This window comes from Prionailurus bengalensis, chromosome E2, assembly GCF_016509475.1.
Source record: "Prionailurus bengalensis isolate Pbe53 chromosome E2, Fcat_Pben_1.1_paternal_pri, whole genome shotgun sequence".
In the NCBI taxonomy this organism is placed as follows: Eukaryota; Metazoa; Chordata; class Mammalia; order Carnivora; family Felidae; genus Prionailurus; species Prionailurus bengalensis.
The window spans coordinates 60,541,483-60,681,203 of NC_057352.1; the positions used below are offsets into that span (position 1 = coordinate 60,541,483).

At 54.6% G+C, this 139,721-nt stretch overlaps 1 protein-coding gene across 4 annotated transcripts; it reads left to right on the top strand.

Moving 5' to 3' along the window:
* The first annotated feature begins 2,468 nt into the window (after positions 1-2,468).
* Positions 2,469-116,528, top strand: LOC122494586 (BTG3 associated nuclear protein). Of its 4 annotated transcripts, none has more exons than XM_043599848.1 (13): positions 2,469-2,605; positions 29,703-29,841; positions 34,496-34,587; positions 35,991-36,190; positions 54,443-54,559; positions 56,219-56,394; positions 69,452-69,691; positions 78,433-78,600; positions 82,892-83,022; positions 84,617-84,679; positions 86,075-86,113; positions 111,812-111,955; positions 115,892-116,528. In XM_043599848.1, exons 2-13 carry the CDS (start codon positions 29,772-29,774, stop codon positions 115,961-115,963), a joined length of 1,512 nt encoding a protein of 503 aa, XP_043455783.1. In that variant the 5' UTR covers positions 2,469-2,605; positions 29,703-29,771; the 3' UTR covers positions 115,964-116,528. The 4 variants fall into 4 exon arrangements, with proteins under 4 accessions (XP_043455783.1, XP_043455785.1, XP_043455782.1 ...); XM_043599847.1 differs by having other exon boundaries at positions 2,479-2,605; positions 84,608-84,679; XM_043599850.1 differs by lacking the exon at positions 54,443-54,559.
* The last annotated feature ends 23,193 nt before the right edge of the window (positions 116,529-139,721 follow it).

Genomic DNA, 139,721 nt, shown 5'->3' on the forward strand with positions numbered 1-139,721 from the left:
AGCTCTAGCACTGCCTTGGCCGTGTGACCCTGGGTGTTAACCTCTCTGAACTTCACGTTCTTCACAAAGAATACGGACTATAATATACGCCTGACTCAAGGCACGGCAACTTAACACATGATAATGCGATCATTTCTTGAGTCGGGCCTTCTGCGAAACCCTTTACAAGCTCTACTTCCTTGAATCCTCCCAATATTCCCATGAGCTGTGAGTCTGAGACGCCAGTTTCCGGAGGAGGCGGCCAAGGCTCACGAGGCCTCGGCAGTACAACATGTGCCACAGGAGAGCTTGGATTCCAAGCCCAGGTCAGGCCAACTCCATGTCCCTGCTCTTACAGACAACTGTGCTGTTTTCTAGGCTTTTTCCTGGGCAACTGAGAGTTTCATGCATAATGGACTTGGCTTCATCCTAATGACATCTTCAGGAACAGGACGCTTCTGCAGGATCCCAGGGTCTGCTGGAAACGGCATCGCACAATTTTGATGGGGCCTTTGAGATCTCTGCGAATGCCCAGTGCGCACACGTGGAAGGGGGCTCCCCCGTTTCTGGTACCATCCAGGCCAGAGTGCCCTCCCTCTCTGGCCATAAAGCCCCCACTAACAGGACACTAGCCTCATTACCTCCAGAACCTGGACGGGAATCGTGTACGAATTGACTGGCGTGGAGCAGGGCCCTCTGCAATAGGGAAGCAGCCCTTCTTTGGTGGACAGCTGGCTTTGCCAACGGCCAGCTATTTAATTATTTTTAAAACCGTGGCTAATCAGCTAGATGTCAATATTAACACTCTCCTTTATTTGAGCTTCCTGGGTGGCTAAGTGTAAAACGCACGAATCTGAGTCATCAACAACGAGAAAGAGAAGTCAGCGACTCTGGCATAAGCGCAGACAGTTTTGATGGGCTTACTGTCTGATGATGACTTAGCAGTGGCTTGGGGCCCCGCAGTGTGCAAGGCCCGGCCAGGAAGGAGCCGGCCACCCACACCTGCACTGGAGGTACAGACAAGGCACTGTGTGATGTTTTGAAATGACACGAAAATTGCCAGTCTACAGTTATCTGCGTTCTCGTCAGATACGCACGTATCTAAGAAATCTCAGTTAAGTTTTAGACTTGGCTATGACTGAGGCAGGGGTGGGGACAGAAGGCACGGCCGTCTAAAACCATTTTGCAGCCACTCATCTCTCAGGATCTGTGTGCTCAGCTTCCGCAACCCTTTTCCCCCACTATGAGCAGACTCTAGACCACAGTGTTTTGGATTCCAAACTCCGCTTTTGTCTTTTTCCAGCAGCGTGACCTTGCTGAGCAATTTTCCCTCATCTGTAGACAGGAAAATTCTCATTTCAATGTGAATAAATATCTCTTCCAGCACTGAGCTTCCGTGACTCTTCTCTGGAATTTCTTTAAGGCACTTTTCCTGCAAAGAAACCCAATGACCAGCCTCAGGAGAGCTCCCAGGTGTTAATTCTGGAAGAGATTCTAACTAACGAGGTTGCCCAAGGTCACACGGCGCGTTACTGCCCTGAATTGGGCTTTTTGTCCCTGGCAAAAAGGGAAGTGGGCAGGAAACTTGCAGGGAAGCGTTTTCTTTCCCAAATGAAAATAGCTCCACAGCCTTGTTCTTGCTCGTCGTAAACAACTCGGAAAACAGAGGCGAGCAGAGAGAAGGAGGAAAAGCAATGGGAACCCCAGCCCACGTGAGGCGCAATGCTGATGGCAGTCAGCAGGAATCGTTTCTGGGGATTGTCTACAGTTCAGTGATTTCTTCCCACGAGTGCAAACAAGCGTGCACTTATGCTACATGCGTGGAACACGTCCGCACACCGAATTCGTGCTCGTCCATAAGATAGCCTATACATTATTGACGCACGTCTCGTACGGTAACACATTAGCTACATACGGTACATATGCCACATAACCACACACACGTGTTTCCACTCGTGAGCCCCGGGAAGTGTGGACGGACGCCGGGGAGCCCGGGGCACCTCCTATTACCTGGGGGCGCGCCTCCCCAGCGGCAGCGGCCGCGACCCCCGCGTCTCAACTACAAGTCCCAGCAGCCGCGGGCGCGGCCCCTGACGGGAGACCCGAGTACGGAGAGACTACAAGTACCGGCAGGCTCAGCGCACACGCAGGGACTACGATTCCCCGAAAGCACCGCTAGCGGGTCGCGCACGGCCCTCTGGGATATGTAGTCGTCGAGGGGAGAACTGATTCCTATTCATTCGGTCTCAGAGAAAAATGTAAATTCCTCTCACGGCCCACCGACGCAGCTTCCCACCGGGCTAACGCGGAGACGGAGCTTACGCTGAGGAGGTAAGGACCCTCAGAGGCCCAAACTAGGGCGCGGCAGAAGGACGCGTGCGCATGCTCGGCGGTCGTCGGCGCGGGCGAAAGCGCGCGCGGGAGGCTCCGAGCGGCAGGCCCCACCCCCTCGCCCCGTCCCTGCGCCCGGCGCGCCCCGCTTAGGGAGCGTGCGCAGACGGTGCCGGGCGGAGGGCCGCGGGGAGGGACTCGCGGCGCCTGCGCAGAGCGGCGGCTTCTCTCGCGAGGACGGACGCCATTATCGCATCTCCCCGACAAACACCACGAGAATTCCGCAGCCCACACGGTAATTGCAGCTCCCGCAGCCGGTCGCGTCTCCACCTCCCCCTTCCCGCGGGGCGAGAGCGAGAGCGAGAGCGAGATCTCCCCTCCTCCCTCCTCCCTGCGCCCTCCTCCGGCCGCCGCGCCCGCCGCCCCCGCCCGGGACGCCCTGCGCGGCCGGCCAACGGCCCGCCGCCCTCGGCCCTGTCGGCGCCCTCCGCTTCCCCGGTCCCCCTTCCCGGTTCCTGCTGCTTCCCCGCCGCGGGCCCTCCGCCCCCGTCAGCCTCTCCTCGCCGCCCGCCGCGAGCTCGCCCCTCCCCCGCCCCCTGGCCCCGGCGGCGCTCCCGGCGGCGGGCCGGGCGTGGGGCCGCGCGCGAGCCTCGCTCCCCCCGGGGTGCCGCGCGCCGCGCCGGTGGGACGGGCGGGGGACCGGGCGCCCGCGGCCGCGCGCGGTGGCGGGGCCGCCCCTGCCGCTTGGCGGGGACGAGGGGAGACGGCGCCGCGAGCGAGCCCGGCGCCGGTGGCCGCTGTCAGGCCGGTCTCCGGGCCGGCGTGTGCCCTGGGGCACCGGCGGGCGAGAGCGCACGCCCCCGCTCGGCCGAGGGCTCCCGGAGCAGGGGGGGGGGGGTCGTCCGCGAGGGAAGATTTAGGGGTTCGGTCCCCCCACCCCCCCCCCCCCCGCCTGTTTGGTGTGGCCCTTCGGAAGTGCGGCCTCGGATGCCGGTCCCACCTGCACCGTGTGAGCACCTTGGAGACGCCGCCTTCACGCGGGGCTGGGTTTTCACTGAAGACCTGAGTGCTCCCGGAAGAGCTGCCCACACCTGTGGGCGTCTGAGGACCGAGACTTTGCCCGGCTTTGGGTCTGTTCGACCGGAGTGGCCCTTGGCGGCCCGTTCGGAATTGCCTGTCCCGCCCCGGAAGGCGCTCCCGGGCCCGGCGGCGTTGGTGCGGCGGCGCCCGGGGAAGGTGGTCGGTGGGAGGGGCCGGCCCCTTCTCGGGCACCCTTGCGACTGGCCGTTGGGGAGACGGGAGCGAACTTGGGGGTAGTCAGGCGGTCCTGCGGAAGCGGGGGAGCAGGCGGTCAGAAAGTAGGTCAGCCGGCCATTCGAGATCCAGCCCTTGGGGCCGCCCCGGGGTACAGACGCCCGGTGGTAGCAGAAACCCCCAAACCGCCCGCGAGGCTAGTTCTTTCTGTATGTTTGGCTCCCATTTTCTCCTCGTCTCGCAGTGAAGATAAGAGTACGTTCTTGTGATGTTGGATCCTGACCACGTCCGTTGGCTTTAAGTTCTCAGAAATGGCTGCCGTTTGTGGGTTATGTGCTGTGGCTGGGACTGCTAATCATTTCCAGTGTCTCTTGTCCCAGCGATCCGGTGAGGTGGCGGAGGCCCACAGAGGTTAAGAGACTCGTCCAGGACACACAGAGCCAAGGCTTTGAACTCAGTCTGTCCGAGGTTCGAGCTTTAATGTATGTGTGTGTGTGTATATATATATATATATATATATATATATATATATATATATATACATATACATATACATATATATATATATATCTCCGTATATCTGATATTTTAACCAAAGTCCTATACACAGTAAAATGTCGGTGAAAAACTTGAGCATTGAGAAGCAGCAGTCCCCTGTCCAGCCTTTCAGTTTGTCTCCTCAAAGAAATCTTTTTAATGTTCCTTCTGGAAGGCTTCCATAGCTCTGAAGCGAAAGTTGGTAGTTTATTAGTTTTGCACATTGTCGACTTTCTGTTATGATAGATGATTTCGCTTTTCGGGTCAGATGCCATTTTTTCTACTCCCTGAATTAACTGTGTTAAATTGTTTATGACTGTACAAATACTGTTTGCTTCAAGGCCGAATGGTGCATTTTCTCTCTCCTACAGTCTTTTGTTTTTTCTGTTGTTGGTAATGGCTTTTTTTTTTTTTTTTTTTTTTTTTTTTTGGTATTTTTGCATTTGCTGTTCCCATGATTCTTTGTCTTAAATTTTAAAGCATGCCAGATCTCTCCAATGTCCTGTCTTCTCCCCAGGTCTCTGTCCTCTTTTTCTGATCTGGATTGATTACTCTGTAGGCCAGTGACAAGTGTACTGCCGATATTTTCCTGTATTATACATCTGAGTTTGTTCAAGATTCCATGTGTAATCATGGCTTTCTTCATCATTTCAATGAGAACCTTCTGCCAAGTAGCCTTATTCCTTTTGGGTAACTCTTTAGGATCCTCTTTGGTGTTAGGGGCATTTTCAAAGTGCCCCAGGATGTGGAGTCCCACTTTGAGTGCTCTGTGCCTCTGGGGGCTTGCCTTTCAGCTCTGGGAAATTCTCTTTGTATTTATTTGAGAATTGTTTCTGCTTTTACTCTTTCAGGAGTTCTTATTAGTTGGATGGTGGACATCTTGGATTGATCCCTTGAATTTCTTTCTCCTCTTCCTTTGTCATTTTATTCTCATTTCTGGGAGAGGGCTTCGATATATTGCCCAATCTTTTAAATTTTTTTATTAACACAACTGAAAATTTCGAAGAGCTTATTCTGTTCCCCCCCCCCCCCCACAGTTTATTGTTTTGTGAATGCATTATCTTCTCGACTTTGAGGAGACCAGTAAGGATTTTTTTTCATTTCTTTTATTCTCTGATTTCTTATTCTAGTGTCACTGTCGCCATCATCTTTTTAAAAATACTGGTTTCATACTTCATATGGCAAATACTCCTTAAATATTGGTAATTATTGTTGTCTAAGGCCAGAGAAAGGCAGAGAGCTGAGTCTGTGGGGCTGGTTTTGAAAATGTGCGGGTCTCCCCTCAGGTGATCGGGAACTTGTTACTGTGTGGGACTTTGAGTGCCAGGATCCAGAGACTTTTCCTCTGTGTCTTACAGCTTAAGAAAGACCCCTTTGATGTGGGGGGCTGCTCCCCCTGGTCTAGGGAGGACTCGTGTATAGCTTTTCCGTGCAGGGATCCCACTTCTGTGAGCAGGCTCAGCCCTTGCTTCGCCGAGTGTCCTGGCCTACCACAGGCTTAGAGCCCTCCTCTGGCCATACCCATTCCTGTGTGCTCCAGGTTGTGGTTTCCTTTGTCCTCCTAGATCCTTTCAGTCTCCCAGAAGTTGGCAAAATACCTTGCCCGTGTCTTCTTTCTTGTGGGTTTATTATATGCGATTAAAAGTCATTTTAATGGGATGAGCAGAGATCACCTTTGTGGCTCGTTCTCACTGTGAGCAGGAATTCCAGAGCCCATTCTTGTCACTCTGCTCTCCTGCCTCCCTGTGGCCTTGGTAATGGGTGCCTTCTGTCAGTGGGATGGGTGGCCTACTCATTGTCCCCACGGCCATCTCCACGCTGCAATGTGGGTGGACGTGGTGTGTTCCTGCTGGAGGTTCTGGCTCTGCAGCCTTGGAGGAGTGCCAAGCTCAGCTGGGGAAGGCCAACCGTAGACAAAAGGTTGTGATTTCATACTCTTCTTTCGGTCTTGGCACGTCGCACCGGCTTCTCACACCATGTCCTCGTACAAAGATACCACTTCAGCATGCCCGAGTTTAAGGATTTGCCTCCAGTTAAACAGTGATTACTGTACTTGAAGTGTAATCTTTTAACAGTATTTTTTCAAAATATTTTTATTCCCTGTCCCCCCCCCCCCCCGCCCCGTGTTTTATTTATTTATATTGAGACAGGGAGAGAGAACGAGCAGGGAAGGAGCAGAATGGAGAGAGAGAATCCCAAGGGCTCAATCCCACTAACTGATCATGACCAGAACCAAAATCAGAGTTTGGCACTCAACTGACTGAGTCACCCAGGCGCCCCTAAAGCGTAATGTGAACGCGTTTTAGTCGATTGTCCTTTGAAAGTTGTGCACGGTGAAATATATCAGCTGCATTTGTCAGGGCCCAGCGAGGCCCATGTGAAGTGGTCCGTGGATCAGTGACCTTGCCATCTCTAGGTGTTTGGGAGAAATGCACACTCTCAGGCCCCCAGCATACATGGAATCAGAATCTGCAACTTTGTAAACTTTTAACTTTGAAGTAAATTTACAGTTAAAAAAAAGTTGGGGGAAGTTCAGAACGCTTCCCTCTTCCTGTCACCCACTTGCCATAACGCTGACTTCTTACATAATCAAGTGTCCTTAAAAATCAGAACCTTAGCATTGGCACAACACTATTGACTGAATTACAGACCTAACTGAATTTCATCAGTTTTCCATTAATGTCCTTTTTCTGTTTCAGGATCTAATCCAGGATCCCACTCTGCATTTAGTTGTCATGTCTCCTGAAGTGTCCTCCAATCTGTGATACTTACATAGCCCCAAGTATCTCTCCCAAGAGGTTTATATATCACAAAGGGAAAAATGGTAACTTCACGGTGGAAAAACCTGACAGATACCACCTTAACCAGTAATAAGACATACCGTGTCCTGCACTGAGACAGAAATGCGCGCCCATAGTGCGGTCATGTGAACCCAGATTGAGAGACAGTCACCAAAATCATAACTGTTGCTCCTCAGAAGCGTCCAGGTCTCGAAAATCTGGGAAAGACTTAGAATTTGCATTTGCAAAGATGGCAGGTGTGGTATATGCACTTTGACGCTGCGGAAATATTTCCTGTGCTAGATGGGTGCCAAGGAATAAGAGATCACCACAGTCCCGTTTTGTGGATTGGTAAATGGATGCTTCAGGCACAGGTCCTAGGTGAGTTTATGTTAATGGTTTATTGATAAAACACCCAGCATAGAGTATTAGCCTTCACTTTTCCTGTGATCTTCACCTACACTGTATAAATTCTGAAAACATTAGCGGTACCATTAAATACACAACCCACAAGACTGACTTTAAAATGTGCGTGTAACTTTACCAGTTTAGCTATTTATAATCTGGAAAACAAACATTTTTCTCATTTTGAAGAAGCTCCTGGGGGAAAATACACATTGAGGTTTTTGGTGAGACTGTCTCAGATAAAAAGCTTTAAAAAGTCCTCCCTATAACAGGTAAATAAAGATCATTGTTGTGTTCTCTGACTTCACATATATGATGGTCATAAAAACATCACGTAATGGATTGTTCATTGGAAGTACTTTGAAGCATTCTGAAATGTTCACTTTTGGGGCTGTGAGGGGGAGTTTTAGGGAATTTGAGAGCAAATATTGAGTGGGATCTCATTGTTGCAATTTGTTCTCTCTCTCTCTCTCTCTCTCCTCTTTTTTTTTTTTTTTTATTTTTTTATTTTGGTGAAGTTTATTTTGAGAGAGTGCACATGCACACGTGAGTGGGGAGGGCCAGAGAGGCAGAAGGGGAGAGAACCTCAAGCAGGTTCCGCACTGCCAGCACAGAGCCCACCGTAGGGCTCAATCGTGACCTGGGGGACCGGGCCCCAGCGCCCTGCAGTTTGCTCCTAAAAAGCTACCCTTGTTTTCTTGCTGGGGGCCAGTGCCTGGAGCTCATTTAGTGCGTCCGCAAGAATCGGAAACAGCAGTCCCGTCCTGCCTGCTTTTCAGGGTAGCGATCAAATAACGTTTAGGTTTCCCATTTTTATCTTGTGCATGTTGTGAAACCAGTTACACGTTAGAGCTTCAGCTGATAATTCAACTTTATGCTATCTGCCTCACCTTTTTGGCTCTGTCCGTTGTCCAGGGCTGTGGCCGGACTGCCCCCCCTGGAGGAAGTTCTGGACTCCTCACCCCCCAGTGCAGTGGTGAGGTGTGGCATCCTCATCATAGAGCATCGGTGTGTGCCTCTTTAAGAGGAAGCAGAGCCTGGGGGCAGCACCTGGAGCCTCCCATCCCTTGAAACCTGTGATTGTTCTTGAATTAAATTGTGATGGGAGCATGAACTTCTTAAGCCACACGCGGACGGTACGTCCAAAATACAGTGACATCACGTGAAATCGATTCCTATATTGAATTAACTTTTCTCTACCTTTCACTTCTACCCACGGTCAAGAAGTGTCCAATATAATTGAATGTTTTGGGCCGTCTACCTCCATGGTGCCCCAGAATACCTCAGGAGGTCAGGTCGCTTACAGTGCATAAGCATGGAAGACGAATATCCAACAGGAAGGGCCAGAGAAGGCAGAGATGAGAACATGTTTTAATTGAGTCCCTGAAAAAGTAGATAGGTGGTATGAATGTATATGTGGAAATTGACTACCATTTCCTTGTCCTAATTTATCTTGTATTAGCAGATAAAATGGTTGAGCGTACGTAGGGCACTGAAAGTGCAGGCGGGTTGGACGGGGGCCCAGGTAGGGACGGAGACCTGCCCTCACGGGTGGGAATGCTGTCAGGAGACCTGGGATGCGTTGAGCCAATCAAGCAACTGTGGCCAGAAGCCTGTACTGATAAACTGTTTAGTAATAAAGATTTGTATTCTGAGCTTCAAAAACTGCTGCTTGTGGTCTGTAGTGATTTTTTTCCTTTTTTTCACAAGGTAGAAAATCACCAAATAACTTGAAGCGTGGCTTAACCTTTCTGAACTTTCTAGAAAGGGGTTTGGATGACACTGGCAGTGAAAACTTGATGTGTGTGTACTGCTGGACTCCCTGGGTGGCAATTGGGTCCGGTGGGTGTGGCCAGAGCCTCGGGCATCTTCACGTCAAAGACACATCAAGAACCCTGGACCCAGGCTTTGGTTCCTGCTGTCACCACGGTTCAGCCCTGTGATCCATCGGCAGGTAGATGGCTGGGGTGCGCCTGTCTGCTGCCACACCATCCTGTGGACTCGTCGGCAGGAGCCAGGGATGGTCCTCGGGAGCGAGGTGCTGCATCAGATTGCCTTTTATGCCAGAATGCTTCCCTGAAGATGCCGAAGCCGTGTTAATTCACACCCCATGTGTTTTTAAATGGAATTGGACAAAGAAAGCTGAGCGTCCTGTTTACCTGCTAAAAGTGGCTGCAAAAAATGTTCATGTTTTTTGCAAAGTGAGGGTTTAATAGGTTATTTTAGATTTGTGTAGTTTAAATTTATGTAAAATTGCAATCATGCTATGCTAGAAGAAAAGCTGACGGGGTGACATATGATGAGAGCAGATGCATACTGCTTGGGGTTCCCTTCAAGCATAGCTGCTAATAAAAAGTGCGGTTAGATTTGCGTCTTGAGTTCTGGGGACCGTTCAAGAACTCGGCCTGCTGTACCTCATTGGGATTTCTCTGGATCCACCATAACATGAATCAGAAGTCACTCCTTACAGCTAACAGGAGTTGGAGCAGCAAGATCACCGAGACCTGAAGGCAACCAAACCATCCTGTGGTCGCGCAGGCCCCTCTTCCAGAAGGTCAAGATTACTCTTCTGCAGGAATAGTTCCTGATTTCCTTACCCCTCAGTCTCAAGGCAGTTTCGAGATTCTAAAGATTCCACAAATGTCACTAAACACTTGGGAGCTCTAGGGCAGAAGTCAGGAAACTTTTTCTGTAAAGGCCCAGATTAAATAAATTTTTTTTGGCTTTGGGGTCTCTTGTCACAACCGCTCAGCTTTTCCCTTGGAGGGTGGAGGCCAGAATGGGTGTCGCTGTTTTCCAGTAAAATTTATGTACAAAAACGCAGGATTTGGCCCGTGGGCTACAGTTTGTGAATCTCCAAGCTCTAGACTTAAAAGTGCTAATGCAAGTTGGAGAAAGAAGTCAAAGCTGGGGGTTCAGTAACAGATGATAGGAATAGTGCAGCCGGTGCCAGGTGCTGTTCAAGCGCTGTCCTCGTCTTACAGATTGCTGTGCTGTTCCCAGGAGCGCCTTGCTCTCGAGTGCAGACCTCGAGACTTTGGGGTGATCTGGAAGAAGTCCTCCAAGCCGTCTCATTCATCTGCCGAAGGCACTGAGAGCGTAGGTCAGGCACTTTTAGTTCATTTTAGAAAAGTCTACTTGGAAAGGAAGGATCGGGTGGGTGGCAGCCTTTCGGAAATCCAGTGATGACAAAGTCACCTTCAGATGAGAATCTGCTGTCCTCACTGCCTTTGGAGAGCAAAAGCCTCGGCACCTCTTAGGGACTGGGTGTTTTCAGGCTTAGACGTTGCAGGAATAGTACAAAGAATTATAACAGTCTTCTTGGATGTTACTGTTTTGTATTTGCTTTATCACCTCTCCTCACTACAGCTGTATATGTGTGTATTCTTTTCTGTACAGAGTAAGATAATGATGTTCTCTTACTCAACCACTTAATGTGGCTGTTTCCTAAAAACCAGGGATATTCTTTCATACAACCACAACATAATTATTAAAATTTGGAATTTAACGTTGATACATCTCTATTATCTGAGCAACAGATCGAATTCAGGTTTTACTAGTCATCCCAATAATGTCCTTGATGGCAAAAGAAAAAGGGATTCTTGCATGCACTTTGATGAATCTTTTTCCCCAAGAATATTTGCCCTGGCCCATATAATTATAAATTAGGCCCACACTCCTCACAAACTGCAAGTTTAATAAAATCAGAAGTGCGAATTTCTTGCTGACAAAAGTCACTTTGAATAATCCTTTCCTTCTGCCCTTCTATTGAGTGAGGAGTGGGAGACTCAGCCAAGAGGCCGAATGCGTAGCTCTTTCAAAAGTCCACTCAGGTCATTAGTTCCAAGTGTAAATGAGCTGTGGTTAGAATGTGCTAGAATTGTGAGTCCGAAATGAACCTGACCTTACATGGTATCATTTGCTAGAGTTATTTTTAAAAAGGTTAAATTACCTAAGGTTGCCCTCAAGTATATATAACCCTATTGGGCAAGTTAAGGGTTACTTTACAGGGGTACCTGCTCAGGGCTGGATCTGTGTGTGTGTGTGTGTGTGTGTGTGTGTGTGTTTAATCAGAGCATAAATATTTTGGGTTTCTGAATTGAAATTCGTTCCGCCCCCCTCATCCTCCCCTCCTGAAAGTCAGGTTAATGGGCCAGGGTGAAAACGTTTCTGAAAGGCAGCTAAATTACGTCATGTTTCTTTAATCAAAGTAAAATTTTTTTAGTGTAGCAAATAGATTTTCTTAACATTTAAAAATAAGTTTCATTTGGAATCGTCTTAGCATGTAGCAAGCAGTTCCTGGCTCCTATGTTGCTGTCCCTGTCCGCATTTGTGACTGGAGTTCCAGTTTACTGGGTTCCCCCGCGCCTGTCTGGATTGGAGTCTTGGGTTCCATGTAGCACTTCTTCCGACATAGGTGGGACAGTCCTCCCCAAAGATGTATTTCGGCTCTGTTGCTAATAGGATTGCCTTATGTTGTGTGGGCTGGTTTCGAGGAGGGGGAGTGTTGGGGTCTGAGACCCAGATCACCTTGTCCTGGTTGTTTGGCTCAGGGCAGACTCTTGAATGTCTCCTGCAGAGGAGGAGGAGGCTGGTGTGGAGGGCAGATCTGAGCACTTGTGAAGCCGTTAGCCCAGCATTCACCAAGTTTCAGGGCTTAGTGCTGTTTGCAGCCTCAAACACAGGCTTCCTGGTGTTCTTGAGCAGTAGTGGGAAGGCATGCTAGTTTGATTCAGACATGTGACTACCGATGTGACTTTCAAAAATTAGGATACATGCTTTACATGGACGTTTTGATTGCGTGGACTTTTGTTTCTGTCTTAGACCCGATCCAGTTGATTTGGGGGTTCTAAGGACAGTTCCTTTCCTTCTTTGTTTTGTCCTCAGTTACACATCGAGAACTCTGATCTTAAGGAAAACAGTGCCAGGATGCTGTATCTAGTACCAAGAGTGTAAACAGATTCTTGGCCCCCACGGTGATGGTGGCGTGGGATGCGTCTGCCTCCACCGAGCCCTCGTGAGGGCTGTGCTTGGCTCAGCCAGTGTCTATGACACAACCTGGCCAGTCTCCTCAGGCTTTGGTCTGTTTCCCGTTCTGGATCCTGTGAATAGTTCTCCTTGGTTATCGGCCCTGCCTCGGAGGGGTCGCGCTTGCTTGACAGGTTGTGTGGATCAGAAACCTCTGGAAATGTCCCCGCCTCTGCCATCTGTCATTGTTACTTATTTTAACGACTGCTCACGTTGGGAGTTCGTCTTCTTTTGTTTTTATGTTGCCTGGCTAGGGTTGCAGATTCCCTTAACGTTTAGGCACGTGCTAGTGGTTTTGTTTGGTTCCTGTGAAATTGCGAGGTGGGGAGAGGAGAGTAGGACGCTGTGGTGTCCTCACCCTCGGACTGCTGTCCGCCTTCCTCCCCAGGCTTCACAGCACCCGCGCGAAGTAGGAGAGGAGGGCGGGCGAGACAAGGCTGGCAGTTTCTGGAGGGAGCTCACGATAGACGGGTGGCTTTGGGAGGGACCGGGGGGACACTCGGCTTGCCAGATCAGTGGACTCCGCGGCAGAGTGTGTCACAGGGAGAGGAGCTGCGGCGTCCAAGTGGTGGATCCTTCTTTTTGACTTGATTTTCCCCACGAGGTGATTAAAGCCAAGATTTGTACCGTCCTGTAGCCGAAGGACTGACCGGAGAGGAAGCGCAAACGTGAGCGATGGATAATGGGCGGGCTCGGTCAGCAGGACACAGACGAGTCTGTGTGGAAAGTACTCTGCTTCCTGCCCCCCCTCCAGCCCCCCTTCTCCAGGGCCCTGTGGTCTCATTTCCCTTAGTAACTGTTCACGATGCCTGTCACGTAAGGGAAGCGTTTAGGGCTGGGCCTACCTGTAAAGTGGGGGCACAGTGACCTGCACCGACAGGGGTGAAGATAAAATGCCTTACTGCTGGGGCGCCTGGGGGGCTCAGCCGGTTAAGCGTCCCACTTCGGCTCAGGTCATGACCTCGAGGTTCGTGAGTTCGAGCCGCACGTCGGGCTCTCTGCTGTCAGCGTGGGAGCCCATCTAGGATCCTCTGTCCCCCTCTCTCTCTGCCTCTCCCCAGCTCGTGTGTGTGCACGCACGCTCTCTCTCAAAAAATAAACTTGGGGAAAAAATGCCCTAGTGCTCATAATGGTGCTTAGAACTCAATACACGGAGTTGTTGTCGTCACATTACCTTCCAGGCCCCACATCTTCTTACGCTTCTCAAGCTCATATGGTGCTGATTTCACTGACAGAAGTGTGCCTAAAGGCACAATTTTGTTTGTGGTAAACTTACATCACAGAATCTCGGAATTTTAGAACCAGGCCAGGAACTCAGAGGTATTCGAAATTGGTAAACTTGCTAAGAAAAAGCCTGGCCGTGCTTGTAAAGTACACGTGTCTTGTAGATTCGAGAAGCCACAATGGCCTTTGTGTTTCTGCCGCGAGGAAGTGGCCGGTCTGGACGCCACAGACCGCCGTCCATGTAGGCTTTTAGGGTTCAGACACCCTCTTGTTCTCTCCAGGGAAGTGACTTCTCCCGCACTCCTTGCTGTAAACGGCGATGGATTCTGTTATTACACGGTGTTGTGATGTGTGCGTACCGTTTGTTACTTAATGATACTTAATTGAGAATTTTAAATTCTGTTAGATGATTTTAAGCAATTCGCAGCAGGTACGGGTTCTTACAATCTTAGGGCCAATAGTTCTCGCATGAACGAACATACGTCAATGGGAAAAGGACTCTAAGTGTTTAATTTTACCTTTAATTCAGTCTCATAGACTGTGCCACAGCTGGATTTAGGTATGTGATCACCCAGTAGATGATCAAACCAGTAGAATATCTCTTTGAAACATGGCTTTCTTCTCTGGAGGGGCAAAACTCGGCCGTGCCGTCTGCCCCATCTCCACACCTCTGAGTGTTGTCTGTCTTGACCGAAACGACAGAGGTTCAAGTCGGTCAACTTTTAGGAGAGAGTCCGCCTTAGAGCTGCATTCTCCAAGTGGTGAATGCTTCCTTTTGACTTTTCGTCCCCCATGAGATGATTCGAGCCAAGATTTGTACCGTCCTGTAGCTGAAGGACTGACGTAGCTGTCCGGCCGAGGACTGGAGGCGCGAGGTTCGGGATCGCGTGTTCACAGGGTCGTCGGGACCCCTTCGCTCACCGGTACCTGTGGGCGGCTCCCGCGTGCCCAGCGCAGCCCTTGCGGTTCCCGCCCGGCGCACGCTGCAGTGGTTTGATACTAAAGTGAGAGGTTCAGCGCCGGACGAGCCCTCCCAGCCCCAAAGCAGCTGTAGACAACTTGCAAACAGCTGGGTGTGGCCAGGTTCCGATAAGGCTTTCTTTGGGGACGCTGAAGTTGAGTTTCGTATGATTTTGTGTCACAAAATACTGTTCTTCTGACTTGGCTCGAGGGCTGTCTGGCAAGGGGGGGGGGGAGGTATTTGACCTCGCACGCGTTTGTGGGGCAGATGAATTAGAGGAGGTCGTGTATGGGCAGGCAGGCTGGAGCCAGACTGGGGAAGGTTTGAAACCTGGGTGAAGGGGAAGCCGAGGAGGGCCGTGCGAGGCGCTCGAGCCGGGCTCTGAGAGGACGAACCTTCCTTGGAAGAGTGTCCTACAGGGCGGATGAGGGAGGACCGGCTTCCTGCCCCAGCCGCGTGTGGCTTCGGGAGGGACCAAGGGGACGCTCGGCCTGCCGGATCAGTGGGCTCAACCGCAGAGTGTCACAGGGAGACGATGCTGCATGTCAGAGGGGCTAGAGGCAGGGACTGGGGGGAGGCCAGCTGAGCGGCCCCCCGGCGGACCAGGTGCAGCGGGAGAGAGGAGGAGGAAGAGGGAGGAAGTCGGGTCAGAATCAGCAAGCGGGAAGAAGCCCTAGGGTCTGGTGAGGGTCGGAGAGCGAGGGTAACAGCAGCGAGAGCTCCCAACTGTCTGCGGGGTCTTTTGTGGGAGGCGCCTGGAGGCGGTACCTCCTCGAGCAGCCTGCTTGGGGGTGGGGGACTGGCTCGGGCAGAGGTCAGCGGCGGAAGCGTTGGGTGGATTTTGTTGTCCCAGGCCGTGGCGTGTTTGAAATACGAGGCGTGAGGGCAAGGTGGGGGACAGATTCGGGAGGGATGAGGTCGCCCTCCCGTCATTGAAGTGTGAGCCTGCCGGCAGCCCTGGGAGATGATGCCTTCCGTCCGTCCAGCGTCCCAGGTGCTGCTTCCTGGGAGGCGGGAGGGGCCTCGGTGGCGCCCCAGGGGGGTGGGTGTGCTCTGCAGGGAAAGGTGGGGAGCTTTCGCAGGAGGGCAGAGGTGCCGGGAGAGAGGGAGACGAGACCTGGGAGGGGTGGTGCGGAAGGGCAGTCAGGAACGGATACCGGGCTCCCGTCTGGGCCCTTGGAGAAGAGCTGACGGTGAGGTTGGGAACCACGTTGTTTGTTTGGGGTTCAGAGGGAGAGGGAAGAGACCTCGTTTGTGGATGCGCTCGGGTGGCTTCCAGAGTGTGCTTTAGGAGTTTGGCACGGGAGGGATGTGATGGTAGGTGGCGGGCAGCAGAGTGGATTGCAGGGTCTTGCTTTTGTTTTTTCTAACGTTTACTCGTTTGAAGACCTTTTATCAGCTCCCTGCGCCCATAGCATGGGTCGTTCTAGCTACCTTTACCGGTTGCTCCCGCTGCCAGCAACGCACAGCGCTGCGACGTGGGGCTGTGTCCGGCGACGGGGGGGGGGGGGGCTCCAGGCACGGTGTGGCCCGTCAGCCTGAGCATGTTCCGATCAGCCGTTCTGTGCCGCGTCCCCTAACTGGAACCTAGGGAGCAGGTGCCGGAAGAGTGCCGTGAGTACACAGGTGTGTGTCCTTCGTCTGGGTTCACAGAGGGTTAGTGTTTGGGCCGTGCTGCATCCGCGTGGGCAGGCACACCTCGGACGCACTGTGGGCTGGCTTCCAGACCACCGCAGTCGAGCGGGTGCCGCGGTAATGCCGGCCGGTCACGTCGGGATCTGGGTTTGCCGGCCCGAATACTTGTTTACTCCGTACCGTAGTTGACTTGTGTGCACTGGCAGTATGTCTAAGAAACAATATCCGTACCTTAATTAAAACATACTTTATTGTGGGGGCGCCTGGGTGGCTCAGTGGGTTAAGAGTCTTGACTCTTGATGTTGGCTCAGGTCATGATCTCACAGTCCTGAGATCGAGCCCCACATGGGGCTCTGCACTGAGTGTGGAGCCTGCTGAAGATTCTCTCTCTCTGCCTCTGCCCCTCCCCAACTTGTGTGTGCGTGCTCTCTCTCAAAAAAAATAAAAAATAAATACTTTATGGTTAAAAAATGCTACCCATCGTCTGTGCTTTCAGTGAGTCATAAGCATTGATCACAGATCACTGCAACAAATAATAATGAAAAAGTTTGAAATATTGTGAGAATGACACATTTTGGTAATTTTGGTAGCCCTCTATTTTTTTTTTTTTTTCTTCTTTTTCCTGCTTTTGAAAGTAAGTTGCATAGGGGCGCCTGGGTGGCTCAGTTAGTTAAGTGTCCGACTTCGGCTCAGGTCATGATCTCACAGTTTGTGAGTTTGAGCCCCGCATCGGGCTCTCTGCTGACAGCTCAGAGACTGGAGCCTGCTTTGGATTCTGTGTCTCCCTCTTTTTCTGCCTCTTTCATGCTCATGCTCTCTCTCTCTCTCTCTCTCAAACATAAACATTAAAAATTTTTTTTAATTAAAAAAAAGTTGCAGAGAGACCACTATATTTCACCCCTAAATGCTTGAGCGCTCATGTCTTGAGAGCAAGGGCATTCCTTTATATAGTCATACCTAAACAATGAACAGTATTCAGTGTCACTGAAGATACTGCCCATATATTTAAAAAAATTTTTTTTGAATGTTTGTTTTTCAGAGAGAGAGAGAGAGAGACAGAGCATGAGCGGGGGAGGGGCAGAGAGAGAGGGAACCACTGGATCCAAAGCAGGAGCCAGGCTCTGAGCCGTCAGCACAGAACCCGACGTGGGGCTCGAACTCACAAACCGTGAGATCATGACCTGAGCCCGAGTCGGACACTCAACCGACTGAGCCACCCAGGCACCCCGACACTGCCCTTATAAATGTCCCCTGAAATTTGTTTGTGGCTAATGACCCCCTGCCTCCCCCAAGACCTCGCTGCATCTGACAGGTCTCTTTGTCTTGGTTAATTGAGAGCAGGCCTCTCCTACTTTTATGCTGTGGACTTTTCAGGGGTTCCAGCCAGTAGACCTGTACCTGTATCCCTTTCGTTCCTGCCTCTGCCGACTCCCTCAGGTCTCCACTGGGGCTGGGGGAGCTGCCTCATCGGTGCACCCCTGCCTAGGCCTGTTCTTAGCGCTCGCTAAGCCGGAGATCCGGGGGAGCCCATTCGTCACGTGTAGTTACTGCTCTCTTCTCTTGGGGTGGCTGTTTAGCACAGTGCCTAGTGATTATTTTTTGAAGGATCAGTGGATGAGTGCGAGATCACTTGCTGCCGCGTACAAGAGTTCGCAGACACTCGCTGAAATTCCTCCCAGGACTAAGAAATGAGGCGACGGCTCTCAGGCCTGCAATCCGTCGTACATTCTCACACTCCCGCGTCTCTGGCAGAGGTAGTAGTGTGTGTTGTCGGGGTAAATCCTTGACGGTGTGAACAATTTATAGCTACCAAGGAGGAAGTAAAATATGGATGCAGTAATGTAAGCACCAAAATTTTTATGGCAAGACACATACAGGCTTCTGGAGTGTTTTTCCGTTTATCGTTGGCAGTTGGTAAATCAGGTGAGAGTTGCTTGTAATTGCACTCATGGTTTATATTTTATAGCAGACATCTGAAGTTCACTTTAGGTCATACATGGTTCTTCTGCTTTCTTTCTGGAGCTATGATATCTGAAAGCACTGTTTGTCAGAGTGTGGTCCAAGGAGCCACATGGGTGACTTGAGACCTTGCCGGGGGCTCTGTGAGGTCAAAATGGTTTTCATAATGATCCTAAGAGGTCATTTGTCTTTTTTGTGGGTTGACACTTGCACCGATGGTGCAGGGTTGATGTGGCAAAGTGGCCGCGGCCTGGGCCTGACAGAGGCCAAGCCCCCGGCCGCAGCTGGGTCCTTGTTTTCTTCACTGCCATGCAATTAAAAACAGCCATTTTCACCTAAGAATGTCCCTGAGGAAGCAGTCAAATTCATTTTATTCTCAGCCCTCGAGTACCCCTCTGTTTCATTCTCAGTATGACAACACAGGAAGGTTATGGAAAGTTCTTCTGCGGTGTTTCGGATTCGGAGCCCTGCCTTGGAGGCACCCCTTCTGCACTTGTGTTACTAGCTCAACTAGCTGTGTTTTCTCATGGACCATGTAAAAGAACAGCTGACAAACTGGGCATTTTTTTTTTCAATGTTAGAGAGGGGGGGGGGAGGCGGGACAGAGGATCCCACCGCGGGGCTCAAACTCATGAACCGCAAGATCATGACCTGAGCTGAAGTCACATACTCATGACTAAGCCACCTAGGTGCCCCGAGGGTATTTCTTGATGAGTTTTTTTTTTAATTTTTTTTTTTAACGTTTGTTTATTTTTTGAGAGAGAGACAGAGTGTGTGCAGGGGAGGGGCAGAGAGAGAGGGAGACACAGACTCCGACGCAGACTTCAGGCTCCAGGCTCTAGGCTCTGAGCTGTCAGCACAGAGCCCAATGCGGGGCTCTAACTCACAAGCTGTGAGATCGTGACCTGAGCCGAAGTCAGATGCTTAACCCGCTGAGCCATCCGGGCGCCCCTTAACTGAATGAATTAAGTTAGCCTGTTGCTTCAAGGAAAGCCACTGTGGCACCATTACTGGTGAGAAAATTTGCACTTTCAAGTGGAATAGGAATTTTGGGAAGTGTGTATCTGTCATCGAGATCCTGATAGCTTCTCAGTACTTAAAGGTATTTCTGATATCAGTGTTAGTGAATGTGATGCTTTTGGTAATACATGATAAACTACACCTGGAATGTTCCGTGTGTGATGTTATAAAGTTGCACTTGGGTAAAAGATCCATTGAAAGTGCAAGACAGACCAATGGATTTTATTTTTATTTTATTTTATTTTATTTTATTTTATTTTATTTTATTTTATATGAAACTTTATTTTTTGTTTTTAAAAATTTTTAATGTTTAATTTTTGAGAGAGAGACAGAGTGTGAGCGGGGGAGGGGCAGAGAGTGAGGGAGGCACAGAATCCAAAGCAGGTTCCAGGCTCCGAGCTGTCAGCACAGAGCCCGATGCGGGGCTCAAACCCACAGACTGTGAGGTCATGACCTGAGCCAAAGCCGGACGCTTAACCAACTGAGCCCCCCAGGCGCCCCCAGACCAATGAATTTTGAAACAATAAAGTAAAATGTTCACTCATAGGGTTTCAATGCAACATGACTTTAGAAAAATAAAACACCAGTTGAGTTTTGCTGTTGGATGAAGAAAGAATATCCACAGGTGCTGGAAAAGGCTGGTAAAATACTGTCCCCGCAGCACTCTGCGTGAGGGTGAATTTTCTTCATGTGTGTCAACCAGGATGGTTCGTTCTAGGGCAGCAGATTGGGAGCTGATGTGCGTGGGGCGATCCAGCTGCTTCCCAGTGAGTCTGACATTAGACAGATTTGTGAATATGCCACTCCGTGGCCCTCTTCTTGCTAAGATTTTGCTGCTGCTGTTGTCTTGGAAACTATCTTGTATGTTAACGTGGAATATGTTGATTTTTACAATTTTCAAACGAATAAAGAAATATTCAAACATTTTCTGTTCTAATTTCAAATATGGTAACTACTGATAGATACACCCATACAAGCATTAACTCTTTGGGGGCCTCACTAACTTTAAGGCGGTAAAGGGGGTCCTGGGTGCTGTGCGCGTGTGAACGAGGGCCGTGGGGGCTGTGGGAGCGGCTGGAATCCAGCCACCTCTCCTTCGTGTGTCGTGGTTGATGTTTGAGGAGGTCTGTAGTTTTTGGAAAGGAAGAGTGAAAGTGGCATGTTTAGCCAAACATATTAACCTTACGGGGAAGGATCTGCTATCTGAGGCTTAATTGGCCTTCTTTGTCTCATTTTAAATGTAAACACATTTCGGGGGCTGTCTTAGACGAGGGGCAGTGGGCTGGGTTTTCCCAAGAAGTGAAAACCTTGGGAAGAAAGATTTCCTGCTTCCCGGTGTCCTTGTTTATCTGGCCCCTGACCTTTTATGGAACTATGTCCCTTTCCTCCCCAGTTCGTCCTTTGCCTGCACGGATTTCGGAGGAAAAAAGGAAGCGAGCGGAGTTTTTTCCACATATCTCAGCTTAATAAATACTGATTTTTTTTTTTGCTTGCCGCAGACCAGCTTTTAATTATTTAATTACTGTACTACTCCCATCCAAAAGGATTTGACTAAATGGAATGATTTCAGTTTCCTGGAGGTTTCCCTGTTTCTGGAGATTTAGCCTCGAGTGCTGCTTAGCCACGTCCTTCCGTGGGGATGGAAATCCCTGTTGTGGTTTTGATGGCGTGGTGGGCTTGACATTCCTGCTCACGTGCGTTCGAAGCCTCCAACAGGAGCCATGCGGGGTGACAGGTGGCGGCTGGGCGGGCTGCGGGCTGGGGCGGCAGCGGTCCTCCCCCGCACTGCTGTCTGGTCCCAAGCGTCTGTGTCGTGTCCTGGAGTCCTGAGACTGTCATGTATTTGTCCCGGGACGCTCCCAACCCTCAGTTCGTGTCCTCGTCCCTAGACCTCAAGGGCCTGCAAGGTAGGGGCCTCTGCTGACTGTGTCTCTTTAGACTGGCCCCTCTGCGTGCTTCTGATGGCTGGTAAATAATTGTAGTAGCCGGAGTCAGGTCGCTGCCCAGGGAGGCTGTGCGGAAACAACTTCATCCAAATCACACTCAGCATCAAGGCTTCGCTCGAGGGTTAATGTCGGAAACGGCTCTGTGAACAATTTCTGCCCTAAAACAACTGATGAGAAAATAAATCCCGTACGTGTGACATCCCTAGTGAGACAACTCATGTGTTGTTCCCGCAGTGACTGGGAAGGTCCTTGTGTCAACACAGGGAGGCTTTATTTGGTGGTTTTTTTCTTGCTGTGTTTTTTCACGGAACGAGAGCCGATCGCCTGTAGCATTTTATTTTTTAGCTGTTACTGCTAAAGCAAAGTTGTGTGTGTGCTCAAATACAGTAGTTTGTCTCTTACGCCTGTTTTAATGGCCTTGTGGTTTTATTTTATGGGGATCCGAAATATTTAAAAGTTAGCAAAATTAAAAATAAATGTGCAGTTCTGTATTTCAGCTGATGGAACGGCTGCTCGTGTCTGCTGTTGACAAGTGATGAGCGGCTTGTCATACTTTCATTGTTAACGACTGAGCGCGCCATTCGTATGAAGTTGGCCGTCGTAAACTAAACAGACTCATGACTCCATTGTGGTCTAGTCCTTTTTGATTTTCTTTTATTTTTTGAAGTTTATTTCTTGTTTTAGCAATCTGTACACGCACCGTGGGGCTTGAACTCATGACCACCAGATCGATAATTGCAGGCTCTTCCTACTGAGTCCTTATTGAAATCAAGACACAAAGGCAGTACTTTGAAGAGCTTACTCCGTGGTGTTTTAGTGGAAATGCTGACCTTCCCAGTTGTGCGTTGGCACGTAACCCCACAGTGGGCTCGTAGCGTTCCAGTGTGCTGCCTCTGCTAGGCAGGGGGCAGAGTGATGGAACTTCCTGCCCCAGTGGGGCTCATCTTCCAGTAGGGGAGACAGGTGTTAGACGAAGTAAGTATTTAGCACACGTAGTGAGGTGGACCATCGGTGCTTTGCACCGAAGCGGGAGAGGGGAGCAGGGAGGCGGGTGCTGGGGGTGGGTTTTGAGTGGGTGTAATTCAGTGTCTCTGGGAAGATGGCGTTGGGTAGGGGCGGGCAGGTGTTGGAGTGCCGGGGCCCTGAGCTGAACGGGTGCCTGCTGAGTGGGGAGGCCACCTTGGACACGGACCCGTAAGCAGCAGTGGGGAGAGCCCGACGGGCCCCGGAGGGTGTTGGCTGGCACTCCAGCAAGCACTTGAGTTGGCAGGAAGGCTTTGGTGGACTTTGAACAGGTAAGGGGCATAGTTTGACATGTGTTTTCACGCGGTCCAGGTAGCTTTTTCACTGGGTATTGGGAACAGTTACGGGGCAAAGACGGAGCAGGGAGACCCACGCAGAGGCCAGCACACAAATCTAGATGTGAGGTGACGAGGCCAGCGCGCAGGAAGCCAGACACTTGCCCACAGAGTGGCTCTAAGAGGGACAAGAACCGAGGACTGGAGGTTTTGACAGGGAAGGTCTGGGAGGAGCAGGGCGGTTGTGGGGTGGGGGTCTAGTGCGGTTTGGGCACGTCGAAGTCGAGACTGGACTCCCAGGGGTGGTGTCGGGAGGCTGTTTGCTTCGTGGGTCTGGAGTTCACCTGAGAGGTCTGAGCTGAAGGGTGAGCCTGCGCCATCAGCATGCAGATGGTGTTCCAGAAGGACCGAGAAAGGCCTTGCCCCCAGCCGGGCATTCCCTCTGACGCCGACCTCCACAGAGGGAAGGGAAGGCCAGGGGACGCGTGGAGGAGGCGGGACAGAGCCCGTGCAGGTGCTGCGGGCGAGGAGCACAGGACCCACCTGGGCGGTTGGCTGGGGGGGGGGGGGGTGGGGGGAGAGGGGACCGCTGGTCTGGGTTCTAGAGGGGATGAAGACAGCAAGTCTAGGCAGCAACTTGGGGGCTGTGCTCTGGAGGGGAGCAGAGCAATGGAGATGGGGGGGTGGGGGAGTAGCTCTGGGAGTGAGCCCAGAGCTGTTGTGGAGGGGCTGTGAGGAGGGCACGGCGTGTGTGGGGGCAGGAGTGGGGGGGGTGCCCACGGAGCCACAGGGAAGCCCTGGGGGAGGTGGCCAGGTGGCCCGCCGAGCCCAGGCGAGGAGGGGCGGGACTTGGAAGGGAGAGGAAAAAGGATGGTGAGGACCGTCCCCGATGCCGCTTCCCTGCAGGCTGAGGTGGCTCCCTCGTGTTTGTCGGGATTTGATGCCGTGGGCCTTGGCCACGTACTGTTCTGTCGCAGAGAAAGCATTTCACGGTGATCGTCATAACGTGCCTATAGAAAGCTCCGCCCTCGGGAAGGACAGAGGATGAAGCGAGCCCGTGTCATCTACACCCTCCCTCCCTCACGGGTACCAGCAGGTCCACCGTGATCACTCCAGGCCTCTCGTGTGCATTACACACACAGACGTGTGACCACACACGCACGGGCACACACACATGTGCGCGCGCACTTGTTAGAAAGCCGAACTGGGATTGTATACATGCTGTTGGGCGATTTTCCTCTTATATTCCTTTCCGTTGGCGTTGTGTTCTGGGGATCTTTCCATTTTGGTCCGTGTGATTGAAGCAGTGTCATTCCCATTAACAAGTGCAGCGGTTGACGGGACGGCCTGCCTGCCGTCACTTCTTTTCTCGGTCCCCGAAGTTCAGGCGCTTAGGTCGTTGATCGTGGTCGGTGGGTTCTCCTTCCTGTGCCCCAGGGAAGACGCTGTCTTCATGGGCTTGCTAAGGTTCTGACTAGTCGTTGCCATCAGAGACATTGTTGTACATTAATCTCAGTCCAGCTGCTTTATTATGTTAAGACTGGACTGTCTCCAGGACTTCTGAGAAATGGTAAATTTAATTTGCCAAAATGGCAACCGCATGTATCGCTCTGTTCCAGTTTTCTTGGGCTTCTTGCCCTAGTTTTTTCTATTCAAACCTTCCCTGTTAGCAGAATTTTAAGTGACTCTGTCCTGGCAACAGAACCATTTTGAGTAAACAACTTGGATAACGTGTGGTGTCCTCATTTGGAAGACGTTGGGGTGCAGGATTTTATGGAGAGTTTGGAGTATTTTCCTCAGCTGCTCGCGGAACTGTTAGAGGCCAGGAAAAAGCTTGAACTGGGCGTTTGAAAACTTTCCATTAGCCCTTTATGAGACAGCTAGTTTAACCTGGAGCCTCTGAGCCCAGGGCCGTCGCGAACGGCTTCGGTGCGCAACACTTAGGTCAAGCCTGGCTGCGCATTACAGATCCCAGAATACGCTGTTTCAGAGCAGGTGGTTGGCTATTTTCCTTTCTGATAAGGAAGTCTGAGGCCGGCAGTCCAGGGACATGTGGCAGCGTCCGTCTTGTCCTTTGCTCCGCTGTACTGGTTCCTTCTGTCCCGTCCTCATCCCTATAGTCCAGCAGCAGGAAAACAGGATGGCTGTGGCCACACGCCAGGTGTCCTCAACGAGGCGTCCTGGCAGCTGCCCTGCGTCTGCACGTACACCCCCTCGGCCAGGCCTGGTCACTAGGCTGCAGGAGCGGCTGGTGGGGGGAGCGGTCTGGCGGCCGCGTGGCCCAGTAAATTCGGGTTCCTCCACTGAGCATCAGGAGAAGGGCGGCTGAGATAGGCAGCCCTTCCTGGTGTTTGTGAAGCTCTGAAACTTGGCAGAATTTTGTCTGTCGTGCTTTTTTCCTGGAAAAGGGTCTACAGTTTTTTGTTTTGTTTTGTTTTGTTTTGTTTTGTTTTGTTTACATTTTGAAAGCAATCTGTGACCCCAAAACATTTTAAATCCACCAGGTCAAAGGTTGATTGGGTGGTATTTTGTCCCCGAGGACCACTGCCTTCAGGAAACAGCTCACTGTACCCTTTAATAATCTTTGCTTGGGCTCTTAATTTGAACAGAAGACGACCAAGTTTGCGGCCTGAGTAGCCCCGATCTTCAGACTGACTGCCAGTGAATCTGTACTTAGGGGTCATCTTTGGAGGACACGGAGTCAGCAGACATCTGTTCTCTACCCCGCGTCAGGCCTGACGGGCCCTCCTGGGTCCGCCGGGTTCGCCGTGGCGCCTCCTCGGAGCGGTTGCTGTGCGTGCGACCCCCGCTCCCAGGGAGGGACACGCCCTCCAGTGCCCAGGCAGCGCGCTCTGGGACGGACGCTGGAATTGAGGATTTCCCCAGCAGTTTACGCCCATGTGTTTAGCTGGCCAGTTTTATTTCTGAGAAGGCGACACATGCGCAGGATAAAAACGCAAATATTGTAAGAGCGTGAAAAGGGGAAAAATAATTTTCTCTCCCTCTTATGTCCCAGGAATCATCTGTGCAAATAGTCTGTGCGTATGCAGCATACTTCTTTTCAAAAAAAAAGCATGCTATACACTTTCTGCCCCGCTTATATTCATATAATTCTGTGTCTTGGGCGTGGTTTCTGGGAGACACCTGCCTGGCTCTTTCACACAGCCACTTGGCGTCCCGTCGTGTGGCCTCGTGGGCCCTGTTTTAACTCCCTGTTGGTGTACGTGTAGGCTGCGTCCACCCTTTTGCCTCTAGAACCACGCCTTGGTTGTGTTGTTTTGTTTTGGGTTTTTGGGTACGTAGATCTTGGCACAGGTCTGCTTGTCCTGATTCTCAAGGACACGAAGAATGATCGACCTGGACTGTCCCAGAAGTACTCATCCGCACACGAACGTTCTCAGAAGGGAACGCCAGTGCTCCCATTCAACGTGGTCATGGGAGATCGTCGGCCTTTTTCTGTGTATGTTCTCCCAATGTTTTTCCCCATTGTGAACAGTCGTATGTGTGTCACGGAGCGTGTAGCCATTGTGGATGGTGCTCTCTCCTTTATATTCTTCACTTAGTCTTAGTTCTGCTTGTAAACGCACAGTGCTCACCCCCAACCAGTGTGCGTGTTGTCTCCTCAAGTGACTTGAGTTTTCTGAGCTTTGTTTTCTAGCAGCTTTTTCAGGAAGGGTTGATGGGAACGCCCTTCTCTGAGAGCTAGCGGGTGACAAATGTTTGCTGCCTTCACGCTTGAAAGTCATTCTGTCTGGATATAAAATTCTTGGCTCACATTTCTTTCTTCGAGTATCTTAGACATGTTAATCTACGTTTTTCTGTTGTATTTGATCATCCGTTTTTGCCCATTTTAAGTCACCTGGTGTTTTTGCCTGGATGTGTAAAGGAATTTTTTTAAAAAATTTTTATTAGCACGTGTCTTGGGATTGATTCGTCCCCCCGCTCCCGCACCGAGGTTTGTGGTGTGTCTTTTTCATAAGTAGGTTTTTTTTTTTTTTTTTTAAATTTTTTTTTTCAACGTTTATTTATTTTTGGGACAGAGAGAGACAGAGCATGAACGGGGGAGGGGCAGAGAGAGAGGGAGACACAGAATCGGAAACAGGCTCCAGGCTCCGAGCCATCAGCCCAGAGCCCGACACGGGGCTCGAACTCACGGACCGCGAGATCGTGACCTGGCTGAAGTCGGACGCTTAACCGACTGCGCCACCCAGGCGCCCCTTTTTCATAAGTAGTTTTAAACTTTCCCCCTTCTGAAGAGTTTTCTTGATTTACACTTTTGAGTGCTCTGTTTCCTTGGACTTTGCTTTGGTTTTCGTCATTAGAGCCTTGCTCTCCACGTCCACGGGGCCTTGTCTGCCCGTCATCTGTGCTCCTCATTCTTGAACTCTTCCTTCATTTCGTTCTCATTCTTCCAATTTGCCCCTTTTTCTCATTTCATTTTTCTTAAGGCACAGTTTACCGTGTTTATGTGCTCCTGGGCGCCTTCTCACTTCCCTCCTGCGTCCTGTCCCCTCACTTGTGCACATCTGTAATGCTGGCTTAGCGGCTAACGATAACCCGCTCCCTCTGTGTAGTTCAGCTTGTTTTGGAATACTAGGGTTGGGTTTCATCTCTTCCAAGGACATGGCTTTACACATGCTTTCATGGTCTGTAGTGCTATTATTTTCCTCCTTAGTCTCTTTTTCTATTTTTTTATTAAAAAAATTTTTTTAATGTTTATTTTTGAGAGAGACACACAGAGTGTGAGTGGGAGAGGGGCAGAGAGAGAGGGAGACACAGAATCCGAAGCAGGTTCCAGGCTCCGAGCTGTCGGCACGGAGCCTGACGCGGGGCCTGAACCCACGAACCGTGAGATCATGACCTGAGCTGAAGTTGGACGCTTAACTGACCGAGCCACCCAAGTGCTCCTTTAGTCTCTTTTAAAACATATAATCTTTGCATGAGATTGGACTTCAGTATTTTCTGTTGTTCATTTTCATGTGGAATTAATTTGCCTGGATATTTAGAAGGGAGGCAGGATTTAGAATAGTTATCTCTAATTTCCGTGTTCTAGGCTGTACATTCTATTGATGTTAGAAAGTTTTAAAAGACACAGTAACTCATTTTCTGAGCTCTCCTGGCTCTGTTTTTTTTCTCCCACTTTCTTTTTTTTTTAAGTTAGCTCTGTACCCAACATGGGGCTCGAACTCACTACTCAGAGCACGTACCACTGATGTAGCCAGCCGGGTACACCTTTCTCTCTCATCTTCAACCAGACTTGCATTTCTCTCAGTCTCTATTTTCTCTGTCCTGTACATTTGGTATTCTATTTCCAGTTGTTTCTCTCTAGGGTATTTAGCCTAGAAGGGAGCTTTGGGTAGTGAGCCTTGAGAGTTCATGGGGCCCAGACTGTCTAGGCCTTCTAGAAGCTCCCGCAAAGCCCTTTGCGGCTGTCTGCCATTGGACTTTGCTCACCGCCTGGTTTCAGCTGCTTTTGTCACCCTGTCCCATTGCTTCTCTCTGCTTCCTGCTTTGTACCTGCTCCCACCATGGCGATCCTGTAGCTGTCCGTGATTTGTCCCCACTTGCTGGTATTTTGGGGTTCATTAGGAATACCTCATCACTCAGTCTTGTTATAGACATGGGTCTGGGTTTTGGTTTTGCTATCCTACTTGCTCGTGTGTTTTTATGGCGGGACATGGAAAGGTTAAAAATCTTCGTCACTGCTGTCTTTTCGTAGTTGGACTCTTAAAGGGTTCTGTCACAGTACCTTGAGGTCTCTTTTTCCCTCCCTGGCGCTTGTCATCAGTTTCTCCTTTGGTGCATAGACACCTTGTTCACTGTTGAGTCAGGTGTATCAACTGGGAATAGAAGCACCTTTGCAAGTTTACCGGTTATACATTTGATCATGCATTTACGTAGAAATGTTGCACATACTCCATAAAGGAAGATTTAAGGGGCGCCTGGGCGGCCCAATTGGTGAAGCATCTGACTCTTGACTTCTGCTCAGGTCATGATCTCGTGGCTCGTGAGATCAAGTCCCGAATCAGGCTCTGCACTCAGCTTGGAGCCTGCTTGGGATTCTCTCTCTCCCTCTCTCTCTCTCTCTCTCTGCTCTGCCCGTCCCCACCCCCATACTGTCCCTACCCCCTGCACTCACCGAAAGAAAAAAGAAAAGGGAGATTTAAGGCAGGAGATTGGTTTCTCCTTTTTATAATTGTTTTCTCTAAGAAATTATGTAGAATTTAAATCTGGAAGAAGGGGAAGAGGAGCCACTCTATTCACAGGATGTGAGAATTTAGAACTTTATGCCTCTTGGAACTTATTCGTTAACAGGAGTTGTCGCTAGACCCGTAGCTGAAAGCGGGTGATCTGAAAACTTTAATTTGACTCCTCCTGCCCCACAGGAGTGTTGACTGGGGGCTGGGAGCACTTAGTGCCAAAAGGAACACAGCTGTAGAGTTGAGGGCATAGTCTAGTTGGGGAAAGATCGATACATGATTTATTTTATAAACATTTACCACAAATAATTAAAACAAAACACGTAAGATAAAATATCACGGTGACGTTGATTCCTGACTTCTCCAGGATGTCCCATTTTTACGTAGTATGTTTAGATCCGTGTGTTGATAGACCACATCTGACACGACATGGCCTCATTTTTGTTTTGGAAGATAAGGTCTCTCTTGGCCTAATCAGAGTGTTTCAGGAGCAAGAAGAAAGTAACTGACTGTTCCAGACATGGTTTTTGGCTCAGGGATGACAGTTCAAACCCCTGCCCGTGAGGGCGCTTGGGGAAAAGGACGATGGTGCTCCCAGGCCACGGTAGCAGGGCGGTGCTGTGGTTTGGGTCTGCTCTGGAAGCCAAAGGAAAGCAAAGCAGAGGCGCTTAGCGGAATGGTGCCTCGAGCCGCAGAAACGGAGTATGGGAGCGACAGCCCTGGGTAGAAGGGCCCGTTCAGGTAAAAGCGGGAGGCAGGGCAGCGCGGTACCGGGCGGTGCCGCGTGTGCGGCAGGATGGGCCGGCCGGGCGGGGGCCGCCGAGACTCCGGGCCGGCGGACGGCACGGTCCGTGCTCAGGCCGTCACGGGAGGCCGAGCGGGGGAGGCTGGTGCGCGGAGTGGACCGAGGAAGCAGGAAGCGGGAGGCTGTGGGGCAGGGCCGGTCTGGCGGTGAGGATGAGCAGGGTTTCTGAACTGCCGCTCGCTTCTCCGAGAGCACTCCCTTTTGGTGGTCTGAAGCGAGGAGTGGCCTGTATCAAACAGGACGGCACCGGATGTGATCTGGGAGCCACGAGGCTGGCGGTCAGCCTCACGTCACAGGTCACCGTGTGATCTCCCTGTCCCTGTCTGTCTCGCTTCTGTAGGTGGCAGAGACGCAGTCCTGCGCGAGTCTGACTCCTGCCCACTCGCCGGCCACCCTCCTCTCGCTCTGGATGATGTCAGAACAGGATCTGGCGGACGTGGTGCAGATTGCCGTGGAAGACCTGAGTCCTGGTCACCCAGGTAGGGAGCTGGGGGGCAGCTCACATTCTTATTCTCTCTGTCCCTCAGAAGTCCAGAAGCACTTCCAGAAGTTTTCTTTCCTTTGAGAAGTAAAGCAAGAGCAAAGGCGATGCACGCGCTAACCACGGGGAGCCGGAACGTCGGCCCCGTGGCCGTCCATCCCAGGGGGAAGCCACCTTCCTCCCCTGCCCACGGTGGTCCTGTGACCCTTGGGGTTCCACAGCTTCCCCCCGGACTGTAGTGCGCCTTGGAAACCATGCTTGGCGGGAGCGCACAGGTCTGCTTCGCGTGTGCCCCGACCGATGGGCCTCTTCCCTGCAGACGCCACTGACCTTGTCTGCACCACACCCTGGTAGTCAGGACCCTTGCCTGTGTATCTTCGCAGATGTGTTTGTAGGGTAAGTTCCCAGAAGTAGAACTGCTGTGTATGTTCAGTCTTTTGACACGACGCTAACAGATTTCCCGGAAAAGTTTTCACTTTTTTTTTTAATAATTTTTTTTTAAACACTCAACTGGTTTATTTGCATGATTAATAATCCCATTTCCAATAGTGGGTTTTTTCTCTTTAACGTTTATTTTTGAGAGAGTTGGGGGTGGTCAGAGCGAGAGGGAGACAGGATCCCAAGCAGGCTCCAGGTTCTGAGCTGTCAGCACAGAGCCCGACACGGGCTTGACCTCATAAGCAAACCATGAGATCGTGGCCTCAGCCAGTCAGACGCTTCACGACTGAGCCACCCAGGTGCCCCTCGCAGTAATGTTTTATTCAGTTATTCTGTCATTGACTGTGTGTGAGAATGACTTTTTCTCTGTATTTTTGTTTAAGGCTGGTAATTTTTCTTAATGATGTTAAAAGCACACATCTACTTTGAAACTTTAAATATTTGTCTTGAGCAGACTGTGTATAAAAGAAACCCTACATTTTAGGAATTTCATCTATGAAAAGCTTTGTGTACACATTTGTTTTAGAAGATTTCTTAGTAAATTCCTCCCCCCCCTTTTTTTTTTTTTAAAGTTTGAAATGAGAAGTGCATACGATACAATCACTGAGTGTTTTAGTTGCCTGGTTATTCTTTTTGGAATAATAGAATTGAAAGGCTGACTTTTTTTTTCCCCCACAGAAAAGAGAATTTTCAGAAATCTCATAAGAAGTAGGAAGACGTCTATCTTTTGTGATCTGTTTGATATGTTAATTGAAAAAACTTCATTTGGAACTTAGCTCTGCTCTGGAAGGGAGAGGGTAGTATAAATGATTTTAGAATCACGTGAGCAGTCACAAAGAAATAGAGGTCCTCTTTTGAGGGATGCTGTGCTTTTCCTCTTAGTTTGCTTCTGATTTGTTTGTAAAAACCACTGTCACCTGCTGGCTGGCGAGATCAAGAGCCTGGCAGGTCACTGAACAAAGTTACGGTCTGTGAGTGCAGCTGTGTGACCACAGTTTTTGTCTGTGAAAGTTAGTCTGTTTGTTTAGAGCTGGAACTTGGAACCTTGGCCTCATTAGCACCACACCTTAGATGCCACTGAGCTAAGAAAAACAGAAGCGCTATCACTGTAGAACACTTTTAAAAATGTCTTCATATTTTGGTAGGTGAATGACAGTTTCTTTAGAAAACACACATTGCAATGTTACCAAAGAAAAATGTTCCTATTACATAACTTTTAAACCTTTTTAGAACTGTTAAACTTCCAGAGAGTTTCCTTCCTAAATAAATTGTTTCTCTATAGATTATAGTTCAGAGAAGGCTCAGAGAAACCATTTCTAAGCTTGGTTTTATCCCGTCTCTGTTCCTTAAATAACTGGGAACTATAGGTTACTGTTTCTTGAGACCATTGTGTACGGGGCTCTCTGAGGCCTTAGTAGGCAGAAAGCTTCCAATCTCTGGTCCAAAAGGACTTGCACACACCCAGCAAATACCACGCTGCGTATACGTGTTTGCCTCTAGAGTGGGCTTAAGACTGAGATGATTTTTTTCCCTCATCCATAAAATACGAACTTTGGGAAATTTACAAGTAGTTAGGCAAGCAGAAGTAAATCCTAGCAGAAGAACTGCTTATTGGCATGTATGAAAACAAAGATGTTTAGGTTCCTCTACTTTTCATGTCCCTTCGCTGCCGCCGTCCCCCCCCCCCCCCCCCCCCCCCCCCGGCCATGGCTACGCTCACTATGCCCGTCTAGCATGGACCGAGATTGCAGCCTTCTTTAGGCCTGCCCTTCCAGTTGTTAGTCACGGCTGTAAGGAACACGGAGTTCTTCTATCTAAAAGTACTGCGAGCAGAATTCTAAAAGGCAGCGCGAGCAAGGTGTGCAAACGTAGCAAAGGACGAAGGAAAGTAAACTTGTAGCCCCACGTCCATAGAAGGTCACTGCTAGGATCCTGGCACGCTCACCTCTGTCATCTGCCGCGGGTGCACTGCCTTTTACACGTCTGCCCCTTTGCTTAAAGCCTTGAGGTACTTGACGCTGCTGTGGGGCACGGACTCTTCTGTAGTTACAGGAACTAGCTGTGTGGCCCTGGACAAGTCCCTTAACCTCACTGGACTTGCTTTCTGTTCAGCAAATTAAAAGGATTAGAATAACGGTTGCCAGGATCTATCTTCCAGTGCTGATACAATTCACCTACCAGTTTTCACCCACCAGTGGGAGTAAATAGACTCGGGTTTTGAGAACCCGTGTTTTTGCTAACCACAAACACTTGTAGGCATGGATTTTTCCTATTTTTACTTAATTGAATGAGAATCCATCCTCACCCATTTCTATGGAGGTGGCTGAGGCATTCCCTCCACAGGATCTACAGTGCAGGATGCGAAGCCCTTTGGTAAGCAAGATGCTTTCTGTCATTGTTGACCTTGGCTATAAGGGTCTGCAAGGTACAGCTCTGGATAATTCACCTCTAGGAAATCAGTTTACAGCTCTTGCCTTGGACCCATGAAAGGTTCACGTTTGAGCCATAGGACTATTCAGCGTCTCCAAGTTTTGGAGCTTTGAGATGAGTCATCTAGTAGGTATGGGCTTAAAGGCATTGACGCTTTAAGAAAAATCGAGATCTTATTTGGAACCTTAGTCTGTACAACCTGTCGAAGCGTCAATGCTTTGAGGTGGGGGCAGGGCACCTGGCTTTCCCCACGCTGGCCCCAGCTGTCCCTTAGCAGGTGAGGAATCACATGCCAGCAGGATGTGCTTTGCCCACATCTGTGCATAGCTCTGTGGGTAAAGGGCGGGGAGGCACCCGCCCGGGGGGTAGACACCGTGCCATGGCTGGTATCACGGCATGAGCCGGTGTGAGTTCCAGCATCTGCCCGGGACTGCAGGGAAGGGGGACGGATTTCCCGGAGTAGAGATGGCCGGGCGGTGGGTGGTTCTGGGATGGTTGGGGGAGGAGCAGGGATGTGGTCAGACAGCACCGTCTGAGCAAGGCGGACGATGACGCCTGTCGCGGCGAGTCCATGCAGAATGTGGGGTGCTCAAGTAGAATGTGGGGTGCACTTGAAAGGTGGACAGATGATACCCCGAAGTGTTTGCGTGCTACGGTTTATTCCCACAAGTGCCGTGGTACCCTGTCTTGGTGTGTGCATGTATACGTACGGTGTTCTACACACGCACCTGTGTATCCTCACGCACTGGTAATATTTCTGTTATTGCCCTTAAAAAGTAATTGAAGCCACTAACCAGGAGGGTTGTCCACGTTCCGTTGCTAAGCGGAGAGGAAAAATGCAGACGGATCTGTTGGTAAGCCCGTGGCAGCCCCACTCTGTGTACCGTTTGTGTCCACGTGTGACCACGCAGGACGGGGGAGGGGAAATATACTAGGCCGTGAAGGTTGGTGACTTTGGCAAGACGAGAAGGAGGAAATACCGGGGCAAAATGGAAAAGCCCTCACCGTATCATGTGGCAAACAAACATCGAATCTGAAATTGTCTACGTTTGTGAGTGTGTCCCGTTTACAGATTGACTAGGTCTGGGGCCGAGGAGCAGGGGTAGAGAGAAGCGCCTTTGCAGGGACGATGTGATTGTGGCAGTTTTGGTGTGGGATTTTGTGTTACCTTTACTGTTGTTTTTGCGGCGGATGCTGGACGATAGGAAGGCGGTGGGGAGCACCCCCCGGGGCCGGCCCAGAGTGCGGAGGAGCTGGGAGGGGGAGTTGGGAGGTGCGGACAGGGCGGGTGGCTGGTGCAGGGAGAGCTGAGGCGGTCTCCCCGCGCGCCGGGGCTGAGACGGTTTTGAGGAGTAAACACCTACGGGCAGGGAGTATAAGAGCGGTTTTGGTTTTCCAGTGCGGTGGCCAACAGACAGGACTTGGACGCTGGAGAGAAATGTGTGCTACTTGGGTTTTCTCCTGCTGACGTTCCAACAGGGCAGCTCAACGGAGCAAGCGCTAAGTGGGAAGTCTGTCGTTTTGGTGTTAGGTCAAGTTGGTGGCCTATCAGGGAACTCCTTTGTCTGGTGTTGCACTTTTTTTTTTTTTTTGAGATTAAGGGGAGCTCCTGTTTTCTGTTTGAGAATTTTCAGTTTACACGAAACAAATACAATGAGAAAGGGGTTGTGTTATTTCCCCATTACTGGAAAGGCGGCCCGACTGCTTACTAGCTTAGTATCGGCGCGGCCCCGTCCGGCCGTTCACGTTCAAGTGTGTGTTCTGTCCCCGCCGTTGGTTTTCAGTGGTCCTGGAGAACCATGTGGTGACAGACGACGACGAGCCGGCCCTGAAGCGCCAGCGCCTGGAGATCAACTGCCAGGACCCCTCCATCAAGGTGAGAGTGCGGCGCCTCCCGGTCCCTCCTCCACCTGCCCCGCCTGCTGGGGGCGCGCCTGCCGCGTGGAGTGCGTGCCCCCTCCCCGCTCCGTGTCGGCTCCGCGCCCTCCGACAGCACGCGCCCCGCGCCCCGCCGCGCCCCGCCGTCCCCACCCCACGCCGGGCCCCACCTGTGCCGCTGTGGCACCGTGGGCTCCGCAGGGCCGCGGCTGCGTGCGGCGGCGCAGCGCGAGTGAGACGCGCCGCCCGCTCCCTGTGGTCACGTGCTGCCGTCACGCGCTGCTCCTCCCTCCTGTGACGTGCTGCCGTCACGCGCCGTTCTCACGCTGCCCTCACGCGCCGCCCCCTCCCAGCTGTCCGGTGCTGTTCGCTCGCGGTCCTTTCGCTGCCCTCACGTGCTGTCCTCACACCCGGTCCCCGCGAGAGTGTCCTCGGAGGGGGTGCAGGCGGGCCTTCCCTGCCAGTGGCCGCTCTGGTGAGGAGGTGTGTGGGCACAGTGACCGCTCCACGCAGCGGGTTGCGTGGACGCGTGCGGACTGTGTTCATCACGTGGCCCCCCTCGCTCCCCGCCTCCCCGCGCAGGCCGTTTCAGAAGCGCCTAGGTCCTTGAGAAGACGAGCTCGGTTGCGCAGGGACTGAGGATGTCTGCCCCTCCCCATTAGAGCCCGCCTCGTCCCCATTCTTGGTCCCCCCGGTCCCCTCAGCCCCGTGCCCGCCCGGGTCTCTTGTTCCCACAGCCCCGTGCCCGCCCTGGTCTGTCCCCATAGCCTGGTCCCTGGTCCCCGTCTCCTGGTTCCGCGCCCGTCTTTCGCAGGTGTCTGTTACTCTCCCAAGTCAAAGTCAGGCACCGAGGGAGAAGAGATGGTCCCCGCTTCCTGTTCTGTCCGGCGGTGGTTTCTCGAGCCTCCCCCCCCTCCCCCCCCACCTGCAGCAGGCAGTGCACTGGTTGCCGGCCAGCTCCCCCCCCCCCCCCCACCCCCAGGAGCGCCCCTGGCGGGAAGCGAATTTGAGGGAAGCTCCATGGCCCAGGGAGGCGGGTGGGACTTGAGCCCGCAGCCCTGCACGCGCCGGCCGCGTGCCGGCCACTGGGTGGCGGGCTTGCCGTTCGGAAGCGCCCGGCCGGCACCCGCAGGCCGTCCGCTTGCCGTGTGCCGCTGGCCCGGTGGGCGACTCGGGCCAGCAGGGCAGCGTCCCGAAGACCGCGCGCGCGCGCCGTCGCAGAGCTGGGACCCTGGGCGCACGGGGACGGCCCCGGAAAGCACGCCCTGGGGAAGGGGGCCCCCACGGAGGCGCTGCGGGGTGGTTCTCCCCGAACAGATGCCACCGGGGTCGGCATCCGGGGGCGTGGCCGCTTACGGTTCTCGGCGTCCCTTCTGAGGGCCTCCTCTTTTCCGCTTGCAGTCGTTCCTGTACTCCATTAACCAGACAATCTGCTTACGGTTGGATAGCATCGAGGCCAAGCTGCAAGCTCTGGAGGCCACTTGTAAGTCGTTAGAGGAGAAGCTGGACCTGGTCACGAACAAGCAGCACAGCCCCATCCAAGTCCCCATGGTGGCCGGCTCCCCCCTCGGCGCGACCCAGACGTGCAACAAAGTGCGATGGTAAGAGCAGAGCGCGGGGCCCCCTCGCCGGCCCGCCTGGCCCGGTGGCGGGAGTTGTGCCCACGCCGGCGTCCCCTCCTCGGTTCCCTGGCCCCGGGTGTAGCGAGGGGAAAGCACACGTGTGACGTGCAGCCTGAGTGCCTCTGAGTCGGCTCCCGGGCACGAACCGGCCTGTCGCGTGTCCTCTGCAGCCAGCCCACCAGATCTTGGAAGGTGTACCTTTCTTCCCTGTACTGTGTCCCATGTGGCTGGTTCTCAGATGCCAGTGCTTGTCAGTGTTCCTGGAGCATCCTGCACTTTCCTTCCTATCGGTAGTCACGTGTCTTCTAAAAGCACTCACGGTCTAACCTAGTGGTGCCTGTGGTAGTTTTATACCGTGTGAGTTGAAACTTCATAAAGAATTCACCGAGACTGGAAAGATGTCTCCCCGTCTGTGGCCTGTGTCTCTGTCCAGGGTGCCCAGTTAGATGCTGGTGTTCCTGGCGTGACCTAAAGCTCAGGCTCTGGGCATCAGTTTCCATCAGCCTTGGTGTCTCGTCTTTTCACATGGGGCTCCAAAGAAAGTCACACTTGTGGTGGCGGCAGAATTTGTCCTTGTAGGTGATGAGAACTTGAAGCGTTTTTGCTAAGGGCTCTCTTGTTGTCGCCTTGCTGCCAGTGTCTGCTGGGTTCTGCCCTGCCCAAGTGCCCTGGGGATGGGAGCAGCGATAAGGGGCAGGTGGGGTTGACCGGGGGTTCCTGGTTTGGTTTGGGAGTGCTCACGAACACGCTTCACTTTCAAGGTGGCCACTTGTCCCAGTTTGTCTGGGACGGCTGCTGCGTGGGTGTGATTGCTAGTGCCTCGTGTGTCTGGAATGCCGCGTGGCCCACGCCTGATCTCTGTCCCTAGGGAAGGTGGGCTCATCCGTGGTGTTGCTCGGAGACAGGCTTTCGCCCTGCGTTTGCAGGTGTCCTACCAGATCCCGCGTGGGTTTCCTCCAGCAGACGCTCGTGGACCCTCATCTCTGTAGGCCGTGGGGCTCCACCCTGGCAGAACCAGTGCCTGTTTTCAGAGCAGTTTTTTTGTGATACCCTCTTATCCCCAAATGTGATGTGAAGAAAACATTTATACTGGAAAAACCAGTAAAATGTCTTAATTGTAGCATAAGGAGAGATTAAAGGCCGGTGGGGTATAATACGATAACACGTATTTCCATAAGTGAACGGTTAGGTGAGATGCACGAGGGGGCAGTGAGCAGGCCAGATGCCCAGACGTCGTATGCGGAGTCCTGGTGGTGGGGAGGGCTGTGGCGTGAGTCCGCACACACTGGGAACTCAAATACTAGTTGGTGATGGAATCCTACAAGATGACGAGCCGTTCTTGATGAAGTTTCAAATAAAGCAAAATGGAATTTTTTCTAGACTCGAACGATAGTTGAATTCCTGGAAAGTTTGTTACGTTAAAATTACCCGAGAACATTTTGTGTTGGAGCGTAGAATAGAGTCAGATGCTAGGCTCAGAGAGCTGTTAGAATCCTGATTTTCCTTGAGTGTCGGGGACGTTGGAAGTTTGTGCAGGAAGATGTTTTGTTAGATGAGCGTGTCTCACGCGCCGAAGGATGTCTTAACTTCCTTGGCCATACCCGCGAAGTGCCAGCGGTGTCTCGTGAGTGTGATGACCCAGTACGCCCCACTGGATTTCAGACCCTGCCCCCAGCAGTTCCAGTGGGAACTGCTGCTCCCGGGCACGAGAAGAGAATGACTCGTGAGCAAGCAGCCGGCCCGTGCCGAGGGTGGTCCTCCTTCGCGTGTGACTTCCTTACCTGTGTTTGGAAGAGGTAATCTTGACGAGTCAGGGAAAGTGTCGACGAAGTCTGCCCGTTCAGATTCCACAGCTGATGCCTCGTGACGGTTCCGTCCGAGGCGGGCGGGTGAGTTCCGGGTCTGAAGGGTGCTGTTGCAGCTGCGGTTTGGACCTGCGAGCCGCTTGTTTTGGGATTTGTTTTGTGTCCGGAGCAGGGTGTGTTACTGGGAGAACAGGCCTCTGCGTGCCACGGGCTGCCCTGGTCTGAAGCCGCGCGGTGACCTGGGTCAAGGCACGTGCTGGTATTAATTGTCCGTTTCCAGTTTCCTCGTCTTCAAAAACAAGACAAGACGGAGGTGACCTGGGCCTGCCTTTAAGGGCTCCGTTTCCGTCTCCTGCGGTCCTAACCATGAAGCTGGGGGGTGGGGGCTGGGAGACAGGGTGGCACCCCTTCCTTTGGATTTGGGCCTCCGGGCCGGTGTCCCGTGTCCCGTTGGGCTTTGGGTTGTCCGAAGGCGGAGGGGCTCGCTTGGATGAAGGCATTTCCGGGCGGCAGGGAGCCACCAGCTTCTCCAGCTTTCTTCAGCGTTTTCTCCATCGCGGGGCTGGTGGGGAGACACCATGGGCAGCCTCCCTGGGTGGAAATCCCACCGTGCTTCCCTCTGCCCCAAGACAGGAGGTAAAGCTGCTGTGGTTTTCTGTGTGTGTATTGACAAGCGGTAAATTAAAAGGAAAGCTTTCTGATACCGAGTCAGATATATGATCTGGCTAAACCCAATCGGGTAGGTTTTCTGGCTTTGAGTAATTGTACCGGTAACATCAAATCAACCCGCCAGAGAGCGCACTTACTGTGTCTTGACACGAGGTTTGTGAATGTTTTTCGTAAAACAGTTACGTGTAGAAACTGGTGTGAGAGTAAGAAAGGAACAGTCCTTTTTCTGTTTTCTCCTAAGCGTGGCGTTAAGTCATATGTATATGAATGATTTTTAAAGAATTAAGACAACAGTTGAAAGCTGCTGACAGGAAATTTTGGGGAGAAGTAAGGGAGAAGAATTTAATTACAGTAGATCAGAGGAAAAAGTGTATATTTTAGTTAGAAGGTTACAAATTTGTAAACCGTCAGTAAAGGAGAGTCGTGCGTATGAAATGCGAGTAGTGAGTGGGACGTAGAAAACGGAAAGTCTCCAAAATAAATTAAAAATTGATTAACATTCTGAGTAACAGAGTACTTTTACCAATTATTTATTTTGGGCCTCAGATATTTAAAATATAAGTTAGAAGCATTTAAGTTCTGGATTACTTTAGATGTAAATCATATGCTTTTAATTTAAGATTTTTTAGGCCCATATCGTGGATGATTCGTGGGGAAGTCTGAGTGTAATTGAACCCGACAGATGGGGGCCCCTTAAAAGGTCTTTTCAGTTAACGAGGAATCGGGTGGTGGGTGAGAAGCCGTCGTCTGAAACCCCGCTCGCCCTTCCATTTGGAGAGGCTGCCTGAGGCCCAGAGCCGGCCCGAAGCCGCGGTGCGCAGCGAGGTCGGTGTCTGCATTCTGAGATGCGCCCGCTCATCTGCTGGTCTTTCTCGAGACCGTGCTCTTAGCTCTGAGAGTTACTTGTTCTCTTTACTCCCTGGGGGGCAGAAGGCGGCAGAGCGCTGCCAGCTCCAGGTGGCGACTTAGGATCCAGATTTTCAGATTGTACGCCTGAATGAGATTCTTTAAATGAGTCCAAGAAAAAGAAATGAAAGAAAACCTTTTTCTTTGATGCTCAAGCTTAACCGTTGTAATGAAACTGTTGGTGAGGGTACTGGGATAGGTTTCATCCAATGACGGTGTTCTTCTTGGGGAAGAGAACACTCGAGGTGCTGCAGGTAGGTGCTTTTCTTTCTTGGAAGTGCACCATAAATTTGGATTTTGCTTAATTGTGGTTCTAGGTGTAGCAACTTGAGGCTTTACCTCTAAAGCTCCTCTCACGTTGGTGTCGACGTTGGAAGTGGCTGACCGCTGACGTGCTCCTTGAGGAGCTGTGGCAGGCCCTCTGCGCATTTCAGAAGGGCCTCCGTTTTAGAATGTGGGCTGCAGGGGCACCTGGGTGGCTTAGTCAGTTAAGCGGTTAAGCGTCTGACTTCAGCTCAGGTCATGATCTCACAGTTCGTGAGTTTGAGCCCCGTGTCGGGCTTTGTGCTGACAGCTCAGAGCCCAGAGCCTGCTTCCGATTCTGTCTCCCTCTCTCCCTGCCCCCTGCCCTGCTCACACTCTGTCTCTGTCTCTCAAAAAGCGGATAAGCGTTAAAAAAAAAATTTTAGAATGTGGGCTGCAGGGGTCAGGTGTATGGATAGGGACGTTCATGCAGATCAGCGTAGAAATTCCTCTTTTGCACTTCATTGAAGCTACACACCGTGCCATTTGGAGAAAGCACAGTGAGTAGGACATTGCTGAGCTGCGGCCGCTGCCCTAGCTGATGACCGCCAGGAAGCTGGCAGGACGGTGCCCGCACGGTGCCTACCTGGAGTGGGAGAATTCCCGCTTGTCCCCGGTGCCCTACGGGGCCAGCCTGTGTGATGAGTCAGACAGCAGCTCAAACCCTCGTGCTCCGGGTTGGTTTTCATTAACAGGACACGTTACTACACACATTGACTAATTAGAAAAAAATGCTTGTTTCTTATTTTTAAAAGCAAGATGTTTTTATTTTTTACGCACAATGGTTTTTTATTGAGATGTAATTGCCGTACAACAGATTTTCATTTTTAAAGCTTGAAGAGTTTTTTTTTTTGTGCTTTTAAAACTTTAGTGTACTTCTACATCTACAATTTTAAAACAATCGGAGTAAATCCGGGGCCTCTTTGTAATACTCAGACATACAAGTGATTTCTTTCCGAGATAATCTTTTCCTTCAGGGAGATATGTCCTCTGGGACACCTGAGGGAAGAAAATGATTTTCTTTCCTTTCCTCTAAGCTGATTATTGATCAAGAAATTATTTAAATTCCCTCTACCATGCTGGCTGCTGAGTCTGTTTTATTTCCCAGGGGGCCTTTTGTGTTAAGTGTTGGTGGATGTTTGTGGAAAGGCTATTTTTTGAGCCTTCGTGGCTTCTGGGTAGAGAGAGGTCCCCTCCTGGGGTCTCTCGGGACACTTGCAGTCCTGGTGAGGGGTCATCCGTGTTCAGAGCGTTTCTGCCCTGGGTCATTGAGCTCTTCAGTCAGGACCGTAGCATTTCGTAGGCTTTGGAATGTGAGAGACTCCAGATAGGGCTGTTTGAATTATGAGAAAAGGTTTGGTTTTAGCCGTGATGGGCCTGGTTTTGGTTCTTTCCTTACCAAGTTTTCAGTTTTTCGATGTTTCCACTTAAGTTTGTAGACGTATGATCTCTCTTGCCGACTGTCTACACTCCTTTGTACAGCCGCACACATTTAGTGACCTAACGAGGGTACCCTGTACGTGTCAGGGCCGAGTACCAGCCAAGGAAAACTCACAGTTTACACACATACAACCGGCGGAATGATTAACCTAATGTGATGACTCAGATACAGTCTGACAAGCAGCGCAGATACTAAACGTGCAGCCGAGCATTTCAATAGATCGCGCACGTCTGCTAATCTGGAGTACTTCTCTCATGGTAGACTAGCGCAGAGCTCATCACTTGGGATCTGTAGGTCAGTTTGGAGAGAATTGCCCTCTCAACGCCATGGAGTCTTTGGACCCACGAACACGGTGCACGTCTCCCCTTACGCTGGTCTTTAATTTCTCAGCGGTCTTCTGGTTTTCGGTGCGTAGCTCTTACTCCCGTTTTGTTAAAGTTTTCTCCAAGTACGCCATACTTTCAGATGCTGTCGTGAAGGGTACTGTGTTTTCTGTACTTACCTTTATCCTGCATCGTTTCTAAATTCACTTTGTTTTAGTAGTTTTGCTGTAGGACTTAAGAGAAAGGGAAGTATTTGTGGTCATATGTGTTTTTTATATATACAAAGAGAGTTTTACTTGTCATCAAACTTCTCTAGCATTTCTTTTTTTTTGAGAGAGAGTGTGAGGGGAGAGGGCCAGAGAGAGGGAGACAGAGAATCCTAAGTAGGCTCCACACTCAGCACAGAGGCCAAAGCAGGGCTCAAACTCAAGAACCCTGAGATGATGACCTGAGCCAAAATCAAGAGTTGGGTGCTTAACCGACTGAGCTACCCAGGCACCCTGTCTGCTCCATGGATAGGATCTCTCATTTCAGCGTGTGATTTTTTTTTTCCTTTTTGTACTTTTACTTCATTTCTGATCTCCGAGTGAAAGCATCCAGTCTTCCACCGTTAAGTGTGGTGTTGGCTGTAAATCTTTTGCAGATGCTCTTTATCAGGTTGATGAAGTTCTATTCCTGATTTCATGAGAGTTTTTACTGTGAGCTGGCTCTTTCTGTATCTTCTTGAGATGATTATGTGGTTTTTCTTTTTGATTCTGTTGTTGCAGTGAGTTATACTGATTGATTTCAAATGCTAAACCAGCCTTGCATTTCTGTCATAATAAACCTGATGGTCATAGCACGTTACCCTTTTTATGTATTTTTGGATCGACTTGCTAACATGTAGTTAAAGGTTTTTGCATCTGTTTTCATGGGGTATGCTAGTCTATAGTTTTCTTTCTTGACCTGTCTTTGTTACTAGGATGATGCCAGTCTCAAAAATTTATCTGGGAGGGCTGCCTGCGTGCTCAGTTGGTTAAGCGTCTGACTTGGCTCGGGTCATGATCTCATGGTTCATGAGTTCGAGCCCCGCATTGAGCTCTGTGCTGACGGCTCGGAGCCTGGAGCCTGCTTCGGATTCTGGGTCTCCCTCTCCCTCTCCCTCTCCGCCCCTCCCCCGCTCATCCTCTGGCTCTTTGAAGAATAAACAAACATAAAAAAACTTAAAAAAATGGTTTGGGAAGCCTTCTCTTGTCTGTTTTCTGATAATGTTTATGGTTAGTTTTATTTCTTCCTTAAATATTTGATCCAGTTTGCCAGTGAATTATGAATTCAGTTTCTTTAATAAATACAGAACTTTGATAAACGTGGAACTTTTTGAGTCACTGTTATTTAATTTGTATTCTCCAGGGATTTTGTTTTTGTCAACCCTGGAATTTGTTAACATAATACTTTTTCATAGTATTGGCGTATTTATTTTTTTATTTAAACAATTTTTTTAACGTTTTTATTCATTTTTGAGAGACACTAGGGGAGGGCAGAGAGAGAGGGAGACAGAATCGGAAGCAGGCTCCAAGCTCTGAGCTGTCAGCACAGAGCACCACGTGGGGCTCGAACCCGCGAACCGTGAGATCGCGACCTGAGCTGACAGAAGCCGAGGTCGGATGCTTAACTGAGTGAGCCACCCAGGCGTCCCTCACGTATTACCTTTCAAATGCCTGTCGGTCCACATCGCATTTAGTTGCTGTGTCTTCTTGGGCTCCTTTGGTGTGTGATAATCTCACAGACCTGGTTTTTATAGTTTTTTGAGGAGTATTGGTCAGGTGTTTTATAGATTGTCCCTCACTTGGGATTTGTCTGTTTCTTTTCTCCTGATGAGCGTGGGGTTGCCGAAGTCAGAGCGGCAGACCCCAGAGGCGAAGTGCCATTCTCATCACACCTTCTCCAGGGTGCGTGCTGGCCCCGTGACTTCTGTCTGCTGGTGTGGTCTTGGATCACTGGGCTGAGGTTGCGTTGGTCAGATTCCTCCCCTGTCAGGTTCCAACTGCCCCCCTTCTCTGCCCCCTGTGCTCTTGGGAAGGACATCACTGGACATCACTGAGCTCAGCTCCAAATGAAAGAGTGTGGAGTTCTTTTTTTTTTTTAATTTCTAGTTTTTGTTTTTGTTTTTTTTTTTACATTTATTCATTTTTGAGAGACCGCACACGAGCGGGGGAGGGGCAGAGAGAGAGGGAGACGCAGGATCGGAATCGGAAGCAGGCTCCAGGCTCTGAGCTGTCGGCACAGAGCCCGACGCGGGGCTCGAACCCATGAACCGCGAGATCGTGACCTGAGCCGAAGTCGGATGCTCCCCAGGCGCCCCAAATGAAAGAGTGGGAAGTTCTGCTGCACCTCTTGGGTATGTTGTTACTGTACTGCACGGGAGGTTTATCTCTTCCTCTCCGTTTGATTGTCACTCATTTATATCAGTGTGGACTCACGGGTATTTATTTTACGCTTTGGGTTGGAATCCAGTACTCCTTTGTTTTGCTGCTCAAATGTTCCAGCTTCTGTGGCTGAGACTGCTCTGCTGTGGCTTCTGTGTCCTTGGACACTCCCTCCCCGCTAGTCATTTTGGTTTGTTTTGAGCGCTTCCTTCCTTTCTGGCACCACAAGGCGCTCCAGGCTCGTCTCACGTGCTCCCCACACCAGTCCTCCAGTCAGCCGTCTCCTGTATTGGAAAGTGGCGGCAGGGACAGGATCTGAGCATCCGGAATCTCACCGCTGTGGTGTCCCTTGCGGCTCTGTGTCCCCCTGCTCCCCCTGGGGGTCCCTCCTGTTGTCTGGCTTTTCCTCCTAGCAGTTCTTGTCCGGTAGCCATTTTCCTGTAGCTCCTTGGGAGGAAGAAAGGATCTGCGTTCCCAACCAATGTGCCCTTCTGGTTTGGGACTGACGGCTTGCAGTCAGAGGGCTCCGTTACGGTGCAAATGTGGCTTCTTGGGGAGCGGAGGCAGGCTTAGAACGAGCCCTCCTCTGAAGCAGCTCGTGGTCGACGTTTGCTGCATTAGGTTATCCTTGTTTCTCTGTGGCAGCTGCTTATTTGGGGGTGTGGTTTTCACGCTGGAACTTGTTCGTTTTTGTTTTTTTTTTTAATGTTTTTATTTATTTTTGAGACAGAGACAGAGCATGAGCAGGGGAGGAGCAGAGAAAGAGGGAGACACAGAATCCGAAGCAGGCTCCAGGCTCCGGGCTGTCGGCACAGAGCCCGACGTGGGGCTCGAACTCACGGAATGTGAGATCATGACCTGAGCCGAAGTCGGACGCCCAACCGATTGAGCCGCTCAGGCGCCCCAGGAACTTGTTCATTTCATTAGATATTGGGAAGCAGTTTTTAACGCTCGTTTGTTCTTATCCCTAAGAATACTTTTTTGGATCCTGGTTTTTATGACTTTTTAATCTTGAGCCTGTAAAGAACAGAACTAACCCCACGAAACAAATTTCAGTGAAGGTCGAACGCTTGGTACGTCGGTTGGGTGACTTGAACTGCGGTAAAGAATCTTCCGGATTCGTGGGCTGACTGTTGCAGGTTGGCACGTTCTGTTCCTAAAAATGCTGGCCCCTCTCCTGTTTACATCTCATCCGTGAGCACTGGTCCCAGGGCCGTGCTTGCTCCGAAGGGAATGTGGCTTGGCTGCCTAGTGGCTCCCCGAGATAGGACCACCCCGTGCACCGGGGGCGGGGGCCCCTGGTGGCCACGAGCCCCCCTGCTGCTCTGGGACATGAGGACCTCGGGGTGTCTGGTTTTACCGTTTTAACTAAGGGCGGTGCCCCTGCTTCTGCTCCCACCAGGTTTGCTGTCACTGAAGTCTTAGGCTGGCCGCTGGATGGTTTAGACAGTTGGGTGTGTGTAAGTACACTTCACACACCGTTCACTTTATTACGACCCCGGTTCCCGTGTGCCGTGCAGGAGCACGCCTCTGAGCGCCCGTGGGTGAGTGCGTGCTGAGGGAGCACGTGTCTGTGGAGTTGGAGAATCTGTACCTGTTTTCTTACAGGTAGAACGTGGAGTTACTGGAGATTTTTGCTAGCTTGCTTTGTTGAGAGTCTTTGGGATAATTCACAAAAATGAGAAGATGAGTATCTCAGATTTCCCCAGCTGAACTTTACGAGTGGTTACTTTGAACGGCAGAAGGACCGGCCGGCAGAGGAGTGTGGCCCCGTGAGACTCCTCTGTGGGTGCGAGGGAGGCAGGGACGTGGCCCACGTCTTTTTGACGTTCTGGCAGGTCCCTCCTCCCTCGGCCACAGAGCACAAAGCTGAACGTCACCGTGTGAAGAGAAGCCACACCTGAGCTGCCCGCCTTGCGCGGGGAGGGGCGGCGTCGCGTGAGGGTGCGGTCTTGCCTCACCCTCGAAGGTTAGCACGGGACACAGAACGGGACACCCTGAGGTCGGGGCGTCTCTCCCGTGCCCGGAGCCTGGCTGTCACTCACTGAGCGTCAGACTTCTAGGGGAGGGAGTATTCAGAGGATTTCCTTTGGGCGTCTTAAGTCAGTCTCTGCTAGGATGGCCGTGCTCTCAGCACCTGCCTGCGCAAAGTACGACGTAGGCAGAGAACCTAGTCGTGGGCGTTCTTCCCTGTCCTGCAGTCGTTTGGGGATGGGTGTCTGCGTCCCCCCAGCAGTGAATGTCCGTGGGTGCGTCGCCATCGATTGATCAGACTTGTTCGCCGTTGGTTTCTTATTTCCTGGAGCGAGTGCAGTCAGTGCTTGTGAACGTTTTCCTTGGTGATTAGGAGCTGGAAACCGGTTCATACAAACCTGACTTCCCCAGGGCACCCCATTCTGCAAGGAAGCAAACGTAGAGGCATTCTCTTGGGTTAAGCCCAGTGCACTAAAATTCTTGGGTAGGGAGGGAGGCTACCCCCCCTGCCCCACCATTTCCACAGCAGACTGGCTAGTTGATGGCGGCCATCCCCTCTGAGCTGGCAACAGCTTCAGACCCGAATCGGCGTGCTGTTTCCTTTGGCTTCAGCCGGCTCCAAACATTAATCTCTTTTGCCATCTCTTTGTGAGGACACGACGTCAGTTTTGTGTGTGTGCAAATGCACGTGTGTGTCTGTGTGTACATTCGGAATATGATCATAAGCCACTGAAATCTGTATGAGGTTTTAGCTAGTTCAGAGTTAGAGTTTCTTTCTTTCTCTCTTTTTCTCTTTCTTTCTTTCTTTCTTTCTTTAAATTTTTTAATCTAGAGAGAGTGCGCATGCAAGTGAGGGAAGAGGGGCAGAGGGAGGGAGAGAATCTCCGCTTAGCGCGGAGCCTGATGCGGGACTCGATCCCAGGACCCTGGGATCCTGACCTGAGCCAAAATCTAGAGTCAGACCCTCAACCAACTGAGCCACCCAGGCACCCCAGAGTTAGAGTTTCTGTAAAGTTCTCTGAGTTTACGTAGCTCTGACATCGGGCTCTTCCAAATAATATTTGCAAACTCTGGGTCCACCTGACTTGACGTCATTTTGTCCTCTTTGCCCGAGGTCTGTGTGTGTTTCTCTTTGCACACTACATGCTGAGCTCCTCTCCGGTGTTGGCTGATCTTTGTCCTGCGTACCCCTTCCCCTCCTCCTCTCCGTGTGCCCACCTGCACCGGCCTCTCTGTGGTCCTCAAACTCTCTGGCTCAAACCAGCTTGTTTTCTGTTTTCCTTTGTAATAAAAAGTGGCAAACACCACTTTTAAAATGATGTTTTAAAACTTTTTACCTACGGTTTTCAAGATTTTTTTTCAGGTCTTTTATTTTGGTGGTTTGTTAGGTTTTTTGCATAGACTTCAATAGAGCCCCTTGGCGTATATTCAAATGATGGTCCATTTTGTGTGAACGATGAGCTAAGGGGACAGAGATGTTGATCTTTTAAAATATGAGTACAGAGACTTTTAACATGGTCACAAAGCGATTTCCTGAAACAGAAGAGAAGTTGAAGGTCACTTTGTAAGCATAGCTTGGAAAATGTCTGCCATGACATCTCTGAAAGCTGAAGATACTTTGTTGTAAAGCCATCGGAATAAAACAGTGAAAATATGCAACACTGAAAGGCTAACAGAAATAAAGGAGTATTTCTGGTCTTGACTAACAAGTGGCTAAGAGCTTGAGAGGTGCTTGGTGACAGGCTCTGTCACCTCTAAGGGGTGAGACCTTGGGCAAATTCTTACCCTTTCCCAGCTTCGTCATCAGTACAGTGGGAATAAGACAGTATGTGAAGATTGCTGTGAGAGAGGTCATGCATATGAGCGCTTGGGTTCTTTGACCCTCAGCAACCCCGCGAGGGGTTTTGTTTTGGTTTTGGTTTATTAGAAAGAGGGCAAGAGCGAGAACGAGAGAGAGAGAGAGAGAGAGAGAGAGAGAGAGAGAGAGAGAGAAAGCGCACGCATGTGCATGCGCAGGGGAGGGGCGGAGAGAGGGGAGACAGAGAGTCCCAGGCAGGTGAGAGAGAGAGAGAGAGAGAGAGAGAGAGAGAGAGAGCGCACGCATGTGCATGCGCAGGGGAGGGGCGGAGAGAGGGGAGACAGAGAGTCCCAGGCAGGTTCTGAGCTGGCAGTGCGGAGCCCTGCGCGGGCTCCATCTGAGGAACCGTGAGATCATGACTTGAGCCGAGGTCTGACGCTGAACCGACTGAGCCGCCCGGACGCCCCACCGACCCTGTGAGGTTTAAAAACCCGATCGTATTAAGGCTTCTTGTTCACCAGGGGGCACCGTCAGCCAGGCCTCATGGTGCGTGTGGGGCTCACGCTGGTGAGTGCACAGAACTCTAGGTCGCCCCGCCCTCCGTGGGTGACAGTGCGCTAGGCCGTCCCGTGGGCATCGTCTTCCTATGTTTCTCTTCTGGCTCATGAGTCTTGGTCTCTTTTCTTTCCACGGCACGAGACCCTGGAGTCTAGAGGCAGGAGCCAGAGGACTGAACTAACTCAGAATCGTTCTTGAATTCATTCACATCTTATACACACGGGCTTGACTGTGTACTGAGCACTTGCCGGGGCATTTGGGGTCTGTCCTTGAGAAAATGGACAGAAAGTCCCCTGTGCAGGGGCTGCCTGGTACCAAGCTAATCTGTAGTGAGTGAGCCATGTAGTGGGTGAGTGCCATGTGGGGCCCATGGACACAGCAGGTCTGTGCCTCTTCTGTGGGGTTGTGTGTGTGTGCAGTTTTGTTTTATTTATTTTGATGTTTATTTTTGAGAGAGAGAGAGACAGCGTGAGCAGTGGAGGGAAGAGAGAGAGGGAGACACAGAATCCGAAGCAGGCTCCGGGCTCAGAGCCGTCAGCACAGAGCCCGACAGGGACTCGGACCCACAAACTGTGAGATCGTGACTTGAGCCAAAGTCAGATGCTTAACTGACGGAGACACCCAGATGCCCCTGTTGTTTTAAATCATCAGCACCCATCAGAGTCACTTGGGAAAGTGGTTAAAAAACACAAAAAATAACTTTGGGCTCTCTGGGGGCAGCCCCTAGTTTCCCCAGGAAATAACGGTGTTCAAAGAGTTGTGGGTTATGGACCATTCCTATATTGGCTTTGGTTGGAATGTCCCCTTTGCTGCTTGAGAATTTGGGCTCAAATCTAGCTTGGCTGTGTGGGCCTGGGCACGTTATTAGCTGGTCCACGCGGTGGTCTGCTGATCCGCGCAGGGAAGGCGCTGTGGTGCCCTCTCCCGCTTTGAGGATTGGGTGTCTCCTTCCACGCGGAGCCCTGGGGGCAGTCCTGCCTGCCGTGACTCTCCTGGGGGGAGTGCCTGAGGGCCCTTTGCTCAGTCACTGCACACGGGTGAGTGATTCTTGTGCCCCCCCGGTCACAGGTCACTGGGCCACGTCACAGAGCATTTTTTGCTTCTGAATGATCCTGTTTTACCCAAGAGTATACAACTTGGGCGATTAGCATAATCTTAGAATTAAAACAGGACAGTCTATGAGTCTACCCTTTTCCCTTTTACTTAATTTTGGTTTTCATTTAATAAGGACTTAAAAAACAAACCAACATATGGTTATAGGTGAGGGTATAGAAAACGATTTGAGATTGCCAAAGAATGAGTTGAGCATGTAGTTTTTAGAAAACAAAACGATTGGGGCGCCTGGATGGTTCCGTCAATTTGGGTGTCAAACTCTTGTTATTGGCTCAGGTCGTGATCTCACGGGTTCATGGGTTTGAACCCCGTGTCAGGCTCTACGCTGACATTGCAGAGCCTGCTTGGGATTCTCTGTCTCTGTCTCTCACCCCTCCCCGACTTGCTCTTTATCTTTCTTTCAGAATAAATAAAAATACACTTAAAAAAAGAAAACAAAATGACCGAGGGAGAGAGAAATTGATCATCGGAACATAGAGCCTAGAAATAGCCCCGCTGAGCTTTGACAGAGGGTCGAAGACCAGTGGGGCAGGGCAGCCTTTCAACACATGAGCCAGGGCACTTGGACATCCCCGGGCAGAACAAGTGAGGTGAACCTTGGTGTCCCATCATACCTGGAACAAAAACTAATTGTAACCGGAGCACACGTTTAAATACAAAACTGTAATACCTGTAGATGAAGACGTAGGGGAAAGCGTTTGGGGCCCGAGGCCCGGCTCAGACCCCCAGACTTGACAGTGAAAGCACCACCCGTGGGAAAGGAGGTGTCAGACATGACGGAAATCACCAAGTTCTGCTCCACGAAGACCGGTGAGGAGGACGGAGAGTCAGGCTGCAGATGGGAAGGGCATGCTGGTTCACCACGCACCTGGCAGGGACCGACGGCACACTCACCTGTAGGAAAAAAGCCCGGTTAGAAACCGGGCAGGAGACTCGAACAGGTATGTTGCCAAAGAGGAGATCTGGGTGGTGAATGGGCACGTGACTATTAGTCGTCAGGGAAACGCGAGTCCAGACCACACCGAGCGTCGCTCCACGTCTGTCAGAAGGGCGAAAAGCACCGAATGCTGGCGAGGATGCGGAGAAACTGGATTTCTCATCCCTTGTTGGTGGGAACGTGAAAGGTACAGCCGTTCTGGAAAAGTCTGGCGGTGTTTTTCGTAAAGCTAAACGTGTACTTACCATAGGGCCCAGCAGTCACATTCTTGGGCATTTCTCCCAGAGAGATGAAAACTCAGGTTCACGACTTCTACGGGGATGTCCGTGGCAGCGTATTTGTAAGAGCCCAAACCTGCCAGTACCCCAGATGCCCTCCTGGAGTCAAAGGTTCACAGACCCCTGTGCCGTGGGAAACTGCGCAGCAACGACGCCGGTTGAACCGGTGCTCGCTCTGCCCCTTGGATGATCTGGGGCTTCCGCTGAGTACAGAAAGCCAGTGTCCAAGGTCACGAGCTGTTTGATTCCACGTCTGTAACATTCTCGAAATGTGAGGACCGTAGAGGGAGAGCAGGTTAGCACTTGCTGGGGGATGGGTGGGGCTGGGAGGCCGGATGTGTCTAAAGGGGCAGCATGAGGCCGCTGCTCGTTAGCGGTGGCACGGTGACGTCACAGTGACGTGGGTTTACACATGGGGTCGATCCGTGCACAACCGCACACGCGTGCACACGTGCGCACAGAAACTGGCGGCGGAGTCCGAGCGAGGACTGCCGTCGCATCGCCTGCCGTCGCATTGCCGGAAGCGTCCCAGTGTTGACTTCCTGCTTCTGATGCTGTACTGCAGGCTTCATGGGATGTCGCCACCGGGGACCTAGGACTTGATGTGGTGCTTCTTTTACTTCTATAGTTATTTCACAGCAGAACCTGTAGGGGATACGTTCGCACCCGTGTGTGTGTGTGTGTGTGTGTGTGTGAGAGAGAGAGAGAGAGAGAGATCTCACACACACACACACACACACACACACAGTGCACCAGCACACCCTGTGGACGATTTGTTATATGGAGTTGGCTTACGGTTGTGGGGGTGGCCAAGCACGCTTGAAGTCTAGGGCAGGTAGGCAGGAAGGGGAGGTCGGGATCAGCTGGCAAGAACTGTCCGGCGTCTCCAACACCAGGGACAGAATGCCTAAACCTCCTTTGGAAGGGCTCTCCTGATCAGGCCAGGTCCATCCAGGGTAGTCTCCCGTCTGGGTAATTCAACGGCAGCCGCTTGGGACTCGTAATCCATCTGCAGAGTTGCTCCACAGCAGACGCACGCCAGTATCCGATCGGATAAGTGGGGACTGTAACTCAGCCCAGGCAAGACATTTGCACTCTTGTGGCAGTTTTCCTATAATCAGCCCTCAGATGACTACTGCATTCTTACTCGTGTGATATGGATGTTCCTTGATTTTTGAAAAATGAAATATTCTTCTTACACAATTTGAGGTCGATACAAGTACATTGCGTGAGTTGAAAGGGTATAATTTCTGGCATATTGTGACCTTGATATTTAAAAACAGAATGCGTTCATTGTTTTCTTAAATGTTTCCATTATGGTATGAATACTATTACCCGTTTAAAAGCATCCCACGAATAAGCTTTCCACAGTTGGATTTCACCCTATTCCTTTTGCTTTTTGGAAGTTCGTTCCCGTCTTGCGCCCCGCCCTGCCGTTTACCTCTTCCACCAGGCTGACGTAGTCCTCCTTTGCAGCGGACACGTGGATAGAAATTGCAGCTGGGACCTGTGTTTCCCGTAGCCACAGGGCTCAGCTCTTTTGGCTGAGTTCTCATTACAGTCACTAGTGCGTAGCTGAACAGAACAGCTTACGTGTGTTACTTGTGTGACTGATTTTTAATAATTCGGTGTCATGAGTGTGTTTTTGAGATGGATGGGGCTTTAGATTCAGTTAATTCTTGAATCCATGGATGATAATGACTTATCACTCAAGGTGAGACAGGGTTCGGCCTTGGTCCTGCTTCCCTTGGTAGTTTTTAAAGTTTTGAGTGCTGAGAAACTTGGTTCCCGTGAGGGCAGAGGCGCCTCTCAGCTCCTCAGGTCGTTAAGGTCTTTGTACACTGTCGTCAAGAACTACGTCTGATCATCTGTGAGCTGAAAAGGTCCCTTGGTCCTCCGTCAGTTTCGTTGAGAACAAGGAATGGTAACCCAGTAACTCACCCGGCGGTGCTTGGTCGGTCAGCGGAGGCGTAGACTCTTCACGCCCCGCCTGGTGTCTCAGAGTGGCCTCGTGTTCCCTCCCGGGGTCCCCGCATCCCACATTCACGTCCTTTTGTTTCAGGGTGGGAAAGGGGCTTTGTGAAAGGGAGCAGACACATTGACGAGGGTGCTCTCTCAAGGGAAACGTTTTTGGAAAATAGTACGTTGTGCAAGGTGAGGACTGGGACGTTGCATCGTGAGAGCTGCCCACACCCGGGAACCCCCCGAAAGTCTTGGGGTACATCTAGGGTGCCTCTTCACATTGAAGCTGGTTGCTTCAGAACATCGTTTCCTTGATCTTAACAAGAATCGTTAAGGAGAAAAGGTACATTTACTCAAACAATTTGCCAGCTGGTGCCATGAATAAATTTTAATCTTTTTTCTTCAGGACTTCTGAGACCTCTACTGTGCTCCTGTCCATTGTGAATTCTCATTAGGGAACTGTTGTCACCCCGCAGGGTCATCCTGGTTAGTTGCTCAGGGAGGAGTGGAGAGGAGACAGGTGCATGCATGTGGGATCCTGGGGTGGAGGGAGCAGGGAGCAGTGCCCCACGGGACATACTTCAGGAGAATACCCAGTGCATACAAACCATTCATATCCTGTTTTGAAAGAGGGAAGCTGAAATCTTCAAAGCCTGTGGGTGGCCACAGTTCCAAGTCGAAGGTCACCTATGTCACTTGTGAGGCCTGCCTGTGGACAGGTTGTAAGGATTTGGTGGGTTACTTTAGGTGTCACCAGAGAACAAACAGAATCGCTGAAAATACAAAGTTTTGAATGAAATGCAATTGATTATGCTTTTATTTTAGAAAACACCTCACGGTCCTGCGATTTACTCGGACATGAGATGGTGCCATTTGTGACCCTGATTTTGGGAGGGGGCGTTTAACAGCCGTGTCGCTCTGACACGGGGCTACGTTTTCTTACGTGCTTTTGGTTATGTGAGGTTTTCTCACGTGAGAGCATTGGTTGTCCCGGAGTCGTGGAATTTAAGAACGACCCGTGCTCAGGTGGCCTTGCCGTGCATTTCCGGTGCTCTCTGGCCCTGCAGCCTCCTGAGAGCGTGCTCGCACTTCCTGTGGCCAGAAGATGAATGACCGAGCAGTCTCCTGGAGAACCTTGGTGGGATAAGCTGCTGGCTGCTGCTTAAACTCACAGCGCCACCTCGAGGAAGGTCCCCTCATAGAGGCTCTGCTCTTTCGTGGCATCGCTTTCCTTCAAAGCAAAGCCCTGTGTGTGGTCCACACACTCCCCTAGTATAAGCTGGAGGTGATAAATGTCAGGTGTTTTTGCCCACAGTCCTTCTGTCGTGTTTGCCCCTGTCCTTCCGGGGCTAACATTTCGGAATGGTGTCGATACGTGTGGTTCTGAAAGCCTAGGCTGCCGTGCAGGCATTCCTTGGGATGGGACGAGTGAAAATACCAGCTGAGTTTCACGCAGACATGCTACTTCGGGAGCCTCACTGTCACCTGTGGCCTTTGGTGTAAATACTCTGATCTCAACTCAACTAAGCATACTAGCAGCGAGGGGTGGTAAGCTCTCGACAAAACAGTTCACCTCTGGTCTATCCTATGCCCGGTGTAGACAGTAAATCACTTCAAACGTGACCTCTGTGTGGGGCCCCCTCCCTCCCGTAGCGCAGGTCATTGGATGCTGAGTGTATTGAATTACTCTTGTGTATTCTGACAATGAATGTTGTTGTTTTAAGGTCTTCTTTTTCTTTGTGATTCTTTTGTTCCCTAGCGCCGTCCCCCAGACTACAGTAATACTCAACAGTGATCGGCAGAGCGCCATTGTAGCCAAGATGGAAGAACCCTTGGGCAACAGGGCACCGGACCCCCTGGAAAGTACCGTTAGCAAGTCAGTAGCCACCACACCAACCCCACCTCTCACTGCCACTGCCACCGCGATGAGTCCCCTCGAGAGCCACTCCACGTCCTGAGCCGGGCACAGCTGGTCGGTCGAGCCCAGCGGGCGCGGCCCACAGTTGTTTGTGGTGGGCAAGGGCCGTGCTTCGTGCAGGCCCAGGTCCTGGTGTGCCAGCTGGAGAAGGGGACGTGTTAAGGGGGGACGCACCGGGAACTTCTGTGTCCAGTGCTCACGTGCCCAGTGGGGAGATGGCTCTGTGTTTCCACAGCAGCCGGTGGAGCTTGTGCCCTCCTCCCTCGACCACCACTTCCTCACGTGTGTCTGTCTGTCTGTCTGTCTGTACAGCAGCGTGTCAGGTCAACAGACACCTTCTATTGAGTTTGCTAAGCGATGAAGGCATTTCGAGGTGATGATTTTCTTCTCCCACCTTTTTCTCTTGAGACACTGGAACTGTAACCTTGGTCAGAAATGAGGGTGCGTAAGAGGCATCGTGTGACGGGAAAGCGTGCTGTGGACGGCCCTGCCCGGCAGTCTGGGCTCCGCTTTTCCTGGCGACCTGCCCCGAGACGGTGGTTTTGCTTATTGTTTCCGTCAGCGTGTTCACAGCATTCTGTTTGCCTTTTTCTCTCAGTGCCCTCCGCAGATCGTTCCTGCCCCAGCTCTGTCCCGTTGTCTTTATTGTCCGAGCCCAGGCTCCCAGGGCCTGGCTGTGCCGCGGGCCTGCCGTGTCGGGTGGCGGGAGAAGAGTTGTTGACGCTCAGGCTGAGGAGATCTGGGGATCTGGGAGGCGGGGTCAGGAGGTGAGCTTGGGCAGGCTGCTGCGGGGTCGAGTTCAGAAGCTGGAGCCCCAGCCTGCGGCACGACCACGGTCGGAAGCACGTTTTTGTCTTCGTGAACGGGGACCTTGGGCTTCGTCCCCCTTCTTGGTGCTTAGCAGTCCCCACGAAGGGATGTGGAGAGGGTCGCGGTAGAGGCAAGTAGCTTGTCTCCAGGTAATAAACACGTATGTTTTGAGCCTTTTTTGGAGCTGGCGGCTTGTGCTCTGTTTTTCTGGCAGTTTCTTACTGCTCCGTAGCAGGACCCCTTTAGTGGTGAGAACATCCTCTGGGAGAGTCTCGACTGGCTTTTCAGACCCGCTTCAGTGGTTTTTGTTGGCGAGAATAGTTAGGAGTGTTGACTTTGTTAACAAAGGCTGAGTCCCTTCTAGAAGGCCTACCAGCGTGGAGTGGATTGGGTCAATGGAAGTCTCCAGGCACACTTGCTCTCCGATGAGTCTTTCCCATGACACAGCCCTAACAGTCCCTCTCACTCAAGTGCCGGCATTTTGTGGGAGCACCTCCACGATCAGAGAGCCGCCTTCTAGGCCTTGAGTCACCGTGGGTTGTGGTTTTACTTCTTCTGCGACACGAACACGTTTGTCGACTTGTACGTTTCACACAGTTTCTTCCAACCCCAGACCATTTCGTGCGATTCGGTCGCTGTTCCCCCGAGTAGAGAGAGCGGTGTGGGAAGACTCGCGAGCTGCCGCCTCGTGCAGTTAGGTTCTCTGATGAGTGGAGGAAAGAGGCACGCGGCGGCTTCAGCGCTAGTCTCTGCTCGTTGCTTGTGCTGCTCTCACAACATCGGCTGGTGTTTTTGTTTCCCGCTCAGCGCGGTGCCCGGGAGACGGCAGAACACCATTGTGGTGAAGGTGCCGGGTCAGGATGACAGCCACAACGAGGACGGGGAGAGCGGGTCCGAGGCCAGCGACTCCGTCTCCAACTGTGGACAGTCGGGAAGTCAGAACATTGGGAACAACGTCACCCTCATCACCCTGAACTCGGAAGGTGCGCCTGCAAAGCTTCTTTCCTTTGCCTGAATGGCAGTAGGTACAGCGTTCTGTTCTGTTCTGTTCTGTGTGTTTTTTGCTTTTCAGGAAAGTCGTACGGTCCCTACCTTACTTAACACAATAGTCCAGCTTGATGGTTTTCCGATTTTACGGTGGTGCACACGCGGTCCATGTGCAGTAGCCATTGTGCTTTGGGTTTTGAGTTTGGATCTTTTCCCAGGCCACCGACGTGCGGTCCGATCCTCCCTCCTGGCGCGGGGCACCGCGATCGTGAGGTCGATGGCCGGAGCCCCGACAGATGCACTGCACCCACACTGCCATTCCGTCAACTTCAGCGGTGTTGGTGCGGTGGCTGAGTGCGTTCCGTGAGTGGTTTCACGTGTCGCGATCTGTGCGAGATGACTCCGCCCAGCGACAGGCTGCCGTGAGCGCTGTGAGCACAGTGAAGCTGGGCCGGGCTGGGGCACGATGTTTGGTAGGTTAGGGGCATTAAGTACATTTTTGACTTTGAATGTTTCCAAACCCGCGATAGGTACTTTGGGACATGACCCCATCCTGAGTTGAGGGACATCTGTATGTGTTTGCTATTTGTAAAACGTGGTAGGAGACAGTGGAAATTCTACGCACGTTCAGGCGGTTTCTGAAGGCTTTCTGGTGACGGACACACTGCTGTGCTTCTAGAACCAGGAGCTGATCATTGCCTTTGAACAGAGGTCTCTCTACGTCTCTGATGGGGGCCAGACGTAGGTGCCCAGAGGGGACTGTGCCACCTCCCGCGAGAGGCAGAGGGAGCTGCTTGGCGGGCACCCGGACCGGAGCCCGTTTCGCCCACACCGTGTCCTGTCCCCCTACTTCTCCTGCCACAGTCTCCGTAGCCACCTGGTGCCTCTGTCCTGCCTCTGCAGGCTAACGTGGGCCAACGTGGGCCGCCCACATGGCCTCCCACAGCACGGGGAGGAGGGGGAGTGCAGGCGTGTTAGTGCAGTGTTCCCGACCTGTAAAGCCTGTGCTTTATTCACTGGTAAACTTGTGCAGTTTTTTGCTTTACGTCTGAGTTGTTGATTTTGACTAAAAATGCAAAGTAGCTTTCCTAAAATGATGATGTAGATTTACTGAGCCACGATGTTTCTCTGAGACCAGTTACCGTATCTGAAACATTGAAAACAGTGTTTTTCTCAAAGTCTCACTCACTTCTGACATAAATAGCAAGGATCAGGACAGCAGAACAGGAGCAGGGAGAGAAACAGAGTTTAGTGACCTCCTTTTAAAAAAACCGAGATCAGGGGCGCCTGGGTGGCGCAGTCGGTTAAGCGTCCGACTTCAGCCAGGTCACGATCTCACGGTCCGTGAGTTCGAGCCCCGCGTCAGGCTCTGGGCTGATGGCTCAGAGCCTGGAGCCTGTTTTCCGATTCTGTGTCTCCCTCTCTCTCTGCCCCTCCCCCGTTCATGCTCTGTCTCTCTCTGTCCCAAAAATAAATAAATGTTGAAAAAAAAAAAAAAAAAAAAAGCAACTGTTTAAAAAAAAATAATAATAAAAACAAAAAACAAAAAAACAAAAAAAAAAACCGAGATCAGGGGCGCCTGGGGGGCTCAGTCTGTTAAGCATCTGACTTCGGCTCAGGTCGTGATCTCAGGGTTTGTGGGTTCAAGCGCTGCATCGAGCTCTGTGCTGACAGCTTGGAGCCTGGAGTCTGCTTCGGAGTCTGTGTCTCCCTCTCTCTCTGCTCCTCCCCTGCTTGTACTCTATTTCTTTCTTTTTCAAAAATAAACTTTAAAAAAACGTTTTTTTTTTTAATTAAAAAATATTTAATTTAATTACCATAGATTTGGCCTATTTATTTATTTATTACATTTACTTATTTATTCTGAGAGAGAGAGAGACGGAGCATGGGCAGGGGAGAGTAGAGAGAGAGGGAGAGAGAGACTCCCAAGCAGGCTCTGAGCTGTCAGCCCAGAGCCCGACATGGGGCTTGAACTCACAAACTGTGAGATCATGACTTGAGCTGAGATCAAGAGTTGGATGCTAAGCTGTCTGAGCCTCGCAGGTGCCCTAAAGTTTACCATCTTAAAGCATACAATTCAGTGGGTTTTTAAAGTACATTCACATAGTTGTACACCCAGCCCCCGGTCTAATGCCGGGACATCTCTGTCACCCTGGAAAGCAGCCCTGGCAGCCACCGTCCACTTCCTGTCTTTGGAATTACGTGCTGCAGGCACTTGGCACACGTGGGCCATGCAGTGCCGTCCACGGTGTGGCGAATATCGCCGCTCCGATCCTTCTGTGGCTGGGTCCTTCTCCGTCGTGTGAATGGACCACATTTTGTTCATCTGCTCGTCTGTCGACGGACACTTGGGGTGCTTCCGCTTTTTAACTGTTCGGAACGTTCGTGAACAGCTGTTTGGGAGAACGTGTGGTTTTGTTTCTCTTGGGTAGCACCCGGCAGTGGAATCACTGGGTCCATTTTTTACACATTAAATTTAAGAAAGAGAGGGGTGTCGCCAGTGTCGGCGAACGGGCGTTAAACATCCGTGGAGGAGATGGTGTTCGCAGCAGTCGCAGAGAAGCCTGATTGTTCTCTCTGTCCGGGTGGGTCCTGGGCGGGCACGCACACAGGTCTGACCAGCCACTTAAGGCCCGGTGTTTGTTCGGTCTAAAGTGCGTCACCTAAGGCGCGTAACACTCGATAACGCCAGGAGTTTCTGAGGTTGTCGTAGATACAACATATTTCATCTTTTTATGTGTTGTTACTGTGATGTGATTAATGTGAGATATATTTCACTTGGAGAAACTACAGAGTGACACAAATGAACATAGAAAAAGGGGTCAGATTTCCAGCTTATAAATGTCTGCGGGGGGGAAAAATACAGATTTTCTTTTGATCTGAGTCTGAGTTCTTTATGAGCTGATGCATTTGTCGAAAGCGTTACCCTCTAGCAGATTGTTTCCATCAGATATGACTCTTGGACGGTACCTGTTGTTAGGAATGGGCAGACGAGACAGAGTTGACTGATTCTGAATTTTACCTTATATCAAAGAAGAGGTCATAATTCAGGAGCATTCTGCCTGACCGTTGCACTAGGAGAAAACGTGCGGTGACACGTTTGTTGTGCTGACACTCCTTGGGACGGTCCCCGCCGGCACTTTGCCTGCTGTGTGGAGGCGGGGCCGCGCCGCCCTCGTGGCACCGTGGTCTGTGTGGGAGGACACGGAGGCGGACGGAGTCCTCTTTAAGTGGGTGCCTCGGACGTAACTGTGGAGGAAGAAGCTACTCCGCTAACATCTCGTATCAGAGTTACTATCGACCGATAGTGGCGTGTTCCGTGAAACACGTCTGTGAGGCGGATGGGTGCGCGGAGAGGTGGGTGAGCGCTTTGCCTGCCACGCGCTCCCCACGACTAGAACCCCTCGCTGAGCTGGAGAGAGCGTCAGGCAGCTAGTTGTGTTAGAGAAGCACCGTTCACACGCAGAGCTCTGAAGGGCCGTGAGCTCGGCTTTCGTGGGGTCATTTAATTCCTGCTGACAACCCAGAGCTGCAAGTACGCAGACCGTTCTTACCTTCGTAGAAAAGCATTTAAGTGCTTGCGGTTTTAGAAACCACAGGTTTCAAAATGGTTTATTTCTTAAGAATTCCAGACGGTTTGCCCGAGTTGACGTGTCGTTTTATATCACATTTGGAGTCTGATTATTTACTGCGAGGTATCGTAGCATTTTGTCCCCGGGTTTTTGTGTAGGCTATTTTGTCTGTCACGGCACAGATTTCCTCATTATCAGAGGAGTGCTAACTGTTGAGGGCAGTGGGCAGTAACTTACTCTGGTTCCGATTCCTCTCTTCTCTTGGCGTTGCGGTCATAGTTCAGCATCGGGGTATCATCATTCAGAGGTTAAGCTGGCCGAGTCAGAAACAAAGCAGCTAAAATAGGACCAGCAATGGAATGTGTTAAAATCAACGAAGAGACTTAGTGATTTTTTTTAAAATTTTTAATGTTTGTTTGTTTATTTATTTTTTGAGAGAGAGAGAGAGATGCAGCGTGAGTGGGGGAGGGGCAGAGAGAGAGGGAGACACGGAATCCGAAGCAGGCTCCAGGCTCCAGGCTCCGAGCTGTCGGCACAGAGCCCGTCGCGGGTCTCAGACTCACAAGCCGTGACATCATGACCTGAGCCGAAGTGGAATGTTGAACTGACTGAGCCACCCAGGCGCCCCAGATTTAGTGATTGCTTAATAAAGAGTCTAAATTCTTGCTGTCTTTGCACTTGAGAATTCTTAAGAAACTTGAGTAATCCTTCTCATAAGATGTTGGGTACTCAGCTTTAATGGGGAGGGATGGTACTTGAGTTATAATTGGATTATTGTTGGAAATTGACCTCATGAATGTTCCAAAGCCCGGTCAGTAACATGACTTATGTGGTAAATCTCTGGGATGTACTCGGTGGGGGGCAGCAGGGTAATATCTGGCGGGAGCGGTTCATTTGGGAAAGGTCGTCAGTCACGGCGCCAGGAAGGGGACGGCTCCAGGGGCCGTGAAATACGACGGGTGCGGATTGCCGTGTTCACAGAACATCAGCCTGCGTGTGTGAAGAAGGAAGTGTAGCCGGCAACGTTTCTCGAGGATCTATTTACATAATTTATTTTACAGAAACTTTTTTGAAACAAATTCTTCACGAGGTCATAACACTAAAAGCCAGCATATCGGCCGTCGTAAGTGGGCTCCCACAAGAGCGGGATCACAGACAGGTTGGCGACCCATCCCGGCGAGGTTAACGAGGACCGACCGGCGTTAAGGATGCCGGTGCGTCCTCGGGCGCGGCAGACCGTGGCGGACGGGCCGCGCCGGGAGGCCGTTGCAGCACCTCGCCCCGCGTTCCAGAACGGGCAGCGCGTGACGCCTCCCGGAGACACCGCGTCTGTGCCCGGTGGTTCCCACTCTTCGGTGGCAAAGGACCGAGGCGTCCTTGGTCTCCGCTGTGGTGGTCACGGGCGAGCTCGTGACGACTCGTGCTGAGTGGGGCAACCTGGCCCGAGCCGGCAGCCTTGCCGTCCGGTCGGCGGTGTGCTCGTGTGGTTTCTGTGCGACGCGCTCACAGTGGCTCCGGTGCCAGAGACCGTTGGTTTTGTCCCTTTTCCGTAGTATCCTGTGTGTACCTCAGTCCTCTTGAGTTGCCTCTTTGAAAACCCCCAATTATCAATCTGTTTGTAGCTCACAGACGTCACATCGCTCCCAAATGAGCACGGTTGTTCGGGTGCAAAGTCACCTGTGTCTGATGCCAGAATGGCAGGCGGGTCGTCCGTTCTCGTGGGTCGGTCGGAGGTCAGAGTGTCCTCAGCGCTCTTTGAGGGTGACGCATGTGAATAAGAGGCACAGTCGGAGCGTAAGCCCCTGAATTTCAAGGATTTAGAAGTCGGTGCCAAGTTGTATCGTGAGTGACTCAGTGCTGGGAGGCCGGCCCGGCCGGGCACGTCTTGGAAAGCCTCGGTCGGCTCATGCCCGGGGCTGCTCTCGATGAGCACGGCCAGAGCCTGCGGGCCGGGCCACCCTGTCCTCGCCGCCCCTGCTCCACGCGGCAGCGTGGAGAAAGCCGCACGCCATCGGTCAGTTTTAAAAGCAGCAGACCTTACTGGGCTTGTCCTCACTCCAGAGGCTGATGATGTTTGCTCCGGGAAGTGTCTGGCTCAGGACGGGGACGCGGCGAGTCGGGTGTGCTGGGCAGTGAGGGCCACAGGAGACGTGTGAGCGCCGGGCTCCTGGAGCCTCTGAGGGATTCGCCCTGTGGTGCCATTCCTGTTCGGAGCCGTGTCTTCCGTTGTACGCAGTACGTTGCTTTTGAAATTCATTAAATTTGCAGGCCTTAACAGAAGCCAGATGAAAGTTACTTTTTGGTCGAGACGGAAAATACAGCCTGACACCAGGCACGACTAGCAGTCTGTTCCCTGAAGTCTTGCCCGGAGATGGTGGAGGCTGACTTTGAACAAAGTTGGTGTGAGGTTTGCCGTGACCGTGTCCCGTGTCTCTGAGAAACCCTGGGGCCCCTACTGAGTCACGGAGTGTTGCCTTCTTTTGTTTGTTCACTGTCCTCGGGGTAGCGTCACTTCTCACGATGACAGAGAAGCAATTACGTGGCGTCTCAGTCACAGCCAACAGATGCCCGCGGCTCTGGGCAGCCCTCCCCGAGGGTGTCGGGCCTCTGGGAGCATCACCGGGACCCACAAGCGTGCCCCAGCAGCACGTTCACAGGAGGCGGGCACCCGCTCCCTTGCCCTTCTCTCCATGGTGCTGCAGACACACGGGACTCCATGACTGAGACGTTTTTCGTGGCTGGCAGGCAGGACGGGCACAACCACGTTGTCTTTGGAAACAGGTGAGTGGTGAGTCAGGGTCGGTTGGAGCGAGACGGCGTTTGGAGTGGCTGGTATCGACTTTCCCCGCCCCTGCCGCTTTGCGGTCACACACAGATGTTTGCGGCGACGCCCTGAGCAGAGAGCGCCCGAGCTGCAGTTGGCCGCGTGAAGTCCCGGCTCGTGTGAGTGCTGGGTCGGTGCCATCCGGGAAGAGAGCGTGTTCAGGCCTGGGCCCTGGGCACGCAGTGAGTTTGGCCAGGCTCACTGCCGTCACTGGAGGGGAGTGCGCGTGGTGGTCGGGCGCGTCTGTGCACACGTGTGCCAGCAAGTATTGAGAGGGAGCATGACGCCAGGTGGCCCTTTTCTCTCCGTTGAACCTGTACTATCGTGAGAATGTGGCAGCCGCTCGCGGCTTGGTGCTTTCTTCTGTTCGCCTTCCTGGGGCTCAAGTAGACCTCAGAACAAATATTTGTACTCAAGTGTTTTAATGGCAAGAAAATTCAAGTTACTGCTCAGTTTTTCATTACGTTAGACTTTGCAGAAGTGCCAGCTAATTGCATTGAGAATTTAAATGATTGGAATAGAAGGCAAGTTTCTTTTTCTCATAATCTGCTAGTTTTTAAATAAAGCCAGCAGAACCTTTCTATTGTTACCGATGCCCAAACTGACCAAGCTGTTTTGGTAAACTAAGTCCTCTATGGATCGTTAAAAGGTAAATTTCTTAGATATTTATGTGAAAGGACGTTTCATCTTGTTTTCTATTTGAAGGAGCTGATTCATTGTCCTGGCGAGAAGCTGGAGTCCAGACCGGGTTCTCGCTCCCGCATTGGAAGTGGGTTAGGGCTGAGTGTTTCCAAGAGGGGGCGAAACTAAACCAGCTGGTCGGCTGGTATGACCCTGTGGAGGCGGGGGGCCGGAGCGTCTCCGGTGTCCTCTCTTCTTGCCGGGGGTCCTGGAGGTGCTGCCCAATGCCCCGACGACCACAGATGGTGACGGTGGAGCCCGGGGGTCCTTTCTCCCACTGGGGTGGGTCCCCTGCTTCCGTGGCAGTGATTTGTCATTTCTGTGTTGGGCAGCGTGACTTGGGCTGTAGTTCTTGTCCACTGGGCTTGACTTCTTGCTCTAGAGACCACGTGCCTGGGGCTCACAGAGTGCCTGGTGAAGTTAGGGATGAATAGTTTGTAAATAGGTCGTAAAATGCCTTCTAAGAATTTTTGAGACGTTTGATTGGAATAAAATTTCCGGATAATTTCCTGTGTTATGCAAGAAATTTAAACTGTTATTTTCAGGAGTGATAGGAGGGTGGGGGGTAAGGGAAACTCATTTTTTAGAATAATTTACTTTTGGGGGGGGGAAGCATCATTTCTTGAAATAATACTATAGGATTTTTTTTGAATGCTAAACCTTAATAATATTCTTGGTATGTATCTTTAATTTTTTTATGGTTTTTTTATTTCTTTAATCACTTTTTAAATTTACATCCAGGTCGGTTAGCATATGGTGCAACAGTGATTTCGGCAGTAGATTCCGGCGATCATCCCCTATGTGTAACACCTAGTGCTTCTCCCAAGTCCTTAATGCCCCTCCCCCATTTAGCCCATCCCCCCTCCCACAGCCCCTCCAGCAACCTTCTGTTTCTTCTCTGTATTTAAGTATCTTATGGTTTGTCCCCCTCCCTGTTTTTATATTGTTTTTGCTCGCCTTCCCTTATGTTCATCTTGTTTTTGTCTCTTAAAGTCCTCATATGAATGAAGTCCTGTGATATTTGTCTTTGACTAATTTCACTTAGCATGATACCCTCCAGTTCCATCCACATAGTTGCAAATGGCAAGATTTCCTTCTTTTCGATTGCCAGGTAATACTCCATCGTATATGTAAACCGCATCTTCTTTACCCATTCATCCGCCGATGGACATTTGGGCTCTTTCCATACTTTGGCTGTTGTCGATAGTGCTGCTGTAAACATTGGGGTGCATGTGCCCCTTCGAATCAGCACACCTCTATCCCTTGAATAAATACCTAGTCGTACAATTGCTAGGTCGTAGGGCAGTTCTCTTTTTAATTTTTTGAGGACCCTCAAAACTGTTTTCTAGAGGAATTTAAACTGACATCTTTCATCCTCCAGAGTATTCTGGTAGCATTTCCAGAAGCCCATGTGCTTGGCACGGAGGACAGGTGTTTTTGCTGATAGGTGTCAGCAGGGAGTGGGGAGCCCTTGCTAGAACGGAAGCCAACTTCCTGTGAGGGCCTGGTGAGGAGACCGCCCGCCCCCCGCGTCCACCCTGGCCGTTGTCCCAGCATCACGATTCTCCTGGTGGCGTTGGCGTCCTCGGCTGAGGACGTGCCCTTCAGTGTTGTCTTCTGTGGCGCTCTTAGCAGAGGCCAGTTGCTGAGGACAGACTCATTGCTGATGAATTAGTCTTACGATTAATCATGTCTGACGTGAAAAAGATGAGGCTTAGCTTTGACGTGTAACTTTGTTCGCTCATTTAGCATCACGTCTTGCCTTCGGAGAGTTGGAATCTTTTTGAAAATGCTTGATTTACACGTTTGTCACAGTGTCGGTTTGTTGGTGTTTTTCTTCGTTGTTCTGGAACCACGAGGCTGTCCAGTTGGGTGCCGTTTGGAAGAATCGTCTTTTGCATGACACTGTTTCAGCGCCAGGGCCAGAGTACAGGGTTTGGACGAGGTGAGGTGCTCTTGGCACAGGCGGGCAGGTGTCGGAGGCCCCGTGCTAAGGGGCTTCTGATTCGTGGGGCCGTGGCGCCAGTGGGAGGCCTCACGGCGTAGATGGCACGGCTCTGGTGGAGGAAGACGCTCCCCTGAGGTGGGGACCGAGGGGCGGGCTGGGTGTGCAGGGCAGCCTGGAAGGAAGCTGGTTCTCAGGGCTGGAGTGCGTGCTGCGGTTCAGGGGGTATTTGCAGAGACCTGAGCTGCTCGTCCTTGACTGAGTCACGTCCTGCGCGTCCCAGGCACGCGGTCTTGGTATCAGCCCGACGAGATGTGGGTGACTGTTGGGAAGACAGCCCTGAGCCCTTGTCCAGCGTTTACGTTGCTCTGACAACATTGTGTAAACATGGGGTGCTTGCTCAGCACAGTCACGTTACCCGTTCCCGAGAAAGGCTGCAGCAATCTTGGGCAGCGTTGCTTGTGCCAGCCCACGGGGGGTGTCTGTGGTGGTCGGGGAGGCAGGTGCGGCGTGGCTCTGTGCCCCTCATGGCTCAGGATGCTGCCACCCTTCCCTGTGGGCTCACAGGGGTCCTCCTGTTCAAACACTCAGGTCCAACAAAGATGTCATTAGACGTCAGTCACCTTGGGTTTGACGGTATTCACAGTTAAGTCAGCAGCAAGGGCTTGCAGCGCGGAAGGTTTCTTTGTTTTAAGCTCATTTTGAGAGAGAGAGAGAGAGCAGCGCGCAAGCCCGTAGGAGCCAGGAAGGAACAGAGAGAGGGGGAGAGAGAGGATCCCAAGCAGGCTCTGCGCTGTCAGCGCATGGCTCGATATCAGGCTTGAACTCACAAACCGTGAGGTGTGACCTGAGCCGGAAGCCAGTTCGACGCTAAACTGACTGAGCCACCGAGGTGCCCCGAAAGGTTTCAACACGGTAGTTCCTGTACTGAGACGTGTTCTTGAGCTGGCGAGTAACCTCATCAGTGGCCAAAGGGGTCCTTCTGTCGTCCCGTCCACTCCCAGTGTCCCCTATCTGTCAGTTCTCAGCAACCTCGGGTCACTCCCCCATCTCTGTTCTCCCTCCCTCCTTCCCCTACTTGCTTTGTGCCTTGACCTGACTGCTGCAGGGGGAGGGAAGTCCTTCCACTCTGTGGTGTAATCGCAACTGGGCTCACTGGGGGTTTTGATACTGACCATTAGACCCCGTGCCAGGCGTGGAGTTGCCCAGTAGGGATTTTTAGATGTAAATACCCTAGACGTTCGAGCCTTCGTGGCATCTCGGATACGACCTCGAGACCGCCCCGCGAGTCCCGTCCGTCTGCGTGTAGATCACGTGCCAGCCTGTCTTTCTGTACGCGGGCCGAGTGTGGTAGTAGCTGAGTGATGCTCACAAACGTGCATCTACTGAGCATGTGCCCACGGCTCTGCTCCCTCACTCGTAAACCACTGGTGTCTCTGAGAGATGACGCTGGCTACTCATCGCTTATTCTCCGTTCCAGCGGCCAAGATCGGTGATTTGTTTTCTGCCCTTCGCTAAAGCCAGGAGCCTCGCCTCAGCCGCCCTAAGTGGTGCTCCGGCCGCCGCTCGGCCCCCGGTGGTGACGTGGGCATCTCGACAGGGTTGCCGAGCCTCGCCTGGTGCTGGTGCACACCTCCGGGTTCAGGAGCTCAGCTGGGAGAGGCTCCTGCAAAGGGGCAGGGTGGAGGCATGGGTCACAGACGGGCTCTCTACTTGCTCCGCTCCAGGCTTTTGGCAAAGCAGGGCCGGGCTGGTTGCCCTTCATGGGGACGTTTTCTGTTTCGGGGAGGTCGGAATGTAAACATTGGGACGTTTCAAAATAAAGCTCGTGAGAAATGTTGAAGCAGCGATAACCGTGGCTGCGACGTGACTTACGGCCCGCTTGTCAGAAAGCTGGTGTCCCTCTTCTGTCCCAGGCTCCCAGAGGGAGGTTGCGGCTCTCCCTGTAAACGCCCCTGCCGTCCCACGGTGGCCTGTTTGTGCAGGGGCTCTCTCCCATACCTCAGCTAGCTTCCGTGTCAGCGTCAGAAGAGCTGGTCTGGAAAGCCGTCAGGTTTCCCGGCAGTTCTGATCATAAGCGGAGCTTCCTTCTGCCAAAGGTTGAGGTTCCTTTGAGTTGAAGTTTGACAGGGCGCCCTTTCACACGCAGTCTAGGTCACTCCTGCAACGACTGGAAGGAATCTGTGCCTGAGCAAAGCCAACGCCCCTTGCTAAGGGTCTGGCTCGGAAGCCAGCCTGGCCGAGAGCCTGGTCTCTGCCCCACCGTGTCCTCCCCGGTCCCGGGGGGAGCTGGATCTGATCTGCGTCTGGCACACCGCCGGGGGCGAGGTTTCCCCTTCCGGACAGGAGGGGCGCTAGCCACCCCACTGTCCGCCCCCTTCCCTCTCCCCGAGCCGTGGGCCTGTCTCCCCACCATCGCGGTGGCCGGCCTTCCCCCGCGCGAACGCTGAGCTCTGGGCGTTTGCATGTCACATCACCCTTGAGAAAGCCCAAGTCTGGGGGTTGTAACGATTTTCAGTTTGCAGAGGCACAGACGAGTTGGTTGCACGAGAGGCCGGGAGCTCCGTCGTCTGCTGGTCCTGGAGCCCTTCCTCGCGGAGCTCTCTCGCGGGCGAGGTGGCCAGAGAGAGGACCGGGCGGCTCGCCGGGGTAGCCAGCCTGGGTGTGGGGAGACCTGGAAGAACTAACGAATCCAGAGCGTTTGACACCACGTGGAGCGGTGCCTCTCTCCAGACCCGGTCAAGGGTGTCGGGTCTGCTGGAGTCAGAGGGCAGGTGTCAGCAGCGCACGCGGCCCCTTGACTACCCGGGTCCCAGAGACCTGCAGCTCCCGAGGCACCAGACCCCGTCCCTCCTGTGTGCCCTGCTCCTGCAGTCAAGCGAGACTCGGGGCTTTTCGTTACGTAAAACGGTACTTTTGAGATTTTAAGATCACGAATGGCGCAGTTTTCAGGGTTAAGGAAAGCACGCGTGGCAGGGAACGAAGTTTCCACAAGGAGAGGAAAAAGGTCACAGTGCTGTGAATAGGAGGTCAGGGGAAGGTGCTCTCCAGTGATAGACTTCCAGCTTCACTGCTGGGAGGTCAAAGGTGGGAAGGGAGAGGGGTGGGGGTGGGGGAGGTCCACAGAACAGGACGGGGGAGCCCCGAGCCCTCACGGAAGGGCTCCACAGTGAGAGTACGGGCCGGTCTGCGCAGCCCTGGAGCCCCTTGTCCCCCCGAGCTGGCCGGCTGCCTCCCCCGCGGTGCAGGGCAGCAGATCCGTTTTCTTACGTGCGACGTGCCTGGCTTCCACGCGCTTCTTCTCAGAGCACTTCCAGGGCTGTGCGTGGGTTCTTGTCGCCCCAGAGGCCGGTGGGCTCCAGGTGGCTGTCCTGCTGCTGGAACCCGAGGGAGCCCCCCTCCTGACCCCTGACACTAACACTCCCGGGACCACTCTTGCTTGCTGTCCTTCCGGGCGCCAGCAGGCCGAAAATAAGCTCCCCTGCGGCAGTTGTGGAGGGAATCGGTTGGAGGCTAGAGCTCGTTTGGTGTCCCCGCTTCCGGACACTGAGACCCAGGTGTCGGGTCTGGGCGGCACCTCGGCCGGCGCTGCGGGGCCTTCTGCCACCAGACTCGCGAGGGCTGTGGGCAGCCCCGTCTCCCCGGCTGCAGACCGGTTGACGGTGCACGGCGCTCTGCGTTCTGTGTGCTTTTCACTGAGGTCGTGGGGCCAGCCTGGCCCCAGGGAAGCCCGACTGGAAGGCAGTGGGGTGTTTACGGGTCGCAGTGTTACATCTTGTCTCCGAGATGGATCGCTGGAAACCGCGGCGGCTCTTTGGGAAACGACGCACTGGTTTCTGGTCAGCTGTAGGTGTCCACACCTCTCCTTTGTGACCTTGGGGGTTGCCCCGGGGCTCTTGGCCGTGCTCTGGAAGTTGGGAGAGCAGTTTGCCAACAGCCCCCAGGGAGGATCCTTCTCGAGTGCGTTTGAGTTGAGCACGGGGCGCTTTGGACTCGTGAGCTTACGTGAGACTGTGTCCTGTCTCTCCCAGAGGACTACCCCAACGGCACCTGGCTGGGCGACGAGAACAACCCGGAGATGCGGGTGCGCTGTGCCATCATCCCGTCCGACATGCTCCACATCAGCACCAACTGCCGCACCGCCGAGAAGATGGCGCTGACGCTGCTGGACTACCTCTTCCACCGGGAGGTGCAGGCCGTGTCCAACCTCTCGGGCCAGGGCAAGCACGGCAAGAAGCAGCTCGACCCCCTCACCATCTACGGGATCCGGTGTAAGTGTGGCCTTTGTCTCTGCTCACCTCTGCTGGTGCCTGGTCGCGGGAAGGGTCTGGCTGAGGGCGGGTCGTATAAGGTAGCATCTCGGGGCCGAGTCTGGACCCACACTGTTGGCTCGAGAGGATGCTGGCCTCGGCACTAGTCGCAGAGCTGGGAGAGGAACTTCAGATGGAGCGTCTCCTTTAGTGAACATCGCCGGTGCCTGCCTGTGGGAAGGACCGGGGGCGCACGGGCCTTTCAGACCCTGGCCTCGCTGGTCCTCAGGCCGTTCCGAGGCCTGGAGAGGAGCAGAGCCAGAGCCTTCCCCATCCTCTGCTGACCGCGGCCTTTCCCTGGCTTCCCTCTGGCGTGAGCAGGGTGCTGTCTCCCTCTTCCCTTTCCAAGAGGGCTATTGATGGGCTGACCTCCCGACCGTAGCCGGCGGAGCTCATGGTGCTGGTCCTGATATCCTCACGGCCTGTGTGGTGCGCCTCCTCTTTGAAGAGGGCCCCGCGCTCAAGTCAGTGATCCCTGTGTACCATTGGTGACATTTAAGGGGTGCAAGTGGCCCTGTGGGTGGCCCGTATCCTTATCGGCAGCACCCGTTTGCCTCTCACCCCTGGGCTCGTCTGATCCACAGGGCCCGTCCGACTCCGGGACGTGTTGACGTGGCTTATGATATAGACACAAAATGAAGCAGAGAGACACGAGACGCGAGACTTCTAACAGAAAGGCTGGGTAGCCGCGTGTGAGACCCAGGTTCTGGAGGGCCACTGTGCTTGAATGTGAGGTTTAAGTCTCATCTAGCAAAGGGCGGGGAAGTGAGTGAGTTACCTGGAACTCACTATCTCAGACCAGGGAAGGGTGCTGTCCCACCAGGAAGGAGTCGTTTTTGTCACAGGAAACTCTCTGACGTCGATCTATGAGCCTTCTGTTGGGGACAGAGAGACACAGAAAGACTTTTTCCGTAGTTGTTGTAAGAACAGCAGGTATGTTTTTACCTGTTCTCTTATACTTTAGATTAAAACTGAGCGTTTTCTCCTGACTGTAGATCTTCCTGGCAGTCGCTAAGAAACAGAACCCAGGTCCCTCTTACACTACAGTGGCTCGTCGCCATGGTGTCCCCATTTGTTGGCCCTCCGCTTTCTGCCTCTCCTGTCTGACCCGCTAGGGGTGTCTGTCACGGATCCTGAGAACCCTCCCTGGTACTCTTCTGAGAGGCCGTTCATGTAACCAGCCGACGTCAGCCCCCGAGGTGGGGCGAGAGCGGTTCACGGTCGGCGGCGGACTTTTCCTGAGGGCCAGGCTCTGTGGGCCGCGGGGTCTCTTGGAACCGCTCCGCCCTGGAAGTGACCACTGACAAAACAAGTAGGCCTGGCTGTGGTCCAACAAAACGGTATTTTTTGACAGCGGGCGGTGGGCTGCCGCCGTCTGCCAGCCCCCGGTCTGGAGCGTGATGCCAGCTGGGACCCTCCGGTGTGCCTGCGCCACTCTGGTCTCTGGGCACGTGGTGTGTGTGCAGCCCGAGGACTCGTGCTGGCATGTCGACAGGCCGCCGTGGGGTGATGTGTGACCCATGGTGCCCTGTGTGGCGGGTTTGTGAAGGTGAGGGAGCCGTGGTCCCCGATTCCCGATGGCTCTGCGGGCCGTCAGGTGTTTGTAAATGGCCACGGCCCTGACAGTGTGTCAGGGGCTTGGAAGGGGAGCCCTGATGGAGAGGCTCCGTCTGTGGCCTGGACCGGGCCCAGGGCTGCGTGGGCACAGTGGCCTCCGGTTGGGGGGCTGCTCTTCCCATGGGGAGTCGACAGGGCTCCTAGGACCAGAGGCTGGAGGGTGGTTGCCTCTCATTTGGAGACGTGCCTTGGAGCATCAGACCAAGGAGTACGGGCGCCCTGTGTGCAGGCCGTGACGTGCAGGTTATTAGGCAGAGGTTTGGAGAAGGTTCCCTGGAGGTGGTGGGGAAGCCGGGGGGCGGGGGGTGGGGCCCAGGGCAGAAGCACGTGGCGGTGGGGCCAGTGTGCTGGTGCCCAGGGAGACTGTGTGTGTGTGTGTGGGGGGGTGGTTCGTGCTGCATCAGCCAGACAGGCCGGTTCTGTTCCTGTGTGTGGGAGCTGGGCTCTCCCATGAGCCCTCCACCATCCGGGAAACCGAGCTGTCTTCCTGGGGCATCAGGAGGCGCGAGATGCTGGCATCTGCCGCACAGTAGGGGCTCAGCACGGGAGCTGTCCGTTTCCCCCGGCCTCGCAGGTTCAGGGCACGTCCCCTGGGAGGTTGGGGCGTCCTCTGCGCTCACCAGCTGTGGTACCACATGCACCCATGCCAGCCGGGCGAGCCGAGCCCTCCCCCAGAAGGTAGCGCAGCCCCGGACGGCCTCTCCTTGTGAGCTCCTGGGGGATGGAAATGTGCCCGCATCCGCACCTGGCATCCGTGCCTGTGGTGCCCGGTACCGCGGAGACACGCGGTAGTGCGGGTTGTGAAACTGCTCTGGGGAGGGGGGGGACGCCTAGCAGGGTGACCTTCAGGGAGACTGAAGAAGGACGGTGTCGTAGCGGGGCTGTGTTGAGAGACTAACACGGGGGTACGGCCCAGGTTGCAGCAGTCGAAGCAGAGGGGGGCAGACAGACTCCAGGAATTCTGGAGACACGAGCAAGGCTTGGCTGAACCGAGACCCAGGAGGTCAGATCGCCCGATTTCTCTGCAGCAGAGGACCGATTGACCGTCAGAAACTTCTGAGTTGGCAGCGCAGTGGTTGTATTTGCTTCGAAGCCAGGTGGTGGGGGCCTGTGAGTGTTTCAGCGGGAGACCGGCCCGCCCGCGTGTTCCCGTGGGGGCCCGAGGAAGAGTTCTGGGGTGCCGGGCTGTCCGGGGGCCGGCGGAGCGCCGCCACAGACGGCTGCTTTGTGCGAGCAGCCACCCTTGGCCTGTTTCTTTCCCAGGCCGGGGCGGCCTGCGGGTGTCCGTGAAGTGGGAGGGGTCCCTGACCCCGACTACGTGTGTTCGCTGTTTTTTCACATGCGATTTGCACAGAATGAAGGAGTGACTTTTCAAAAGGGAAACAGTCCCCTGCGCTCAGTTGTGAGAGACCGTCCGCAGGGAGCCTTCCTGGAGCCGTGGGGCCTGCCCTCGCCGACTCTCTCCCTCCGACGAGGTCTGTTGAGAGAGCAGGCGAGGAGTCGCCTGGAACTAGGCTGGAACTAGCCATCTAACCGTGGCTCTGAGCTTGCGGCCCCATCCACCACGTGCAGCCTGCGTTCTCAGCTTCCCAGCCAGAGGAGCAAGAGGGGCACGGGCTCGGGGCCCAGAGCCCTGCAGACCCTGGGGCGGGCTGCACCTTTGCTGTGGGCGGGCAGGCAGGCGGGATGTGGCCCTTGTGAGAGCCCGGCTCCGTCACACGTGCCTGGAGCAGGTGAGGGTGGAAGCGGGGTGTCGGGGGCCTGGGCGGAGCTCGAGGAGTGGCTGGGTGGGAGGGCGGGGTGCCTAGTCCCGTTGCACACCCACCTGCCTGCCGGCTCCTCCCATCGCGAAGCCTGGGCTTTCCCCTCGGCCCCTAGTGGCCGGGGCACAGTCCTAGGCCGAAGGGGCACGGGCAGGCTGGGTTTGAGTCAGGACTCCGGAGGGTTGACCGCATGGCTTTGGTCCAGTCCCACGTGCCCCGTCACACGTACTCGGACAGCAGCCCGCAAGGGGGCGGGGGCACCATCTACACACACTAGGCCCCTGTTGTCGTCGTCTCCCCGCAGCCCGTCCTGGACTTCCTGTGAGAAGCTGTTCACCGGGTGAGGGGCCCTCTCAGTGGGAACCTTTAGATGTGATTTTGAGGTGTTAAAAGTAGTTGTCGATTTTTTCTAACTCTGGGCCGGTTCAAATTGTGGCGCAAGAACCAGAACACAAGAGGTGAAGCAGTGGATCGTACTGCTGAGGGCCGAGTGGCGAGAGTGGCTCGGTGGCTTTGTCGCGCCCGCCTCTGTTTTCAGCTTCCTGCAGACCCGGGAGCCTCGCTCACAGCTTCCAGAACGCGACAGCTGCTGCTGCCAAGTGCAGTCATCACGGGGAGGATTCTCATCTAAATTTCCCCCTTTTGTTGGTCAACAGAAGTAGTTTTCTCCCTTTACTTTCTCTGGGGAAAAGGAATTCTGAAACATCCATAGGCCGTGTGTCTGAGAACCGCTTTTCTAACGAGGGAATGTGCGTTTTCGGGAGGGAAGCGGGGCCTGAAATACTCCCTGAGAAATACACGCTTTTCAGGGTGCAGCTCTAGGGCTCCCACGGATTGGAGGACTCCCTCAGACTCGGGTAAGCTAGCCGTATAGGTCGTGTGCCGTGTGTACAAGCGGCACGTTACTACAGCCGTAAACGTCGGGAACGTTTTCGGGCGGGGCTCTCAGCTAAGAACGCAGCCGCTGCCTTCTCCCCCTCGATTCGCAAATACGGCTTTCGTTCTTACGGTTCATCCCAGCGAATCACCGAGCCTCTCCCGGACTGTAATGTGGAGCAAGTTGCTCGCCCGCGTGAGTTGCTAGAAACGCGACGAAAGCACCCGTCGGGGGGACAGTCGCAGACCTCTGAAGGTATCAGCGAAGCCTGCTGGTGTGGAGGTGAGGTCCCCTGGGGCCCCCGAGCCCTCGCGAGGTGGTCTGAACTCCACTTGGCACACGCCGCAGCCCTGTGTTCGTTCACAGGGGACGGCGGCCCCCCGGTCCGTCCCAGCAGCTGCGCCAGTAGAGGGTGGTGTTTCGTGACCGCGCAGCCGTGACGCAGAAGCTGGTTGGCGCCCACCTGCGTGAGCTGAGGTCCCCTGGTGCGCTCGGGGCGTCCCGGGGCGGCGTCACAGAGTCACAGAGCACCGCGCGCTGGGGGCTCAGAGCAGCAGGGAGTCCCCCTTCTCTCCACCCCGGAGGCCGGAAGCCTGCGATTCTGGAGCCGGCCGGCAGCGTGGGACAGCACGGCTCCTGTCACTGCTCGTGTCCTCCCCGTGGACGCGCTCCTCTCCTCTCCTTGTCAGGACACCAGTCCCGTGGGATCCCAGCACACCTGCGCCGGCCTTCTTTCCAAGGGAGGTCACGTTCTGAGGTTCTGGGAAGGACGTGGATTTCGGAGGACACTTCACGGGGCACAGGGCTCGGGGTCTCCGGAGCTTGATACTCGAGCGCGGTGTCTTAGGCGGCTTCTGTAGGGGTGTCCGGCACGTGTGTTTGGTAACGCCGAGGCGCCAGAGGGAGTGCAGAGGGGGGCGGGTTTGGTGAGCACAGGTGAGAAGGTGAACAGTCGGGGCCCTGGCTCACAGGTCGCCCGGACACAGGGCCTTGGGGAGGCCCTCAGCCTCCCTTTCCTGCTTCTCCTCAGTCGGGGCCATCACTGCCTGGGGAGCGGGGCTCGCCTGGCTCTGCGGCCTGGACACTGGACAACACACAGTCTGTGGGGAGGCGCGGTGACCCGTCCTCCTCACTCGGGGGCTAAAGATTTCTGTTGTTTTTCTAGGTCAGTTGCTGTCAAGTGAAGACCAATTCTAAGAAATAAATTTCTGGCACGCAGTCTTCTGTTCTTTCCCCTTGAACTTGAGGTTACGTGAGCAGTGATAGTGGTTTTCATTCCTCTGTGGCTGATGAGCCCCATGCCACCCACCGAGGACGTGAGATCGCCAGCTCTGTTTCTTTTTCCCACAGTGCGTCTCAGCCCTCTGTGGGGCTCATTGTTGGAGAGCTGGAGTGTGGTTTTTATGATTTGAACCACCAGTGTCGGGATGGGCGTTCCGGGATGTGGGAAGGCACTTAATGGTGATGGAGCTTCAGCTCTTTGGGAGGGAGGGGGTGAGCAGACAGCTTGCCGGGGAAGCAGCAGAAGCAGGCTCAGAGGGACCGTAATTTTGGGGGGCGGCTGAGAGGGTTTGCCTGCTGAGCACTCTCCCCCAAGATGGTGAGGGGACAAGTGGCTTGCCTTCCGGAGGAGATGAACCCCCACAGCTGCCTGGGGACCCCATGTGCTGGGGAAGGCCTGGAGGTGGCCGCGTCTCCTGCACAGGGTCGCTGCTCACTTTTGTCCGAGGTCTCCTGTGTGTCCGTGGGTGGGGCCTCGCGTGCTGTGTAGGGCAGGGAGGTGCTCCTGGGGGTTATGTGGCCATTTCTCCTCCACCCGGCTGGGTGCCGCGAGGCCTGGATGTTAGCCTCTCACTCCCGACAGTTCTACAGGCTCTGAAGCTAGCTTATCGACTGTCTAATTTTGTGCGTTTTTCTTGTGACCATCACATGTGAAAGGTGTTTATTTATGGGGGTGTGGGGGGAGAGAGAGAGAGAAAGCCCCCACTAGGGAGGGTCAGAGAGAGAGTGAGAGAGAATCCCAAGCAGGTTCCAAACTGTCAGCACAGAGCCCAGCGTGGGGCTCGGTGTCACAAACTGTGAGATCGTGACCTGAGCCGAAACCAGGAGTCGACACTTGACCACCTGACGCACCCAGGCGCCTCTCAAAGTAACCTCTTTGTCACTCATCATAAGACGTCTCTTCCACCGTTCGTTCGTTAAGCTGCGGTGCTCCGTGCTGTCCGAAAAGACAGGCGCGCTTTCGGGAAAGTCGGAGAAAGCCGCATTTCCAGGCAGCACAGAGCGGTCTGAGGCTGCACCCCGACACCTCCGCGAGCCCCCTGACGGCAGAGCCGAAGCCTGCATGTGGGCACCTTGGGGCGCACCTTCCCCCTGTGCCCGGTGCTCTCCGCGGGGAGCCGGCTGCGCTGCTGACCCGACGGTGTTCCTGGCGGCCGCGGGTGGGTGCTGCCGGACGTGCTGTTGGCAGGAATACGCAGCGAGGTCTCCGGAGAATTTAAAAACGACTGCTGTGTAACTATACAGACGACTGTTTTTTCTTCAAAGGGTGTAAGCCAGGCCTTGAACTGGTAAATTGGTTTTTACAAAGTGGAACTTAAACGTTAACGTCACACATTCATACGTGTCGTAAACGTTCATCTCTGTTACCAAGTATTTAAAATTTCAGGCAACGTCATTAGTTCCTAGCAGCATTCGGCAGGCTTCTCCCTGCCTGTGCCGGTGTGGGGACAGGAGGGTGGGGTTTATTTAGGTCCTCTTACTGAAGCGCGTCCCGGGAAGGGCGTTCTGATGGCGCTGGGTTGCCGTTTCCCCTCTCTCGGCCCCCCTGTCCTCGGCTCTGCCGTGACCTCAAAGTTGGTAACCAGCCCAGAATGTTCCGAGTCAATCCCTTGAACTTAAAGCCATCGTGGGGCACGTGGCAGCCACTCAGTAAATATTGATCGATGATTTGTGGCTATTTTAGAGGTGACCTGGAAATCAGCAAGCAAGGAGTTGGGCCTCATTTGTGTATTTCCTTCTGTGCACGAGGCTTGCAAAATGCAGCTGGAAGTTCCTTGGATTATTTTCCTTTCTGATCCCGTAAATCCTGTGTCTCCTCAACCCAAGGCCTTTTCATGTAGATGACAGAAATTTTGGTTGTCGTGTTTAGAGTCAGGGGTCTTAAGCACATGCTCGTGAAGTCAAGATGCATCTTTCCGAGAGAGAAGAAACTTGATACTTCTGTGAATTTAGGAAAACGAGCACTCCCTTTGTTGTGATTGTCTGGCCGGTGGTCTCGGCAGGAGGAGGTCTTAGGGATCAGGCGGCCGTCACGCTCTCCGCGGACGGTGTAAACGCGGCCTTCCTAGCAGTCAAAACAGGAAGTTTTTCAGCTCCGTCTTTTTATTATGAAAGTTTTGAATTTCATCCACGTGTTTTCCTGTGAGTCGGCGAAGTTCCGCGAGCCGCTCGAGTGGAGGTCATCCAGTCGAAGAGCGTTTCTTGTGGTTCCCACGGTGGTGACTGACTTCCTGTAGTCTCGGCAGAGAAGAGGCCAAGGGTCCAGTGAGGGTCTCTGTCGGCCCCCTGCGCCTCAGTGGCCTGCCGGATCCCCCGTTTCCTTGTGGGGGAGGGAGGACTCCGGTGCCGTTCAGTCACGTTCTGAGAGCGCTCTGTGGTGTTAGTGGTTGACGAGCGTGGGCGTCAGTAAGATGCCCCGCCGGGCCCAGAGGAACCAGGGCAAGGCCGCATGTGCCTCGGGGAGCGGGGCTGCGGGCTCTCGGGAATAAAGACTGATGTGCCCGCGGGGCGGTTTCCTCCTGACCGGGCGCGGAGGGAGGCCACAGCGAGTCACAGAAGCCGGCCTCGGACTCGGGCGGCGATGGAAGAGTGTCTTCAGGTGGATCGTGACCGCGTTTAGTCCACCAGGGCCGTGGCATCTGCCGTGTGCCCGGGTGGTCTGGGCTCTTGGCACAGCACACACAGTAACTGTGTCCGTCCTCTAGGCGTCAGCCGGACAGGGTGCGGGTGGGAGGGACTCGGGGTCCAGCGGGCTGGTTCCTGGCAGGGCCGCCGAGGTCGAGTCTGAGCCGAGACCGGGGAGAAGGGGGACGGCCGCAGGCCCGGAGGCACGGGCGGAGGGGAGCTGGTGCTTGCGGACGCGCCTCCAGGGCGTCGTGGGCTTCGGTTTTAACCTCGACCTTCAGGCCCCGGAGTGCCGTGTGTGGAGTGTGAGTGGACGTGGTTGAGCGCGGGCGTCCTGGAGGCCCGTGGGGCCCGGCACCCAGCCGGCCGCCTCGTGGACCGGTCAGCGCGTGAATGTGTGACGTCACGGGTCCCTGCCGGTGAGGCTCTCAGCCCCCGGCCACGTGTCGCCGTCCCGTGTTCGTGTGGCTCGCACACGGCCGGGACGTGAGGAGTGGCCTTCGTCTCGCCGTCCTTTAACACGGGGTGTGTGCTTTCAGGTCACCTTTTCTATAAATTCGGGATCACGGAGTCCGACTGGTATCGAATCAAACAGAGCATCGACTCCAAATGTCGGACAGCCTGGCGGCGAAAACAGCGAGGCCAGAGCCTGGCCGTCAAGAGCTTCTCGAGGAGAACGCCGTCCTCGTCTTCGTACGGCGCTTCAGGTACGCTCCGTTCGGAGTCCCGAGTGGTGCGCCCTGCGGGGCCCGGGGGGAGCGGGCCAGCGCCACCCACAGCCCCCCTCAGCGCGGCGACGGGGAGCCCGGCTCCGTGCGCGCCCTGCAGGTGAGTTATCTCGGGACCGCCGTGGGTGCTGCGTGGGGTTCCCTGAGCGGCAGGACAGGGCCGGGTCTGGCGGCGAGCGCCGTGTCCTGTCCTCCCTCCGCCAGGTTACTGAGCGTGCCGCCGGCTTCTTGTCCTTGCTGGTGTCTGCGTGGGGGGCGCGGACGAGGCGGGGGTCGGCCCGGGTCGTCGTGCTCGTCGCTGCCGCTCTGAGTTAGACTTCCCCAAAAGAGCACGGGGACATTCCAGATTTTCCCCTCGGGCATCGTGGGAGAACTGGCTTTTCAGAAGCAGGAGGTTCACCAGGAACGCCACTGTGACTTCGGTGTTGCTTTTTTTTTAAAGCTTTTTAAAAAAAACCTCCACAACGTCTCCCTTGGCCTCCGGCTCGTAGAACCGAAACCCCGACTGGGGTCGCGGTCAGGACCCCAGGGCAGTGCGGGCAGGGTCAGCCGGATTCTCGTTCCGCAGCACTGTGGCGACAGACCCGGTGGCCCGGCATGCTTGCGGGGCCTTGCCTTTCTGAAGCAGACCTCGGGAAGCGGCTTCCCTCTCGTTGTCTCGGCAGCGACTTGCGAGCAATCCCTGACGACCGACGAGGGGCGGCCACACACACGTCGTGCCCCCAAGCCGTGCTTCTCTGAGCGGCAGTATCGAGGGACCTTCCAGCCAGGGATCTAGGCCCTTCTCGCACAGCGAGGAATCCTGTTTGGGGAACTGAGGGAGGTAGCGACCGTACGATGTGCTGAAGCGGTGGCCCCCTGAAGAGGTAGCCCGCCTTCGTGGGTCTCGGGCGGGCAGGTGTGGACGCCATACACTCAGGGAGGTAGGTTTCAGGTGGGCCCGGGATTGGCCGCCCTCTCCCTGGGGTCCGAGGGACCTAGCACGGAGCTGGCCCGTGGCTGGCGCTCAGTGTCTGTCCCGAAGGAGCGAGGAGGAAGGGCAAGATGAGGCTTTCTCTGTGGAGACGGCACGGTCCCGGTTCAGGACCCCCGGGCAGCGGCCCGGAGCCGTGAGTTTCTGACAGGCAGCGGTGGTGCCCTCGGGCCGGCCGTCACCATGCTTGAGGGCGGAAGGTGTTGAGTCCGGTGAGTGGCCGGGCGGGTGGGCTGGGGGACCCCGACTCTGCTTCCGACCCCCTGATCGGAGACTCGGGGGGTCTTAGCCTCCTGCTCAGGTGTGATTCCTGCTGTGTGGTGGTGGCGTTCTGACTTGTTTCATACTTACTTAGGATTTTTCATCTCCCTTCCAGTCAGTAGTGTTCCTTTCAACTAGATGATAGTAGTTCTGTTTACCGAGACAGGAGTTTCTTCGATTGTTTCTTTGTTTACTGAGCCTGTCAGCATTTCTTCTAAGATGCTTTGGGTTTGAGTAACTCTCAGGTGCTGGCGGCTTCTCGTGGGCGGTGAGTGGCCGCCGTGCGAGGTTGTCTTTACTTCCCGAGCGCCCTGGGCGGGCTTGGCACGCGGGGCGTGAGCCCAGCGTCTCAGGATACCCTGTCTGGAATAGACGGTGTCTGGGAAACCCCGGCCGCCCGCCGACACCGGCAGCTTGGAAGAACAACAGTAGCCCCTCGCGTGGCCTCGGCGGCGGCTCCTCTCTCGGGAGCGCAGCGCACTGGCACGGGGAGGGGGCAGGGCTGCCCTCATCTTGCCCTTCCCGGAAGCGGGTGTCATTACCGCGTGAGAAGGCTGCTGCCAGCCCCGGGTGGGGTGCAGGGAGGAGGAGGAGGAGGAGGAAGAGGACGAGGAGGAGGACGGAGGTGGTGCTCTTAACAAGCCTCGGGAGGGAGACGAGCGCGCGGTTCCTTTCCCAAGGCCCGCGCGCCCGGGGTGGGTCGAGGAGGCGCTCTGAGCTGCTGTAGCCCGTCCCCGGCTCCTGCTTGCGCCCCGCAGCCGGCCCTTCCCGTGCGGCCCGCCGGCAGCCAGAGCTGCCTGCCGCGCGCCTGGAATTGAATTCTCGAGAGACCCAGAGCATGTTTTTCTCTTACCACGCTTTTAAGAAAGTCCATTGCTTTGGAAGTTCCTGTTGATGTAATTGTTTGCCATTTTATTATACTGCATGCTTGACTAAATTAGAGAAAACCAAGTCGGTGATGAGCTAATGGGACTCTGGCAGGTTCTCCTTGCTCTGTTTGTACGCTCTCAGCTTCACAAAGCAGATCTGACACTGAAGGCTATTCTGGTGACAGAAATAGTCCGGGAAAATGCAGTTAAGCCAGGATTCCTGGCTTAATTCGGAATTGGTAGTCATTCCGGCAGGGTTTGTCTTATTTATTTTGGAATTACCAGATAAAAAAGGAATTTCCAAATAAATACTATAAAGGAAATTCTGAGCCGAGGCTAGTTTATTTAAAGCCGAATTAGTACCGCCTGTTTGAACACAAACCATACAATCCCTAGTGTCACTGAATTCATAAAACACCAATTTATTAAAACATTTGTCTTGTACCGTCCCACCTGGCAACACCGTGGAAACTTTTGTAAGTGCTTAAGTTAAAGGTGGCTGCATTTCACGGTTTAAACTGCAGCCCGGCGCACTCCCTGCGGGCCTCATCGGTGAGTTGAAGGCCTCAGGAGGGTGTCTGTGCAGCGCCCGATATTTTAGAGCTGCAGAGAACCGTTTCGTAACAGTCCACTGCCTGCCCATCTGTGGGTGCAGCGGTCTCTCCTCTGGACAAAGAGGGGAGTGGGGGTGTGGGGGCTCTTGGAGCGGCCTGCCTTTCTGTTGCACACTCTTTCCTTTGTATAATTATAGGAGCTGTTGATTAATTGGCAGATTCAAGAATTTGAGTCTTAGGTTTGAAAAGCGTTTACTTGCTACCCATATGTCCTGTCTTCTGCAGTTACTTTAGAACCTTGGGGTTCTAATTCTTCTTGGATCTCTGAACCCCTTGAGAACTGGCACGATCAGCTGATGTTTATTGACACTAGAGCAGGAATTATTTGAGCATCTATTTAGTTAAGTAGTTACAACTAACCTGCAGAGTGGACTGTAAGTGTTTTGGTCACGTACCCTCTTTCAGAGGTTGGAAAGTGTGTATTCCTCCTTATGTACTTTTAAGTTGACATTTTAAAATGTTGACACCTGAAGCTTTTCATTATACTTTCAAATCACCGAGAAGGATGTAATTTCTGACATAACGCAAGTATTAACATTTCAACACCATTATATTAGTTTTTAAAATGTAGGCAGCGAGGGGCACTGACTTCGTGTCTGACTTCGTGTCAGGTCATGATCTCATGGTTCAGTTCATGGGGTTGAGGCCTGCATGGGGCTCTGTGCTGACAGCTCAGAGCCTGGAGCCTGCTTGGGCTTCTGTGTCTCCCTCTCTCTCTGCCCCTCCCCCACTCACGCTCTGTCTCTCTCTCTCTCTCTCTCTCTCAAAAATAAACATTAAAAGAATATTAAAATGTTATGAGGTGGAATGTATATACCGTGTCAATTTAATGCCCATGGAATAGAAGAAAAATATACTCATTTTTCGTCTTTCTTTTTTCTCCTTTGTGTTAACAGTCCACATCTCGCTGGGTCTCATCCTGTTGTGTTTACGTTTTCTTACTGTCCGTCCACCATAATTCCCTGCGGAAAAATTGTATGCACAAAATCAAAACGTTTTTTCTGAGCCTTTAATTTTTTGAGCATTTGAGAATATTCTGTTGAGGTATCATTACAACTAAAATTAATACGCAACATGTCAACACAAAGGTCTCGTTTGGGATTAAACAAAGGAAGTGAAGGTTTATTGGAAATGCATCTTTAAACAAGAGGATGGACAGTTTTTTCCATAGAGGGCTTAATTGTCCGTGAACAAATACTGATAACGTACTGGTGAGAAGCAGGGTGTAACCCCAACTTTGTGCTTCTGTTTCACTTCTGCTGACGAATCCTGAGCAACTCGTTTAAACAAGCAGATGAGACTCCTCTGTCAGAATAGTCCTTCCCCGGACTCCTGTCCCCCGGTCGGAAACCTCGATCCCCAGCACTGACAACTCATGACTCTCCAGGATGCCATGGCCCCTTCACGGGGACCTGCCCACTGCTGTCCGGGAAGGAGGGGTTTCCTTTCCTCTTTGGGGGGAAGGTGGTGCTGGGGAGGGAGGGAAGCCCAGAGGCGTGCCATGGCTGGCCTGTCCCCCGCTGGTTGCTGAGGCCCTCTGTACTTCCCTGCAGAGACCGTGATGAGCACGCCGCCCCCCGCCAGCGAGATGCCGCAGCCTCCGCCACAGGCCCTGCACTACGCCCTGGCCAACGCCCAGCAGGTCCAGATCCACCAGATCGGAGAGGACGGACAGGTCCAAGTAGTATGTGCCCTTCTCGCTAGTCTGCCTCCACCGGGGCCAGGGCAGGCAGGGTGGGGGCGTGGCCGGTGGGGAGGGCGGGCCCCGGCTTCCCCTGCGTTTCCGGGTCGTGCCATGGTAGCTTGGGGTGAGGTCAGAGCGCCAGTCTAAAGAAGTGGCTCGGGGTGTCGGCTCTGCATCTCCTAAACGAGGGCGGTTCCCGAGGGGGTGTGTCCTTGTCGGTGTCCCCTCGTGGCTCCCCTGCACGTGCCGCCCCCGTGGCCGCCGTCAGCTCTGGGGGTCAGGCCATTCGACCATCCCTGCCCTTACCTGTCATCCTGGGAGGCGCTGTCGATGCATTATAGATAGTCTTCTCAGTTCGGAAACAGGGGAACCCTTTTCCTGAGGGAAGAAAATTTCCTCCTGGGGTCAGTGGGAAGAGCTAGTGAGTGGCCTCCGGGATCACATAGCACTTCCTTTGGATGCCTGGCTGTATCTTAGACTCGTGTGGGCAGTTGGCTTAGCAGTGAGCCACACCCCTGCCTCAGCCCTCCTTGTGTGGTCTGGCCCAGATAGAAATTCCTCCAGACTCATGCTGGCCCCTACGGCTGGGGAGAGCAGGAGGGCGGGAGCGTCACCAGGGAGCGGGACGTTTTCATGCCCCCCAGGGTCCCGTTGGCCGTCCAGTCACACCCAGCTGCGTGACCAGGCTTTCTCCTGGAAAGCTCAGGGTGGCCTCAGTGTGACGTTGCACTCAGCATGCTGCCTGGAAAAGGGCCGGCTTCCGGAAAGTGTTAATGAGCGTTTTTGCAGGGGCGGGGGGGTTCTTCATCTTGCAGATGAGATAGATAGCAGTTATAGATGGTGAATAGAAATGGTGAATTCTTTGTTTAGGTGACAATCACAAAGGCAGTTAATTCTTACCTTTGTAGTAAGAAGGTTCTTGAAAGAACTCCAGAATAACTTCAGAACAGTTTCCACGCAGTAAAATGAAAGCAAGAGAAAATCCCGCAGGGGTGTTGAGCCATGTTGGCATTTATGGGCATCGTTTATCTGCCTGTGTCTACAGACCTAAGTGGCTCAGTCAGTTAAGCGTCCGACTTTGGCTCCGATCCTGCGGTTTGTGGGTTTGAGGCCCACATCAGGCTCTACGCTGACAGCTCAGAGCCCGGAGCTGCTTTGGATTCTGTGTCTCCCCCTGTCTGTGGCCCTCCCCTGCGCATGCTCTGTCTGTCTCAAAAATAAATAAACATTAAAAAAAAAAAAAAAAAAACTTAGTCTAATTTTGTGGGAAACTTCTGTTTCCCTTCTTTTCCAAATGACCCTCACATTCTTAAATTTGCCTGTTGGGTAGCAGTTAAAGACTTGACAGATTTTCCCAGGCCTCGTTAAGAGTTAGCCATAAAATGTTCTGTACGTGTCACATTCTGACAGTTTAATTTCAGGAGGCTATTTAATAAGCTTATACTATGCGTATATTGTACTATTCAGGATTTAGTTGTCCTGGATTGCCAGCAGGTAACCGAAAACAAAAGTTCCAGAAAGCGCTTCTTGTTTCCTGTGGCTTTGATTTTCTTCTGATGCTCCTTGGTGTGTTCTCTTGTTGCGGATCCCACAGGGCCACCTCCATATCGCACAGGTGCCACAGGGCGAGCAGGTGCAGATCACGCAAGACAGTGAGGTGAGTGTGGCCTTCAGAGCTGCCCAGGGCCCACCCAGGGCCCACGGGCTCCTTCCATGGCGGGAGACGGGTGGGGGGTCCCCGGATGACACGCACGCCCAGCCGTGGTCACCTGACTCCTGCTTCCTTAGGAGGCGATTGTGCTGGAGGGGAGGGACCGTGGGGAGAGGGTCTCGGGATGTGTTAGGAGGGAGGTGCTTTCACCTGGAGGCCGCGGGCTGCACACGTCCAAGCCTTGTGAGCGGGCCGTGTGCCAAGGGAAGAGGCGCAGAGGTTCTGAGGGGCAACTAGGGATATGCCGCTGAAGGGGTGCTTGCTTGGTCCCGTGAGAAGCGGGCCTCACGCAGGAGCACGGTCCGTTTGCTGACTGGTGGGTGGGCAGGTAAGCAAAGGAGGAAGCCCGTACTGGGTGGGAAAGGAAAGGAGAGCGGACACGGGTTGCAGGAGGCCGCGGGCGGGGTGTTCTCTTGGGGGGGTGGGGAAGCTCCGTTTCAGAGGTGCCGAGGCCCAGCCAGCAGCCTGAGACGTCTGGCAGGATACTCCACTGTGCAAGGCGCTTAATTTGCTCGTAGCCTCCAGAAGGAAAATCCATACAGATTTGTTTTAATACTCTTGTTGCTAAAAAAAATCATTAGACTGCTGCTTGGATTTCAGTTTTTTGATCAGCTTTGCCCTTTTAGATTTCATAAACGCCTCCCTGTTGTTCATGCGATCCCGCATTTTCTGTTTCTGTTAGGAATTGAGTGCCAGGAATTAGAAGAAATTGCTGCTGCCACTAATGGTTACCTCGTAATAAGTTAGAGTATGTGATTAGTTTTATCACAGCAAAGCCTTAGCCTGTTCCTTTAACAATTAAATGTTTTGTCCCAATGAAGGTATCTGTGAGGACAGTGGCAGAAGAGCCTACCAGACCTAAACCAATCATTTTTTCCCCAAAGACATGAGGGTGCATTTCCACCTGGTGAGACGCCAGTGGGCCTGCGTCTGGTTGGTTGTGTTTTGTCCTGTGTCTTCCTGTGTCCCCCGTCAGGGACGCTGGATGAGGAGAACGCGGGACCTCTCTGTGCTGCTGTTGGTTCTTGTCATCAGAGTTGTTTCAAAATGAAATGTTCGGGGGGAAAAAATGACATTTTCATTTGGGGTCAGGATGGGGGGAGGTGAGCACGACGTCTTTCACAGTTTTTCTTCTTAGAAGAGGAAAAAGTGTCTGTAAACTCAGTTTTAAGATATTTTGTTGTGGAGTTTTTATCGCTACAAGGGGCTGAACTTTTGTAGAACTGCTGTGAGTGGTTTGGCCGGCTATTCACACGTGGCGCGGGGCGCTCCTGCCCCTGTCGCCTCGTGTCTGGAAGTTGTTCCGGTCCTTGACTTCTCCTTTTTCCACCCATTCTGCAGGGCAATCTCCAGATCCACCACGTGGGACAGGACGGGCAGGTGAGTGTGCATCTGCTGTCACTTACCGCCCGCTTGCCGTGCGCGTCACCAGACCTCGCGCTGCCGCGGGCCCGGCCCGGGAGCAAGAGGGTGGTGCAGCGTTAACTTTGGGGAAGTGCCGGCTTTACCCTTGCCGGCCGCAGACATCCTGAAGGACGTGGACCCGTGGCATTGGGGCTCTGGGCTGCATTTGGTTCTTTGTAGGAGTTTATGTAGCTGTTTGTAGATGGAACCCCACCGGCTGTTGATCATTGTTAATTTCCACGAATGTTGTGGATGCTGGGTTCGTGCAGTCGCTGTGTGTTAGAACGAGCTCGGTTTTGTTGTTGTGTGTTAGTGCCAAACGCCGGTCACCACCTTCCCAAGTATCTCTGACGAAAGCGTAACTGCACAGTCACTGAGCACCTGATACAAATTGTCTTTACAAAGGAGAGTGCTCCTGCTCTGAGGGTTTGAGGGCGTGATTTGCTTTCTAGATCGAGTCTAAATTCCTGGTGGATTTGGGGATGGATATTTTCACGTCCTTTTGAAGAATTTGTATTAAAGAGACCTTTATAACCTTTGAATAATTACGGGAGAGAGTCTCAGGAATCTTCCTTTTCTTGGAAACGTGACTTACGAGCCACAGACCTCGAGCTCGATTCGTGTCGAGATGGTACTTGCTGTTCTCGAAACCAGCCGTGTTCTCCCCTTCTGAAACACCTGTGTGCGTTCCTGTTGTCAGTGGCGGTGGCCCGGTGTCTGCCGTGCATGGGGCATGAGGACGTGTGTCCCTGGAATCAGAAGCGGGAGGACAGCGGCACCCCCCGGGTTTCATCTGAAACCCTCCGAACGCCTGGGGAGAAGTGCGCAGACCTTAAGTTCAGTCACTTGTTTAGATCGGAGTGCCTCGGTTTTCGGTTTCGTCTTGAAACCTGCGCGTGGGGTTTTCATCAGAGTCCTGAAGCGCCAAAAAGCCGAAGCAGTGCAGGGTTACCGAACGGTCCCCAGTTGTTGCCTCTGAGCCCTGCCTCGGAGATCGGGTTGCTGGTCAGGCCCGTACAGGTCGGTTCTCAGCAGGTTTGTGCCGCATGTTTCTCTCGGTCGGGCACGAGATGTCCTGTCTGGGTGGGAGAGGATGGGTCGTCATGTGTAGTTTATCTCCGGTTTTGACAACTTCGTGGTTTGTGTTTATACTGGGAGTGAAATTTCATCCTAATGAAAATGTTGCTGAACTTTATAATTCGTGAGAAAGGAAAGTATGTTACATTTGATATCCTCCTCGTTCCCGTCTCTATTCCTGAGCAGGCTTCCACTCGGGAGTTTTGAGAAATAATCAGGTTTTGGTAGCACGTGGGTACCGTGCCGGTGTGTATGATCGTAGAGCGCACGTCCCCAACACCCCGTGAGAGCGGAGAGCCCAGCCTCTGTGGACGAGACGGCAGGTGCTGCTTTCAGCTCAGGAAGGGCTCCTGTGGTGGCCGTCAGAAGAGCCCCTCTCGGAAGAGTCCGCAGACCGGAGACTTGTGTGCACCGTTACCAAGCGCTGCCTCACCGGAGTCGGCCGTCGCGCCCGGGCCTGTCCTCCGCGAGCAGCCGTCCTTTCCCCTGCGTTCGACCCTCGGGCGCCCTCCCTGCTTCTTAGCTCCCTGCTTCTTTGCCAGGGCCCTGCCAAGTCCCCACAGCTGCCATCGTGATTGCCGTGTGTGTCGCACATAACGGTCTGTGAACCATCCGATTCTGTTTGCCTGTGGAATCCCATGCTGCCTTCCCACCTCGGCCTGATTCTCACTGCCCGTCGTGTTCGTGGGCCTCCGATGACACACACACCTCGGGGGCAGGCAGGGGCAACACTGGTGGCGGCTGGAGGAGTTTCAGGGTCCGTCACCTTTGTTCTTTTCTGAAGGAGACTCTGCTCTCTGATTGAAGTAAGCAGCGTGTGTGTTCACGTGAGGGGTGAGGTGAGCCGTGTGTGTTCGTGTAAAGCTGCCTTTTTCTGGCAGATCCGCCAGCTGCTCCTTTCTTGTTTTCCGTTTGTGGAAATTCCTTTTTGTTACTGTATCATTTGGCCGGTTCTTGTTCGTACTGAGTTACCCTGCTTGTGACCGCTTCGTTTTTTAACTTCCCCAAAAACTTGAACAGAGAATGATGTTTCACAAGACACAGAAGAAGCCTCCAGTCACCTCGAGGTCGCTGACAGGGTGACCTAGAAGTGTGGCCGTGTCGCAGGCGGGAGCATCCGTGGTTCACTCTCCCGCCCTCGCCCCCACGGCCCGTCGGCTCTGTCTCTGTGCACCGGCCTCCCCCGCCCGCAGGAGGACAGTGCCGGGGCGCGGTGGCTCCTTCCCCTCCAGACGTGGCCTCCCCAGTTTCCGCGTGATGGAGCCTTTTTCCCGGCCTGGCGCGGGCGTTGGCATTTGGTTTATCGAAGATCGACTGGTTCCGGTTGTAGGCAGCGGAGGTGTTGAAAGGCCATCTCTGCTCTGCAAAGAGAAGAGCCTCCCTAAATTCCAGAAGCCCCCCGAAGAAAGTCCCATGTTCTTGTTGTTTTGGAGTTCACAGACCCACCGCCGGTCTCATTAGCTTCGCGTTCGGTTCTTACTTGGTAGTTCTGTCTGTCACTGGGAATCATTGTGCAGCAACGCCCCAGATCCTTCCAGAGCAGCCGAGAGTCAATCAGGGGCCAGAGCCCACGCCGCCCGGCCCTCTCGTTCCACTTGCTTCCCGACCGGGACCGCCGAGCCCCTCCCCATCCTGCTCCTGTGGGGCCGTGGTTGTCCTTGGTTTCGTGGATGGGACGGAGGGACACGTGTGCTGTGCTTTGCTGCCGCCGGTGGGCCCGTGAGGCCACGTCCAGAACGAGGGCTGGCACCTTTGTCGTGGCCTGTCGGGTCAGCTGCCCTGCGTTCGCACGGCCCCGGGCTGCGGGTCTGCCAGTGCCGCCCCCGCCCCGTCTGTGCTCGTCGGGCTACACGGGGCGAGATCCCAGTCCTGTCCTGTGTGGGGCCCCCTGGGCTTCAGCTCTCATGTGGCTACGGGGTCACGTGAGAGTGCGCCTGGCGCTTTAGAGACACGGGCTTAGGGCGCTTGTGTCGTCCCCCAAGTGTGGGACAGAAGGGTCAGAGGAAGGACAGCTGACTTGCAACCTGGCGGAGAACCACAGGTTTAGTTGGAAGCCGCATTCCGGGGGACGGTCACGGCCGAGAGCAGGTTCCAGGCGGCCCCAGGCCAGGTGGCATGTTCACGTTTCCTATTCTCTTCCCAGCTGTTCCTGGCTACGTGCGATGACCACTTCCTAATCCTTCGTGATCTATTTTGGGGGGAAGCTAGATGGCCAGGTTTGTTGGGGTTGAAATTAAAATGCAGTCGTTAATTCTGGTCACGGGCTCTGGGCGAGGGCGCCTTCTGGGAATGCGACGGAGGAGCCTCAGCGCTTGTGGCCCTGTTTCCGGTGCTCCCTGGTGTTCAGAGAGGCACTTGGTTGGGCTGGTTCCTGCTGTGCTGATGTGTGTCGTCCCCAGTCTGAGCACAGGGCCTGTGGGGGTGCAGGTGACTTCTTGTACTGTTCCCGGCTCAGTGAGCACTTCGGGGCTAACCTCTCCTGCTGTGGGAACGGAGAGCCGTGAACTTGGAATAGTGAAGTGCCGGGAGTGCCCGCGTGGTACTTGGAACCGTGGAATTTGTTTGAGAGGGTGGGCCTCGTGTAGCAGATCAGATCGGGAGCAGAGAAATGTGGAATTCTCAGGAGGAAGCCGGAGCCAGTCCTGCCCCGTAGCGATTCACAGGATGCCAGCTGGATGTGTGGACGAAGCACGGATAAAAGTGTGAGGCACGTGAAGTGATCTCGTGCTTAAGGGATTTCAGTTTCCTGAGTTAGCGGTTGGTATGACGGGAGGAGTTTTAATTCCGTGTGGATTTTCAGAAGATTCTGAAAAGGGAAAACAGTTCTCAAGGATTAAGAGCCCTAGGGTTGCCGTCTGCGGTGGGGTGGAGGAGACGATTGGGATGCATTTTAAAAGAGAAACGATGGCCTTCCTCAGGTCCTGGGAGCTTTTTCACGGAGCGACGTGCTTATGCAGGTGGACCGGGGCTGCCTCAGGGAGGCGCTCTTGGTGCGGTGGTCGTGCCCACCCTCGCTGGGCCTCTGCTCCGGGTCCTTCCCGCTCGTCGGGCCCGTCCTTCCTCGCTCACTGCGGCAGGTGGGCGGCCAGGGCACGTGGTGGAGCACATGCGGGCCCGCGGGCCACGCGCCCGTGTCCATGGTGAGAACGTGGTTCTGCACCGCGGCTCTCGCCCTCTCCCTCGTGCGCACGCACGGTCGGAGTGGGCTCGCAGAATGATAGTGGCCTCACTGCGTGCTGATTGCTTTCACGCTTTTTATTCTGTCCTGTTCTTTCTGGTTTTTTTTTTTTCAATCTTTTTTGAAGATTGGTTGTGATGGGACACATTAACTCGACTTTGTGACCGCAGTTTGAACAGGACCAGAAGCGATGACCACTGATGTCACTTTAAGAGCTAAGATGTTCTGAGTTCTAAGTTCTTTTTTTTTTTTTTAATTTTTTTTTTTTAACGTTTATTTATTTTTGAGACAGAGAGAGACAGAGCATGAACGGGGGAGGGGCAGAGAGAGAGGGAGACACAGAATCGGAAACAGGCTCCAGGCTCCGAGCCATCAGCCCAGAGCCTGACGCGGGGCTCGAACTCACGGACCGTGAGATCGTGACCTGGCTGAAGTCGGCCGCTTAACCGACTGCGCCACCCAGGCGCCCCTAAGTTCTAAGATCTAAAGTTCTAAGATGTTGTCATTAAGTAATTTTTAAAACATTCACGATTACATAGCGTTTACGTCGTGAACATTAACACATCTTTCTTTTCGTGTTTTGAAAAAAGATAATTAGATAAAGCAGTGCGTAGAAAGCTTATGCTTTTTTTTTTTTAGAGTCTCAGTTAAGTTTAAGAAAAACGATGGTGAACACTTGAACTCCAAACTCTTTTTCAGCATACTTCTGAAGCCACCTCATCTACTTCAGGAAAGTTGGGATACTCTTGGTACTTGAGCGTTAAAATGAAATCTTCCCGAAGGAGTCGGGAGTTGCCTTTCATCGTCCAGGAGCCTCCACCTCCAGTGCCGTGTCACCTGGCTGCCCCTGTCGCTGGGTCTCTAGGCCTTTTGCTGCTCACGCGTCGGTGGTGTGTCCTCACCGCGACTGGGGGCTCCCGGGGAGGGGCGTGGAAGAGCTCCTCCTGCCGAGGAAGCAGGGCGGGGTCTGGGAGAGGGGCAGCCCTGTCCTGGAGGGGCAGTCGCAGCTGGTCTGTGCCGGAAGGCCCAGCTGGGAGCGGCAGTGGGGGTCAGGCCGGCCTCTGCCAGCGACAGGGGGCCTTTGTCCCGCAGCTCCTTCTGGACGTAATGTGCCTGAATCTCCTACTTGCTCTTGGTCGGAGAAACCTGGTGGTTGTGGGGCACCCCCCACCCCCGGTCGGCCCTGTGGCGCTGTCTAGGAGAAGAGGGCAGTTCTGGCAGAGAACAGCCTGTCGTTTTGTCAGTTTTGTCGTGTGTGTGTGTGTGTGTGTGTGTGTGTGTGTGTGTGAGAGAGAGAGAGAGAGAGAGAGAGAGAGAGAGAGAGAGAGAGAGACGTTATTCGGAAGGCTGTGTACTTAAGCATTAGTTAATTAGGAGATACTCCGTTTCTTGTTAATATTAATGCCATGAATGAGCTTTTTAAAGAAAGAGGAGCTGAACCTGATCAGTGAAAAGCAATTTAACTTAGAAATTTAGCTGTTCAAAACGAACAAAAATTGTTTGTTACAGAAATGCCGCACGGGGTTTGGTCCTCTTAGGGAACCCTCGGCAAGTAGAAGGTGAGGTGGCACGAGGCACTGTGTTTGTGTGACCGAAAATCCCAGGTGGGGACCACGGTGCTGCCGACACAGGAGCTGGGGAGGACGTGGCTGAGAAAACCCCCAGGCCCGTCTTTAGCAGCAGAGTCCCTTGTAGAGTGAACCTCTCGGTCAAGGCAGCCTTTTTTACGAGCGTCAGTGAGCCTTGCTTCTGTCCCTGCCCCAGGAAGCTGAGCCCGGCAGGCATTAACGAGAAGGCCCTGGAGCACGTAGGCCGGTCACAGTGGCCACGGCGTGGTGTCCGGCTCGGGCCGAACTCCCGCTTTGTCGGCCTTGCCCCTCCAACGTTGTGTAGACGTTTTAACCTTGGCGAGACGTTTAAAAAAATACTTTCAGATGAGTAACACAGGATTCGAGTTTGGCCCGGTTTTGTGCATTAGTTAAGAATGATGCGGTTGAAAATGTTTTAGGAGTCACTCTTAAATTCTAAGAAGATTGTGCCTCAGTGTCTGTCCTCTCGCCGTAACTTGTCCTGGCACAGGCAGTAAATTCCAGACTTTTGTCACATGGCTGTCTGCATTTTGTCGTCCAGGAGCCTCATTACCTCCAGAGATGTGTCAGCCTGTTTTGTCCCGCTCCTCGTGATGCCGGCGCTTGTCTGGGGCAGGGCGAGGCCGTGCGGGCTCGGGACTCAGGAGGATGACGCTGATCTTGAGGAGAAGGGACGTTCCCTTTCCACACCGCTGCCCTTCCCGTGAGCAGACCTTCCGGGAAGCAGAGGGGCCTGTGGCCAAGAGTGTTGTTTGGCTTTCTGACTTTGAGGCAGACATCCCAAGGTGCCTCGTAGATGTGGACTTGAAACTTCTCAGGTTTGAATGCGAGCCTCACAAGTGGGGCCTGCCATAAACAGTCCCCATGAAGTACAACAGGTCGGTGTTCAACCTTGGATTCTGATTGATTTATGTGATTGAAGCCCGGGCCAACTCACGGTAGTTTTCCAGCTCTTCCAATCAGTTGGAAGGACAACTAAAAAACTGTACCCAGCTTAAGAGATTGCAGTGCGGTTGTAGAATTAGACCTGGGAGTACAGACTCCGTGCAGAGAGGTTCAGTTTGAGTAGCGCAGGGAAGAAGCGGCTGAAGACAGAGGGTGTTTGTTCTGAAAATGTTGTCAGTGTCGGATTTGTTTCCGCAAAACGAGTTGTGATTTGAAAGTGTCAGGTATGGATGCCTGCGGCAAGCGGGACAGATGGTGGTGTTGTAGGAATACAAGCCCGCGTGGCGGACCCCCCTCTGCTGTGGGTGTTGGGCGCCGTCAGAGTGGGAGGCCGGCCGGCTTGGGTGCCATAGCAGAGGTGGGCGTGCTCTGAGGTCGCTCGCTCACTCGAGTCGTCAAGCTTCCCACCATGTGACTTCATACCGAGACTGGACATCGCCTGTGACTCATTATGTTGCTAAACCGAAAATGCTTTATTTTCCCCTCTTAACTTCTCTGAAGTTAATTGTTTTCTTGGGAGGTTAGATTACATCAGGCATAGGAAATGTGTTGTTTCCATCAGAGCATATTGTAATTCTGCTCAAATTGAGAACATTCTTTAGGAGAGCAATGGGGTCCCTTGCCCGCCAAGCATTTCGGTTACGTTAACAAGGATGTAAATCTTGTCTCTTGGATTTCCTCGGGTAATTAAGGCAGAGTCAACTGGGATAAAGGCAGTTAAATATAGGCAGGGTGCTTTTCAGTTAGTATACGTACCGCTTTTGAGACACGTACTTGGTGACGATCGCTTGAGAATTTTAAGTCGCCAGTGGAACAGAGTCAGTGGTTCATCTCACTTGGTCATGGAAGTGCGGATGATGGTTGGACAGGAAGGTGCTTGTGTTCCTGCAAATCGCGGACATTGACTGGCGTTGGCACGGCAGTTACAGGAGAGTCTTGGTCTAAATCTGCCAGAATTAGAACCGGTCGGGAGTGAGTCGTGATTCAGTTGCCTGAAAGTACAAACAAGCAGAAATCCATACGTCTGGGTGCCTGCGTGCATGCGTGCATCTATTGTATTTTAAACTATTTGACGCCGGTTGCGGGTGCCGAAAACCTGAGAGTACAAGCGTAGGCAGGAGGACTTCCCCCTTCCCCGTGCGAGGAGTCGGCCCGTCACTCTTGATTCAGTCACCTCCTGCTCTACGACAAACGGCCTCAGACCTCGGGGCTGACGACCACGGCTGGTCGTTACCTTCGTGACTCTGGCTTCGCTGGGTTCTGCACCAGGGAGCATCCCTGGGGTCCTGGGGTCTGAGGAGGGCGCCCTGTTGAGGGTGTGCTCCTGGGGCCGGAGCTGGCCCGGCCCCTGGCTGGCGGCTCGGGCCCCACGGCATGCTGGCAGCGTTCCGAGAGGAGAAGTCATCGGCATTTGAGGACTGAGGCCGTTGACCCTGCTCTCCTTGGCGGTCGGTGTGGAACGTCTGTGCCGTGATCGTGGGCTGGGAAGGATAAGCTGTAAGGTTGCCTGCAAAGAGGGTCACGGCGTCTCTCGGCATCCATCCTGTGCCCAGTGTGGCTGGACTCTGAGCCCCTTAAAGGCGGGGCCCATGTTGTGACAGGGAGGGACCCTGCCCACGTGCACAGTAGGCCTGTGGGAAGCGTGGGCTGCGGGGGCAGCCCTGAGTTATGAGCCCCTGAATGTTTCTATGGAGACGTTTATGGGGTGAATCACGCAACACGCTGACGCCCCCAGAAATGACCCTGCCTGTTTAGGCTGATGGGTCGGGGGTTAGTCTGTCAACACCAGTGTCACGACCTCGGGCAGACAGAAGCCCACTCGTGTGGCGTAAATCCACACTGAGAAAGTTTGTGTGATTTGTGAAGGTGTGCTTTGTTGGGGCAGCTTGGCTGATGACAAAAGTTGAGTGCATTTTTGTAATTATACGTTGTGAAACACTTATTCAGCTGTCGAGATAGTCTTAAATTTTTTTTCTGCGTTAAAAAAAATTTAGATTAAAGAAATTTTTGGGGGGGGTTGACTGGGTGGCTCAGTCGGTTGAGCGTCCGACTTCGGCTCGGGTCATGATCTCATAGTCCGTGAGTTCGAGCCCCACGTCGGGCTCTGTGCTGACAGCTCAGAGCCTGGAGCCTGCTTTGGACTCTGTGTCTCCCTCTCTCTGCCCCTCTCCCACTCATGCTCTGTCTCCCTCTGTCTGTCAAAAATAAACATAAAAATTTTTTTTTTGAGAGAGACAGAGTGCGAGCAGAGAGGGGGCAGAGAGAGGGGGAGACATAGAATCTGAAGCAGGATCCAGGCTCTGAGCTGTCAGCATAGAGCCCGACATGGGGCTCAAACCCATGAGCTGTGAGACTGACCTGAAGTCTGATGCTTAACCGACAGCCACCCAGCAACCCTAAAAAATAATAGCTTTTAACTTTGTTTGTTTCTGAGACTTTTTTTTTATTCTACTCATCTTGTTTCTTTGGGAGTTTAAGAAAACAAAGCAGAAGCCTAAACATGTATTCACATGACTAGAAATAATGCTCCAGAAGGAGCGTGTTTGTGGGTAATTGGCCACCGCTGCTCGCTGATCTCAGATTCTTCTTGGAGCACCACGTCTGTGGCTCCTCTCTGCTTACTGGGTTCTTCAGCACCCAAGGACAGGCACCCATTCCTGAGAGGGCACTGGTGCCTCTTTGCTTGTAGTTAATGCTAAGTTGTTATTAAAGACCAACACACAACCAAGAACCAGAAGTTAGTGGTCACCGACCTTGAATGTACCATAGCAAGGTTCCCCATCGTATGCAGATCACCTTTAGAAAGCTGGCCGTGCCTTGCCATCCAGAGCGCCATAAGGAGCAAGCCGTCTGCCTGCAGTGACTCAGGCACCCTTTCTGGAGCTGGTCACGTGTTTTCTCCTGTATCAGAACCTCTCTCGCAGCACGCCTGGTGAGGAGACGAGATTGCACTCAGGAGCTGGGTGAGTGTTAACGTGTGCCTCACACACGGGGTAGGAGACCCTGGCCCCTCCTGCACTGTGCAGGGAGGGGGGCCAGGGGTGGCTCTCGTGGCTCCTGGAGCCCCATCCCGGCCCCGTTCTCCAGAACACCGTGAGCACCACCAGGGCGACACGACTCCTGTCCCCTCCACCTCCACGCGCTCTCGTGCGTTTGTTGATTTTCTTGAGCTGTGTTCTCATCTGTGCCCTCTCTGCCCTTTCTGGCCCTGCTGAAGTGACAACTCTTCGAACTTCTGTTGGGGCCGAGACGATTTGAGCTGTGGAAACGTATGCGGAAAGTAAGGGGCAGACGCACGGGGGCCGTTTCTGGTTATGTGTGCGTTGGGTGGGCGCTTGGGCGCGGGGCAGAGCTGTGGAGCTGCGCGGTGTCGCTTCCTGAGGCAGGCTGCACGTACAGCTTAGGATTTGGATCCAGCAGGTTCGGATTTAGGAAGATTGAAATACTCCCTTGGGACCCATAAGTCTGTTGCTAGGCAATATCCTGTGTGTTGAGACATTCAGACCTGGGTCAGTTATGTCTCTACACGTGGGAGATCTTCAGCCACGTGGGGAATCTTTAAAGGCTTGGCCTTTGGTTACGTTGCTTAGACCACGCATCACAGAACGGTTAGCACCGTGTCAACTGTGTGTCAGGATACCGGGTTTTGTTTTTCTAATAGTTGTAGTTAACATCCTCAGATGCGCGTGAAAGCGTTTATAGACGTGTATAAGCTGACCGGCCTCAGTTCCCTTGCACACCTGGAGAATTCTTTGTTCTCTGCGATGACGAACACACCACACACACATTTCCTTCATACGAAAGCGAAGCGCGTCAGTAGCCTGGGCTCCTCTCGCTGCGTATTTGTGATGTAACTTTACCGACATCCAGCGGCAGGCGGACGCTCTTCAAACTCTGCGCCTCTCTTGGCTTTGTTGGCGTGTGTATTCCTCCTTATACTTGAGAAGTGAATTTCCGTAGCTTTCAGAATTTTTTCTGCGAGACGAGGCCTTCTCAACCCAGCCGGAGAAGAGATGGGAAGTATTCAACATTTTACGTGGCATAACTTTTTTTGTGGAGTGGGCGAGGAGAAGTGTGTATGTGTTGATTGTATTTGGCGTAGGTGCAGGTGTGTGTGCAAAAGGCGCATAGCAGATGTGTGTGAAGGTGGGCACACTGTAGGTGTGCAGGTGTATGCGCAGTAGGTGTGTGTGCAGAAGGTGTGCGCGCAGTAGGCGTGCGTGTGATGCTTTCCCATGTAGCAGTAGCAGAACGTTGTGTTTCGGGAGGCCGCGGTCCGCTTTTGCTGGCTTGCCACGCCGGGGAGAACAGTCCCAACGTCTCACGTACAGGGCACACGCTGTGTCGCTTCACTTCTAATAAAAACGTTCCGTTCAAGAAAATGCGTTTCTGCGTTGCATGTCAAACACTCACAGAAATCTTGGAGAACCTGCGTAGCTCAGGGAATTAATCCCTCACGGGAAAGCCTTCCCTAACTAGAAATGGTGGAAAATATAATTGAAGCCGTAAAGGCCAGAAGCGGCGAGTCTGGTGTTGATTAGTTCCAAAAACCTCCTAGAGAAGTCACGGAAACAAGCACGCCTCTCCTGTCGCCTGGTTGAGGAAGCCTGGCCGGCTGGCCATGAGAGGCTGTGGGTCTGTCACCCTGTGTGAGGCGGCTGGCCTGGAGGGGCAGCGGGGTGGGGCCCCGGGGTTCCCTGCTGCTGGCTCCAGTTCTGCGGGAGCCCTTCGGGTCCCCGGCAGAGGCTTGTCGTACGAAGCAACACGGGTGCAAGTGGGCACAGGGCACCCGAGAGTTCGTCCTGGAGGGTCTTGGTCTCTTGTGAGCAGCACGGACAGTCGTTTCAGGCTTGGGGACGATGCGTCGGTGATGCTGGCTGTCGCTTTAGGCCCGTCGTGTGTCCTCTGACTGTCACAGACAGGTCGGTCTCGCGCCGGGCAGTGGTCTGAGTGGGAAGGATATTGACCACGTTTCGCGAGAGGTTGGATGAAGTGATTATTTAAATGTAGTTTTACGGTATTTTATGAGGCTGAAGTGTTGTCGTCTTTGAGGGGCTCACAGAAGTTGAGGCCGAAGGAGCTTTATAACACGCAAAGCGCTTCCAACCGTGTGGCCACACCGTATGCTGGTGGAGTACTCACGGTCCTCCCCGAGCCCCTTTGCTTGATCTCGCATCAGAGTTTTGTGACCAGTCAAGGGAGGGGGCTTCAAATCAAGGGCAGGCCTTCCAGTCAGTTTCACATGTTTAAGAGGTTGAATCAGATAGTTTTAATACCATCAGATCCACAGATTTTATTCATTTCTATTCTCTGCAGCACTTAGTACGGTATTGTTATCCGTTCTTAATGAATATTGATGAATGAATTCAGTAATAATTATTCCAGATTAGCTCGTAGTTAATTGTAAGACGTGCGGATGGAAGGCATTTCCAAACATTTTTAAGCTGTTTAGAAATGGAACATATACTCACTGATGATTTTCATCATGAGTAATAGCCTGGAAACGTATGGGAGAATACTTATCTAATGCTTACAGCTCAGTAGGCTGAAAAGTTGTGACTGCTGAGTAATTGCAAAATTCTCTTTGGTGGGATCCAACTTGTGGAAACTTTTGGGCATGAGGGAGGTGTGGTGATTTCTTTACGCTTTTCTCTCACCATCTTTTTAATGTCTGTTTCTCGCTTGCGGGCCTGCTTTGTCACGGGTGGCGCGTTCACGTGACCGGGTGGGCAGCCGCAGTCCACAGCCGGTGCCCGTGTACCGGGCGGTTCGGCTAATGACGCAGAGCAGCCGGGGAGCATGTGAAGGGTTCTTTAGGCCCGAGACTGCCGTTCCAGGAGCCGTTCTAGTGGGACGGCTGAGAGGAAGCCGGGTCACCACCGCAGCCCTAGGAACGGAATTTCTGAATTTCTGCTAGCAGTGAGTTGGGTGGAAGGTGAGACTCTGGAAGCAAGATGGCCACTGATACCGCTATCATTGCACAGAAGTTTCCCTTCTTCCTCATCAAAGAGGTTGGGAATGAAAGAGGGACACCCGTTAGGACATTCCATTCCCCTTCTGACCAAACCTGGCACTTGCCTCGTGCAAACTCAGGTGCTCTGACAGGCCCCCTTGCGTGAAACCCGAGCCTGTGCCCCCGGCCTCCCTGTGGAAGGAGAGAGCTTAGTCAGTGGAGAACGTTCTCGGGAAGTCGGGTGGGAAGGCTGCCGTCGGCGTGCTGTCGGTCTTCAGGGTCTGGGGACCTCGGGAGCACGTGGTCATCCTGTGGGACGCTGAGCAGGGAGGAAGCAGGGCCACCGAGGACCCACCCCCCGGCCGTTGTGACAGCGAGAGGCTTGCCATGTGCCGAGTCTTGATGGGTAAGAGTCAAGAGCCCGCCTGGAGTCACACTGAGCCCTTGACCCATCAAATGACGAGATTACTACAGAAGAGAAAGTTTTTTTTTTTTTTTTTTTAATGATTTTAATCTTTATTTTATTTTATTTAAAAAAAAATTTTTTTTTTCAACGTTTATTTATTTTTGGGACAGAGAGAGACAGAGCATGAACGGGGGAGGGGCAGAGAGAGAGGGAGACACAGAATCGGAAACAGGCTCCAGGCTCTGAGCCATCAGCCCAGAGCCCGACGCGGGGCTCGAACTCACGGACCGCGAGATCGTGACCTGGCTGAAGTCGGACGCTTAACCGACTGCGCCACCCAGGCGCCCCTTAATCTTTATTTTAGAGAGAGAGACAGAGCACAAGCAGGGGAGGAACAGAAAGAGAGGGAGACGCAGAATCAGAAGTAGGCTTCCGGCTCTGAGCCGTCAGCACAGAGCCCGACGCGGGGCTCGAACCTGCTGACCGCGAGATCCTGACGTGAGGCGAAGTCAGATGCCCAACTGACTGAGCCACCCGGGCGCCCCCAGAAGAGAAAGTTTTCAAGCACAGTAGAACTTCCCATTTGTTTTTAACCCACTTTGAGAGTGAACCGCTGAGTATTCAATCCATTGTGTGTTCATGAGGAGTCTTTGATCTAGAAATCCTAGATCCATTCCGACCACGGTGCCTGGTTAACAAATTCACGCTGCTGCTTTAATGGTGAGCTGAATAACTTAACAGAATCCTACGTTGTCTCACTCACTGGCTCATCTTCGGTACCTGAGGGACAGTGAGAACGCGGGTCCTTTGCTCCCGCATCGGGAGCCCGTGATGTGCACTTGTCCCGCTGGCAGAGGGGCCGGGCACACGGGACCACGCGGGCCGTGTCTGCAGATGCGGGAGGCTCCGCTCTGGACTCCGTGAGGATTAGGTTTAGAAATTTGCGACGGTCCGTAGCAGGGCCGGTGCGAATGCCAGTGTTAACGCTTTGCACAGTTCAAGGGCAGAGGTCGGCTTCTGACCCGGTAACATCACAGAGTCAGCGTGGTTTCCACCCTGTTCTGAGCAGCCAGAAAGGTTCCTGGTTTCCTCTCACACAGGTGAAAAGGGGAACACCTGGAAACACTTCGTGAAACACCACCGTGTCTCTTTTCTGTCCTCTGAGGATCGTCTGTAGTTCGAAGATGAAAGGGGCAACACGCCGCGGGGTTCGGGTGGGAGAGCGAGTGTGACATCCGAGACCGTCAGGCTTGCGTGTGCGCGTGCGCGAGCAAGAGGGAGGCAGGGAGATGAGCCTACTGAACTGACGGCTGCTCCGTGCACAGCATACATTAAGGAGGTGGAAAAACGATCGAGGAATTATTTTCTCGTGCGAACAAATACGGTCCCTTACTTTCAAAATCCAGGCCATTATTTCGTGTTGGCTCCCAAAGTAAAACAAAAGCTTGGACAGCGACCCAGACTGAGTTTTAATTCTGTTTTTTCCTCTGTGCCTCTGAGCGTGTGCAGTTGCTCTCACCGGCGGTTCTCTCTCCCCGTTTCTGCGTCACGAGACGTACACGGCACTCGGCGTCAGGGACGGTCCCGCGCCCACCGTCGAAAGTTGGCCTGAGCCCTGAGTTGGGTGCTCCAGCTGGAGAAGAGTGAAGACGCGTGTGTGCGGCTGAGTTTGCGGCGGAAGCCTGGGGAAAGGTAGCGGTCAGGGCGCGGACCCACGCCCCCCGTGATGGCTGCCGCTGCCTGTCCGCGGATGCAGCCGCTCCCCGGGAGCGGCGCCGGTAGAGTGACACGCGGACAGCCTGGGCCACACGGCCAGACGCTGGACACCGGGTGCGCCCGTGGTGTGCAGGGGTCTCGACGAGGTTCTGAGAGGGGCTGGTTAGTGGGCGGTTCGCTGAAGTAGGAGGGGAAACCTTGGCTCCTTAAAAATAGGCCTTCGTCGGGGCGCCCGGGGGGCTCTGTCGGTGGAGCGTCCGACTTCGGCTCGGGTCGCGATCTCACGGTGCGTGAGTCTGAGCCCCGCGTCGGGCTCTGTGCCGACGGCTCGGGGCCTGGAAGCCACTTCTGTTTCTGTGTCTCCCTCTCTCTCTGCCCCTCCCCTGCTCATGCTCTTTCTCTGTCTCTCAAAAATGAATAAACGTTAAAACAAATTTTTTTAAAAATAGGCCTTCGTGGGGTAACCAGCGGGTAAGTCTTTCTGAGAGAATTTTCTTCCATTTGGGGTGACGCCCTGTCGGCACCCGAGGGAGAAACGGTCCGTGATCAGAGGTGTTTCGGCAAACGCCCCGTCCGGTGGCCGTTTCCGCCTCTCAATTAAGGCTGAGATAGCAAGGATTTAGCTCAACGGTCCTCCTTAGCATCTCAGAGTCCACTGAGGCCTTGAGGGTCCCAGGCCCACGTCGTCCTCACTGTTTCCTGACCGTCTCAGTCACCCACACGTGATTGGATCAGGCCGCGTGGTGCGAGGGGCCGGGGGGGGAGTCGGCGGAGCTGTGCTCTGAGCTGCTTCTGTTTGCTCGTGTTTCTGCTGGCCTGCGGTGCTGAGACAGAAGTTAGCCTCGGAGGCTCTGCTTCCTCCCTGGCAGAGTGCAGCTGATGGTGACAAGCAGGGTGACCTCCGTGCCAAATGCCCGCGCTGCGGACTCAGGCTGGGGCCCCCCGCCGGCCCTGCCGCCTTGGCGCAAACTCACTGGCTCTGATGGGCCCGCTCACCTTTAGGCTGAGTGATGATTGACGGGGGCTCTTCTGATGACCGAAATGTTACCTATGTGATCCGATAGCTATGGGCAGCGTGCAGGACATCCTCGGGAGAGGACACGCTGGGGCCGGGCAGGACGCTGACGTCCCTGGTTAGTGGCTGCTCTCCTGTGGCTCCGCGTGGGTTTGGCCAGCGCACAGGTGCCGGGGGAAGGAGCCCAAGCTCCACGCCTCCCTCTGCTGATCCGCCCTGGGCCGCGGCCCAGCCGCGCCCTCAACCAGGGCACGGCTTCCGCTGCGTGGACTCCCCTCCGGAGGAAGTTCTCCTTGCCATCCGGTTATCTGTGGTGGTTTTCCGTCTCCAGGGCACGGTGGTGCCGCGAACTCAGCCCGTGCTGTGCATGGTGGAGGAGCACGTGGTCAAGTAGGATGTGCCCTCGCTCCTCCTGAGCGTCCGCACTCTCCTCTGCAGAGGCAGCCCGCCCCCGGCCAAGTGTGAAGCTGCTATTTGGGTGGTATTTGACTTGGAGAAAGCGGGGAGAAATGCTCTACGCTGGAAGGTAACACATTTGCGCTGCGTCTGACGCCTGGTGTCCGTTCGCCTCACCTCAGGTGTCCCCTCCACCGGGCTGTTCCGTGTCAGCGTCCTGCAGATGATCGTGGTCCCGGGAGGGCGCGGGTGGGCCAGGATGCAGGTCCCTGCTCCTGCTGAGTTGTTCAAGGTCGACCCTGCAGACCCTGGGCCACGACGAAAAGGCCCGTGTCCTTGCCTGTCTTTCGTTGTCCACTTTCTGAACCCCGGAGGCCAGAAACGAGGTGTCGCACATCAGAGGGCCGAGACAAACGCTCTGTGACACCCGTGGTCACTGTGCTCGGAGAGACCTTCTTCCTGGAGTTGGGATTCAGGGTCTTGTCGGAGGGGTTTTTCCTAAGTGGAACTTGAGATGCGTGTGGGCGAGGTCTTTGAGGAACATCGAAGAGCACGGTGCGTGTCTGTGACGTTCCTTCCGTTTAAAAGTCCTGGAAAATCAGCCCCGGTGGGTCTCGAACCCAAGGCTGATGTATCAGAGGTGCCCGTGGGTCCACTGGTGGGTGTTTTCTTTCACAGCCGTCTCTGAACTCACCCGCAGCGCCTTGGCTGCCCTCTCACCCGGCTGGTCTTCTGGGGATTGGACAGTTCTTAAAATTCCGTCTCCTGAGGGCATCTTTCCCGCGTCCCTGGGAGGAAGGGGAGGTCTGCCCGCTGTCTGCCTCTGTCTGCCCGTGGGCGGCTCTGACTACTGCCACAGACCCTGATGTCTCACAGGCCCGGAGGCTGTTGGTCTCACATCAGGAGCCTCTGTCCGAGGGTCGCACCGCCTTCCTTGGCACACGCGTACGGAGGTCTCCCCCTCCTAGAAGGGCACTAATCACGTCTCGGGGTTTCACCCGCCTGACCTGATCTCCGGACACCGTCACACGAGAAGTCGTGGCTTCGACATAGGGATTTGGGGTGGGACACAAACACTCATCCCATAGCACCTGGTCTATTCCCGGAAAGGATTTGGGACATTGTGACGGATCTCTGGGGGTTTGTGGCTGCTTGTCCTCGGACGCTCGCTTGTGAGCAGACAGTAATCCTCCCGTACCTCACTTCTTCACCCTGGAGTTCTCAGACGCTGCCCCCAGTGTCCTGGGGGAGGGCTCAGGCCCAGGAGGGAGCAGGGTCGAGTGTTCGCCCTGTGCTGGTTCTGGGAGGAGCATGCCCTCAGCACATGGGGGGAGGTGCCTCTTCTGCAGGTTAACAGGGTAACGAGAGCTAGGTCCAGAACGGGCCGGTTCCTAATGGAAAATTGGAACGTGACTGTTTAAGAGACCATCGCTTGTTTTGTCTTGATTTTGCCGGGTTTCTCACGATTGCCCTTAAGCAACGTGAGCAGCTTCAGAGTCCCGCCGGCGTCCAGCTGGTCTTGTCCGCAGCCCGGCCCTGCCGTCGTCTCGCCCGTGTGCCTCGGCCAGTGGCATCTCCCGTGCGCCGGCCGTGTCCGTGGCCCGCCCAGACCCCCGTGCCTGTCTGCACGCTCGGGGGCCCCCGGCTCTGCCAGTGGGGAGAAGCCTGTGGGTTGGCCCTGTGGGAGGGCCGGGGAGAAGGCTGCCCCCCGAGCCACCCGGAGGCCCTGCGTGTGAGCGCCCGGCAAGGGTGGGGGACAAGAGAAGAGCCATCGGCACTTTCTCTGGAAGGAAGGGGCCTGAGCTCCGTCAACCGGAGACTTGACCGGGCGGCCCTGGGCATGGGGTTACTGTGATCCAGCCGAGGGTCTGAAGGTCGGGAGTCTGTTCCCGAGCTACCACCCCGCGATCAGTGCCCCCCACTGCGTGGTTTAGACAGCAGTGTGCTCTCTCACAATCGGGCGGCCTGAGGTCTACTATTCATTGGGGCTGCGTTCCTTCTGGAAGCTCAGGGGGGCATCTTGCCTGCCGCTCCTGGGGGTTCCAGGCATCCCTGGGCTGCGGCCACATCCCTCCACCTCCTCCTCTGTGGTCACGTGGCACCCTTCTTCCCCCGTGGTCCAAATGTCTCTCTTCTTAGGAGGATGGGTACTTTTGGATTGGGGCCCGCCCGACTCCCATGTGACTTCTGCTTATAGCTTAATCTCATCCTCCCGGATCCTGGGTCCACGTTTTATTTACTCGCTTTTTAAAGTTTTTTTATTTTGAGAGAGAGCGTGCGCAGGGGAGGGGCAGAGAGAGAGGGGAGGAGAGCATCCCAAGCAGGCTCCACGCTATCAGCACGCCATCAGGGCCACGTGTGGGGCTCGATCCCACGAACCTGAGATCGTGACCCAAGCTGAAGTCAGACACCTAACCGACTGAGCCGCCCAGGCGCCTCCACGTTTACAGGTCCCCCTTACAGGTACTGGAGCTCAGGATGTGGACGTTCCTTTTGGGGGACACAGATGGACCCGCCGCGTCTCTTCTCGGACCCACGTGCCCTCGAGGTGTGTAGCGACCGGAGGTCCGGGCCGCGGAGCAAGCCGCTGTGAGGTGCCGGCGTGCGGTGACGTGCCGGTTGCGGCGGGGCCTTGGGGAGCGGCCTGGGCCTGCCCGCCGTGTGCGCGTGGCCGTCCTTCGGGGAACACGCGGGGACGTGTGGCGGGGGCCATTTTGCATGTGCCTCCCGGTGCCGGAAGTCAGGGTGTGCTTTGGGACCGGGCTGTGGGGTCGGGGCCGGACGGGGGCGAGGTGTCCGTCCCTGGACGTTCTCTGCTTGGTGTGCAGTAACCCTGGCTCAGCAGAGAGAGCCGTTTCTGAACCTTGCTTTGCGCAGAACGAAGACGCCGTGCCGACTGGGGCCGCGGCACCCGGTGTGAGGCACGTGCAGGCGCGCGTTAGCGGGCAGCTTGTGTGTGTGCCTCCTCCGTGACAGACTGTTCGCGTCTCCCTGCGGACGCACGTGCGCCTGTGACAGGCACCCGTCCGGGTCTCGTCTTTCCCTCCAGAGCCTGCGGGCCGCACCCTCCCTGTGCCATCTCTGGCTTCCCCGGAGCTGGCAGGTGTTAGTCGGCATTTGCATCTCCCCTGAGACACAGATGCTCACAGACGCTTCCCACGGAATTGAGCCCAGTAGGAAGGTGGCATCGCTCCTTCTAGTTCTTCCTCTGGCCACACGGTGAGCACAGCGAGAACTTTGCTTGTTCCGTGCAGTGAGTTTCTAAATCAGCGAAGCGACCAGAGCCGCGGGAGCGGGAGCAGAAGCAGCGTGCGTGGCCGTGGCTGCCGCTTCAGCTCGTCACGGTCGCAGAGTGTGCAGGTTGGCGGGCCGGGTGCCCCCAGGCACCCCTCCCTTTCCCGAGTGGGTGTGACCGTCGCTGCGCCGGGTTGACGAGTCACGAGATCCACGGAACTGTCTTCTGTGTCGCCTGCTCCCCGTCCACCCCGTGCGCCCCTTCTAGAAGCCAGGGGCCTGGGACCCACGGGGAAAACTGGAGGTCTTTGCACTTGACTTTGAATCATTACCCTCCCCAGTCCCCACCCCCCACCCCGCCCCAGTCTACTAGGAGGTTGTAAGACACGTGGTTAAGGTTTGTTCCCAGGAATGCTGTCCTATCTGGAGCGACGGGGGACGTGTGCCAAGTGTCTCCAGACGTCCTTCTCTGCTTTACTGTGTTTCTTTGGGTTTTGCTTTGCTTTCTCCCCAGAATGCGTTGGAGGTTTGGGCTCCGATGCCGGAACAAGCCGCAGAGCAGGCGGCACAGACTCTTTATTGCTGCCTGCCGCCTAGCGTCCTTACGTGAGCGGGGTCCGGACGCCGGCCCCTGGGGCCCTCCGGCCCGCAGGCCTCCGAGGAGCTTTCTCTGCAGGTCTGAGGAGTGACCCCGGAGGAGCGGTGTTCTGCGTCTGCCCGTGACTCCCTTCTGTCGGTGCTCATTTCTGACCGTCTGCTCACGGCGACTCGGTTCACGAAAGCACTCAAAACGGAGCCTGGGAAACAGGAGTGTTCCCGTCAGGGGTTTAAAGGCTTAAGGATGATCATTTGTTTCTGGCGTTTGCTGTGCAAACGTACGAGAAAGATGTGGGGCTGGCGGACCTCCTGGCCGGTGGTGCTTGGGGACATCCTTGGGACAGGCTGACGGACCTGGTTCTCAGCTCCTTGTTTTCCTGTCACCGGGAAGCTACTTCTTGCCTTCACATTTAGATTTGAAAAGATTGCTCTCCCTGAGTCTGTTTCCTTAACAAGTCGGATGCCAAAATGAACGACAAAAACAAGTAAGCGACCTTGCGTTCCAAGACACCTTTGGATTTCCTGGCCTCATCTTTGTTCCTGGCCACACACACTTAATTAGTCAGAAGTGGGTCTTAGGTTTTGTTTTGTTTCATCTGAGCACATTCCAGCTTGGATTTGGAATTTTGTATCTAAACATTACTGAAAAGTTCTTGGACTTCTTGAGTTTATTTTAGGTTTGTAGCTGTTTTGTATTATTTCATTTGAGCATTAAACAGTCTCACAGTTGGCACCATATAGAGGGAAACCGGATGGGTGCCCTCCGAAATCCGGTGCTCTTGGATCCAGGAGTCCCTCCGTAGGCTGCTTCAGACGCATCCCCTATGCCATTAATGGTCCCTCGTCTGCCAGTGACGGGCCTGTCTCACTACTGTGCGGGGAAGCCCTGTCCGTGAGGCTGGGAAGGCGGCAGGTGCGTGCGTTCTCCGCGGGGTGGCCGCGGGGTGCTCCCAGGTCAGCCGCAGGAAGCCTGGAGGGATGCTTTTGGCTGCTGGCCTGGGAGCTCACTGCATTCCTGTTAGATTTTTCTACATTCCCGACCCTGTTGGAAAAGGCCACAAACACCAAGGTGGGAAGGAGCCGGGAGCTCACCATCGGAGACGTCCCGCTCATTCTAGGGCAAGAGGGAGGCGGCGGTGCTGGGCTCTCGCCCCCCAACAGGGCAAGGATGGGCTGCGCGCTTGCGGTGGGTTCGTGGTGGGGCGCCGTGATCCGTGCGACAGTGGCACGTGACCTCATTTTTGCTGCTCTGTATTTTCGATTTGACGTAACTAGGCTTTATTCCTCACCAGTTTGAAAGCAGGTCCAAACGTACACATCGTGTCTCCGCCTGCTGTGTGTTTCAGGCGGCTGCTGGAGCTTTGAGCTGCTCTCAAACCATGGCAGGCAAATGAGATTCTTGTGTGATTGATTTCTGTAGTGTTTTTGCTTTCACCCGCTTCACGTGAAGTGTGTTATCCTAGTAAATCACAGCTGCGGCGGGGGCACGTGACAGAGTGGACCGTCCCCTGCCCGCTGGCCTCCTTGTGAGTGGCTCCTGCTGAGAGCCTCCCCGAGGCCCTGTGGGGCGCCACCTGCCGGGCCCTCTCCTCTTAACCGCTGTCTCTGTGCCTCTCTGTATGCCCTGGTCCCGGCCTGCCTTGCGCTGGTCACCGACACCTTTCTCTGCCCTGACTGTGGCCTGGAAAGGAGGGGTCCTGTCCCAAGCCCCGCTCGGTTAGTGCAGCTCAGTCTTTGGTCGGCAAACGGCGCTAGGTGAAGGGCAGACTGATAAACTCGCCGGTCGGTGGGTTTCCCTCCTCGTCCCACAGGGGTGCCGGCCGGTCAGTGGTCGTGAGCTGCCCTCGGTGCACAAGCTCGCGGAGGTTCTTTCGAGCCTGCTCTTAATAAACGTGTTCCGATGCCTGGGAAACCGGTGATCTGTAACTTGGCCGTCCTCCGGTCCGACCTTCTAGACCTTCTCCTCCTCCGTCCTCCCTTCAGGGCGAGAACAGACTGCCGTGTAGGTCCAGGTCGCGGATGCTGTTTTGTGGCCCCGGGTGAGACGAGGCCCCCACGTCTGTCTGCCGGACCGTGGTGTGACAAGGAAGCCCTGAGAGGCCGGCTGGCTGGGCTTGGGAGGGAGCTCCCCACGGGCAGAGCAGTCTCTTGCCCGCCCCTTCCCCCCCGTGTGTTTTCTCCCTCAACCTCCCCTTAAGAGAGCTTTTCCAAATTTTGAGGACTACCTGAAAAGTGTCGCAGATCGCTTCTGTGTGGCAATGTCTCTGCCCGTGGCACAGCCCCGGCCAGGGTGCCGATGTGTGTGGAGGTCAGCCCGTGGTGGGGGACGTGCCCTTCGAGGAGCCGAGTGTAGCTGCAAGGGAAGCCGGTGAGCAAGGCCAGGCCGGGGCGGGGGCCTGGGTCCCGGGTCCCGGGGGCGCTGTCCCCACCCGGGGCTGCTGGAGGTCGGCGTGCGTGAAGCCGGCCTGGAAGACGCTCTGTGATCCGGGTCTCGGTGGAGCCTCCCCGCACAGCTTTCTCCGCAGCCAGCCCGGCTCCTGACGCAGCCCCCCAGCAGCCTTTCCGTCCCCTGTGGTCCCCCGAGAAGTTGTCCCCCTGCGGGGCTCTTGCCGCCTCCCTTTCTCCTGGGGCAGCGCGGCGCCCCCTTCCGGCCACGTCCCCAGCCCTTGGCTTCGAGGTCCCCGCGGTGAGCAAGGGCAGGGCGCTAAGTGCCCGGAAGGCCTTTCCCACCAGTCCTGTGCGCGTCGACTCGGACTCATTCCCGACTCGGCCGTCAGGAGCCACCAGTGCGGGCACGTTGAGGAGGTGTGGTGTTGGGAATGGAGTCTCAGGTGGAAACGTTTTCCTGTCTTTCCTTTCACTCGCCAGCCAGGCTGGGGATGTGCCTCCTTCGATACCATCAGGAAGCGCGTTCGATGCTGCGGTTTCTGACGTTCCGGTTCTTGCGATTTACTCAGTCGTGTGGCTCGTGTGAAAAGTCACCTCGTTGGCAGTGCTGACAGGGAACAGTTCGCCCTCAGGAAACCGTAACCTGCCCTCCATCGAAGGGGTGGTGGCTCACGGCCAGAGCCAGAGTCAGACGGAGCCTCGCCCGGAAACGGCCCCACGACTGCGCGGCTTTCATGAAAACATAGTTGCGGTCTGACCCTAAACCGGCATATTCAGGGATCTTTTGTATCGCGCGGTGGTGACTGCGTTACCTCGTGCTTTAGCTCCCGGGTTTCAAAATGTTGTGTGGTCTTTAAGTTCAGTCTGGGGTGCAGCAAAACCATGCTAAGTGGGGCTGGCTTCGCTGCACGGGTCCCCCGCTCCGGCCCCTCCTCCCGTCTTCTCCCCCCACCGAAGGGCACCGAGGACACCGTAAATGTCTGTGCGGCTTTGAGAACTTACCACCAAGTGCTTTTCGTCTTTTCCCCCTTCTGGTCTAGCCGTCGTGAGGCCGAGTTGCCGCCCCTGTGCGAGCCCTCCCCTGAGCCACACACCTGTTCGCGTGACTCCGCCAGTTAGAGGAGAGGGAGTGGGGGCCACCCCTGCCACGTGGGGGGTGGAGGTACGGAGCTCAGCAGGACCGGGTCCTCTCTCTGACCGTGAGCAATCTGGTGGAGAGTAAGTCTCGGGAAGAGAAAACGTGAATGCTACGGGGTCTTTGGTTTTCTCTGGTTTTTTCAAACCCTTCTTTCAAACACTCGTTGGTACAAATGGCTCATGATTATGGTGGAAGAGGAGCCGTCGTCGTTGTTGGGTCAGCCCTTGGAAGTGGGAGGCCAGCTCCTTGGAAGGAGACGGCCGAGGAGAGGCCACCGTGTCGTGCGAGTGTCCTGTGGCTGCGGTGACCGGTGAGCACACGCCTGCAGGCTCACGCCGGAGGCTTATTCTCTCATGGTCTGGACGTCACAAGCCCAGTGTGGGCTCACGGGGTTGCCGTCACACTGTCACGGGGCTGGCTCCTCCCGGAGGCCCCAGGGGCGAATCGTTTCCTGTCTGCCCCAGCCTCCAGGCCTGCCGCACCCTCGGCGGGTGGCCCGTCCTCGTCCCCCGTCCCCCGTCCTCCAGGCCAGCGGTTGGCCCCTCTCTGCCCCTCCGCAGCTGGGAAACGTGGTGTGTGACGTGGGGCCCACCTGTTGCCGCAGGACACTCCCTGTCTCCGTGTCCTCGCCTTTGTCCTGCCTGCAGGTGCTTCTGCCACATCTAGGACGTGGTTAGGGTTAGGTTAGGGTTAGGGTTAGGATCTGGGGGGTTCATCTTCCTGGCACAGCTGGCTGGTATTAGAACACGACACTGCCCGCAAGTGGTTTCTGAAGACACACGAGGAGGGGTGGTTGAGAGCCGTCTGCCGTCTTCTTTTCTGAGAGTTGAACTCATCTGTGTTTTTCCAGCGGCAGACGCATCGTTACAGAAATAGAACTTTTGCTCGTCAAAAACTACAGTGCCGTTTATAAACCACGGACTGTTTTTATACAGACTGCTGGAGATCTGTATCCGAGCCCGCCTCTCCCGGGCTGAGCAGCCCCTTCCTCTCTCTCAGTGCCCTCGCCCTCTTCCTCAGCTCTGACCGCTGGTGCGGGAGGCAGTCGGACCGGTCGGGAGGCACGGTCATTCCCGCCCTACTGTGGACCTCCGGCAAGCATCCGTGATCCCGTGGACGCATTGTTTGAAGGGGGGTGGGATACGACCCCCGGTACAAACACGCACGGTTCACGGCAGCTCCCTCGTGAATGCAAAGCCACGGATGCCCTCACCCCTACCTCCCCGTCCGGCCTGTGGGGCAGCGAGGCGGTGGCCCACCTGCCCAGCTGTTGTGGGGGGGTGGGGTGGGAATTGGGCCTGGGGGTGGGGTCGCTCACGAGTGGTGGGGTCACCCAGAGCCCATCCCCCGGGGCCTCATCTGCCCCCTCCTGTCGGCACGGCCCACAGTGGGTGTCCCGGGGACTCGGGGCCTCCTGTCCCCCGGGGATTCCCCTCCATCAGTGTCTCAGACCTCCCTCCGGATGGCAGCTCCTCACCCTGAGCCCCTCTCCGCACCGCCCGCAGGCGTGCGGTCCCTGACTCAGGCACGTCTCCGCTTTGCTTCATAACCGCGGGCGTCCGCTGCCCCGTTTCTTTGTGTGCCTGGCTCTTGAGCACTCTGGGGGCTCCCGGCGGATGCGGGTCGAGGACGTGCCGCCGTTTTCTGTCCCCTCCAGGCTGCCTTCAGGCTCTGCCCCCGAGAACCTCAAAGAGCAGTGGTTTCTGGGAGGTGTCCGGGGCTCCTGCCTCTGTCCCACGACCCTCTGCCTCCTTGCCCCTCTCCCGGCACCCTCGGCCCCGTCCCTGAGCTCACTCGTGTCCAGCGTGTGGCTGCTTGAGGGAGTCACTTGCACGCGTTGCACAAGTCGGTCACGCCGCGCACGCCCAACGCTCACACTCGCGCCGTACAGGCGCTGGGTTGCCGGTGGGATGTCATTCCGGGGTCATTCACGAGACAGACGGGCCCCGCGGCGTGGTCCTGGGCCCGTGCCCCGTGGTTCACGTGGTCACGGCAGAGTGGCTCCGGTGTCCGTGCTGACGGGGTCTGCTTTGTCTCTCCAGGTGCTGCAGGGGGCCCAGCTGATAGCCGTGGCCTCTTCCGACCCTGCTGCCGCGGGGGTGGACGGCTCACCTCTCCAGGGCAGCGACATCCAGGTCCAGTACGTCCAGCTGGCTCCGGTGACTGACCACACCGCTGCAGCTCAGGTGGGTCCCACCCCTCGTGGAAGCACACACCCTGTCGGGATAGGTCCCGGGGCTTCTGCAGCTCTGATGAGCACAGCCTGGGCGTTTCTCCTTCTGATGTGCCCCCGCGAGCAAGGTCCGTTGTCACGGAAAGGCACGTGACTTGGACACGGGCACCGACGTGGACAGTAGTTTTTGTAAGTGCCCGAAGCAGTGAAGGCGAGGGCTTGGTTCCCGGCCCACGTGCCGCCAGGTGTTCATCTGTAAGATCAGGGGCCAGAGTCCGGTTGTGCCTCTTGACCCCACGGGGCCAGCTCCCGGGGACTGCAGGACAAGAGGGTCCCTGTTTACCCGAGGTCTCGCTGCTGCTCTGAGAGTGGCAGGGCCCAGAGGTCAGCACTCATGCAGACAACAGGCTCTGCCTTTGTGGCCTTTGTGGCTCGGCCTTGACCCTTTCCCAGGGGCGGGTTGTGGGTCCTTGTCCCCAGTGGCTCTTCTCTGTGGCACAAATGCAGGATGGCGCTTCACTCGGTCCTGAGGGGCCCCGTCTGGCCTGGTTTCCAGCCTCCCGCCTGGGCGCCTCCTGCGTGGCAGCCGAAGGCCTCTCTGGGAGCCACACGGGCGTTGGGGCCCAGGGTTCCCTCTGCTCAGTTTGTGTGTACTCCACGCACCGTCTGATGGGCTGAGCGCTGGCTCCCCGGCCCCCACCTCCCGTCCCAGAAACCACTCGTCTCCGCGCTCTCCTAGAAGCACAGGAAACGGTCTGGACACGTCCCGAGATGTCAGATAAGGGGGCTGCTGCTTGGGGATTTGACACGTTTGTAGAGCTGCCCCCTGGTGAGTGCGCTTGGCCGGATGAACACCGTGAATGACCTTTCCTCGGATCTCCTGGGTCTGGGGAGCCAGGCCCGGCCCCCCACGCTAGGGCCGAGAGCCCACTGGAGGCCTCCTCGAGGGGACGGCATGCTCTCGATCCGATGGGGCGACTGTGTGTTTGTGAGAGTAACCTAGGATGGGTCCCCGGACCGCGGGGGTCGCTGGCACAAAGCTCAGGCCGCGGGTGGCCCGTGTTCTGAAACCTCGCGGCCTTCCTGCCGAGCCCAGGCCGAGACCACCTCTGACGCAGGACTCCCGTCTGCCCCGAGCGTTGGCCGGTCGGCTCCTGCCGGCCTTCTCGTACACCCTGCCGTCCTCTGGGCCCGCTCCTGTACTCCTGCATCCCGGCACTGGGGAGCGGTGTGTGTCTCGATGCCACGGGCCTCTGACGCCCGGAACCGAGGCCCCGGGTTTCCACGCAGCCCTCTCCCCTCTCGCGCTCCGCTCGGGCCCCGTGCCGGTGCTGTGCGTGTGCTCAGCTCTCGGCAGGAAGGAAAATTCTTCTCTGCTTTCCTTGCAGCCTCGTGAGGTGGTTGCCGAGGAATGGAGTTCAGTGGGGCCAGCCGGGGTGCTCGGGGCGACCTCGTGATCGGGTGGCCGGCCGGGTGGACTAGGCGCTCCCGGGAGACTTCGGTTTTTTACCTCCTAATGCGCGGCGAGGCCCCAGCTGGCAAACGCGATTCCTGGAGAAGGCGCCGCCTCTCCGCCTCTCGGTCCCCACCACCCGCCAGGCTACCCCGGCCACTCCCACGTGAGGGGCCACCGCAGCCCGGGCGCTTAGTTCACCTCCGGTGTGGCTTTTGTGCAGCGGTGACCGCAGCGGCCCACCCCACCCTGGACGTGAACCAAGAAGGGTTGGGTGTGACCGGGAGCCCACGGCGTTGGGGGATGAGGTGGCATTCTCTCTGGCTGGCCCATTTCGGTGGTTTGAGCATTAACTTGTCCTGGAAGAGAGAGCCCCTCTGCAGGCCCTCCTTGTCCCACGCCGGGTGGCTCGTGTGATGCCCCATGTGGTCGTAAGCGGGGTCATTGCATGAAGGCGGTTCTCCTCCCCGCTGCCCAGCAGTTGCAGGAGGGTCACACGGCGTGCGCCACAGCCCGGGGATGCCGTGTGCCGAGCTGTCTCACCGGCCCGGGTCCGCGGTCATTTGACACATTTCAGAGTGGAGGGAGGCCGTGTCCATCTTCGCTCTTCGCCGCCCTGGGCTTCCTGTCTGTGTTCTTGGTCCACATTCCTGCCTGGCCGGTCTCAGGGCCCACTTAGCGCGTCTGTATAAGAACAGGCCAGAGAATGAGGTTTGCACCCACTGGGGTGTTTTCCCTGTAGCAGACCCCACTCGGCATGGGCTTGAATAGTCAGTGGGTTACACGGCAGCAGGGTGGCCCCAGGCCCGGCCCCCCACGCATGTCCCCGGAGCCCGCTGCTCCTGTCCCCTCACCTTCCGTGGCCCCGCTGGTGCCTCACACAGACGCGACCACATCTGCAGAGGGAAAGGGCTCCTGTTTCTTCATCGGCACCAAGGCCTCCACTCCTGTAGGTTTCCTCTCGGTTCGGGTTTGCCCATCAGAACAGGGTCACATACCCGAACTCGCTCCTGGAAGAGATGAGAGTCCCCCAGGAGCCCCCCAGGGGCTGTAAGAGCCGTCTAGCTCCTGAGAGGATGGGCTTCTCTTGGGCAGGAGGCCAGGGCACTGGCCCCATGGAGCGGCCAGTAGGAAGGGCAGTGATTGCCTGTGCCCAGGCAGGTGCCCGAGTTCTCACCTGTGTGGGTGCCCAGGGCTCCCTGCTGCCTCCTTTCCCTCAAACGTCTTGAAAGTTCTGACTCGTCTGCTTGGAGCCCTTTCTCTACGTTTCCTGCCCAAGACACAGGTCTAGTGCTGCGTTTTGAGGACACAGGAGAAGGGAGGGGTCCTCCTCAGAGCGTGGGTGTCCCTGAATCCCAGGCAGGTCCCCACCTCATCTGTGCTCCGCCTTCTGTGCACCTGGGTCCAAAGCTGCCTTTCTGGTTTTTCAAGGATGGGGAGGGACTCTCGCTCCCACAGGGGCCTCTCTGCCCGGCCTGTAACCCACCCTGCCCCCTCTGCCTGCAGCCGCCAACACGGCTGAGTCCACTTTCCCAGAAATTTCCCAGAGATGTGTGGTCACCTCCGCTGTGCCTCGCAGGTTCATGCTCTGGCCGTTCTTGCCCGCCCTCAGTCCTGGGCTCCATGGGCCGTGTGGCTCATGCCTGTGCCACGTCCTTCCACTGCAAGGGCCCCTCCCGCTTTCAGGATGCACCGCGTGCAATGTCATTTGATATTCAGATTTCAAAACTGAAGCCTTAAGTCTGCGGTAAGAGCTGCAGGGGGCTCCTGCCCGCCAGCATCGTGGCTGTCTGCCTCTTTCTTCCTTCACACCCGCATGCCTGGCCTCTGCAACCAAGTTTCCTCCCAGGGCAGCCGGAAACCCACCTCTGAGGGTCCGATCTTTGTGACGTTGCCTTTGGCCAAAGGTGTAGGGGAGCCTGAAGAAAAAAACCCAGTTATTCTCTGTTTCGGGGCTTGTTCGGGATGATTTAACTGGATGATTGGTGACTTACTCCAAGTCGTATTTTTCCCTTTATCTTAAAACTGTGAATATGCATTTAAGGTCCTTTTAATATCTGTAGATCATTGATTAGAACTTCTCTCGTTAAGGAGAGAAAGGTGACTGCCCCTGAAACGTTTTCTGGAACGTTGGGGCAGTTTTTATAAGAAGGCAAAATGGTGACCGAAATTCTAGGTAAATAGGACGGGTTAAGTACTCCAAAGGCATTCCCCAGTGATGCGCAGGGGTGGGACCGGGAAATTAGCACAGAACCTCGTTGGGCCACAGAGCACGTGTGGGGAGGGTCGGTGGGTAAAGAGGGGCCACGGCCCCTGGGAGAGTCTTCTCCCAGAGCGGTGAACCTACGACTCTTGGCCCTCCCTAGCCCTGTTGTGTGTGTTTGTTCCGTGCGCGAGAGCCATTGGTGTTCTGTGACCTGTGAGTGACCTGGATGTGACCCGGACTTGCGTTGGTGGGTACTTTTATAGAAAGCCCTCCTCTCTCCCCTCTTGCAGACGGCTGAGACCCTGCAGCCCACCCTGCAGCCGGAAATGCAGCTTGAGCATGGAGCGATCCAGATCCAGTAGGCGGGCCGGGCCACCCACCCACAACAGAACCTAAGACAGAGCCGCTGCCGTGCTCGGCGCCGGCCCCGGCCAGCCACCCTGTTCTCCACGCGCCCTGGTCCCATGGCTTTGCACGGAGGTGACTGCACGTGCTCTGTTCGAGTGCATCTGAAAGCCTCACCCGCCGGGGAGGGTGTCCCAATGCATACAAGGTGACAGTAACGGCCGCTGCCCCTGCCGGAAGACCCTTACTTTTTGTCCCACTGTCGGCGTCTAGAGAAGAGTGGGGAGGCACAGCGTGCGTTGCATCGAGTACGTGCGGAAAATCAAGAACTACGATATTTTTCTCTGTTCAAACAGCTTTTTTAATTTGCTATGGTGTTTATAACAAAAAAGAAAATTGAAAAAAAATGGAGTAGCAGAAGCCTTTTGCTGTGTGCTCTGTTCAGTGTAACGAAAATAGGTATTTGCAGAAGACAACTAACGATTTTGATGGAAATATTGCTTACCTACTTTTCTAGGGGGAAATGCTCTCAGAACTGTTAATTATGCATTTCTAATGAAATAAAATGTATTTATGACCACAGCAGCTTTGTATCCTTTCCTCTTGAGAGGTGGTTCACCCTGAGGCTGGCCTCATTCCTGGCGGGTGCTTGGGAAGTCACCCGATAGGCCCTTTCAGCCGTGCTGACGCTGGAGGCAGGGTCCTTGTCAAAGAAAGGGTCGTGGCTGTTTCTTGCAGTCCGGTGTAATGGGGCCCGGGAATGGCTTCCCCAGATGCCAAGCACCGCGCCATGGCACGCCCCCTCTCTAACACGGGTGCCCCTTGGGACAGCGTGAGCCTGTCTTGGTATTGGGGGAGTTTCCGCAGGCAGACTGTGCTGGTGAATGACACGGGCCTCTCCCGCTGTACGGAGTTACAGCTCTGGGGATCCTTAGGGAAACTCACACCCAAAGAAGCATGCTTTAGCGTCTATATCTCAAGAAGAAAGATAGTTCCAAAACAGAAGTCCCAGAGGTGCTTTGCATGACGTGTCCCCGGCAGTGTCTGGGCCGCTCGGTCCCCTCTGTTCTGGCAGTTACCCTGGCGGCTCCGGGAGATTCCCATCAGGAAGTTGTGTTCACCTACTCGGGCGCGCTCCAAGTTGTCATCTCAAACAGTTGGTATCTCCCACACCACCCCGTTGGGGGTTGCTGCGCCGGGTAGTTTAGACCAGCGCCTGCTAAGGGGTGAAGGCGGGCTCAGGCAGCAGCTCCCGGGAGTGGGGCGGTGCCTCCGCGTGCCACGCCTCCATCCACCCTCCAGGGACGAGCAGAGCACCGTGGGGGGTGAGGACAGTCCCTGGGAAGGGTCATCCTCCCGCAGATGGGAACGGGAGAGAGGACTGGCTCCACAAGGCTGGAGGAAGATCCCGTTTATGCGCTGCAATTGCGGATGGAGGTTAGGGGAGAAAGATGACGTTTACAGGATTCCGGACACAGAGCAGATCCCAAGGAGAAGTAAAAGGAAGCTAATGCTTGCACGCCCACACATCGTTAAAGGCAGAGTTCACTCTGAAGGCAGCCGGAGAGAAAGGACATTCCCCCCGCGGTGGGGTGGCTCCCAGCAGCAGCATGGGCCACCTCTCCACGCCCACTGGAAGTCGGGAGCACAGGCTGCTGCCAGCAGGGCACTGAGAGAAAGAACTTCTCGACGCCAAATTGAGCGTTCACTAAAACTGAATGTTGTTCAGGGATACTGGGGACAGTCGCCATCGGTCCCGGCGTGTCCGTGCAGGGGTACGGCATTCGTACACCCGAGAGAATTGAAAGCACACGGCCACACGTAAAAACATGTTCACAAATGGTCGCCGTGGTGTCATTGCTCACGGCCCAACAGTGGAGACGGCCACGTGTCTCTCGGCAGCTGAGTGGGTAAGCTGAATGTGACCTGGCCACACACAAGATGAATTTTATTTGGCCATAAAAAGGAATGAGGGTCGGACATGGGTTATAACACAGGCGAGCCTCAAAAACGTCCTCCTGAGTGAAAGAAGCCAGACACAGTAGGCCACACATCACAGGCCCCCGTTTCTGTGAACCGTTTCGAACAGGCCAGTCGGCAGAGGCAGCAGAAGCAGATCGCTGGGCGCAGGGGCCACGGAGGGGAGAGATGGGCCGTGACCGCTCGTGGGGGCGGGCTTTTGTGTGGGGTGGCGAGAAGGTTTTGGAATTCAGTGGTGATGTTGGCCCAGCTCTGCAAATACACCAAAAGTCACTGAAATATACACGTAAAAGGGTGAAATTTTTGGCATATCAACTGTATCTCAAAGCCATTAAAGAATTGGATGGCATTTCAAAAACCTCTCATAAACAAAATGAAGGTATTACCTACAGATGATCCCTCCCATAAAGGAAATTGCAAGGAATTTTCTTCAAGAGCAAGAATGTAGACCCAGGAGGAGGCACACACGGTAATGAACACAGGTAATGTCTAAGTGCCCTGCCTAAAACCGTCTGACATTGAAATTTTCAAACACGATAAAATACTGGAGAAAATTGCCTTGTAAGTTGGGACAGGCAGGAAGGAGCTAAACTTTTAAAGCCCCTTTTTATTGCCCTGGAGACAAAGGATCAAGATCCCGTACGGTTTTAAGATGCCAGGCTTAATATCCTTGACAAACATTTTTAAGAAACGCAGTATAGAGGAAGTGTTAGGCGTGGGGTATCTGAACAACGTGCCGAAGAAACTCAGCCGAGCTGACGGCACAGCGCTGCGTCCAGCGGTCGAAGAGTGCGCAGTCTGCCCGCGTGCCAGACCATAAAGAAGGTCTCTACAGACCGCCCAGGGCTGAGATCCTGCCGCCTGCAACTCTCTGACCACGTGGGATTAAGTTAAAAGTTAATGAGAGGAAAGGAGTGTGTGTGCAAAGGTTTGCAGATTAAGTAATGTGCTTTTAAAGTCACCCGTGGGTCAAATAAATGAAAATCGGTATTTTTAATTACCAATTAAAAATGGCAGGTTGACATATCAAAACTTGTGCAACACGTTGAGAATTGTGAGTTGGTTTAGAAAAAGATTTATATTTCCTTCTGATACGTTCCCAGAACTGGGGCTCCTGGGCCCTACAATCATTTCTTTTCTACCTTCTTGAGGAATCTCCGTACTGTTTTCCTGAGCGGCGGCACCACTCTGCGGTCCCACCTGCAGAGCACAAGGGCTCCCTTTTCTCCACACCCTCGTCAGCGTTCTCTCTCGTCTTTTTGGCGATGGCCGTGCTGACAGCTGTGGTTTTGGTTTGCGTTTCCCTGTTGTCCAGCGAGCATGAGGGTCTTTCCATGTGCCTGCGGACCTTTCGTAGATCTTCTTTGGAGGAATGTCTGTTCAGGTCCTTTGTCCATTTTTTTAATTGGGTTATCCTTTTTTTTTGCTGTCAAATCGTGTGAATTCTTTATGTGTTTTGGATACTAACTCCTCATCAGATAACCTGCTTTGCAGATGTTTTTTTTCTCATCCTGTAGCTTGTCTTTCCACTTTGTTGGTGATTTCTTATGCTGGGCGAAAGCTTTTTAGTTGGATGTGGTCCCTGGTCCCACCGGTTATGGTTTATCTTGTCGCCTGTGCTGCGAGCGTCTGTCCAGACCACCATTTCTGAGACCCGTGTCAAGGAGCTTTGTTCCTGTGTTTCCTTCCAGGAGTTCATGGTTTCAGGTCTTACATTGAAGTCTTTAATCAATTTCAAGTTAGTTTTTGCGAGTGGTGTAAAATGTGGGTCCAGTTTGATTCTTTTGCACGTGAATACCTAATTACCCCAAAACCACTTACGGTTAGAGGTGGTCTTTTCTCCAGTGAGTATTCTTGCCGCTTTTATTCGACACAGTACTGGCGAGAGCAGTTAGAAAACCAGAACCAGCATATGATTCAGCGATTCCATTTATGGGAATATATCCAAGGGAAACAAGAACACTAACTCAAAAAGCTATCTGCACCCCTGCGTTCCTAGCAGCATTGTTTACAATCATCAAGACCTAGCGGCAACCTAAGTGTCCACGGGTAGACGAATGGATAAAGAAGATGTGGTGTCTGTCCACCGTGGAAATTCGTTCTCTTGTAGAAAAAAAGAAACCTACCGCTTGCAACAACACGGATGGACCTTGAAGGAATTAGGCTAAGTAAAATGAATCAGAGAAAGATACCGTATGGTATCACTTGTGTGTGGAATCTAAAACAAACGAAAGGCCAAACTCCTAGAAAAAGAGATCAGACTTGTGGTTACCAGGTGGGGGCGGGGAAGGGAGGGGAAACTGGAGGAAGACGGTCAAAAGGTCCAAACTTCCGGCTATAAAGCAAGCGAGTACTAGGGATGTAACGAACAACATGACGACTATAGTTACCACTACTTTACGACATACGCGACAGCTAAGAGAGTAAATCCTGAGAGTTCTGAAATTTGTCCCCTTTTTTCTTTTTCTTCTTTTTTTTGTATTTATGTGAGAAGATGGATGTTAGATGAACCTATTAGGGTAATTCTTCCACGGTATATGTAAATCAAGCCATCACGCTGTATGCGTTCAACTTGTATAATGATGTGTGTCTATCAATTATTTTTCAGTAAAGCTGGAAGAAAAAAGAGGAGGCATCTTGCCTTGTTCCTGATCTTAGACGATAAGCTTTCAGCCTTTTACCGCTAGGGATGATGTTAGCTCTGGGCTTGTCATACACAGCCTTCGTTAGGACGAAGTGTGTTCCTTCTATACCTTATTTGTGGAGAGGGTTTTTATCATGAAAGGGCGTTGGAATTTGCCGCATGCCTTTTCTGCGCCTACTGAGGTGATCGTACAGTTTCTATTCTACATTTTATTAGCGAGGTAGGTCATGCTTATTGACTGATGTGTATTGAATCCTCCGCACATCCCAGGGATGACTCCCACTTGATCGTGGTGTAGGATCTGCTGGTTCTTGTGTTGAGAATTTTCACATCTACAATCATCGGGCATATCGGCTTATACTTTGCTTGTCTCTTCGTCTGGCTTTGATATCAGGGTAATGCTGGCCTTGTAAAATGAGTTTGGGCGTGTCCTCTCAAGTTTTCTGGAAGAGGCTGAGGAGGATTGGCGTAAATTCTTTAAATGTTTGGAAGAATTCATCAGCGTAGCCGTCTGGCTTGGGCTTCTCTGTGTTGGGAAGGTTTTGATGACTGTTTAATGTCCTTGTTCCTGGTCTGTTCACATTTTATTTCTTCATGATTTAAGAAATAAGTCAAGTTGTGGCAAGCCGTATGTTTCTAGGAATGTATCCGTTTCTGCTGGGTCATCTAGTTGGTAGGCACATAATTGCTCATGGCAATCTCCTAGGATCCTTTGCATTTCCAATTTTGTTTGAGTCTCTCTCCTTTCTTCTTAGTCTAGCGAAAGGTTTGTCCATTTTGTTTATCTTTTCGAAAAAACAGCACCACCCAGTGTATGTGCATGTATATATCCTGCCATATCCTTTTAGTGTATTGGGGAACGAATTAACCCTTTTGTTATTTCATAGTTAACCTTCTTTGTCTCGTTACAGTTTTGGACTTGAAGTCTTTTTTTTTTTTTTTTTTTAACGTAAGGATAGCTGCTCCTGCTGTCTTTTATTTTCCACTGGCATGGAATATCTTTTCTGTCCCTTCACTTTGAACCTGTGTGTGTTCTTAAAGCTGAAGCAAGTCTCTTTTTAGACCGCGTACACTTGAGTCTTTTTTTTAACCCATTCGTCTAGTCTCTGCCTTTTCGATTGGATAATTTAATCCATATATACTAAAAGTAATTATTCTAAGAATAACTGGTGCCATTTCATTCATAGTTTCCACTGCCTTCTAGCTTCCTTGTTCCTTCCTTCCTCTCTTACTGTCTTCCTTCGTGGAGTGATGATTTTCTGCAGGTGCTGTGCTCTGATGCCATTTCCACCATCTTTTATGTATCTTCTCTGGGGTTTTGCTTTGCTGTTAGCATGAGGCTAACTTAACATTTTATGATAGTCTCTTTAGGGGCGTGTGGGTGGCTCAGTCGGTTGAGTGTCTGACTTCAGCTCAGGTCACGATCTCACGGTTGGTGGGTTCGAGCCCCGCGTCGGGCTCGGTGCTGACGGCTCGGAGCCCGGAGCCTGCTTCGGATTCTCTGTCTCCCTCTCTGTCTGCCCCTCCCCTGCTCACACTCTCTCTTTCTCTCAAAAATAAGTAAAAATGTTAAAAAACATTTTTTAAATAAAAAAGTCTTTTTAAAGCTGATGATCTCAATCACACAAAAAAAATACCCTTTTACATTTTTGATGTCACAGTTTACATGTTTTTATATCATGTATTCATTGACAAATTAGCGTAGCTATTTTTAATACTTACGTCCTTTAACGCTTATGCTAGTGTCAGTGATGAACGCGTCAGCATACGTGTGTTAGAGTGTTGTGAACTTGACCACGTCCTCACCTGCCTCAGCGTCTTCTGTACGTTGGTCTGTTTTCGTGTCAGTAATCAGCCTCTTCGCATCTCAGTTCTTCTCGTAAGACAGGCTCGTGGTGAGGCTGCCCCCACATATGTTCTCTGGAATGGCTTTATCCCCCTCGTTTCCGAGCGACACCTCTGCTGGGTGTTGTGGTTGGCAGCTTTTTTCTCTCGGCGTTTTGCGTGCATCAGCCTGCTGGTTTCTGACGTCCTTCGCGTCTGCAGACAGCCTGTGTGGGTTCCCTGTGTGCAAGCAATTGTTCTTGTCTGGCTGCTTTTGAAAACCTCTCTTTTCCCTATGGTTTTGGGGACTCGTATTATCGTGTATCCTGGGGAAGGTAGCTTGGGGTTGAAATCAGGGGTGGGGGGGTGGGGAGAGGGGCTTGAGCTTAGTGAACTTGTATTTCTTGAACTGAGCTCTCTGCCCTCCTCTCCTGGGACTCCAGCAACGTGCACACTGTGTCTGGACGTTCTCCTGTAACTCACGTTGCGTTCCTTCGTGCGTCGTCTTTCCCCTTCCTGTTTGTTCCCTTGCGGATGCTTCAAGGGACACGCCTTCTGGTTCGCCGCTGCCTCTTCTCTCTTCCGCCTGCTTCGAGTCTCTGCTGAGTCTTTTAGTCACGGTATTCTTGAGCCTCAAGGTTTCTGGTTTTTATCTATTTTTTATTACTGTTTTGTAAATGATGTTTTTATTTATTTTTGAGAGAGACAGAGACAGAGCGTGAAGGGGAGGGGCAGAGAGAGAGAGAGAGGGAGACACAGAACCCGAGGCAGGCTCCAGGCTCTGTCTGAGCTGTCAGCACAGAGTCTGACGCGGGGCTTGAACCCACGAACTGTGAGATCATGACCTGAGCCGAAGTCGGACGCTTAACCCACGAGCCTCCCAGGTGCTCTGGGGTTTCTGGTTTTTAAAAAAAACATGTTTTCTATTTCTTTTCTGGACTCCATTCTCATATTGTTCACACATTGTGTCCTAATTTCATTCACTTGCCTGTGTTTTCTTGTTTATTGTGTTTCTTTAAAAGCATTATTCTGAATTCTTCTCAGACATTTCACGGATCTCCCTTTCTTTGGGGCCACTGGTTGTCGCTTTATTGGTTTCCTTTTGAGGTGTCGTGTTTCCTTGATTGTTGTCATCCCGTGGCCTTGTGTTGACATCTGGACGTTTCGAGAAGCGGGCACCCGTTCTGGTCGGTACAGATGGGCTCTGGCAGGGAAGCCTTCACAGGCAGCCCGTCCGGGAACGACGGTGAGCCGTCTGGCGGGTTGTGGTGGGCTTGCCGCTGGAGTCCTCGGGTGGGCGGCCTGGTGCCTGGGGGTGCAGGGTCAGGTCTGGACCCTGAGTTCACAGCGGGCCAGCCCTGGAGTCTGTGGGGCACTCGGGCACAGAGCGGATGCCCCTGCCCCCGGGAGCACGTCTGTGTCTGTGCTGGGGATGATGCGAAATGGTCTTGTCTGAGCTGCGCTCCACCCGGGCGCTCCGACCCTTCACCCGGGCTCCTTCACGGTTGCCAAGATGTTCTCCCGTGTGGGTGGTTGTTCAACCCGATGTTTCCGGGAGGGGACGACGCCAGAAGCCCCCGTGCTGATGCCGCTTAGCAGCTCCCGTCTTCGTGGACTCGCACGTACAGCTTAAAGTGTCGTCACAAGGACAACTCCGGGCGCGTGTGACTGCGCTGGGCGGTGTTCCCGGATGCTTAAGAAAGAGAAGCAGTCTGTTACACACTCCTTCACGAAACAGAAGAGGCTCGTGTCCCGTCTTGTTTCATGAGGCAGCATAACCTTGGTGCTAAAACCTGACGAGGACGGGAGGGAGGGAGGGAGGGAGGGAGAGGAAGAGAAAGAGAGATGGTTATAGAGCAGTGTTTCTCTTGAAAAATCCCAACAGTTGTAAACAAAGTGTGGACGAGCTGGATCTGCTAATATTGAATGGTAACGTATTATGGCCCAGGTGGGTGGGATTCAGGAATGCAGATTTGTATATTTTTTAAAATGCACGCAGTTTACCACATTCATGAGATAAAGCATGATCTTGATAAACTCAGAAAAATCATTTGTACAATTCGATACCTATTCAAGATTAAGAGGCAAGAGTGCTTTTAGCAAACCAGGAATAGAAAGGAACTTTCTTAATCTAATCAAATGAGAAATCTGTGACAGACATCCTGCTTAACTATGAAATATCGAAAGCTCTGTCCCCGAGATGGATTGAGGCAGGACCGGCCGCTCTGCACTGCTGGGGTCCCCACGCTGCAACACTAGCCAGAGAAGGGGATTTAAGGGTGCCGGGCTTGAAAACCCAGAAACAGAACTGCCACCATTTGCAGAGATAATGTTACATGTGAAGAAAATCGAAAGAAATCCAGATTCACAGGCAAACTATTAAAAGCAGGGAGAGAAGTTTAGCAAGGTTGCTGGCCGCGTGCCCAACGTACAAGAATTGATTCTTATTACCAGGAACAATCAACAATGATCACTTGCTTATTTATTTACATTTTTTATTTTAAAGCTGAAGTGAGAGAGCTGAAGGGGCAGAGACAGAGGGACAGAGGTCAGATCCAAGAGGTGGGGCTCAGACCCACAAACCTCGAGATCGTGACCTGAGCTGAAATCCGAGTGGGACGCTTAACCGACTGGGCCCCCCAGGTATCCCCTGACGACTGACTTGTCACAGGGTTTCGGACACTTAAGTTATGTGGAAACTAACAAAAGGTAAGTAACAGGAAACAAATACTCTTGGAGGAAACCTAAGAGATGTAGGTGTTTGGCACGTCTGTGGATTGATTAGAAGCTTCAAGGTGTCCTTTCTTCCCTAAATGATGGATCACTGCATTTCCAGCGGAACTCGAAACGGGGACTTTTGTGTAAATTGACAAGCTTGTTCCAGAAGGTATTTGAAAATGCAAAGGGCCAAGAAGACCGTCCTAAGGACTGAACAACTCTGGAGGGCGGTGTGGCATTACCACGAGCGTGGGATCGGGCTCCTGGAGGCAGAGCCATCCGAGGCACCCCGCAGCCCAGAGGAGGGGCAGTGTTGTCCACGCGCGGTGTCCGGGTCAGTCGGATCCCCACCGGGCAGCGGTCGGGGACCCCCTTCACAGCATACACAGAACCCAGTGGCGGGGGTGGGGCACACGTAGAGGACCGGCACGAAACTTCCGGCAGGCAAACGATGGTGCTCTCTGCACGACCCTGGAGCTCCAGAGGTGTCTGTCACCAGATGCGGAAGTTCCGCGCCCGGCAGCGGGGCCTCTGGTTCATCCAAAGGCGCCGGTAGAGAAGGGGCAGGTGTTGTCCGTCTTTTTAGCCCACGAAGGACACGGGCTCAGGGTCCGCGAGGTCGTGAGGTTCCCTGTTACCGAAGGTGAACAGACAGACCCGTGTCTAAATGGACCAGACAGATGGAGGAGGGAAGCCATGGTGATGATTTCTGGAGACAAGGGTAGAAGTGCCCGTCGCTCTCTGCTGACGAATTATTTAACGAGTAGTGAATTTTTGTCACGCGAACAGATGCTTCGAAAACCCACAAATGGCCACTAAACATCTGAAAAAGTGCTCGATCTCACTGGTCCGATCCAAGCCACCACGAAGACACCTCAGGGTCGCTAAGATGTAAAGGACTGGCGGGATCGATGGCCGTGAGCTCCGGCCTGTGCACGGTGACGTGTGCAAGGTGGGAGTCAGTGCGGGGCCTGGCGCCCCTGCGGTCCAGCAGTCCGCGTGAGCCCGGCAGTGTAGTGGGAACGCCTGGAGGCCTAAAGGCTGAGGCCAGCAGGTGGCCCGGGAGCCGGCGTGGTGTGGGACAGGAAGGCCGGCCGCTGGCATTAGAAGCCCCCGGGGAGGAAGGGGTCATGGTGGCGGGCGAGCCTGGCCTCGCTGTGGTCCTTGATCTGGGTGCGTCGCCGTGTGAGGACGACGCCCTCGGGTCGCTCTTCAATTTAAAACGTCAGTTTTTAGGTAAAACACGCAAAAGACAAAAGTTTGCCACCAGGAGACGTTTTAAAGAAGTTTTCGAGACCATCCTTTTGGCAAAGGGAGCGCGATCCCAGACAGAAGATCCTGGGGGACAGGCCAGTGCAGACGCGTGAGCAGTCGGAGAAGCCCCACGAAGAAGACCGCGTCTACGGGCCTAGAAGGAAACCAAAGGGGGCACATCGTGAAGGGAGCATTCGGAGGAATGGAGGAAGCAGAGAGTTTGGGTTTGGGTCCATCAGGCTGTAGCTCTTCATCCACTAAAAGCCTAGAAAGCGCGTGTAGCCAAACTAAGTGGAGGGGGGGGGTGGGGCGGCGCTGAAGGGTGTGTCGATCAAGAGCACAGCCTGGTCTAACCTCAGGATGTCGCCCAGTGTAACTCAGCACGTGAACAGACTGGAGGAGGACGAGAGCGTCTCCACGGAAGCAGAAGCGGCTCTCGATAAAGTCCATTCAGAAGGTTAAAGGGGATTGTCAGTGTTCTAGAAATGAAAGGGAACCCCTTAACCCGATCAAGGGTTTCCACAAACATGGGACGGCGCATGGCGCGCCGCGCACGTACCCGGACCCGGGAGCGCGGCGAGGGTGCCGGGCCTCACCTGGGCTGGGTGGGAGGGGAGGGCCCGCGGGGCAGGAACTCAGCATTCGCCGCTGTGCCCGGTCTGGGATCTGTGACGTTGGTGTCGCTTTTCTCGAGGAGGTCCCACAAAACCTGGATCTGCCCCTTACCTGGTCACCAGCTCCTGGACTTCTGGGAGCCGGTGGCCGAGGGACTGGAATGTGGGCAGTGGGCCCGGTTTTCGGCTCACTTCCTGGGCAGCGTCCCTGGGACCCTCTGGCCCGGCCTGTCACGGGAAACCACCCGGAGGCCGGCCCGCAGGCCTGATCCGGCTTACGCGTCCCCCCTGTGGCTCCGCCCACATCCAGCCCAGCCCCGTGCCGGCCAGCCAGGCCGTCAGGAGGTGGTGAGCCTCGGGTCTGGCCCCTTGCCCCTGGCCGCTGGCCCCGTTCCCCGCAAGGACCTCCCCGTGTGACGGACGGCACAGGGGCCCCTGATCCTCGGCCAGGCCGAGGGGGCGTGGGCCGGGCCTCTCTGTGGATCCCAGACTCTCTCCGCCTGCCCCGGGAAGAGGCAGACCTCAGTGAGGGCCTCATGCTGGCCGGCGGGCCTGGGGCAGCTCCAGGTATCCCCCTGAGCCAGACCCGGCTTGCTTATCACGGCTAAGCTGCTCCGTCTTCCTCGCTGGCTCCCTCCAGCCCGTGCCGCGTCTGCCACTGGTGGGCGTTCAAGAATGATCTCAGCGCCGTGGGTGTAGCTGACTTCAGGCCCGTGGCCGCTGACGACAAGGAAAGCCTGTGCTTGACCGATGGATCTCTTGTGTCCTTCGTAAAGTTTGCTTTACCCTCGCGCCTCTCTGGGCGGCCGGACCAGGGCCCCGGAGGCCCAGGGGACTGCCCGAACGCTCCCAGCCCTGCCTCAGCCCTCTCTCCTCCCACTGAGCCGCGGGGCCGGGCGCGTCATTTCGTCCGTGAGCATGGGTGCCAGGGCCTCGCGGGCTGACGGGGGACAAAGGTGGGTCACAGGAGGACCCCGTGGTTCTCAGCCAGGGGTGTTCTGACCCCCCCGTGGGACGGTGGCCAACATCTGAAGATGTTTTTGGTTATAGCGGGGGGAAGGGAGTGGCACTGGCGGCTGGTGGGTAGAGGCGCGATCCAGGACCTGTGGGCACTTGGAGTGAGGAGGGACAGGGAGGCTGGGAATCGGGGGAGGGAGGAAGAAGAAGGAGAGAAGACACCAAAGGCCCCCACTTCCCCAGCGAGGCCAGGTGCCCCTCAGAGAGCGTGGCTGGCTTCTTGTCCCCGTGCCGTCCCTTCCTTTCCTTGTCTGGACTTAGGGCAGCAGCAGGGGCGCTGTGAGGGCAGGAGGGGGAGGGGATGCCTTGGCCCAAGGGCGGTCCGGCCCTGCCGTCTGCCTGCTCTGGAGGAGCGGGCGCTGGACGGGCTTCTGTGGATGCTCAGGGTGCAAGGGGCACACCTGTCCCTCGGGCCTTTGCTCAGGCCCATGCCCTGGGGACTTCTTCACTGGCCAACCCCCGGGACGGCCTGGCGGTCCAACAGACTGGGCCGTCCTGTGGGCCGAGGCCCTGGGTGGCAGAGCACGTGTGGGAGGTGGGGGGGTGGTGCTAGCTCAGATGAGGGGAGGCCGGGGACAGACTGGCAGAGCGGAGGGCGTGGACGGCCAGCCCCGTACCCAGGGGCGAGGCTGGCCCGGGAGGTGGAGGGGGACGCGCGGACACCCCGGGCCGGCGCGGCAGGTCCCACAAAGGCAAGGGAGCGGCCCGCGACCGCGGCCGCCTGCCGTGCGGGGCGGTGGCAGAAGTGGGCTGTCGTGACCCGCACCTTAGGGCGAGGGCTCGGCTCCCGCGAACTCGGACCTGCTCCCGCGAGGCCCGGCGTGCTGTCCGAACGGAAAACGGCACCCCCGTAGTCCATCTGAGCCCCGTCCCAGTCGGGCCAGAGAGCAGAGGGCCCATCCGTCCAACCGTGCCCTGTCTCAGGCGGTCACGTCCGTCTCCTTCGGTCCACGCGGGTCTCCTCTTGGCTGCGGTGCTCGGCCGTGTTGTGGGATCTGTATTGTCCCCTCGAGAGGAGATCCCTGTGGGGCGGGAACAGCAGCAGCCGAGGCTGTGCCTCTTGGGGGGCCCTTTGCGGGAGGGGGCAGAATTTCACTCAGGTCCATTACTGGCCATGGGAACACGAACTGTTAATACAGTGTTTGCCAGGGCCCTCCACTGCAAATTATTCTTATCTTCTCTGTTACAGGAAGTATTTTGCACAAAAATATTTTAAAACTGTGTAAACATTTCGTGCTTCCTTAAACTTCCACTTCTTTGCCCATTCATTTATCTGAGTTTGAGCTCATGAACTACATTTTTTTTTTTAACGCAGAGAGTTATCTCTTATTCTCGGTGAGCCCCGCCAAGCTGGCTCCCGAGCGCGGTGACGGCCCCGGGGCTCCTGGACGGCGTCCTGGCTGCCTGGTGTGTCAGAGTTTTGCAGGAGCACCTGGCGTTTCCCTGCCCGACTGCAGCCTTTCATCTCTGTAGGGAGTCCTGGTCACTTTTAGTGGAAGATGGTACTTAGAAACCAAGATCTGGGTGCCGCGGGTGCTCACGACCCTGGCACTGGGGCATCACTGCTCCCTGCCGTGTGTGTGTGTGTGTGTGTGTGTGTGTGTGTGTGTGTCCGTCTGTGCAGACATACCCATTTGCTCAACACACGGATACACATTTATCTGCTGCTGAATTTCCCTGGTCAGCCAACTGCCAGCTTCCTCCCTTTGTCGAGCGGTCTGCATTTTTGCTTCCTTGATGCACAGAACTCTCTGCTCGATCCTTGCTAAGATTCTGTGGCCGGTGGGAGGCATCTCTCCCGAGCCTGTCATTGGACAGATGGGGCGGCCACGGCCCACCAGGAAATCTGGACCGATGGCAGAACTCAGGAATTGTCACCGAGGCTCTCCGGACAGGTTCCGGAAAGAGCTGCCGGCATCTCTTGCGTGCTTCGTAAGAGCAAAAAGCATACAGGCCATCTGTGTCCAAGGTGATTCTGTGGACCGTGAGTCGGGGCATCCGCCGCGGACCTCTGGACGCCGGCTGGAGGTCGGGGGCAGCGGGCGATGGTGGGAGGGAGTTCTCCGGCCTGAAGCGCGGAGAGGCGAGAGGAGAGGGTGTTGTAGCAGGATAGCGGGTTTGGCTCCAGGGCCGTGTCCGAGGGCGGCTGGGACTTCGTGTTTTCTGAGGTCATGAAGGAGCCCCTGGCTCTTGAGGCCACAGGACAGCTCCGCTTCATGCCCTGGCCCCTGGGCCAGTGGAGCTTTCCACTCGTTGGACTTTCTGTGGAGCAGGGAGAGGGGCAGAGAGAAGCGAGTTCAACCTGAACCCTCGGTCATCCAGTGTTCACGTGCCCTCTCTGGCCTGTAGGACCCCAGCCCCTTCTTTGTCCCGGGCTCGGCTGCGGAATGGCCTGGCTGGGGCCAAAAGCACGGAAGGAAGGTTCTCGGGAGGCTCAGACACAGGGGCAGCATTAAATCCCCAAACTCCTGGCTGACCGGGGCTTTCTCCCATCCCACAAGGCTGAACAGCTCCCGGGGCCGAGCCACGAGGGGCCACCGGCCACGGGGGTCCTCGCCACTGAACACCTTGCCTTGAAAGGAAACGTGCTCCCTGCTGTAGGAGCAAGAGAACGTGGGAGGGAATGTTGGCCAGTGACACGGGGGGGGGGGGGGTGCTTGGAATTCAGGAAGGGGGTTCTGACTGGTACCGTGTGTCATTAGGACAGGCCGTCAGCCTTCACTGCAGCCTCCAGGTTACTGGCTGATTCTCCCCATCTTCCTGCATGGATGGCTCAGCCCTCGCGTGTCCAGACCTCTCTTCCCCCTGATGTCCTTTCTCAACCTGAACTTCGTGGCTCCTTGTGCCTCCTGGGTAAGGAGTCCCCCAGTTAAATTCTGCCACATTGACTGGCATTTCTTTTCTTGGTCTGGAAACACCGTTTCAAGGATCAAAATGACCTTATGTTTTGCAGTGGTCATGGGAGACTAAAATCCAATGGATTGTCCATTTTGGCGAACCGTGTAGCATCTTCATTATAGCACAATAAAGCTGTGATTTTTTTTTTTAAAGGGGCCTTAGCATTCTAATTAAAATAAGCGAGTTAATCATAGCAGCATAACTCTCTGCTCTGGCATTTCATCGTTCTCTTAATTCTTTTGGCCTTCCAATAAATGGGTGTAGAAGGGAGGTCAGACGCCATCATCGTCTCTTTGCATGACAGTCCCAGTCCCAGATAGGGAGTGGTAGGGCTAAGACAACCCATAGATTTTGACCTGGGCTCTTCCATTGTGCTCGCCATCAGTTGACGTTCTATGATTTCACACTGGTCACCATCCTGGTCCAGTCGGGTCATTTTCAGATTGATTAGTCTGAGTCTCTTGACCTTTTCATTGTTTTTCTCTGAACCTCTTTTTTTTTTTTTTAATTTTTTAACGTTTATTTATTTTTTGAGAGAGACAGAGACAGAGCAGGAGCAGGGGAGGGGCACAGAGAGGGGGAGACAGAATCCGAAACAGGCCCCAGGCTCCGAGCTGTCAGCGCAGAGCCCGACGCGGGGCTCGAACTCACAAACCGTGAGATCGTGACCTGAGCCGAAGTCGGACGCCCAACCGACTGAGCCACCCAGGCGCCCCTCTCTGAACCTCTTTCATTTAGACCCGTCTCTAGGACAACACTGTGGTGGTCAGCCTCCAAGATGACCCCACCTATCCGTGCCTCTTGTATTCACTATCTTCCCACCTGGGATCAGGGCTGCTTCAAGTGACCGCTGGACTATGGCGGGGCTGACAGAGTTGACCCCTGAGGCTGAGCTGTAAAAGGTATTGCAGCTTTATCTTGCAGCCCCATGGAGAGGCCACTTGGAGAGACACTGAGTTCTGTGGCCAACAGCACCAACTTGCCAGCCGTGTGATGCAGCCACCTCGGAAGAGATCCTCGCGGCCATACCTTCAGATGTGACTGCAGCACCAGCCAACGTGAGTCCACAGCTGCACAAGACCCCAAGCAAGAATGCCCGATAAAGTCCTTTCCAGACAAGGGGGTCCCAGTTACACGGCGAGCAGCCATGTTGCCTGCAGCAATATGGAAAATAAATCACCTGATGGGCTGAGCGATGGAGCGAGATTTGTGATGGAGCGAGATTTGTGAGGGAGCTCAGAGGGCAGCTTGTCCCAGTAGCTCGTAATGAAAGGCGTGAGGGGAGAGAGAAGCCCCCCACAGATGGCTGTTAGATATCCAGGAGACTCCTTCCTTGATTGGAAATCTGTTTCTCATTCATGGTGGCAAACAGTGCTAAAAATAAGAAATGGGAGGCGTGTGGACCATTTGGGGATTCAGGACAGACTGTTGGGCCAGCCTCCGAGGTGGCCTCAGCGATCAGCTCCTCGTGGCGTTCACCCCCTGTGCCGGCCCCTCGCACGGCGAGCCTGGGCCGGGTCCACGTGAGCAGGGTATTACGGTGGAAGTGAGCGCGGGGCTCCTCCTTGACGTGAGATTATAAATGCCTTGCGGCTCCTGCCTCCGTCTGCTGGGGAAGCCAACCGCCATGCCGTGAGGGCCCTCCACAGGCATGTGGGGAGGAGCTGAGGCCCCCAGCTGGAGCCAGCCAGCTTGCTAGCCGGCGAGGGGCCCCGGTCCAGCCTTCAGATGAGACCGCAGGGCATAGCCCAGGTGAAAACTGCCCAGCCCACAGAAAGGGCGAGAGAGAGCAAGTGATTTTGCTGTTCAAAGCCACCAGTTTTGGGGTGGTTTGCCACACAGCACGAGGTTACCGAAACAAGCACCCCCCCTACACAGGCTACAGATGAGCGGATGCGCCATAGTTTTGGACGAGGGACAGATAAAATTCTCCTTTTTTTCCTCCCTGAGACCCTCGTCAAGATCCTGGAGTAAGTGCTCCCTGCCCATCATCCCTGATCTGCTGTGGGGTTTCAACTCCCCCGGTCCTGGAGCATCCACGGTAGTGTGCAGGCCCGTGAGGAGGTCTGTTGGACAAGCCAGGCCACCTGCCACCTTCACTGACAACAGCCAGCCTCGCAAGTTTACCCCTCGGGAGGCTGGTCTCTGGTTCTCGACGCGTCCCCGAAGTTGGGCGTGCTGTCAGCAGCACGTGCATCCCGTGTCTGCCTCACGAAAGAAAACGCCTTGTCTGAAATGCCTGCGTCAGAATTGGAGGTAAACCAGCTGCGCTCAGACGGCTGGGGGAACTCGAAGGCCGTGGCCCTGCCCCCGCCCCGAGACTCCGGTTCGGTACTCCGGAGCGCACCCTGGCACCCGGAGGTCCAGAACCCGCCCGGGAGTAAAAAGCAGAATCCAACAAGTACAGGCCGTCCACAGTCTTAGGAAATTGTTCTGGAAACGGTGGTCTGACATGAAACGGTTTACGCTTAGTCGCATTCGCTGCAGGAAGATCTGTCACGGTGCTGCGGAGGGCAGGACGCCCAGCGTGGCTTTTTAGGTAGGGAGGGCCACAGAGCCCACAGCTGACGGGCTGTGTCGACAACCGCCCAGGCTCCACCTGCCACAAGCCTCCATCACGAAGCGAAGCAAGTCTCGCAGCCCGGAGCTCCCTCGCACGGTGGGTGCTCACGGAGCGCTCAGAGAAGGGCTTGGCCCTGCATCGGTCGGGGCCCTACCAGACCGGGGGGAACCGGGGGAGCGTTCACACACGTCAGTGGTGGACCTTGAGGCTTGGGCTCACGGAGTCCGCAGCACAGCAGGCAACAGTCGGCCGCAGTCCAGGGCGAACCTCTTCTTCCGCAGGAAATCGCTCTCCCCTCAGTGTCCTTCAGCCCAGGGGGTGAGGCCCCCCCACATCTCAGAGGGCGCCCTCCTTTACCTGGAGCTCAGCCACGCGTGCCAGGCGCCTTCCCAGCGACACCTAGATGCGAGAGTGACTCAGCACCTGGGGGGACCGCCAGCCCCCTCCCGAAGGAGCCGCCTGTTGGGATTCCGTCCCCAACACCGAGAAACTTCCTCGCTCAGCTGTGTGCCCGTTGCTGTGTGCGCCCGGGCTGCGCCGGGAGCTGCCTCTCGCAGCAGAGTCCCCAGCGCTCGGGGGACCCCTGGCACACGGGACGCTTTCAGAAGTGTTTGTTGAATCGTGATCTGTGCGTCCGTGCCGTCACGGTGACGTGCACGCCGATGTGCCTGTCGGACGCTGATGACGGGGACGCCCAGGGCGGCCGTGACGTGACTCGTGAGGCCCTTGCAGCGAAGAGCGCCGTCCAGACGCGCCCTGAAAGGGAAGCATCGGTGAAACCCACGTCTTTCCCGCAGATCCCGTGGGGTGGGGTCTCTCAGCCTGCAGGGTGGCTCCGGGCTTTGGTGTAACATAGGTGCAAGCCCCAGCCCTGCCACCTGCTAGCCGTGTGACTTGGGCAAGTCACTGGGCCCTCTGAGCCTCGCTGGTCCCGCCCAGAAGTCCGGCAGGCAGCACCGGACCCGGGCAGGGGGAGGCTCTGGGGGGCGGGAGGTGGGGTCGGCACTCTTATTTTTAGAGATCTGTTTCCTGATTATAAAAAGCCAAGCACCCTGATCGTGGGCAACCTCAAACATCCCGAAAAGCAGGAGGAGGAGGGTGAAGCCCACCTACAACTCTGCCATCCCGACACGCCCAGCACTGAAGTCGTGGGGTGTCTTGGGTTCAGGGTCTCCCTGTGCGTTCCTTTCTCCCCAGCCCACCCCCCAGGGTCAAGATTCAACGCCTCAGACATCAGGTGAGGACGCGCTAGAATATCTGACCTCTGTCTCCACGCACGGGTCCTGTTTCTAGGTCCCGTTCCACCGGTTCCGGACACAATTACTTACATCTACACACGGGTTTAGGGAAAATCCCTGCAAAGGCGGAAGGCCGTTAGCCATGCCCGTGAGCTGCTGGCCCACCCGCGTCCAGACTCTTCTTAATTTACCGCCCCCCACTTGGGGGCGTCGAGGTTCCGATTAGTTGGCATCTGTGCAAAGCGTTTTCTGGATCTTGGACCTCCTCCGGAGAGGAGGTGCCGTAGAATGACCTCCATCAAAGGTGAACGGCATTTTCAAGGCTGCAGGCACACATCAGCCAATTAGCGGGTCACACGTGAAGAGCGCACGGGCCTGGCCACGGCCTGCGCGAGCCCCAGCGGCGGGACCAGGCGAAGTTGGAACCTGTCTGGACTTCCACGCGTGTCGCACGTACTCCTGATCGTGCAGTCCTGAACCTCATCTCCACGAGAGAGGGACCAGTAGCGTCTGAATTTTGCCAGGCTCAGAGAGGGTTAGCAACTTGCTTTAACTGGCCCAGCCAGGTGGTGGTCAAGTCAGGGTGTGATCCCTACGTGCTGCTGCCTCCTGGGGCCATACGGTGTGCATGCTGAGGGGCCTCGCCCCTTCCCTCCACGTGGGGCCGCGGAGGCTCTCTGGAAGAGGCCGCAGAGAGGTACTTCCGTGGGCTGGAACTCACATGTCAGCTGAGTTCTGCCATCAGAAATGAGAACCAAGGTTGGGAATGTGTCCTTTCGGTCTCCCGGTCAAATGGCTACCGAGGGTCCTTTCTGATGGCATGGTAGTCAGGAAGAAGGAGACTGGAGACCCCAGGGAGCCTTTGGAGGGTTGTGTGAGCCCTGTGTGACCGGGGACATACTAGTGACAGCCTTGCTTGGTCCCTGTGGCTGGACAGGAATCAGGACGTGAGCACATGTGTGAGCGTGCGTGTCATGAGAGCCATGTGTAAGCATGCGTGTGCGAGTGTGCCTGGGGCCTCTGGGGGGCTGGGAGTCCTCTGCGGGGCTGCTGTCCCCCAAGAGGTCAGTCCTGTCACCTCTTTCCACCTCCTCTGTGCAATCTGCATCTGGTGCATGGAAGGAGCTCACAGCAACTTCAGGGGTAAACTATGGTCACGTTGTGCTCCCATGACTCAGTTTCCCTGGTACCTGAGAGCCGAGGATGCCTTGGTAAGCGGACAGATCAGGCAACTCTGGGGCCGCAGGATGTGTAGGCTCAGAGGAGAGACCGGCTTTCGTGTTTGGTGACCCTTGCCTGCACTGGGCACATAAATAGCTCCCACCAAGTTCATTGGTCAGTGGGTGCTGTTGACATCTTGCAGACGTGGACGTGGGGGCTCACGAGGGAACGTGACCGGAATCCAGCCCGTCCTGCTTCTCCCAGTGCCCACCGCCCTCCCTGAGCCTGGGGGTGCATCTGAGCCGCTAAACTGTCCTACAGAACGCCCCAGAAAGGAGCCCAACAAAGGGCAGCCCCCCGAGACCCGCAGGCTGGTGACCCCCAAGGAGGACGCCTCCTGAATCCACTGTCAGCAGGTGTCCCCCCGCCGCACCGCTGAGGAAGCAGTCCAGAGGGTTAAGAAAACCAGCAGCCTCGCAAAGAAGCATCTTCCGGCGTCTTCCCCACATGTTCCAGCTTATGGTGGCGAAAGCAGGGGGGGGAGCTTGGTGGAGACCAGGGGCTGGTCCGTGGCCCCTGAGTGCAGCCAGTTTGTGCCCCTGCACACGCAGGGATGACGTTCTCCGGATCCCTCCCGACCACCGGGCAAAGGCAGGGTTAAGTGCGTGGAGGGAGTGGGAATCCCAGCTGCCTGGGGCTTGAAGCTCCCCAGCCGAGTGGAGGCCGAGCCGAGAGAGGCAGAGTCTGCCGCCCCGCGGCCGACGCAGGCACCTGGGCCGGCGCCGTCCCCGAGGACACGAGGATAGCTGCCCCGACACACGCCACACGCCGGGACACGCAGCAGCCACGGCACTGCCGCCTCCAGGGTAAGTGCAGGCTCCCCGCGCCCGCGCCGGTCCGGGCGCCGGCCCTGGCGCTGGCTGACGGGGGTGTCGGAAGTCTAGTGCTTTCCTTAGGAGTTTGGATGTGACGCTGACAGGGCTGCCTGTGTTTTTGTTGCTGTTGTTAATGCATTCAGACTTGCAACCGAATCCTGGGAACAAATGCCATCTGGGGACGTCTTTAAGGCAGAGCAGAGCGTTCTGTTTTCCTTTTGAAAATTCCGAGCCTGGACCAAATGTGAGCTCAAGGGCAGATCACTTGCTGGGAGTGGAGACCGCCTGCAGCCCTCGATCCGAGGCCGTCGCGTCGCCCCCTTCGCGAAGGGTGCCTGCTGGATGCCTGCGTCGTCGTTTCTTCTCTGAGAGCCGTCCGTCCACGGCGAGGCCTTCTCTCTCAAGGCAGCCGGTTCAGACGTGCTCCGGACAAACCCGATTAGCTGTCCTTTCTGCTAAATGTGCGTCTCGTTACGGCTTCCCTGACTAAGCGAGGAGGCAGGACCGGTCGCCCCGACCAGCCAGGAGCAGAAGTGGGACTTCCTGCTTGCGGTCACGCGGCCCGTCCGAAGCCTGCTCCGGTGACGACAGGCCACTGTCCCACGCTCCTGAGCGCCGGTCTCCACCCTGGCACAGGCCTCTCTCTCCCCACACTCCCGGACTTGTTTCCCAGTATAAAGCCGGGCAGCGACCGGGAATGACAGTCACGGTTTCTGCACCGAAACTTCCCGTGACCCCCTAAGAAGGTCCCTCCGCCACACGCAGACGTGATCCAGACCCCCGTGGCGCGGGGTTTGCTGTGGCTTCTTCTGGGCTCGGCCTCTGTGGCCGGAAGGATGGCGGCCCGGGTTGTTGACGAGTCCCCGGAGGGAGCCGGATGACAGACAGGAAGGGACGTGGATGAGGCTCTGAAGGTCCAGGTCTCCCCGGGTGTCACCGCGCTTTGTGTAGAAGTCGCGGGATGCCGGGCGTCGGCGATTCCTCGCGCCTTCCGCGTCCTGAGCTGTAAGGGAAGGCAGGTGGAGGCGGCTTGGGCCGGATTCCCCGCCCCGGTCGGATGGTGGGAGCACGGGGCTTCCTCATCGATGTGTCCCTGCTGGTGGTCAGGCGTCCGGATTGGGAAATGCCCCCGTCAGTGATCACAGCCGTCTTCCTGGAATCGGACTCTGCGGAGAGAGAACTTCCAGACCCGGAGCTCAGCGCGGGCTGAGCAGACAGAAGCGAGGGGCTGGCGCCAGAGACCGGCGCCCCGCCCCCCACTCCTAACACATTAGCTGCCGGGTCCGTTTGCTTCCACGTCCGCCCCCTGGGACCCTGTCCCCTTGGTTTCGTCCTGCGGCACGCACCTTGTGGCTGCGACCCCCAAAGGGGGGGCGGCCGGGTTCTGGGCAGACGCACCTTTTCGTGGTTTTGATTTTTCTCGAAATGGTGTCCCGGTGTCCACAGGTGCCCCAGAAGCGGGACTGGCTTCTCTGCGGCTCCCCGCTCCGAGCCCCAGGCCTCTCCAACCCAACACACGCAAGAGTCTTCAGGTAGGAAGAAGCCATCACTGCAGCTGCCGGGGTCGGTGGTTACGGGTGGGTTGTCCCAACCCCCCCCCCCCCCCCCACGGCTGGTGTCCTTCCTTCTGCCGTGCGGTCCAAGCGGCTGAGCTCTTCTCTGAGAACCGCCTCGCAGGGGGCTCCTTGCTGGGTGCTCCCGGGGAGTGTGGGGCTCCAGCCCCCAAGCCCCCCCTACGCAGTGCCAGGGGCCATCGTGGGTGGGGGTGGGGCGTCTGGTCCCCTCTTTCCTGCAGCAAAAATGCTCTCACCGTGTGGGGCGAGGGGCAGGAGCACCACCCTCACTGAGCCCCGCGCCCTGGCTCCTGCGTCTGGGAATCGCCAGGCCTGCTCCCCAGGAACTGGGTTTACCGCATCTTCGGGCCTCACGAGAGCCCCCCCAAAGCACAGTGGCGTCAGGTCTCTTAACACCCTCCCCTTTCTGGTCACAAAAATTGGGCCTCGGGGTGGTTAAGACCCTCGCTCAGGCCCCCTGGCCCGGAAGTTCCTAGCCGGCCGCGAGCCTGGCCGTCCCGTCGTGAGGCCTTCTGCCTCCCAGATGCCACCTGAGAGTCCCCGGTGGGTTCGTCGAGATACACAGGGCGCTCGCTGAAAGGGCACAACCCCTCGGTCTCTGGCGTATCTGCAGAGCTGTGCAGCCCTCCCCACTGTCCGTTTTCGAACTTCTTCCGCGGGGCCTCGGAGCCTTCGGAAGACCGACCGGCTCTCCGTGCGGCGACCAGATGCCTCTGCGCCGCTCACGCCCTCCCTGCACAGGCGCAGACGGCCGCGGCCCGGCCGCCTTTCGCCACGAGCGCGCACGCCCCGGCCGTTCCCACCCCGACGGTGCAACCACTCGTACGTTCACACGAGTTTGACCGCTGAAAGGGTAAGGGGCCCCCGTAACACCCGCGGCGCTTTCCCGGGACCCGTGGGGGGGCTGGGGGTGCGTTTGCCAGCAGACGTGTGATCTCAGGCAGGACTGGGAAGCAAGCGTCACTTCAGACGGGTGAGGCGTCCAGGGCCTGACGTGCTGTGTGGTAAAGGGTTCCGCAGCCCCAGCTGGAGTTTCCACGATTGATTGCCGATGCCTGCCTTGGACGGGGGAGGGGGTTGCCAGGACGTGTGCAGGGTGGTGGCGGGTGCACGTGTGTTTAGAGGGGAGCAGTCGCCAGATATCAGATGCCAGGGCCAGGGCACATGCAGAAGGCGGGGGCTCACGCCAGCCCGTGTGTGTGTGTGTGTGTGTGTGTGTGTGGACGGAAGGACACGTCCCCAGCCCAGCCTCGCTGGCCAGGCCACGTCTCAGGCAGGCGGAGTTGGGCGCGGGCCCGGCGAGCTGGTTCCAGGGCGTCCGTGCGGAAGTCACTTCCCAGCTCAGCCACCTCTGAGTAATCGAGGATTTAAGATGTGCAATCTGCTGTCTGGCCACATCTGGTGGTACTCGGGCC

Coding starts and splice junctions, on each gene's coding strand:
- LOC122494586 (XM_043599847.1), top strand. CDS start 29,772: ATGATGTCAGAACAGGATCTGGCGGACGTGGTGCAGATTGCCGTGGAA. Junction 36,191..54,442: donor ACGTGCAACAAAGTGCGATG/GTAAGAGCAGAG, acceptor TTTGTTCCCTAG/CGCCGTCCCCCAGACTACAG. Junction 78,601..82,891: donor GTCTTCGTACGGCGCTTCAG/GTACGCTCCGTT, acceptor ACTTCCCTGCAG/AGACCGTGATGAGCACGCCG.